The sequence below is a fragment of the Anguilla anguilla genome, chromosome 3 (assembly GCF_013347855.1).
Source record: "Anguilla anguilla isolate fAngAng1 chromosome 3, fAngAng1.pri, whole genome shotgun sequence".
NCBI lineage: Eukaryota > Metazoa > Chordata > Actinopteri > Anguilliformes > Anguillidae > Anguilla > Anguilla anguilla.
In genome coordinates, this window is record NC_049203.1 from 50,578,308 (window position 1) to 50,722,486 (window position 144,179).

The 144,179-nt window shown below is 38.6% G+C and overlaps 2 protein-coding genes across 7 annotated transcripts; both read left to right on the top strand.

The window, feature by feature from the left end:
- The first annotated feature begins 25,766 nt into the window (after positions 1 to 25,766).
- Positions 25,767 to 31,404, top strand: slc25a48 (solute carrier family 25 member 48). Of its 2 annotated transcripts, none has more exons than XM_035408357.1 (7): positions 25,767 to 26,008; positions 27,118 to 27,161; positions 27,525 to 27,596; positions 28,319 to 28,571; positions 28,824 to 29,093; positions 29,979 to 30,112; positions 30,743 to 31,404. In XM_035408357.1, exons 1-7 carry the CDS (start codon positions 25,963 to 25,965, stop codon positions 30,845 to 30,847), a joined length of 924 nt encoding a protein of 307 aa, XP_035264248.1. In that variant the 5' UTR covers positions 25,767 to 25,962; the 3' UTR covers positions 30,848 to 31,404. The 2 variants fall into 2 exon arrangements, with proteins under 2 accessions (XP_035264248.1, XP_035264247.1); XM_035408356.1 differs by lacking the exon at positions 25,767 to 26,008 and adding an exon at positions 26,100 to 26,738.
- A 24,044-nt stretch (positions 31,405 to 55,448) lies between these two features.
- cplx2 (complexin 2) lies at positions 55,449 to 106,295 on the top strand. Of its 5 annotated transcripts, none has more exons than XM_035409816.1 (5): positions 55,449 to 55,599; positions 79,388 to 79,554; positions 94,030 to 94,205; positions 97,007 to 97,232; positions 97,814 to 98,784. In XM_035409816.1, exons 2-4 carry the CDS (start codon positions 79,524 to 79,526, stop codon positions 97,202 to 97,204), a joined length of 405 nt encoding a protein of 134 aa, XP_035265707.1. In that variant the 5' UTR covers positions 55,449 to 55,599; positions 79,388 to 79,523; the 3' UTR covers positions 97,205 to 97,232; positions 97,814 to 98,784. The 5 variants fall into 5 exon arrangements, with proteins under 5 accessions (XP_035265707.1, XP_035265704.1, XP_035265706.1 ...); XM_035409813.1 differs by lacking the exons at positions 55,449 to 55,599; positions 97,814 to 98,784 and adding exons at positions 76,013 to 76,175; positions 106,116 to 106,295; XM_035409815.1 differs by lacking the exons at positions 55,449 to 55,599; positions 97,814 to 98,784 and adding exons at positions 76,013 to 76,175; positions 106,116 to 106,295 and having other exon boundaries at positions 97,007 to 97,220.
- Positions 106,296 to 144,179: the final 37,884 nt, after the last annotated feature.

Sequence of the window (144,179 nt, forward strand, 5' to 3'; positions counted from 1 at the left end):
ATGCTTCTTTACACATAAATTCTGCTGCTGCTATCAGCAGTTATATCATCAATGAAGACAAGTGAGCCAGTACCTGTAGCCCAAACCATAACATGCCACCATGTTTCAAAGATGAAGGGGGTGCTTTGGATTTTGAGCATTTCCTTTTGGCCCCCACACCTTTCTCTTGCCATCACTCCGATATGAGTGAATCTTAGTCTCATCTGTCCACAATAACTTTTTTCTAGAAATCTGCTGGCTCTTTTAGGGACTCCTTATCCAACTGTAACCTGACCATCCTGTTTTTGCGGCTAACTAGTGGTTTGCATTTTGCAGTATAACCTCTGTAGTTCTGTTCTTGAAGTCTCCTGCTGACCGTAGTCACTGACACATCTACGCATGCCTCCTGAAGAGTGTTTCTGATCTGTTGGACAGGTGGGTTTTTTTTCTTCATTGTGGTGGGAACTGTTCAATCATCAGAGGTCTTCCTTAGCCTATCAGGCCCTTTGCGGTTACTGAGCTCACCAGTGCTCTCTTTCTTAATGGTGTTCCACACAGTTGATTCTGGTAAGCCTAATGTTTGGCCTATGGCTCCGACTGTTTTTCTTTCTTATTCCTCAGCCTCATAATCACTTTCCTTGACTTTCATTTTCACAATCTTTTTAGATGTATCAAATCATCTGCTTGTACACTTGTTTTTAATGGAAAAATCCTTTAAAATCAGATAAAAAAATATGAAGGGTTAATTAGTGCATTAAAAATATACAAATAGATGTAATGGTGCGACAAGGATGCAAAAGACCCTTTGAAATAAGAACATGGCCTATAATACAAGGACCTAATTTTGGTGTTACTACTGGCTACATTCTTCATGAAGCCACAGACTTAATTTCCTCTTCATTTCCATAAATTCTGTATGTACAATGAGTATTCTTATCATGTACTTGCCATCTGTTCCTTATGAAGCCAGTGGAGGCCCTGTTCAGGCTTGTACATATTTCATTGTTCAAATCTGTTTACACCACCTGCTCCGCTCAGTACAACAGGAAACATTCAACCAGTAGAGTGTAAAGGTGGCCTGGGTTCAGGAATTAAGATGTCAGACACATTTACTCTGCAGTTTAAATTCTTCTGTTCCACAGACAAATTAATAGACCCCCATAGCGCAGCTGCAAATGTCCTGTCGAAATGATTGAAAGTGTCATAAAGTGTGTAAAAAGGGATTTAACCTACAAATGACACCTAGGAAGGGACCTTTAAAATATTTAATATGGAGAAAGGAAGTCATATATGTTGACCTTTTCTAAGTTGAATACATTTATAGCTTTGTGGGCTGTTAAATTCACATGAGTTCTTCTGCATTCTGATGTACAGTAAAATGTTGGTTTTAGTTTTCATGCTGTCAGGTTGGTTTTTCTCAAATATCTAAGTTCGATTTAAAAACTGGCAGGGACACATTTGACTATAATACTACAGGCTACAAATATCTCTGCTTACCCAGCATGTGTGCATGTACACAAATGTGCATGCACGCACACATGCACTGCACCATAATGTACATGAACAGTTCCATCAAAGAATGAAAATTGAGGCATTCTATATTTCGCCATTCTATAGTTGGTTCAGTTAAGGGAGATATGTCACACAAGTGTTAGCTGAAAATTCTTTTCAACTGTACATAAACTTTAAGTGATATAAATCCTGTATGTTGGTTTTACTTTGTTTATTCATTAATTTATTGTAGTTTAATTGCATATGATAACTGCACTGACAAGTGCTATTAAACTTGTGAGCATGCAGGGCATGTGAACCATGCCCAAGTGCTGAAAGCATCAGAGAATCTCAGGCTCTGTAAAGGTCTTTCACACAGATGGAGGTTCCTGTTTGTGCACAACAGGTTGCTGAATGAAGTTATTTAGTTGCCATATTGGAACATATCCCTTTTCTCCAGATTTAAGGTAATGTAATGTAATGTAAGGCTCTGTGTATGATTAACACTGGCAACCAGGCCAACCAATCACAGCCATACAGGTGGATCAGATGACTCAGTGATGTCATACCAATGGGTGTAATCAGTCCTGCAGGATACAGAATAGTAAGCGGGGCAGGCCAAGGCCAGAGACAAGGGATGGAGACTTTATTATTTGAACAGTACATCAAGTAATCTGTGGGCAAATAGGGGGATGGATATCAGCCTAAGGTTCTGGCACTAAGGGAGAATATGGGTATGGCCTGATTATACTCTGTGCACAGAGTGGGAGAAACAAAAGGAACTTGTGGATCTGGCATTTCATACTGTGAAGGAAGTGAGCTAAGCAGTGGTGAGGGAAAGACAATGGACCTCAAAGGACTTGGAAGGTTAGTGAACAATTATTTTTTTGGAGAGGGGTTTGCAATGGAGAGTGAATTTTAAAAGGAGATGTATAATAGCTGATAGGGTGACTTGGAGCTTATCTGCAGCGCAGAAGTCACAGGCCAGTGATAAGAGCTTGATGAGACTCAGCACTCATTTCTCTGAGGACTGCATTCATAATAATGTTTGCGTGCGTGGGATGCTGGTGCGGTGTTGTGATTAAGGAGCTGGGCTTGCAACCCAGGTGGGACACAGCCATCATGCCCTTGAGCAAAGTACTTAACCTGAATCACTTCAGTAATTACCCAGCTGTGGACAAGGAAAATGTGAAAACATATACAGCAGGTCACCCTGGATAGGTTTCATGCCTTAAAAAGGAAATACATAATGTAAATAAATGCTGTTCAAAAAATTGCTTTCATTTTTTTTGAACACCGTACTCTCTAAAAAGAGGCATTTTTCATGGGCTGTCCTTATTCAGAGTTCAACTGGATCAGGACATCAATTCTTATCAGTTGTCCTATTTAACAATGTGTAAAATCATTCAGATACAACTCTCTCCCAATATTGAATCGGTACAGGAGACTGAGCTTCATGAATCAGATGTCCATCTGGTTAAGGTTGTCATGGTTTCCGTCCTTTTATGTATGGACCATACCAGGTGTTCAGACCAGAGACTGTAAAAAATATGGACAAAGCTACTGTGATGTCACCCATTGACTCTCCGTGGGTCTCTAAAACACGTTTTGAAGCTCAATGGCGGGCGCGGCCATGTTGTCGATTTGGAGCCAAAACCATAGAGTTAAGCGGCTCTGTGATTTTTACAATGTGATTGACAGTCCGGTGCGGAAAAGCCCATCAACCTGAACGAACGATTGCAGAACGAACTTGAGGCTAGCTGACTGTCTGCCGTTATGTTTTAAAATATGTTATCAGATGTTTACGGAGTTTAATTTCCATCCGTGACTGTACTGTGTCATGTAATCACGTTATATGTATGACATTAAAAATACAATTATGTTCAGTTATCTTCAATTTATGTTTCTCAGCAAAACGAATATGCTTAGCTAGCATATCAGCTTGCCAGTGAGCTAGGTAGGCTATCCATGGTTAGCTCACGCATTAGCAATATGAACCACAGGGGAAGAACACTGACTACACTGATGGTCAATCAATCAGAGATGTGTAGGCTACTGGTGGTTTGATTAGGCTAATTTTCGTATAACTGTCTGGTAGACCTGCTGTTAACCGAGCAAGTTATCGTCGTAGGTTTTCGCCACAGTCAGTTAATGAGCCAGTAACTGCTACTAGCTACTCCATCGCCATTTGTGGTGTTCACTTGCTGGGTGACGCTAGCTGACCGATCGTTGGCAAATCACTTTCTACCGAATAAAAATTAACACTGTCAGCGGTGATTAACAAATCTACCAAGTATTTTAATAACTGATCTGCAGGCATGTAAATATGACAACGCACTTTGTACAGCAAGTTTTCCACCTGGTGCATGAAGACAAAAATAATGTAGCCTACATTGAATTTCTAATTATTATTAGGCTATTATTTTTTTGTTGTAAATCATCAAAACCAATGGAGAAAAGCCAATATACGCAAGGAGCCCCCAGGACCGATTCTGAGAGCCACTGTCTTAAATGCCTAGCTTGTCGGTCTCTTAAATGCTAAAAACATGTTCCTTTCTAAATGCCAAGATGGTTAATTTCGTTAAATTCTGTGTGTGTGATTTCATCGTGTGTTGTATGTTATTCAGCAAATGAACCTTGAGACTCTTAATTCGCTTCGTGAAACTGAAAAAGTGTTTATCCCAAAATCGGGATTATAGTAGCTTTGTCACATGCTTGAAGCATGGCACAGGTAGACATTTACGGAATGTACACGACTGACAAGCCGTCAAACACGTCTGACAGATTGAATGTTTGCCGGTTAGGTTAGCTGGCTAGTCAAATTCGTGGTAGCCGAAGTTGCGAACTGTTTTAGCATAGGCTACTGGACTACCAAATATAGCAAGCTGATTTCACTTTCTGCCAACTAATTATTTGGTTAAGTAGGCTAAAGGAAATAGTAAAAATGACTCGGCTACCGAAAAACTTAAGAGGAGGATTATTTTATGGTCGTCTAGTGCAGCTGTAAATAGCACACGCCATAATGAAATCACTACGAAATGGGATGCCTGCATTTTCTGACTTCACACAGGTGGGCCGTGGCCGGAGCCGCAATGTCAAGGCCAAGAGGCGCCACCGCCCACCCCAGTGACCATAGACTGTAGCCCCTACTGTAGCTTAGTCCTCTGCAGTAATCAGGAAGTGACGCAAACTGTACCTCATTGGTCCACAACAAATATTATAACAGTGCCCAAATGACACAACAAATCATGAAATCGACCCATGGACATTCATAAGACGAATAAAACACACATATTGTGTCTTTGTTCTCATGAGAAAAATTTATTGACTTTGTATTTTGACCACATTTGTACCGTAGACTTACATGGAAACCGGATATGAAAACACCTATACTGGAGCCAACCATAGTGGCGCTAGTGAGAAACCAGGAACAACAAGACCAGGAAATGAGCTTCAAAAACGAAGTCTGGTTTTGACCGCTTGGTTCAGACAAGAGCTTTTGGCTTTTAAGCCTGTTAACTATGGAAAAGGATATTGATGTGAAATTACCCCAGGGCAAGCAAGTCTACTGTCCTTAACACTGAGCATCTATAAAGTGAACTGACACTATTTCATGCAGCTTCTGTGTGCTTGATAGGCTTTAGAGTGATGGACCTCTTTCCCAGTCTTGAGTGACTTGATGCATGATGATGAGAGATTCACTCCATTCCCAACTCAAATGCCTGTCCAAATAACACACAGAGATATTCTTTACTGAAAGTATGAAGTCCCCTGTGGGAGTCACATGTAATGTACTGTCAAATTGTAGCACTGTATATTGATTATGCAAAAAGCAGACCTGCTTAGAGGCATGCATACTATATATATATATATATATATAGAGAGAGAGAGAGAGAGAGAGAGAGAGAGAGAGAGAGAGAGAGAGAGAGAGAGAGAGAGAGAGAGAGAGAGAGAGAGAGAGAGAGAGAGAGAGAGAGAGAGAGAGAGAGAGAGAGAGAGAGAGAGAGAGAGAGAGAGAGAGAGAGAGAGAGAGAGAAACCTCCATAATGATCTTTTTTTTTTTCTTTTTTTTTTTTTTGATTTGGCGCTGTACTCCATTACACATTACATTACATTACATTACAGGCATTTGGCAGACGCTCTTATCCAGAGCGACGTACAACAAAGTGTATAACCATAACCAGGAACAAGTGTGTCGAAAACCCTAGAGAGAAGTACCGTTCCAAGTGCAGGGAACAACCGCATAGTTCAACTTGGACCCTGTAGGTTAAACTGATTAACACTAACACAAACGAGAACAGCAACAACATAGTCTATGCAAAAATACAAGCAGTAGTTAAGACGAGTGCATTAACTAAGTCACCTACGAAACAGCTACCTAGTTACAACCCTAAGCTTACAGTCAATTTAGCGATTACAGGGAGGTAGGGAGGGATGGGGAGAGGTGGAGCCTGAAGAGGTGAGTCTTCAGTTGTCGCTTGAAGTGGGTCAGTGTCTCAGCTGTTCTGACCTCCACGGGGAGGTCATCCTACTATCGTGGGGCCAGAACAGACAGGAGGCGTGTTCGGGAAGCGCAGATGCGAAGAGGGGGAGGTGCCAGGCGTCCTGAGGTAGCGGAATGGAGGGGTCTGGCTGGCATGTAGGGTTTGAAGATCTTGTGGAGGTATCCTGGGGCTGATCCCTTGACTGCCTGGTATGCTAAGACCAATGTTTTAAATTTGATGCGAGCCATAACAGGCAGCCAGTGGAGGATAGTGAGCAGGGGAGTGACGTGGGAGTGTCTGGGGAGGTTGAAGACCAGACGAGCTGCAGCATTCTGAATGAGTTGCAGGGGTCTGATAGCAGATGCCGGTAGTCCAGCCAGAAGAGAGTTGCAGTAGTCCAGACGGGATAGTACCATTGCTTGGACCAGGAGTAGGTGGTGAGAAAGGGGCGGATTCTCCAGATGTTATACAGGAAAAATCTGCACGCCCGGCTTACCACTGCGATGTTCTTGGAGAGGGACAACCTGTTGTCCATCACCACTCCGAGATTCTTGGCACAGGGTGATGATGTCACTAAGGTGTCCCCTAGGGAAATGGAAAAATCGAGGAGGGGAGAGGTTAGAGCAGGAATAAAGATTAGCTCCGTCTTTCTCGGGTTGAGCTTCAGGTGGTGATTGTCCATCCAGCTCTGGATATCCCTCAGGCAAGCGGAGATGCAGGCAGGTACCTGTGTGTCCGATGGGGAGAAGGAGAGAAGGACTTGTGTGTTATCAGCATAACAGTGATAGGACAAGCCATGGGCAGAGATTACAAGCCCAAGGGATCTGGTGTAACTCCACGATTTAGACTTTACATTTACATTACAGGGTTTTAGCAGATGCTCTTATCCAGAGCGACGTACAACAAGTGCATCAGTTCAAAGTGCAGAGGTGCAGAAAAACACACCAGAGTGAAGTAAAGATCCTAGTGCCAGAAGTGACCACATAGATCAGGACTCCAACCCCGTAGGGTAACCTGTTGAGCAAATAAACAAAACAATCCTGCCAAGTACAAAACTAGTACTGAAATCACATTTGCCTAATCAGAATCAAACTTGTATCAGACAGAATCAGACTTGTAATCAAACAATCCAAATGTGGTTGATGTGCACATTCTATGCATTTATTTCAGAGTATTTCTATACACTTCGGTTTCACTGTGCAGAAATGACAGCACGTTTTATGCATTGACTCATATAGGCATGTCCAACTGGCACAGCCAGGTGCAGGGCAAAACAATGGGAGAAACTGCAAACACTAACTGTATGGGTTATTATTATTTCAGTGCCTGTTTTCTCCAGAAATAAAAACCCATTCTTTGTAGATCTCTTCATTTTTGTGAAAAAAACCCACATTACTTTCTCTGCATCCAGAGATGGGGCAGTGCTCAGGCATTTACAAGTTCTTAAGCCTTACATCACACCAAAGTGGCAAGCGTTTACATACACATTGACATCTGCCTCATGAAGAGTGTTTCTAATCTGTCAAACAGGTGTTACAAATCTAAGATGCAGATGTCCTATTGAAACGCTAGCCAGTCGAGCAGTCTTTGTGGCAGAAGCTCCTGCCACCCGGTGTCCAATAACGAACCCTCTTTTAGAGTCACATAGATCTATTCCTCTTACCACCTTGATCCAAAATATAAGTCAACAGGGTCTGCTCAGCATTGTTATACATGCCACAGAGCATGATAGGATGTTAATTGTTCAATTGTATCATGCAGTACACCTGTATGGACGTATCTGCATTCATTATGTTTCTCCAGTCATTTACCCAGGTTTTTCCTTAAATTTGTCACCAATCTATGTATCTTACTGCTCTATACATATTTCTCCTTTATCTATACATATACGCATATTGATGTGTCTGGCCTCAACCTAGGATATGTCCATTTGTCCAACCCACTGAGAGCCCAGATGCTCTGAGACAACCCTCAGCAGCTCGACGCAGAGCCATCACACGCATGGCAGGGGTTTAGTAGGCTGCAGGGACCCTTACCCCATTCAGTGTGTCATAATTCCAAACAGGTGCACAAGCTACAAATAGTCCTTTATGCATGAAGAGGCACACATGTTACATTCTGGCTCCCGGAAACTCACAACCAAATAGCTGATGTCCTGTGTAGCCTGGATTGAGCTGTTTCTATCCTCGTTCAGGTTTTTTAAACACCCGCCTGCAGAGGGACAGTGGAAAGAATGGCCCATCAAATCCATGATCAGCCTGAGAAAAGGGCCAGGATGCCCATCTAAGAGGGACACCTTTCTGTCTGTCTGTAGCAGGCTACAGCAATGGCCAAATGCACACAGCTGAGGGACACCTTCACACTTCTACAGCTCTCTTTCCTGGCTTCATAGAAATACAAGTTTCAGTTGAAGCCAGTGGGGATTTTAATCTGGTTTTTGACCCTGGTCTTGGGTCAAAAAGCAGGTTTGACCACCACCATATTTTTCAGCTGTTTAAAGAGAGAAATTTTGGGATTTATCGAGAAATGTCATCTCACATGGCGGAAATACTGCAGCAAGTAGAATGTATTCATTTTGTTTCATTGCTAAACTTCATGCAATATTCTTTGTTCACTGTGTAGAATTTCATAAAGACTTTAATTTAAAAATCCAAACTCTTAGGCTCAGGGCTATTTGGTTAAAAAAGAAAAAGTTTTGCAGTTAATATATTGACATGAGTGGAATACTAAGTCCTTCAGTTTATTGAAACAGATAATGTTGTTTAAGGTCTCTTTCTTTTCAAATGAATAGTTTGTTTCCGCTGGCATGTGTAACAGGTTTTTGACTGCCACCCAGTCTGCTGGCATGCATACCCACGGGCAACAGAGTGGCAAAGCTGGCATCTGTTCCCGCTGCCAGCAAAAAGTACTACACAGTTAAAGCTTTGTTATTTTAATGAAATACCTTGAATCCCAGGATAGTATACAGTGCATGCTAATGTGATACCATTTTGGTTCTTTAATGCATACATTAAATATGTAAAAATGAACTTAATTTTTGTTGGATTCTAATGAATGTAATTTAGTAATACCATATAGTAAAGTCGACAATGGCTACTTTTAATGTTTAACACAGTGCTTCATCATTTCACTTTCGTGAGTTTTGTGTATAATGTGTATAATTCCATGGTGGTGATGATCTGAGAAAATGCTTTCAAATTCTCTATTGAACTAAGAGCAGTATTTATGAAATGTCATGACAGTTTGTGTGCAAGCATGTGTATGTGCATTATGTGCATGTGTGGGGTGGCTGCATGTTATTGATTCAATGGCCGTCATTCAAAAGCAATGCAAATGCAAGATCGCTTTCTTAGTATCATAATTTTAAATTGATTTTTACTGGATTTATGTACTGCTGTTCATTATTTGTATTTTTTTTATTTTTTTTTGAAAATATAATAATTGCAGTGCACATACATAAACACATCTGTTAAGGAAAAATGTTGGCTAAATTCAGGCCAGAGGGAACCCAGCCGAAACAAGTTCCTCCTCGATGATACTGTGATCAGTATAACACTCTGCTGGGCTGGCAGACACAGTTTGATACCAGACCACATGGCATGTCATTACAAAGAAAGCTGGTGTGTTAGCAAGAAAAGATACCTGGTAGAAAACATTTTGTTTGTTGAATTTTTTGATTTATCACTGAATTTCCTGTTTTGTTGCCCCCAAATCACCAGATTTTGAAGGTTTAGTCACCCAACAGGAGAAGTCTCACATGGAATCTACTGTGTATGCTCTCAGAAGCCTTGACTATGGGCTGCTATGCTATTGTTTGGACTGCAGCCAATAAAACACTTAAGCCAACACAGTATAGCCTTGGAGGATCGCTCATATTGAAGCATCCTGAAGCTACAGAGCTGATTAAAACCTTCTCAATTCTATGCAGTACCAATCGTGGAAAGTTCCTTGTTCAGCTTTAAGGTGACGTAGCAACAGTTGGGCCATTGCACAGGGCAGAGAAACACAGTAGGTCTAACTGCAATGGCTTGAAACAAAGATGCAGAAACAGGGTGATTTCATTTTATTTTTCATCGGTTTGCTGTCTGGACTGTGGTGAGCATTTGCTTATTTATTATTTATTCATGTAGCATGTTGGTTTTAGCATTGTTGGTCCTAGTGTATGCTAATATTTATTGCATATTTATCATCTCATATATCACAAATATATTCCACTGTCATCCTGTCATCTCTGCCATTGTTTTTCCCAACAATACATTTCAATATCATTTGAAATGCTGATGCCGCACCCTGCAGTTGAAGCAGTCATAAGCACATCTACTCGTAGTTCAGGTGAGCACATGAAAGACAGGAAGTAAAAACCATGCAACTCTTTGGACACACCAAATTACGTCCTCTCCACATGCCCAGTTGTGGGGAATGGGCTACATTTGGCATGACCCAAAAGGTCACAAATTATTTGTGAAAATGCATTCAAAAAATAGACATCAAGTTTGCATGCTTCCATTAGCATATGGGCCTGTGGTTGCTTTGGCAGTTTTTCTTAGGTCAGCCAGTCAGTTTAGCTTTTCTCTGGTTGTTGGCCAGACACCGTCTTTTAAAACTTTGCTGTACAGGCAGAAACCAGGAAGTGCCTGTTCCAGCTGGTGCACAGCATAGAGGCTTTAATAATAAATGAGGACAGGTGTGCTATGCTTTCTGTGGACACTGTCCAGCAGTTTGATATGAACAATATAAAATGGTTGAACAAGAAAATAATGCCTAGCACAGAACCATTTAATGTCTTCCCCAGAGCTAAATCGATAGCATGCATGCGGCTATTTTTCAACTGCACTGACCTGAATTGTTGGACTAAAGACATTTAAGTCAAGGACAAGCAGCCTGATTGGAGATCCCTTGACCACAGTCAAACAGAACAATGTGTTCAGAGGATAAGCCCTTAGTGTTTTACTTCCAGGGAGATAAGTGTCAATGTAAATTCTGCCATTTGATTAAAACTTAACTTGCAAATTCACATATTTCTATAAAAATATATATCTGATGGGAAGAACTGATGTGGAAATATCAGTCTCCCTCTCACTTTCTTTCTATATTTTTTAGAATTTCTCTTAAACTATACCTCGATACCTCACCCAGACATTGCATTAAAGCCATGCCAAATCATCATTCAGAACTACAGGAGGGAATACAAAGGTTATTTGTCTTTTTCAAGTGTACACAATAACCAAAACAAAAAAATGAAATGAAAAACACAAAAGGACAAAAAGTGTATTCACTAATTGTAAAGTGAAAATCACAAGAAAAATGATGGGAAAAGACAAATAGATTAGCGCATACAGTGCACATAAAATGGCCTAAAACAAGAATAAATATCTTACACTTCATGTCATCGATTGTGAAGGGTATAGGTAATCATACTGTCCTCCAAAGAAAGTAATGCCAAATTTCACAAATTGGACTCGCACAGACAGTAGTTGGCAAAGGCACTTCAGGCCCTATTTTGGTGCTATTGTTAAGACAAATGTTAATTGATAATTCTGGTCTATTTTAGGCAGGGAATTTTGCTGTCAACATCCAATTGATAATTTTAACATGATAAAACTCTGCCACACTGTACTATTTACAGGTACCCCTTGCAAAAGAGATTTCGATCTCAATGGGGGTTTAAATAAATGAAGGTTAAATAAATAAAATTAAAATAAAATCAAAAGCTGCCAGTAGTTTGTAATGAATTCCTGTGTCAATGACACCTGGGTCAGCAGTCTGTTCCCTCTGGAAAAGTAGATCACAAGCCAAAAAAGTGTGGGCACTCCTGCTGTAGACTTTCATTTCAATGAACCAATAATCAAACAGCTGTAATCCATCCATCCATTCTCTATACTCGCTTATTCATAGTAAGGCCCGCATTGGGCACACACACCATTCACTCACACACTCATACCTAGGGGCAATTTAGACTCTTCAATTGACCTAACCTGCATGTCTTTGGGCTGTGGGAGGAAACCAGAGTGCCCAGAGGAGCAGTAGCTAACTAGATTTAGCAAGCACTGCAGTCATTTAATTGAAGCAGAATATGCATCCATGTCACACGCAACTATGGTTCTGTACAGATCTGTGACATATTGGTATTCGATTTAGGAAGTATGAACTTACCTATAGCAGTATACCTTGTGTGATAATGATGCTCATCTGCACTTAAAGACAGATGTTCATATAATATCCTCAGGATTTTAGTGACAGACATATTTCTAATAAAACTAAGTAGAGAGGTCATAAATCTTCCTCTAACTTTGAGCCAAGACAGGCAGTTGTCCATTCTATCAACATTAATTCTATGAGGGCACTGAAGGGCACAATGTGCTGTCTTATTCTGAGTTCTCTGCAATTTCTTTCCTTTGGTTGTGATTGTACTGGACCTGTTTAGTAGTATTTCCTGGCAATAATTTAAAAAATCTCCTTTTTACTGCAAGAGCTATTCTCATTTTACTCAATTTTATTGATATGCTGAGAACAGGATAATTTAGAATCGAATCTAATCCCCAGAAGTCTGGTCTCTCTAACTTGTTCTGTGGCAACATCATTTACCTTCAACATTAATTTGGGCTCCGATCTTAGTGAATTCTTTGATCCAAATACAATTATTTTTGTTTTCATAACATTACGTACTAGTTTGCTATTAGTTACCTGCTCCACTACTGACAGCAACTCTTTACTCAACATTACTTAACATGAGTTCATTTTATATTTCACTTGAGTCAATAGGCCAAACTGCCATGTGACTGATACTTCTATCCTAAGTTCAGATGCAGCATGGCTTCATAGTTTGTGCACAGGAAATGTTCTACATAATACTTTACCGATTACATTTAGAGGATAGTTTTGTTTACTGATTTTATGTTCATTCAATGTGCCCTTATTCTGTTAATACTTTTTCTTAAAGCAGATTTGCTCATTCCAGTTATTCCACTGAATGCACTCTGCTTTTGATAATATATGAATAGAATAAAACTGTCCAGAACTGATGCTGTTCTAGAGAGCAGTATGCATTGTCTTTAGAAAACAAATGTATTGGTTATCTAGCCGAATATCTAGCCCCTCTACACTCTTAATGACTTAGTGGTTTGTTATACTGTCTGAGCCAGAGGTATTTTCTGAGACCTCTAATTGACTATAAGCATCCTCTACACCCCAGCATTAGACCTTTTTATTCTTCGGTCCATCAACTGAGCTGCATTTCCATCAGAACCAGAGCTTATGGACATGTCTTTAACAGCCATTGCCTAGTACATTTATGTTATTGTAATAGTTTTATCTCCCTCCTTTCTGAACTTCTAAATGATTTACCTCCTCTGAAGGAGCATGTTGACCACGCCGCAACTGGTAAATGATCCTCAAAGTGTCCTTGTAAATGTACTTGAGCTTGACCGATTTATCCTGATTACAGTTTAAGGAGGTGGAAGGACTTTAACACCAAAAGCTAATAAATTCAGACGGTGTCTTTCATAATGATTAAGTGCTCTTTGGATATTAAATGGCACTTGGTATTAGTGAGCAGCTTCTGGTCATGGAACACATAGCAGCCATAAACGAATGGCAGGGGAAGATGGAGCATATAAAAATCTGTCGACAAAGAACCTCTCACAAAAGGCATATAGATCCATCAGGAAGGATTGGTGCAGTATAAGTCTCTTCCATAAATGATGTGGGGTTTTCCTGGGACACCAGGATTAACTTGGGCTAACCAGGGATTAAAAGGCCAAGTGGACTCCAGCAAGGCATTTAAAGAGGAGAGATTCAACTCAGAATCTATTACAGCAGTGGGTAGCTTGGATACTCCGTGTGAAGAAAGGGCATTGTAATCTCACTCTCATGACTCCGCCAGGTACTTTATCATGCATTTGAGTGCTGATAGGATGACCCTCTAGTAGTCATGAAGTGGGCAGATGGGAAAAAGTCATAAAAGGCGTTGCCATTTTTCTGAATGTTTGATATGTACAGAATTTGTTTGACAGTGGCTATATAAAGTTATCCTTGACTTTAAAGATAAAAACACCCATTTGAATGTGGGAATGAGGAGAATGGTGCTACCATATCTAATAAGGGAAAACAGACGCTGGATGCAGACTAGAGTGCCCCCCAAAGCAAATGGAACCTATGGAATGCTATTGGATGAACAGTCCCAATAATTTTCAAATGAACCTTTCAAGTCAAGCTTTAGACTATTCCCCCAAGAAAAACTGGTATTGTATTGAAGTCTAGGGTAAATAAAATGCTAATTAATTTAAACCCTAAAATAAGTAGACGTGCCACTGTAAGATAAACTATTTTTAGTTTGTCCTGCATTGCTCCTAAATCATGATCCATTATTTTTCATATTTCTCATATTACTGTATAGTGTGTATTGTCATCAACGTATCACAAACTGCATTCACTGGGGTCTATGCTACAATAGTAAATTTGTCATACTATATTTATGGAATGCTTGTTTGTACTACATTTATGAACAGAGATATTTATTTTCAGGCGTTTTTATGAAGAGGAATTATTGGTGAAATGATACAGTCCCTGGTTCTTGAGAGGAACCTAAAATAAAAGCATTATTTAAATTAATCTCCTAACATGATGCTGGGACTGGTCTGGCAAAATGAGGACCATGCTATTTTTGTTCAGAGGCCTTGAATGATTCTCCTCAGCTGTGAAAAGGCGTCACATGGTTTCAAAGCTTAAGGATGCACGTCAGAGCACTAATTTAAGGTTGAAGTGACACTGTATCCCATGCTAGAGCAAGAGGAGTGTGAGCGACCTGAATGTTAATGCTAACCAATTGTGCCACCTAGTGTTAAAGAGAAGTATTTATTCATTTTTGTTGTTTACAAATTGTTATGAAAGTACAATATTAAACACTTAGAAAAAAATCATAGGGTTATTTTCTTTATTACAAACAGATTAATATGTGGTAGATTTTACTGGCAAGCCAAGAGGTTATGAACATGACCTACATGTACAGCCCTATAGGTGTAAATGCAAATTTGGACAATTAAAGGAAGTAATAACGTTTTAAATTTTATTCAATTTATTTATTTACTTATATTTTGGCACATAAGGTACCGTAGAATGCATAATGCTAACCCTAATGCATGTTATGCCCTCATCAGACACACATTTATAAATTATTAAAATAGCTCATCAAAATTATAAAATCACAAAACGAATCAATACAAATTTGGTCTATACACTTATGTTCTAAATTAGAAATAAAAGTGTCTGCCTTTCTCAATGAAGTGGGCAGTGAAGGTGGCTCAGCTTTGGGTGAAATATATATATATATTTATATATATATATATATATATACTATATACACACACACTACATTTCCAAAAATATGTGGATACCTGAACATCAGACCTATATGTATTTTTTGAACATCTTATTCCAAAACCATGGGTGTTAATATGGAGTTGGACTCCCTGTTGCTTCTGTAACAGCCTGCACTTTTCTGAAAAGGCTTTCCAGCAGATTTTGGAGCATGGCTCCAGGGATTCACTTCCACTGAGCACTGATGTTGGGAGTGAGGTCTGGCTTGTAGTCAGCATTCGAATTATAGGTCTCTGTGCAGGTCAGTCAAGATTTTCTCCACCATACTCAGCAAACCATTTTTTATGGACCTTGCTTTGTGCACAGGGGCATTGTCTGGCTGAAAAAGTAAAGGGCCTTCCCCAAACTCTTGCCACAGAGTTGGAAGCACACAATTCTCTAGAACGCATTGTATGTTGTAGCATTAAAATTTTCCTTCAGTGGAACTAAGGGACTAAGCCCCAACCATGAAATGTTGGCACTATTCGGGCCAGTACAGTTGGCACTGTGCATTCCGCCGAACCCAGATTTGTCTGTCAGACTGCCTGATAGTGAAGCATGATTTATCACTTCAGAGAACACATTTTCACTGCTTCAATGACGGTGTGCTTTACACCAATCCAGCCAACACTTGGCATTGCGTGTGGAAATTCATGAAACTCTTGATGGACAGTTCTTGTGCTGATGTTATTTCCTGAGGTTGTTTGGCATTCAAGTGAGTGTTGCAACCAAGGACATAGGATTTTTATGCACTACATGCTTAAGAACTTGACGGTCCCATTCTGTGAGCTTGTGTGGCCTACCGCTTTGCGGCTGAGCTGTTGTTGCTTACACTAACACTTAGCACTTACAGTTTATTGGCACAGCCCTAGTTGGGCAGAAATGTTTCATACTGACTTGTTGGAAAGGTGGGATGTTATGACAACACCACGTTGAAAGTCACTGAGCTCTAGAATGAGTACAACCCATTCTACTGCCAATGTTTGTCTGTGGAGATTGCAAGGCTGTATGCTTGATTTTATGCACATGTTGCATAAAATGCAATGGTTGTGGCTGAAATATCTGAAACCACTAATTAGAAGGGGAATTTAATGTGTGTATATATATATATATATATATATATATATATATAGTATATGCAATAGTATTTAGACTTTTCTCACATTTTATGGAATCACAAATACAATACAGATACAATGACATTTTTTCACAAAAAATACTGAAATTAAATTAATTATTTAAAGGTATCATTGTATTGTATTGTACCGCTGTGTTAATGTTTTTTATTTTTTTTATTTTTTTTACTTGAATGTGCTGTTTGTGTAAGTATTCAATCCCTGTGCTCTGTTAGATCCAAGCTTACACAGATGAAAAAATGGACTAACAAGAACACTATCATAGCATTGGCCTCTACCTGTGAACGTTTAAAGTAGCTGTCACATTTTCTGGATGAAAACCTCAGTCTTTTTAAGAATCATTGGTCAGGCTGTGAAACTGAAAAAATGAGTGAAAGTGCAGACTAAAGAACATTCTACCGAAGCTAGAGATAAAGTAATACAAATGCATACATTAGGAAAAGGGTACAAAAATATCAATATTGGATCAATAATCAGAAAGTGGAGCATCACGCTACTGAAGCCTGGGAGACAGTTTACATTTCAGTGGGACAATGACCCCAAGCACAAGGCCAAAGCAACACTGAAGTGGCTCAAAAACAAAAAGGTGAATGTCCTACAGTGGCCCAGTTAAAGTTCTAATCTCAGTCCCACTGAGAATCGATGGCACCATTTTAAAATTGCTGTCCACAAACGTCATCCAACTACCTTACGAGCAAATCTGTCAATAAAAATGGTAAATCCTTTCCCCACAGTATTAATGTTGAAATTACAGCAAAAGGTGTCAAATTTGATTATTTATGCGGTAGCATATTCCAGTTTTCATTTTCTTTAAAATGTCTACTGACAAATAACTAATTTCATACACAAAATTCTTCAGGAACCTTTATTATGTGCTTGTAGAATGCCCATTTCATAAGGATTCCTCTGTGTTTATGCTGTAACTGTAAAATATTATGATGTGAATGATGTATTGAAGCTTCATGTCATTGCTTTACCAAAAGCCTTAATTCATACGTGCCCATTAGTTCCAAGATGATAAAAAAATTAGTAACTGAGGGAAAGAGTTCCCTCCAATTTAAAATGAGCTGTTTGGTGCCACCAGCTGGATGTTTTTATAGCATGGCAACTGAATGAATGGAATATGAAAATTTAGTGAAATAATCCTTCACATTACCTTATTGCAGTAATGAGAAGGACATTTTCAAATAAATTAATAAATTAATTGCAAAGCCACATCTCATCTCATCTTTGTGTTGAGGTTTCCATTTCGATAAGCAGGATAAGGAATACTGATCTTAAAGTCAGGTGAGAATGAATGTAAAGAAAAAGCAGTTTTGCACCGTATGTACTTTGGACACTGCAGTAGAGGTCACCATGGTTTATGTTTCCTGACCACTGAACCAGTCTTTTTGTAAGTTACAGTATCTCAAGGACTTTATGAATTAGATGTCACAACCTTTACTCCTTCATTGCAAAACTGGGTGGATTATTTAGGTCATTATGGCGCCAAAAAATGCATTTATTACAGTTTAATTTAGACATTAACAAAAGTTTTCCTAAATGAAAAATCCAAATGGGAACAGATTTTCCTTGTGTGATTCAGTTTTGTTCGGCAGAAGTAAACTATCAGTGCAAAAGTAATCATCCTAAAGCTGAAGCAATAGTAAAAGTAAAATTTTACCAGCAAGATCAATTTAAACTGTCCCTTGACTTTCTTTACTTTTGGTAACAGGAGATTAAATTTTTTGAATTCTTTTTTAATTTTATTTATTTATTTATTTTTGCTTTATAGTTAAGACATCTGGAATTGAGACTAAAAAATGAATATGATACAAAGCTTTTATTTCATGGTACCTACTGTACATGTCTATTTGTTTTACAGAAACATCTGTTTTTGTGTTGAGTCCTAATATAACAAATACAACAAATAACACATGTCCCTCTGACATTACCTTGACATTATGTTTATTCAGACACTGTACGTCATTGCCGAAAAGGAAGACATTTTTCAAGGTAAACAGGTCAGTGACAGCTGACGTGGCCTGGTTTCACAGAAGAAGCACAACACAGCCAATCGGGTGAATTCTTTTCAAGGCCCCTACCATCTATGAGAACAGGACATGATCAATAAATAAATAAGTTCTGCACATGATAAGCGGTGGCATGCACTTTGTTGAGAGACAGATGTCAAGGAAATATACAACATATTAAATATGTTCAAGTGGCAAGAGGCTTAATGATCTTGATTTTGCAAATTATTTAAAAAAAAACTCAGTTAGAGAAAAAACAAAAAAGCATGTACTTTTGCAGTACAAGTAAAAAGAGAGTTCGCTGAAGGGAAAAGTAGATGCCAGAAGAGGAACTTTCTGTGACTTTCTGGTTGCATTGTAACTTTTCTTCAGTGCCCTCTTATCTCATTATTTGTACTTGAATTATGACATGACCTTTAATTTAAAAGTAAAATCTATAAGGAAAGGAATGTTTGTGTTTCATATTCTGTTATATAGCAATAGCAAAGTGTTATAGGTTAAGTTAACTTATAATTAGGTGAATTAAAAACTGAATTACATGAGCTAATTTACTTACAAATAATACATTATTCTATAATATTCTATTCTATATTCTATTATCATTTCAGTCGCTTTTTTCATTGATATTTTCATTTTTGTTTTTTCATTCATATTTCAACTGCATCACACACTGTTAAAGATAAACATGAATTTTAGATAATCAGTAATTTTGTATAGCAATGATTTCCCCAGAGAGGGAATGAACTAAAAAACCAATTAAGTAGGTTAAATATAAAATGAATTAACTGTTTGTGCATATAAAATATAAGTGCAATGTTATAATTATAATTTTATGAAGATTATTCTTGTGGAAAACCAAATGATTTCCAAACCAGTAGATGTTGTTGCCCATTCTTTCCTCTTACATTTATTTATTTATTTAGTGTCAAATATGAATATATATGCTAGAATATATTAGAAATGTAGTCACATGGAGGAGGGCAACCTGAATAAGACTTGACAGCTTTAAATGAGTTTTGATGACCACTCTGTCATCAAAACTCGTATCTGACAAGTCCCGTTGCATGCTGTATGACTTGAAGTCAATGGATTTAGTTACAGCTTTCACTTTTGCCAAAAACCCCAAATATTTCATTACACTTAGCAAAATTAATTGCACCATACTAATGGTCAATTTAAAGAAATGTCGACATCTCCATCCATAATGTTGTCATTGGTAATGTAACAGTATATTGTCTGTCATATCCAAAGCATGGTACTGTAGTTTCTGTCAAGGTACGGGGGTTAGGACCCAGGCGCAAAAAACACGAAACTCTAAAATGTTGATATAAATAAAAGACTTTACTAACAAAAAACAGAACAAACAAAGAGCCACAAGGGGCATATAACGAAAACTAAAAGAATACAAAAAAAACTGAACTTCACAAGTACAGAAAACAAACAGCAGAAGCACAAGCGGAGACAAAGGCAGAAACGCACAAGCAGGTCAAAAACACGGGCAGGTACATTCGGTCAAAAACAAACACAAGTCGGAAACAAACACAAGGAACCAGCACCCGAGTCAAGCGGACAAAGAACTTAAATAGACAGGGGTAACAAGACACAGGTGAACTCAAAGAACAATCAAACCAGAAAAGGAGGGGATTACAAGACACAGGTGGGAACAACGAGACACAATCAGAAACAATAATAAAATAATTCAAAGCAATAATACAATTAACAGGGGAACGAGCAGGACACAAAACAGAAGTGCCGTCATCTGCCCACAAGGCCCACAAGGAAAAACAGAGACAGAAATACAGAATACAGTACCATGACAGTACCCCCCCCCCACCCCCCAAGGGACGGCTCCTGACGTCCCAGAAAGCCGACCTGGGGAGGGAGTGAAACAGAGGGTGGGAGCTGGAGACAGGACAGAACTCAGATGGGGTCGGATTCAGGAACAGGGCAGGACAGGGCTCGGGACTGGTCAAGACAGGAACAGGACTGGGGACTGGACAAGACAGAAACGGGACTGGGGACTGGACAAGACAGAAACGGGACTGGGGACTGGGGCGAGACGAGACAGGACTCGGGACTGGGACGAGACAGGACTCGGGACTGGACAGGACAGAAGGGGAACTTAGGACTGGACAAGCAAGACAGGAACAAGACTCGGGACGGGGTCCGGACACGGGACAGGATGGGACGGGGTCCGGACTGGAGACAGGACGGGACAGGGGCGGACGGGACCAGGCACAGGAACGGAAGCCGGAAGGGGTCTGGGCACAGGAACGGAAGCTGGACAGGGTCCGGGCACAGGGACGGAAGCCGGACGGGGTCCGGGCACAGGGACGGAAGGCGGACGGGGTCCGGGCACAGGGATGGAGTAGACAGGGACGAGACAGGGCACAAGGAACTGGGTACAAGGAACAGACTGACGGAGACAGGACACAGAACTGAACGCGGACAGAACACTAAATTGAACAAAAACAGAAACCAGACTCAAAGACACCTGACTCACAGACACCAGACTCAACACAGATACTAGACTGGACAAAAAACACGGAACGGACAGACACGGACCTATGAGCAAGACAGGGAGATTTAACAATTGGACAGACAGAGTGACAAGCAAGCGGGGAGGCTCACGGCTAGACCAACGGACACACAAAGGGACAGACAGACAGGGAAGGAGAGGGGGAAACCCAAAAACTGGCACATGGACTGACAGATGGGCAGACAAGACAATAGACAGACAGACTGACATACAGACAGACAGGTAGACAGGTGGGTAAACACACTGGCCAACGGGCCGACGGCCAGGGGGGCAGACAGACAGGCCAACACACTGGCCAACAAACACGTGGGCAGACGTGCGGACAGGCAGGCAGGCAGACAAACAGATAAGGGGGCAGGTGAACAGTTAGGGGAAAGGACTGGCCCCATCCCCAGGGGAGAACGCTCTCCCAGGCGTGGCTGCGGAAAGGCTTCAGGGCTTCAGGGCTGCTGGATGGCTGGGGTCTCTGGGCCCTGGGCTGGGACCGCGACGGCTCGGGAGCACTAGGGGCCGCGGGAACACTAGGGGGCGAGAGAACACTAGGGGGTGAGGCAGGCGGCCCCCGCTGGAAGCTCGGCGTAGCAGGAGGCCTCTCCTGGGCACTGGGCGGAGCGTCCAGTGTATTGTAGGAGACAATACATTACAGGAGTTATTGTTTCCTTTATTGTCTCAAAAATACTTCAGTCAATCAAAGGAAAGGCATAACAGACAAACTATGGCAGAAGTTCCTGACAGTGAGAATACATAACCTATAAGCTACAGTGCGCAGTGATCATTGTGCCATTCTATGATGGTGTTGTGATGATTGAATATGCAAGTACACCTGTTTACCTGAAAGTATACTGGAGTGGAAATAAGGACACAGCCACGGCATGGTTGTTTAGACGGATATTCAGACTGAGAAAAACACATTCCAAGTTGGCATGCAGCCAGGGTGAGATCCTCTTTCTGTTTGGAGAAGAGAAGACTGGGGCAGAGATCTACCTTTCATTCGAGGACGGCCTTTCTCCACAGCCTGCTTTCCATACTTAAGAACAGACCAGTGAAGAACAGGAGTGTTTTCCAGGGATACTCTACAGTGCAGCCAAATCATCCTACCAAAGTTCCAAACTATTTTTCAGGGCTCACAGATCCTTCAATTAGTTTTTAGATTTTTGTCATTCCCTAAAATTACATTGGGCCAGTTTTGCAGACACAGATTGAGCCTAGTCCCCATACAAAACTCAAATTAGTCCAGTACTAAATTGAATCTTTGCTGAAATTGGCTGAAAAAGTAATGGGTATATTACCTTAAAAGGTAATGAGAATTATCACAGCTTGATAGCTTTAGTCCTTTTTCCTGCTACCTCATGTTCTGTCACAGGCTGTGTTTTCCTGTTCACAATATCATGCAGCTTAAAAGCTAGGGTAGGGTACGATTTCAAGATAACAAGCCACATAATTAGAAAGTAATCTTAAAAAGCAGTAGCAGTTAATAAACCTTGTGATATCTATAAAGTTTTCTCACTGTTTTAATCCTTAATCCATTATCATAATCACACAACATCCTTTTATTCCTCTTTCTTCTGTGATAATTAAGGTGGGGTGTTTGTCATGCAAGACACAGTGTCACGGAATCTGTGATTTTTGCCATTTTTTGGCAGTTTCATGACATTCCCCATTTCCACAGTTCCCTTCCTTTCAGAGTGTTCTAAAAAGAAAAAAAAGCCATTGCGCTTCACAAACAAAAACACAAACATAAAAGGAAATGCACTCCAACAGAACAGAACCAGCTGATATAACAGAAGTGCTCCACGCCACTTAGGCGGAGTAGCACAGTGGAATATATTCTTATTTTCTTTCAGTAATGCAATTTGAGCATTCTCTATTTAACAGAAAACATTCTGTTAAAGACAAAACAGATTTCTCTTTCTTTCCATGCTGGATTGAATTCAACAATCAAATGCAGCAGCCTATCAATGTATTTCCACTATTTGTTCCTAGAATGCATGTTGATTTTTTTTATTTTTTTTTACTTTAAGCATTTCTTACTGTTGTTTCCACTGTTATGCATGAGATCTAGTAATAATTTAATAAATACATTTACATTTATTTTTTTTATTTTTTTTTGATGTTTCCCATGACAAACACCCAGCCTCATTCATAATGGATCAGCAGGATTGGCACAAATTGTATCGAAAATAGGATTCCCTGGTGTCCTGGCAAAATTCCCATACTGACCAAAAGTCAGTATTCAGAATTCAGATGTTATCATTGGTTGAGATGTGCACAACCCCATCTGTCATTATTAATGTGTAATTGTGTAGCAAGAGGACAATTGTCATTTTGGCTTCAAACAATCATTTTGCAATAATTCAAGTTTCACTTTTGTAGACCCACACTGATCAAAGGTCACATGTCGAGACCGTTTAATGGGATAATTGGTGCACTGCTCTGCTGTCCTTCAAATGAAATGTTTTATTTAGCAAATACACCTGAATAGTCTACACACATATATTTGATGAGAAAATCAGCATCAGAACATGTGTAAGGCCTACTTATTAGAAAAATTAATACCGGCAAATGCTGATTAAGGGAGCTGGTGTACTTTCGATAGACAGTAGATGGCATGGATTCAAACTTTTAATTTAATTTACCATTTTGTTTGCTGGCAAGAAGGACATAGAGAACTGTATGGAACATTACAACAAAATCAAAGTCACTGAAACAACTGAATCAGCAGTAGGATCAGACAGATTTAGCTGCACAAGACCTAGCTGGTTACATTAGTTAATATGAGTCAGGTCCAGTGATGGAAACAGTGTTGCCACCTGTGCCTAGTGTTCATTAACATTTGCAGTGAAAACAGCCTTGACCCACCATTAAACTCACCAGAAACAAATTTTAGCCTTTGTATGGTGAAATTCCAATTGAGAAAAGTCCTTTAGAAGAAGGACGGATGGAGAGACTACAGATAAGAGGGTGGATAAATGTATCAGAATCTCTTTTAGCCTGGAATCTCAACTGGGAAAATCTTCCAGCAGTGAAATACAAAATAAACCTAAGGGGAAAAAAGAGAGAATTTATATAACAATAATTTCAATGTATTACATAGTTCATAACATTAATATAATTTTTTTCTCTTGATGGTTTATTTGTTTGGTTGTGTGTATGGTTGACATTCCCTGGCATGCCATGTTGCCCTGCACTAGCAGCAAGCAACACTTCCTCATGTACTGATGCCTTGAGCCATATGGTCATGGTGATCTGCACGTGTCTCTGTAGAACTTTGGGATACATAAATACATGGATTCAAGAAATGTATTAATTATATATACCTATTCATTCCATGGTGGCAGCAAATAGATTTATTTGCCATTTATTAAAACTATACAAATAAAAGTTTTTTTTTTTTTTTTTTGTCTGACATTCTATACCTATAGCTTGAAGTGCATAACCATGTGAAGGAAGTCCACAAGTATGTCAGCATTGCATTCACATGAATACAGAACCATGGCCACTGCTCTAGTTTTCACATTTAGCTGCAGCAAATGAAAATTAAAACCGAGACCTGGGTCTGTGGAAACCTAATGAAGGTGCAAATATAGTAACATATAGTATGGTACGTTGGTGTAGTCTCTAACTCAGAAAGCAAAATAGCTGCTCCTGTATCATATTCCTATTTGAGAAATGCCTTCAGCATCACTTGTCTGTTAACATTATGGGGTAAGAGGAAACCAACTGACAGATATCAACAGGAGGATTTGTACTAAATTGAACTTTAATGTAAAAATTGTAGGTTTTTCTTTGACCTGTTGACATTACAGTAGTTTTTTTCCCCCCCTTGGCTCATTTGCCCCAAAACTTTAAAAGGAATCATACTGTACATTATATCATTGCTCGTCTTGTGCAATTCATTTGAATGTCAGCCACCTTATCTTATGCTGGCAAAATATGCTGTAAATGGCAGCCACACCCTTTGTGCACCAATAAGTGGTATGAAAGTTGAAACATCTTTGGTTATACTAAAAACATGTATGTATTTATGGTCTACACCTGTTGGAGGCATAAATCTATGTGGTAAAAATATATGGGAAATGGCACCCGGAGTGACGCAATATGCATGATCTTTACTATAAAGTAGCAATCCAGTATTCACATAAGGCAACAATGTTCACATGCTTGCTATGCCTCCCCTTGTTTTTTACCTGGTAATTTTCTAGTGATTCAGCTAATGTTAACACTAGAAAGGCCATGTATTTTACTACCTAAAATGACCTGTAAAACAAGTTCATAGGTGAAGCACAATATCTCTTGATTATGTTAGTGCTGGTTGATTCCCTAAGCCTTATTTATTTGTTTGTGTGTCTGTGTGTTTGTTTGTTTGTTTTCTGTGACAAATTTAAATAATGCAGTTTACACTTGAAAGTTGTGTATCTACGAAGCAAATGGTTAGCTACACTGATTTTCCTGCAAAAATATCTTGTTCCCAAATATTAGAACACTGCCATGCAATTAACTTTGTGATGATGAAATATATCTTAATTTGAGAAAAATATGTTTAATTTATAGAATACGTCCAAGTGCTGCCACGCGTGAAAACAAAACCGACTTTATTCTCTTTTTTTAAACGATGTGTGAAAGTGGAAGTGCAGTTTGCGTCATCAGTGAAAAATAAATCGAACGGTGATTTTTAAAAGCTGTGACACACATTCTGTCACTCAGATGAATTCAGATGTTACCATTGGTTGACACATGCACAACCCCAACTTTGCCTTCTCTCGGTGGATGAATGTTGAAACGCCCTCTGATTTGAACATTATAGTCGCATCTAGTACATTTCAGACAGTTAGCGCTGTTTATTTTTACTTTACACATGGATCCATGTAAAGGCGGATACATGTGAAATGATCTTCATATGAACGACGCCTACTGATGTCAGTAAATATTCATTCTTCTGAGCTGCATTTTTATAGTTGTGACCAGAAATGAATTGGTTCCATCTAGACGATTTTATTGCAGGATGGATAGGGGGTGAGTGAGTGCTTGCCTTAGTATTATTATTTTTAGTAATTCTATTGATATTATTATACTTGCCTAAAATAGGGATTGTGATGCATTCGATGACGTTGTATAGCCTATGCTACTTGATTACAATTGTTGATCAGAGTTAACTGAATATAACTAGCTTATTCATGTTATATGACTAGATTTCAAAACATTTCGTTCATAGAAGAAATTCCTTTCTGCATCATGAACGTGGCTGTATTTAGCTACTTTATTTTATTTTTCTACTGAGTTTTTATTACTCTATCAGTCCCTTTAATACTGTATTTCGTTTGTGGTCTTTTCCAGACTTCGTTTTTTTGCAGAAATTCAGCGAGTACATTGTAAGCATAACACAGCAATAGCGGCAACAGCCATTAGGGGCGTTGTTGCCCGGTTGTTTACAAGTGCAGGATCTTTTCATCACATTTAATGCCGAATCGTCTAATTTAAAATTAATTTCATGCCTACAGGTTTTTTTGGTTACTTCTCAATTGAAAACTGTCTCCTGTTTTGTTTGCTTCGTACATAATGTTTTTTTCTGGTAGTATTACTTTCTTTTCATTTTGGATCAATGGTTGCCGGATTTTAAAAAAATGCTGAGTTGATTGCAATAGCAAAGGAGAAAGTTTCCCGGCCAAGCGTGATAGGCTACTAACGTAAAACATGGCGAAGCAGACGTTTTGCTGGTGCAGTGTTCGTCCAAAACCGTGCTACCGTTAGTAAAAGTTAATCACACTAACATTGATTTAAAAAATATGCAGACATGCCTGAAATATTATATGGATATTGCTTGAAATATTACATGTACCTCATAGGCCTAGATAATATCAAACGTAAGATGTGTGAAGCTGAAATATACAATGCGCACAAAGTTAATACGACAGGAAGAATAGGGGATGTGGTCGATAGCACTGCTAAGAAGGAGGGCCATGATTTTACAATTTTACAGTACTGTATAGTAATGTATAAGCACTGCAAACACACTAGGGAAAATGTGCCAGTAGTTATGAACAGAGTGCCCTTATTAATTATGCATGAAAGAAAGAAAATTAATTTCTGTTTCTTGGTTTTCCTTCTCAAATGTCTTGCTGCAGGAGCCTCCAGTGTTGTTGTGGGGCATCCACTTGACACAGTTAAGGTAAGTTCTGACACAGTTAATGGTGCAGTACAAGAAAACCTGTATTGTGTTAGCTTTACTTAGCTTTACTTTGCTTGGCCCTATATGGGTTTGTTGAGTTTTATGTTGGGTAGATCGCCCAATATATAGGACCACTGGGGCTGGGTAAAAACTAGACTACTATAGCATATGAGCCTGCATAAACATATGCATGTCAAGCCCAGGTCAGTGTTCAACATATGTCTTGAAATCAGCTCTCCAGCTGTAGGTACTGTAGGCCGTGTCATGTCTCCAAAAATAGCTCTTGGCACCCCTGGCCTGGCTCTGTCCCTCGGGTCATGTGCAATCTGGCTAAGCACTGCTTTTCACCATTCTGTCCCACAGACTCGTTTACAGGCCGGGAAAGGTTACAGAAACACCTTTCACTGTGTTCTCACCATCTACCAGAAAGAAAGTGTAAGTGATCATATCATTTCCCCCCTTATCATTTCAAGGCTTTCCCACAACCTGATTTTTTAAATGTAAAATACCACAGGGTAAGAAATCATCACCCTTGAATGAACTTTCTTTTAATTTTCCAGCCTGTGCAGATAACTAATTGACAGAGAGTACTGATAAATATAAAAATGAATTAAATGAATGATCGTGTGGAGATGACATCTTACTAGAAACAGAACTTAACTAGAGAGCCAGGGTATCACAAAGGATTACAGTGTTTCTAGCCTGATGCAGTTTGTTCCAGAGCAAAGCACATTTAGTTACATCACATTGCATTACATTTTATCGAAAGTGACGTATGATAAGTGCATTCCGAAGGTCATTGGAACAACTACAGAACAACGGGACAATAAGTAACGAATCATAAAGTATCAGTTTTCCATAGCCATAAACATCAAGTCTAGTTCACACAGTAAGCATAGGCTACGTCAGTAAAGTTATGGGGAGTCAAACTAGAAGTAGAACTTTTTTTAAACTCATCTCAATCTCAGACCTGTGGAAAATAACAGCTCCTTGAGTTCCAATTCACGCTCCCTGCAAGCAGAGGGGGAAAAGAAAAGGCAGGACCTAGTTCTGCTAGATTTCATTCTCCATTTCAAATAGCTTCTTGCCAGCTGGACAGCTCCTCTGGATGCCAAAAGCTCCTACTTGTCCTCACATTGTTCTTCTGCTCTTGCCAGGTTTCTGGGTTTTTCAAAGGACTCTCCTTCCCTTTGGCCAGCATTGCTCTCTATAACTCGGTGGTGTTTGGCTTCTTCAGCAACACGCAGAGGGTCATTAGCAAGTTTCGCTATGGTGATGGGCATCACCCCTCCAGTATACTGGACCTGACACTAGCCAGTATGATGACAGGCTTTGTTTCTGTGGGCATGGGAGCCCCAGTGGACTTGGTGAAAATCCGGCTGCAAATGCAGTCTCACCCTGTTCTTGCAGGTAGGGGGGGACAGTCTGTTGAAGCAAAAGTCACTTTTGCAATTAGAACTTTCGACTTTAGAAGTGTTTGATTGTAAATGCGTCCGGCTGTGCTTACAGGTCAATTTACAAACCAATTATTAATTTGCAAATGAAGCAAAATTACATCCCAACAGTGAGATTACAACAGTATAACCAGGAAGCCAGTGGACAGGGGCACTGTACTTATCCCAGAAGAAGAAGCACCTCATGCATTTTTGTGCATTTTTAAAGAGAACCTCAACCTTGCTGGGAACGTGCCACTACGTTCAGTGGGAATCCGGAGTCAGACTGTCTACAGGGGCCCCATTCACTGTATTGGCAGCATCCTACAGAGCGAAGGAGTCCAAGGACTGTACCGAGGGGCAGGGGCCATGTTGCTGCGGGACATCCCTGGATACGCCCTCTACTTCATCCCCTACACCCTGCTCTGTGATTGGTTTAAGCCTGACCAAAATGCCTCCCCTCATCCTTGCTACATATGGCTGGCAGGTGGATTAGCAGGTAACAGCTTTATTACAGCTTTTTGCCATGAAACTCATTTTTGAAAGGGGTGGCTTTTGAAAACAAGGAACAAATAAAATGTTTATGCAAAACTAAAGAGGAGGTGCATCACTGAAAGATAAAACGTATGGTTTGAGTAAATATTGAACATTGCTTGACACTAGAAAATTGTCTTCATTTGAAAACTAGCAAGTAGCTCATACATCTCAGCAATATGCATAACATTCTGTCGTGAACGTTCTTTGTTTAATTTGGCTTCAGAGAAAAAGAACAAAGTGTAGTTAAAAAGTGGAATTTATTTGCACACTGACTCCAATGGGCTGCTTATGTTAGAATAAGGATAAGATTGACATTTTATGTACTCACTGTACTTTTGGTGCTTTTTTTCCTGGAATATTCTATTTTTCATGGAATAACTGGTGTCAAATCTAAACTGGTATCACAAGCACTGTCTGTTTTGCCCTTAACTTTGAACGACAATATATATTAAAGGTTTGTTTCTGAGTTAGTAACAAACCTTTAGTTAGAATTAAGTTAGAATCTAAGGAATTTTTAGACTAGGTCTGGATCTCAGTCAATGAAAATGTGATTTTTATACAGTCGATCTTCAATTCCGTGTATAAATATGTACAATACCACTGAAGTATACAAATAACCTCATCTCACCCAATGTGAAGAAGCTTGTTCTAACTTCCTCCAGTGCAAATCCTGATGTTGTTCGCACAACATTTTAGAATCTGGCTGTAAAACCCTGTAAAAGGGAGTGCACAGGAGTGCCTTAAGCAATGAATGATGACTGTCATTTTATAATGCATTTTTGCCAGTTTTGCAAGTTTATCTTCTTTCTGGCATTTAACACCAACGGACATCTGACCTCCTATGCAGGGTCCATCTCCTGGGTCACTGCAACCCCAGTTGACGTGGTGAAGAGTCGATTGCAGGCCGATGCTTTCCACTACAGGAAATACAGAGGGATAACCCACTGCATAATCAGTAGCTATAAAACAGAGGGTTTGCATGTAAGCTCAGCCACTTGCTATAATGAATGTAGTTACTCTACTTGTTATGTCATTGCTTACCATAAAGATTTGTAACATTTCCTGGTAAAACAGGTAGTACAAACAGAACAAATAAAAAAACCAGTTACAATAAGTTGGCAAGTTAACAATGTTAAATTGTAAAACAGATTATTGGCTGACCTTTATTTGACTTCTGTGGTGAATGATCTAGCCATGCGAATGACGCAGAATGATAAGATTCAGAGGCAGAAGAATCAATAAAAATAAATGGGAGGGGAGAGATACGTTAGTTATTTTGTAGACTGTATAAGCCTAAGACATAATATTCAACATGCTCATAAATGCAGTTACCGCATAAAAAATACAGAAAGGATCGAACAAAAAAGATTATTGCCAAGTACTGAGGTGTTGACTGTATGGTACCTTGATGTACGATGTAATTAACTGCTCTGTTAAAGTGTCTAATATTTGTGTTCACAAACAACTAGACATGCTCAAAGAAAACTGAATGCAGTGACCACAAATGGCTAAACTGTAGATATGTCGAAGACCAATATATTAGGCGTGAAGTTAAGACAAATCCCATGAATCTTTTCCCAAGCATCTGAAATCCTGCTTCTTTTTCTGCAGGTTTTCTTCCGTGGGGTGACAGTGAATGCCATCCGAGGATTCCCCATGAGTGCCACCATGTTTTTGGGCTATGAACTCTCTTTGGATTTCTTTAGGAGTCTCTAGGAGGTCATCTGCCCTCTGCTACCATAGGCTCTTAAAGATTTGACCAGGAAACCCTTATTTGGAAGTGAGGCACAAGATAAGCTGCAGGTTTGTGGGGGTCATTATTGCTGGTTAAAGATATGTATTGTTACAAGTATTCACACATTTCTTACATTAAGAAAACAAGTTAACATTACAGTATGTACTGTATATGTTTACAGAAAAGATGAAAAAAAGTATGTCTCTGTACACTCAAAAATCAAGCAAGATTTCTTCTTTACATATAATTGAATACATAACTGCAGTTCTGTTATATACATTGGATATATTTAGCTAACTTAGGATATTACTTGAATGTAAAACAATGACAATCTATAAAATATGATACATTTGATTCAGTATCAGTCAGAATTGCATTACTAATATGGTTAGGCTTTTTTATAAGTAATAATGTAGACAATTATTAACAATTCTATTAACGCACATGCAAATAATTTATTCTCTCTGTGCAATATCTTAATTTCATATATTGTGGAACAAGAACATTCCCAAGAGAAAATAAAATGTGTTGACATGCCTTCTCCTGTCCAGATTTATTTGTTTTTCACATTTCTAAGTGTGTTGTGTACTTCATGCCAAAGGAGTTTTGCTGTGCAAAAATAGAGGCCCAGTGCAATGTGAAACTATTGCCGTCCTTAGGACTACTTGAAAGTCCATTGGCCCCATTTTAAGGATGTAAACACACCAATCCACATGCCCAAATGACTGACCCGGCCCCCATTCCACCTGCCAAAAGCAAGCTCTAAATAACACAGGATTGAAAATACCGATCTCAGCACATTTTGAAATACTACTAACCACCTAGTGGCCCCATTTTCTTTCAGCTAAACTATGACCCCATATCAAAGTACTGCACAGTCTGCTTGTTTGAGGAAAAATTGGGAGTTCACTGTTTGTTGTGTTACAACACAGTACGGGCAAAATATATCCTGGAATCAGTGGGAGGGTCATGAGATGAGGGGCCCATGTGTTCTGAACAGTGAGGGGGAGGCAGTGCACAGAGCTTCTGCAATACCTTCAGTGAGTATTACAGGTTGTACATCACCATGGTTGGTTTTCTTTCACCATTACAGTCTGGTTTGTGTTCTGTCTTCACAGGCAGGCTTCCTGCCTCTCTTCTACAGAACCTCCACGGTGTGCCAGCTATGATTTGGAAAGTGTCATTTAGGATATGCACCTATTGTGGAAAAGAATTTCCTCCTTGAGGACAAATAAACTATCTATCTATCTATACACTGTAACATCACTTTGAAGTTGCTATAAAGTTCTTAATGTGTTACAGCTTAGCTGTGTGTTTCCGCGATGCTGAGAAGAATACAAACTCCTCGGTTGTACTATCTAGCTGATAAGTTCTCATCTCATGGCTGAAGAACACTGATAAGCATGCACAGTAGGGAAGGTTGTGTGTTCTCATGAAAAACTAAAAGACATGAGTCAGGGTGTCACTTTATTTCCATACATTTTCCAGCATTAACTTGTTAGATCACTAGATTACTCTCAACGTGCAGTAAAGACTCACAAACAGTTTTTTCCCCCAGGCCATCAGGCTTCTCAACCAGCAACATTAATCTCAGCGATCACATTGATCACATGACCACCTATGTATGCTGCTTCACTTCCTATGTACATTCAATGTACTTCCCATCTTACCATTCAATGATCCTTTATTTAGCATGATCATTATTTGGTCCTGTGTCATAGCATTAAAAAAATATAAGAAATGTATTTATAAAATGTTTTAGTTTGTATTCAACAAGAAGCAGTGCCATTTTTGTATGGTGCAAGTTGCTTTTTCAGTGGCCGTATGTGTAAGGAAGGTAACCCTATAGATTTGCAAAAGTGCAGAGACTAGAATGTACTGAAGAGGTGCAGATGAAAACATCATTAATGAATGATAATCATACATCTCATGAATGTCCTCTCTGAAGTGATGACTAAATGACTTTTTATGAGTTCACTTGAAATACAAATCTGTCACATATTCCAGCAACATTATAAATTATTTGTAATTTCACACTTTAAAGACATGCTATTGTTATGCAAACATGAAATACCAATAGTTTATGTCTAACATTCCTACTATGAAATAGTAGGTATTATGCATTGGTGCAAGCTTTACTAAATTATCTTGAATGATTATGCAAAATACAGCATTTTGCCTTACGTGGAGATCATTGTTACATGTGTGTACCCACATATTCTGCTAGGTGGCAGTGTTTCCTAAAAAATGAAAACTGTTAAGCCAAAATCCCAGCAAATCATTCAATGAATTACTTTATGCATATGGATCATATTGTTGTTTCTACCAAGGAAGTGCTGGCACATTTACTTTTACTTTGCAACAATTACCTATATGCATAGTATGTTGGCTGAAACATGCATTCTAACATGGAAGAAGGTGAGATATACAATGATCAACTAGCTGAAACTAAAAACATGGAAAATATGTTGAGTAAACAATATTTATGGTGGCTTGGACATTAAATCTTGATCACCTGCATGGTCAGGTGGTTGTCATGAATAGATAGAATGATGTGTCTAAATCCCCTGCTCTCTGCAAAGCACCTAGATAACTTCACACTGATCTTCGTTCTTTTCTTTTTAATGCCAGTGGCCTTCATCTCTTTATTATTGCAAAACAACCAATGATTTGAAGCATTTCTGCAGAAAAAATCTTTTTGAAATTCCAGTACAAAACATCCTGACATTTTTGTGGATTTATTTTTTATTTTTTGCCAAAGCATATCATTTTATTGTCTGGGTGAGAAAACAGGACAGCATTCTTAGAAGAAAAAAAAACCTTGGGCCACATTATTTGAAAAAAGGTTGATTGTAATTTAAAATGTGGGCATAACATATTGCTCCTCTGCCTAAAACAAGTACTTGATTTTCTTGTGCTGTATGGTGACACTTTTGTGAGAACTCTGATTAGTCATTAGTGTAGATTAGGTTAAAGATAATCAGCGGTTATCTGCTGACTGTGTGACAACTGTGAGCCAAGTTTTAATTGTCTGATACATGTTTCTGATATATATAACTCCTCATCTAACTTGTTTATTCAGTAAGAAATCCATTGTTATTATTGCTGTTCATTATAATTATTGTAAAATTATCAAGAAAGGGCATATTTATTTGAAATGCCAGTCACAGCAGCATTCCCATTATACTCATGTGTGTAAAAAATGAGATTTGATAACACAACATGCCTATCAAGAAAAAGAATCCATTGTAAGTATGTGAGCTAACAAACATCACATGCTTTCCTAGAGCTATTGTTGTGAAAATGTTCCGAATTTGCAATCGAAATTAATGGAAGATTTTCAGCCTCACTTCTACATAGATAGATGATATTAGACACAATGCTTCAGTGTATTGCCTCTATCAGTGAAAGGTTTTTTTTCTGTATATGGATATTACAACTGTGATGATATTTCAGTTTGAGAGGAAATGTCAGTCATCTTTTATTTATATACATAGACTGGGAGTGTGGACCTGAATGCCTCTGCTATCAGGGCTTAAAATTAAACCCCATTTAATTATTATTATTTTTTTTTAAGTTTAGCAATCTTAATTAATAGCAAGTCCCTGTAACTGTATACATGGGGTATTTCAGGGTATAAAAGTGGCCAACTACAATGGCTTTGTATATTCTGGAAAACAGTATAGTTTGAATATATTCTTTTGACATCAGAGCAACCTTTGTCTTATGATGCAATGATAATTCAGCACTCTTTTCATTCCAGTATTCTGAAACACACCCTCTGCTCTGCCAATTACTGTAGGGTACATTTTAGTGCTTATGGCAATACCCCAAGCTTGTGAATTAATACGTATTAATACCCACCCTCCTCCCATCACTTATCTAGCTAAATGGTTGCTAATGGTACAAATGGTGCATTTGCAAATTGGTCTCAAAAAGGAAGCTGTTCCACACTGGCTGCATTTATAACCCTCTGTGAAGGAGGCCAGTAGAGCAGCACTCGAGGTTTGGGGGGAACCTCTACGAGTGCAGGTGACTCCAAATGGCAGGATTCCCCCAACCAGGCTCCTCCGCTGTCCCCTTTGTCTTGCACTGGTGCCTGCCTTGTCTTTGCCCTACAGCGACGGACCATCTTACCAAACGCCCCCCTTCCTTCACTCAAGGAAAGATGTGGAGGTTATCTATGTGCGATGCGTGCCTGCTAGTCCCAGCTACATAATGTTCCCACAAAATCTGCTGTGGCTTCATGAAAAAAAAGGTTGCGCGTTGGCGGGGGAGACACCCACTTGTGCCTGCCATTCTGCCAGGTCGGGGGTGTGTTTGTTCAAACGAGGAAGGATGGGGGTGGGGTGGGGGGGTCTAGAAAAGCATTTCTGCTGCTGTGTTTGTATTTTTCTGCTCAAATTTTTAAAAAGCTTTCCAAAAGTTTGTACATGTTCAATATGGTCAAAAAGTCTTGTGTTTACTGCCTTAATGACTACACACACTGCTCTCTCATTTATGTAGTACAGTAGGTTTCCATTTAAAATGTACATTAATATAGGCATTTAATTAATGTCAAAATAGAGAATGCAGACTTTGCAATGCAAAATTTGCTCTGAAATAAAACAACCTCCTGGAGTGTTATTTGGCTGATTGCTCAGCATGTTATTGAGGCTAATAGCCAGCTTATTGCTGGGTGGGCCGCAAGTCACTTATTCACCTGAGAAAGGCATGAAACTGTTTATGGAGTTTGTTTGGTATAGCAGACTGAAGCAGAATGAATAATATTAATAAAATATGATCTACTTGTCAGTTCATTTGATACATTAGACCCTTTGCTTATATGCACAGCTTTTTATCTATTCCTCCCCTAAAATATTCTCAGCTATCCTCTGAAAACTGCATGTGCTCATGTAGTACAGTCTGGCCTGCAGAGTTTAATGGTCACTGGTTCTTGAGTGAGAGCATTTAAAGAATGCAGCGCTCCTTGGCAGTGTAAAGAATACCCACTCGGGTTCTGTAATAGTACCTGTAATGTTGTCTGTGCAGACATGTGGAATAGACAAGGCAAAAGGTGGTGTTCAGTGAAGCCCAAGGGCGTGTTTATTTACAACACTAGCAACGCTCAATGTCGTCGTTAAGCTTGGGGAATTAGCGGAAGAGGCTGGGTAGCTGCCAGGGAGAATATCTGGGGAAACTCACACCACGACAGACTTCAGTACAGCTGTTCTGGCTCCTTGTCTGTTTAGAAAGAAGACCAGGTTAAAACCTAGTATATGGCTGGACCTAACACATGTGAACACATTGAACCTGGTACTTGATTGGAAATATTAAATTAGAAATGTTTAGCTGTTTAAATTGACCTCATATAAAATGTGATATGTTTATGCCGCTATGGTTAAAAGTGTCTGTTAAATGTCAAAATGTAAAATTTGATTTATCGAAAAATAAAATATATTAGCTTAATGTATCATCATGTATCAGAACTCTTTCACTGAAATTTCTTAGAAATAAATATACACATTTGGGAAGCGCCTAGTAGATTTGTCAACACTGAAAGCTCTACTACACTGGTGACAGCATTCTTTGGCATGTAGTAATTGGTGTCCACTCCTCAGAGCAATAAATGTAGGCAGCTTTTCTGTGTGTAAGCAACTTGCTTTCACACTTGACCCTGTGGTGAAATGTTGCCAGCTTGTACTGATCAAAACAGAAAAAGGCCAGCTGGATGATTATTCAGAGCCAGTTTGCCTCACCCAAGGGGCCAGGCTTCGTTTTTGCAGCTCACTTACTGCTCTCTAACACCAGTGTGATTGGCTCCGGTGTGATGACTCAACGCAGTAAAGAAGGAGGGGGGGTACAATTAATTGTGGAGTACAGAGGCAAATCAAGAATAAATATGGCTTGGAGCTCACTATATTCATATATGTGGAATCTTTAGCCAACAGAATAAGTGCACACCTATAGAAGTGTCAGAGTGCACAATGATGTGATAAGTGTTGTTTAGACCAGAAAATATACCAGGGCCGACCATGCAGGGGAAGCAGGCAATGCTGTTAGGCCGGAAGTGCTTTTGGTGCTTCCGCGTTCGTAGAACAAAACAGATAGCTCTAACAGAGGCTAGCATTGTTCCCCGAATTGGCATTTCAATAGAACTGATTCAGAGAGGGCTTTTCTTGCTGCAGGTGAAATTATTGTAATCTTGAGTAATAAAATGTTTGCAGCTTTTACCATGCCATTGAAGAGACATCATTTCAGGGTGCTTTACTCCTGTATCCCATGAAATATTGACAAAAAAGTAGATAATATGAATCTATGAAACTAATGCTTTAAGAAGGCTGTCCTCTCCAATGTCTCTCTTAAGAGGGATGATTTGCAGTGGGCATTTTAACATGAAGCACTGTTCATTTATAGTGGCACATAAGTGCACTGACCAGGTCCCCTTTTGAAACTTAACTGGAGCCAGATACTTATTCATTTTGACGTTTTTGCCTGCAGCCATTATTGATCTAAATTGTGAAATCCATTAACCTTGTACTGAGAGGGTCATATGGTGTTGTGCCTAACAAGCTATTATCACTGTTAGAGTAAACTCTAAAAATGTATGGCAGGTCAAAAACGTGATACATTTATATTTAAACATAGTATCTTGCTTTACAGAAAGATGTGGCTGGGCTTGTGGAGTGAATCAGGTACCACTAACTCATATTAGTAGGCTACCATTCTTAGAATTTATGATTGACCAAATCTCTGGAAGACTATAGCAATTCAGAATTGGATGTTAGTGTTTGTCAGGAGTCTAGCATGCTACCCAGTATGTGTTCAACACACCAACAAAATGAATCCTCAATCCTCACATTTCCTCTTTTTTTCCTCAAAATCCATGATGTGAACTCATGATGTTCTCAAAGAAACTGCTATCTGTGTTTATCTTTCACAACACCATACAAAATTACAAAATGCTATCAATGCTTATTTTTCAGTTTTGTTTTTATTATGCTGGGATACTCTTAATTAGCAGATAAAGAGTCCTTTGATGTATATTATTCACTTGCTCAGGAATTCTACACCCCATAAGGTGATGTGTGATATTCAGTTTGAGCCAAAGAATGCGCATTTCCCACAGTTAGGTTACGTGATGTATATATGCAGCCTGAAACCTGAAATACTAAGGAAACTGTTTCTAGCCAAACTGAAAACAAACTAGAAAAGCTTCCAAAGGAAACTGTCTTGTAGTTTATTTTTGTATGAATATATGTACAGTACCTGTACACAGACTGTGTGAAATGATATGGAGCTGCACATGTAACCAGACACCTGGAAGTAAAAATTATACGTAATAAAACCAATCAAGGATAGGTAGAAAGCATATAGAATGATAGAATTAGGGGAAAGCATGTGGAAGAATGAAAAAATCAGTGCTGCATACAAGAGAAATACTGCAAACTGTTTTAGAAATAAAAATGGTGCTGTATTGAAATTCCAGGTAGAACATGCTGTTACTATGGCTGGTGATAGGGTGATGGTGTGTGGTGTGTCACAGGTGCTAGAATACATGACTGTGCTTCTGGTTACACCATAACACTCCCAGAATGACCCCAAATGGGAGCAATTCAGATGTTGTAGAATATTACCAAGTGGATGGAGTGGAATGAATGTAACATTTGGAGTGAATGTACCATTCAGAGTGAGCCATCACAAAACATGTTGACTGCTGCCCTGACAAATACAGTTGGTATTTTTCTCCTACCTTAATTCATTAAAGCAGACATTAAAATGCAGGGCCATTGCCTTAAATTAATTCAATATATGGACTTTAACAGGGAACAACACGAATCATAATGAACTAAAGCAGGTGCCTAATTTAAGCAAAAGAACATTTTGTGCATTTAGTCTCTAATCTAATTCTGAACAGCAAATAACAGAAGAAATAGCCAGGTATAAATGTCAGCCTGCAGCTTTTCAGTCTAACTTAATGCAACTATACAATCCTTTTAAAAAAAGCATGTGATTTTTATCATCCTATTACAATTTTTAAGACATTTGTTTTGTTGAAACTAATTACTGTATGGATATATTGGAATCACTGTGCTCTTAAAATAATAACAACCATTTCTGGTAAGTAATAAGATTTCAGCGTTACATGCTTTAAATTTTTTTTTTTTTTTTTTTAAACACCCACAAAAAGAAATAAAAAATTAAAACAGAAAAGATCAGGGCCTTGTTTCCCATAAAATGATCGTAAATAGTCATCTTAGGAAGTATCTTTTCATTTACAAAGTTTTTCCTAAATGCTTCTTAACTAACTAGATGGTCTTAGAATTGATTGTGGATTAACAAGAGCCTCAAGGAGAAATAGGTTGATGGTGACCATAAGACATTTTAATAAATGGATGTAGAATATCTCTGAATTATGTACATAATATTGATAATATCAATAGAATATTTATATTGAATGAAAAAATGAAAATGTTTAAATTGAGAAAGGCAAGACATTGGTGGTTTGTGCAAATATAGACAGTTGGTGTACTTCGGTAGAAAGTTTGATAAAACCGTGCACAACAAGGTCTGTGGATGTTTATGAGTAACCGTGTCATTATATTTAGAAAGAGACATTGCTGTTGTGTTTTCTAATTAAAAGTTTTGGTACTTGAAGCACCACAAATGTTGGCACCATTGAGGTCCGTTGTATCAGGGTGAGTTGCAGCAGATATCTAGAAAACATGTCTAATTTCAGCAAAACTACCTGGATGGATAGAAAGCACCCCGGGTAAGTGGAAATATAGCTTTATTTTCTTTTTGAGTGAACTGCCCATTTAACTATCAAGCACGCACACTTTGGGAAACATTTGTGAAAATGAACAAACATGCTCAAGATGGCACTTTATCTCTGAGACTGTTCGGTAATGGGAAACAAGGCCTACTCATACCATGAGCATTAAGTGCAGCAACATTGAATGAGTAACATAAGGTAATTTTGTAAAGAGCTTGTCACGTCAAGAAATGAGTTCTGGTACAGAGAAGTGATTTTAGCGAAGGTGATCAATTCATTAAAGAAATGTGCAATGTCCAAATACAATTAATGATATTGTTCTGGTTCTCCTTCTGACAAATTCCAAATTGAAATGCAGATTAGCACAACAGGATGTTCCAGGCTCTCTGCGCTAGAGGTGAGAATTGGCTTTGCTGATCTGTGTGTCATCAGTGTGTGCGGTGACAAATCCAGGCAGTGCCAGGGCTGGTTCTTCCATCCTCCGCTGTGATTAAAATTAGCCATCATCGAGGAGTGTGCGTGTGGGGGTGCTATCTGTCAGCAAGATTGCCACTTTGGCAGGACTGGTGGTGGGGGCCTGGGCCAGGCAGCATGCTATAAAATATTCAAACTTCTATATAACTCTGTCAGCAAAGTACTGCTTGGAGTGATGGAGCTGTCCTGGGCTTCCATTAATGCTGGATATTCTGCACTCGCAGTTTCTACACAGGTAATACACGTATCCCCACAGAAACAGCATTGTGAGAACAATCTACGTGAGCCAAGTGGCTGGAATTGCATCTTGACTTCATTAGAAAGGAATATGCCTTGTGTGCTTTCACTCTGGCCACAGGAAATGTGTTTTTCAAGAAGTAAAATTCCCTTTTCCTTCATTTTCCAACGCAAGGTCTGCCTCAATATCTGAGCTTGAGTATTTAATTCTGCAATGAAAACATGAGTAGATGTGGGTAGTAGGGTTTGTGTGTGTGTGTGTGTGTGTGCGTGTGTGTGTGTAGTAGATCAGTTCGTACACCTGAATGTATAAATAGCAACTTACTGGGTTAGTGGAAAATGAGAGGTCAGGGGTTGCGGTAGCTTCTATAAAATGTGTGTCTTCAAAATTACTACATTAGACCAGTTTCAAATTTCATTCTCACATACTGTAATAAAGTGAGTGGCACCAGTGCAAATCAATACAAAAAAAATTTGAGTTTCCAATTAGTCTACTGTACCTGCAAGTCTTGGGCTGTGGAATGAAACCCTCATCGACATGGGGAGAACATGCAAGCTCCACACAGGAAGGCCCAGGCCCGAGAATCAAACCCAGGACCTTCTTGCTGTGGGGCAACAGTGCAACCCTCTGCACCAATGTGCTGCCCCTCCCTCCTCCTTGTGTGACATTATTTTCAAAAATCTAAACACTTCTTTCATCAAACATAGAATTTTTTGTACCGGATTTAAAAATCAATCTCTTGAAAAGATTTATTTGTCCAATTTGGAACAACAGTAGCTCCCTGCTGTCATAGCTTGGCCAGGTATAACAGATGAACTACAGTTCAAGGAAGATAATGAAGCTGCAAAACTTAACAGTTGCTATCAAGTGAATAACAAGAAAAATACATTACAGAAAGTCAGAATTTTTTTTTTTAATGTAATTCTGTTCAGCACCATCATCCTCTATTATGTTACTAGCTATATTAACAAATGTAAAACTGTAATGTGTATCAACCTTTACAATGTTTCACATAAAATTAAACACTGGTTTCATTAGAACTTGAAAGTGCCAAGTGTTTGTTTCATAGATAAAAATGCCACAGCTGAATTGTGATTCAAGCCTTTTACCATTATTATCCTGGAAAAGGCTTTCCTTACTGTGCTCTTACTTGTCCCTCAGTGCATAACATTCCACTCCAGGGTGTCAACAACAGGGCCAATCCAGATTAGAGCAGATCCGATTTAATCTTTGTTATCCACTTCTAGGCATGCACAATGACCATTTTCTGGCCCGGTCTGATTGACTGCCCTCAATTGACAAAAATCTAATAACCCACATCCCTCTGAGTTAAGCCTAAGGTTCACATTAAACCTTAATCAGGGAGGATTAATTCCCTGTATCTTATTTTTAGTGGCTAAGGAATGAGCAGTCACGTCACTTGGCTAATAGCCGAATGTCCACCGCCCCCTCATCTACCCTGTAGGCCCATTCTCATCTTAAAGAGCTGAAAATGGAGCCATTTTTTAAGTTGTACTGACAGCTTACCCCAGAAACAAAGTTATGTCCTGATAATTGAATGTCTGACAGAGCGGCACTCAACCTGGTCACATATTTCAAAGAGCAGAAGTGCCAAAATTAGCTTGTTCACAATGGGAAAGCAGAGAAAATACAACCGTTGTCATCTAATTTAAATGAAAATCTAATTGTACGTTCGTAAACATGTATGGCCGTTACAGTTAAGAGGTTACAAAAGTCCAGCATATGATGTTCATCTCAAAAACAAGGTTTTTAGTAGAGATAATATTGGGAAAAAGCCCAAAAAATAAATACATGAATAAGCGCGAAGGCCAAACTGTCACCACTGGGAAGGCTGCTGAAGATTGAATCAAACATTGTCTTAAATCAACAGCCAAACTGATTATTTTCAGAGGAATGCTATATATGCTTCAAATGTACCAATTATGTGCCATGTTGTTTTATAAGAATTCATGCTATATAAAAAAAAGAAGAAACTAAAAGGCAATCACTGCCAAATTATGTAAGTACATACGGCGTATCTAAAATAATGGTACCGGCCATTAAAATTGATAGGATGTTTAGACAACTGTATACCTGTAATCAAACAGGTTCCAATTACACAAATTAATGACTGCCACACACTAGCCTCCAAATGAAATTCCCTAATCAAAACTGTGTTGTCAGCCACCAGTATAACTGCCTTTATTTACTCTGCTATAAGGAATCTGATAAGTGCTATATACAAATGTAACTAAATTGTTGTTATTGTTCTATTGTTATTAAGAATACATTTGCATTTTTTAAAAATGATTATATTATTTTTTAGGTAAATGATGATTCAGCAGTTTCACCATGATTTATATTATCTGCGTGCTCACATAAACACTACATATACCCTCAAATCAGTTTGGAAAGCATATTTATTCATTTGTTAATTCATTCATTTAGTACATGTCAATGACTGTTATGTCAAAAGTGTTGACCTTTCTCACTTCAAAAATAACTTCCAAATGTTCAAATTCATTCAGATTCATTGTAGGCTTTTTTATAGGTCCCATTCAATTTTTCAGTTTTACCTTTTCAATTTCAAATGAAAAGAAAAGATAAATATTTTATATTGGTTTTGGTATTGAGACCAGTATAGAGGAGTGAAAAAATAATCATTTTCATGCCAGGGTAATAAAAAATTAAATGGTGTGCTTATCTTATCTTTTAAAATGTATTACACAGTCTCTGTCCTTTGTACATTGTTGTTTTCATCATCTGAAATATTATATTTTTTCATAAAACTGTGGGGACATAAAATGACTCATGACATCACATTGACCTGTTTTTCGATAATGAAACACATCTAAAACAGAACAATCAAAATCACATTTTTCATCCTCTAAGCTAACACAATCCACTCAACCCACACTGGCCCGTCTGTAGCATTTATTTGTGTTCCCTAGCATACTCCACAGTTACCAGGTTACAAAAAGCCACTTGTCTCTGTAGGCCATGGGGATTCATTAGGTTACACTGGTAGATAGCTGCCTCCCTATATCAGCTTTGAACTGTACAGTATTCTTTAAATATTAAAGAGTGTGTGACCTAATTTATATGAATATGATTCTATGCTGAAAGAGGTCAGAAAAGTAGTGTAAATGTTTGACTTGGCTTGTCATACAGTATGCCTTCTAAGAACAACATTTTATGAATCAGTGGATTTTGGCAGCTTCATCTATTGAGCACTTGTAAATAAAAGTATGTCACTATTTTACTGGGTTATTGTTTTATTTTCATTGCATTTTGAAGAAAAACGGAACATAAAAGAATCTGTCTCATGTTATTCAACATTGATTTTTTATTGAGTATTCTTAACTTTACTTGGCCCCTATCCACTAGATTAATCCATTTCAGTCTTTTGATAACTAAATGGCAGATGCTTGGTGTACGAGTGCTTACCCATGCATCATGGATGAAAATTGGCAGCTTTACAGCAAAAATGTACAGCTTTAAGCAAAGATTTATTTTCTCTCCCATGGCTTGTAATACACGGTAGTAAACTAAATGAAGTTACTATAAATTATTTTGAGTTTAATACAAATTCTGCTGGAAGAGATTCCACTGTTATGTATTGTGCTTAAAAGGTTAATTTCCACAGTATTGATGGCAAAAGAGAAGCCTATTGGCCAGATGGTATATACAACGTATGACTTACATAGCTGTTACAATGCCACATTAAGAAGGCCCACACAATGAAGACTGTGCTAAACTTAATATATATCTGCCTTCATGCCATTCCAGTTTGGACAATTTGAACAGTGTGCTACTGTACCATGACTATATACATAAATAAATAAGTACATCCATATTGCAGTTTTTACACATTGCATTCTCTATGCCTGCTAATAGTATTACATTCTACTTATATCATCTATTCCTGAAAAAGATATTCTCATTTACTGAGAAAATTTGGGGATATTATAAAGGCCTGTGATAGAGGCAACTTTATAAATTGTTATGATTATTAAAACAACAAGACAATGAAGTCAGGGTGTCATCTGTGGTGTCAGCCATATCAAAATATTAGCTGTATTTGATATAATTATGTCAGGATTGCGGTGCTGGTGCTCTCGACCCACTGAGCTAGGGTATCAATACTGCACATTCAGGAGGTGATTCCAACCAAATTCTCTTTTCAAAAATAATTTGTGTAGAGATCTGCCGACAAATGATACATACTGTGACACAATTATGGTGCGAAGGAGTTGTGTATTGACTGTTGAAAGCATGTTTTTGATTTGTCAGGGGTGGAGCAACAACAATGGTCTTTAATAATGCTCATGATTCCCCCTCATGCAAAGTTGTTGTACTGTATATTATTCTTGAACGGGCGATAAGACCAGTTCTTACAAAGAAAGTCTGTAACACAGTTCATATCACAAGAGTCTAGTGTATATAGGCCTATATCAATGCTGTTTCTTTTGTTATTGTTTACATAATGTTAAAACATTTTGTTCTTAAAGAATAGATATTTATTCAGATTTGATATTCAGTTCAATTCAATAAGCTTTATTTATTCCCGAGGGACAATTAATTGCTGGGCATATTATCAATCAACATCAAAAACAGACAGGACATAATATACACAATAACCTGATGTCACATACGACAGAAATTCTAATAAACAAGTAGAAAAGAAAATGCAGTAAAACATTTTTCAATAAAAAGGCATGGAGTATGCATGTACGCGTGAAAACACATGCACATGTAGACTCGTGACACTTAGAGAATGCATGGGAGAGGTGATCATATGTACTATTAGGCATGAAATGTCAGTCACCCCCAAAACAACATGTGTACATGAAAGTTGATACTGCCTTCTGGGAAAACATCAACAGTAATGCCAGCTCAGCAGGGCTGAGGAATCGCTACACCATGAATGTAAAAGACACAGGAAATTATTTGCAAAGCTATTCATCTTTCATTTGAAAACCACTGCTGAAAAGACACTTAATTGAATACAAATGAGTCATTTCAGTCTTCAGGTCTGGCAGAAAATCTTGAAGGTGATGAAATGAATAATTAAAAACATAAATTATTTCTGGAAATTAGAAACCATTCTGAACTCCATTAAATAATAATAAATAATTAAATTTCTATGCAGTGCGTTTCATGCAGCCTTTTAAAAAAGAAAAGGAAATTTTCAAGAATAGAATAGTTTTTTGCCTTGATCTGGTTTGGTAATTCTGTAGTCTATACCTTGTAGTCTATGTAGTCTGTATCCTAAGTGTTATTGCAGATAGAACTCTGCAATTCAAAGGGTATTGGTTACTTTGAACTTTGGAAGTCTGGATTTAAAATATTTTAAATATTTAATACCATAATGTTTGGGACAAAGGGATATTTGTTCTTGATTTGGCTGTGTACTCCACAATTTTAGATATGTTATAAAAAGCTGGATTCCACACAAAAAAAAATCAATGGCTTCCATCTGCTGTGCTGTAGGTTGTAACAACCGAAATGGAACGACTGTATCAACATACAGTGAACATACAGACTGACATCACTTTCTGTTCCAGAAGGAAGTTAAATTACTGTTTCAATCTGCTTTTTAGAGACTTGAATGGGTGACACCAAGGGAGAACCCTTGGAATGGCTGAAGTGATTCAGGTGTCCACTGATCAAAGGGGACAGCTGATGTCCCTTTGCATCCCTGTCACATTCCATGGCTGTAAGCAATTCCAGGACGAGGGCGGTCCCTCGGTCACTAGGACAAGACCTCCCCACTGAAGGGCAGGACCTCTATCATTTAGCTTCTGGGACAGGGGTGGGTGGTTGTGGCTTTTACGCCAAGTCTTATCAGATGGCAGGTACAGTTGGATCGTTTTACTCAGCCTTTGATCCTCAGATTTCAGGAGAATGTTCACCACAAGGACCTTCTATAGAGATTCAATCAAAAAAAATGGTGACCTTTTCATATACTCCACCTTAAAAGCATTGTATTGATGCAATTTAGATGCTCTGCAAAATATACTGTACAGAATTTTTTTTCTGGTCACTGAAAAAAAAAAGATTTTTTCAAAGTAAGAAAAGGTCCTATGTCATATACCAGTTATGTGTATGTCAATACCTTTAACTAGCAATGATTAAATGTATTGAATTGGTTTTGGTGCATTGTAGACTGAATCAGCAATGTTCACAGAACGTACAGTGCTGGTTTTTTCCCTCTGCAGAATGAAAGGCCTCGTGCTTCATAACTGACACAGATCACTTTGTAATAGCACTGAGAGACCCTCAGTTTTTTGTTTAGTTTGTCATTTGTTTTTTTTTCCTGCCTGCAGGAACATCCACACTAATCTATTCATGAATAGAGTAAGGTGTGCAGATGGGCAGCAGACAGCTGGCTTTGTCAGTGAAAAGGTGGGGTTATAGGCATCTGTCTGATGATGCCAAGGCTCCCAAATCAGCAATGAAAAGGAAGGGATGCTGTTCACCGTGACTACCTAAGATTGAGGTTGTCTGCCGCACAGTTGCGATTTATCTACTCACTCACAGATTCTTGTCTGGGCCTGGAGAAGGCAATCACTCTCCTGGGACCCCAAGATCACTGGGGGTGAAATTAATCTGGACAGTCTCAATTCCTCCTGCTTTTTTAATGTCATCATCCCTCTCTCCCGTTGTATTTGCTCTTGATGAGCATACACAGGTGTAGAGATGAGGGGGCCATTGGTGCTCCCACTTTTACTCTCCTTGCTAATCCCTGCATCCCCACTAATTCTCTGATGATTTCAGCTCTTAAGGTAAAAAGATGTTGCATGCAAGCACGTCCACATTAGTTAAAAAACATACAAAAATAAAAAAGGAACAAAAGTCACATTTAGTCTAATCAAAGAGTCTATTGTCCAAAAGCAAATGCATACGTGTACATTGCAACCAATAAAAGTGTTTTAATGTGTTTTAATTGCCCTTTTAACTGTTTAGAATAAACTTAGCCATAAACCTGTTCAGCCATTTAGCAAACATTTTCTCAGCTACAGTAGCTTTCAATAGTTATATTGCTGCAAACACATGCTTCTGCAAAAATGTCACTGTCTTAAACTGAGCATAATAAAGTAAAACACAGCAAAACAAAACTTAACTTCAACATTAATGTTACATCCCCACTGTCCACAACTGAGCCAGGCACCAACCAATCAACACACAGCTGTTAAAATGAATTGTTTACAGGACAATAACAATTTTGGTTGTAAAACTCATTTACTACAAATTTCCTTCTAATGATCACATTGGGATTAAGAAGTCATGGCAATGACAGATAACAGACCGGGACAATGGTCATTTTCATAAGAGCCACTGGCTATGTATAAAAAGGCATACATCCAGTACGTGTTAATATTTAGGGTGCTCTGTTGTTTAATAAATGACAGCAATGGCTCAAACACAGTGTTTACAAAAACTTTAAGAAATAAGAACTGCCTAATGGGGATTTCCACTGTAATCAGATGAATTCATGATCCTATATCCCAGGCAACTCCAGTTTTATTTTGTTTGCTCTTGATCTTGTAAATTGTTATATTCTGTTTTGGCTTAGCAGCTTAGCTTGTTTAGTTCTCTCTTCCCTGTCTATGGGGGGTACAATAACCACAGCTGTGATTCCATTCTGTAACTTGCTTTATAAAATGGGCTGTGTCGATCCTGGGGTGCTGATTGGCTTTTACAGTGATTGTAATCACGATACAGTAACAGTTATTCAAACAGCTCATTTGTAAACAGTATTACTCTGCACACAAACCATTAATTATGACTAATATTACAAAATAAATAATATTGTATCATCAATTGATTTTATAAAAGCGACTCTACTTCACATCCTGCCTAACAACACCCCTCTATGTGCATTCACGATGCAGCATGGCCTCTTGCACCATATTGCTTAATTATTACTACCTTCATGGAATTCAAACAATTCTACTGTATGCAAATAAAAAAGGTTCTGTGACCATTGAGACAGTACAGTTAGTAGTACATAGCTACTGATGATATGTGCTATGTGCCACCCTACTCCCTGTAACTCCGCTACTGTTTCCTCAGTGCTGCTCTGAATATGTGTTCTGTGACTCAACAGTGTGGATTTAATTGGTGCTTTTAATTTACATTTTTTTTCCCTTTTCCCTATGGCTGAAAGCAAAAGACCTATCAACCATGAACAACCTCATTAACTGAGCAAACAGAATCATGTTGCTTTATTAATCTTAAGAATAAACACTCTCACCTCAGCCTGATTCTGAAATTACGTGAAAGGTCACCTGTCGGGGGGTGGGGGGTGTGGGTGGGGGTGTTGACTGAACAATATACTGGCTTGAGGTAAAGTTAATTAGCAGGTTCTGCCAGGAACGTATCTTTTTTGTGCTTTCCCCATCTCTATCAAACCATACACCTGCTAAAAACAAGCGAGGCACCTAACTGCCTTAGCACCTAGACAGGGACTTCCCGTCCTCATTTGTGGCCCTGTCTCCGGTTTCCACAGGTGCACTGGATACCAGCCACGGTCTTTTTACTGTAGCACAAAACCTGCTTGGCTGTCAGCGGTTCTTTTGTTCTGACCCTGCTGCTGCCGCCAGTGCTGGTGCCACTTCTTTGCTACCTGCCAAGATGTACACCAAATTGCCCCTTTGATGGGGTTTGATGACAGTGACTCTGCATGCTTGTTTGCTGCAGCTGCTGTATTACAGCAGTTCATCACATGCTCATTTGTATAAAAAAAAAACATGCCCACAGAATATGAAAGGTTCCAGGCTGCTTACCTTTAATATCCAGCACACAAAAAATAGATGAGTTTGCTAAACATTGTGTTTCCTATGTGCATGTTGATATGAGCCTGTGCCACAGGGGGCTCATTCCAATTGCTTATTTCGACTTCCTGGTATCCTTTCTTAACATCCTTTCCTTTGTCCTTAGCTCCACCCACTGGAGGATGGAAGCAAAGGAAGCAAGGAAAGGACGCGGTCAGAGGACATGAATCAAAGACATCAAAAAGCTTTTTTTCCAGTAGCTTTGCTGTGGGGTCGTAGTCTGTGTGACAATTGAATTTCCATGTGTGGGATCTTGGAGATGGTGGCTTTGGGATGTTCACTGACAGCCCTGTGTTTCTAAGTCCTGATCCTTATTTACTGAATCATAACTAACTGCCAAGAAATGATTGCCAATTATGTAGTAAATAAAAATAAAAAAAACTGTTTTGCATATAAAACAAAATAACAGTAAATCAAGACAGCAGACATGGGTAGTCCCGATGGCAAAGTTGTAGATCTTGAATTTAAATGTGTGTATGAAGTTTGACATCAGTTGGACTTGCACTATGAGAGTTATGGTGCAAAATGTACTATTTGTTATCATCATCTGACCTATAGATGTGTGTTGCCATCTCTGAGTAGTGAGGGGCCATAGCTCCCATCTGTGGAAAGAAAGAAAGAAAGAAAGAAAGAAAGAAAGAAAGAAAGAAAGAAAGAAAGAAAGAAAGAAAGAAAGAAAGAAAGAAAGAAAGAAAGAAAGAATTCATCTTTGGTACCTGTATGCTTTAATTAAAATAAGGAAAGGCATTGGCTTTGATTTCCAAGCACACCACCCCTATCTATATCTGCTGAGGCAATACACTTAGATAATGTTGCATAAATGTAAATATATTTATTCCAAGATTATGGAATCCCTGTTGAGAAACTGGTGCACAGAGGAAACTGGTTGATATGGTGTGCTGGAACTGACACTCACTGGTCTGGTTCAGACCTTCTGGTGTGAATGCTGTGAGGTAATAGACCTAGTAAGGGAAATGGGCCTGATTGAATAGTACAGGAGGTAACTGTAATGTCTTTAGTGCATGTTCTGTTCTGGTGCTCCTGGAATCTATTCCTGGGGTATTGGTCTCAACATAACTGGTTTTCTGTGCATAAAGACTATTTCAAGAAGGGTTTCTTAGTTACCCACCTCAGTAAAATGTACCTCTGTCAAAGGAAGTGAGTGTGCTGTGGAAATTGCCATTACAAATTTATGGCCTTGAAATAGATCCTCACAAGTGAAATTAAAGCCCTGACATCTGGTCCATAATAAAGATTTTCCAGAAACCGGGGAGGGAAGGAGTGCTATGGTTTCAATTTTTTCCTGAACAATGTCCTTTGGATTAAGATTACAGCTGGTTTCAGGTTACTCCATTGCTTTCAGTTTCCTTACCTTTAAACTTGACCATTTTAATGAACATTACCATATTTATAAAATCCCCCCCCCCCCCCAACAGTGCTCAGAAGGAAAGATATGGTGAGGTATACCAGTTTTCAATGGATGTTATTACCACCTGAATTTGACACAATACAATGGTTAAACACCTGCTGGGTATATTTGCTTTGGGCCTTGTGAGCAGATGTCACCAATGTCACTTCTGAAAAGGATTTATGACTTTAAACAAGCGCTTTCATGGCACATCAATGCCCCAAGCTCTAAACACACAACAGAAGGACAAACACCTCGTTATATTGTTTCGCCATGGCTTTGTGTCAAGGCTTTAACCACAGAAGAAAATTCATACGCTAACTCCACGGTCAATATTTATGCAATGATACAGTGCTAGCACACAACAGTCATCTTTAAGGCATATTGGGGGAAATAATACATTATTAATATAGTGTGAACCTCTATTTGCTTACTGATGATAAAAACTGTCTTGAAAAGATAAGCTTTTCTCTCTGTTTTTATTTAAGATGTGAAATTGTCAACTGCTGATTGATTGTGCCAACCTATCGCTTGCTCTAAATGAACCCTAATTCTGGAAAGGTTAACTGTTTCCATTTACTTAAAGAAAAAGCAATAAATACACTCAATACACATCACTTGCTCAAATGAAAAGAGGAATTTTAAGAGTGCTCTTGAGCCCTTAGACAAATAGATAGATTTAATCCCTTGGGGAAAGTATAATTTTCAATAGTCTATTAGCCAAAATAACAGCATTTTATTTAATGCATATGATTCTCTGGTGGGGCGACATGGTGGTGCAGTGTAGCACTGCCTAAGAGCATGAAGGTCCTGAATTCAAATCCCGGCTGGGGCCTTTCTATGTGGGGTTTGCATGTTGCCTGTGTGGGTTTTCTCTGGGTACCACAGTCCAAAGACATGCAAGAGTCTCTAATTGCCTGTAGGTATGAGTGTGTGAGTGAATAGTGGGTGTGCCCTGTATTGGATTGGCGACCTGTCCAGGGTTTATTCCTGCCTCTCGCCCAATGCATGCAAGCGATCGGCTCTAGCCCTGCAGTGACCCTGAGCAGGAATATGTGGGTTAGATAATGGATGGATTGATTTATGGAGTCTCTGGAGATTTCTATGCATTGTCCTGTGTAATACATCAGACAGCCCGTGATAAACAGCCCCTTATTCTGATATCCAAAATCTCTCCCAAATTATGTATTGGGGAATTTCAGGCATTCCCTTTACACATTTTATTTGGTAGATTCTCACAATCATGTATTAGTGGCCATGTACACTACTGCTGCAGAATGGGTGAGGAAATCAAATGTGGGCTTGGATAGAACTTGGATGGGAGACCTCCTGGGAAAAATAACTTGCTGATAGCAATGGTGTTGGTCCACCAATAGGGGGTAACCTTTCCTCTGGGCAAGTAAACTCCAATGCCCTAGTGCAGTGATGGGGATTCGAATGAGACAGTAAACCGAAGTACTGCCTCACTGTGGTCATTAAAGATTCCATGATGCATATTGCAATGAACAGGGGGTTCCTGAGTGTCCTGACTAAATTATCAACATGGACCTTAAAAACTGCCACCTAATCGTCCCCCAGTTAAAATTGACTAAAATCTAACTCTCACTCTTCACCTCAGCTGATGTGTGCCGGTGCAAGTGTGCCGGTGCAAAATGGCTGCACCACCCAGGTGGGGACTAAACATTGGTCGTGCTTTACAATCCCCCCCCCCCCCGCCGTAAGGAGCCTTTCAGCATAAGAAAAAAGCTATATAAATGCAAGCCATTATTATTGTTACTATTGCATTTCACCATAGTCAGGATATTACCTCAACAAGATTAAGGATCATTATCCAGAATACTGTGTAAATGTAGTCATTGTCTGTGCTCCCTTCAAAGCACAATATATGAGGGAGATCTGGGTTGGAATTAGGTGTAAATGTATATTACAGTATTAAGTAATCATTGTTAAGAATCAGTATGAATATAACAACTGGGTGACACTGTATTAAAATTTTTGGAATGACAAATATTATCTATACCCACTTATCCTGGTCAATCTGTTGCAGGGCACATACACCATTCACTCACCATTCACTTACACACTCGTACCTGTGGGCAATCTAGAATCTCCAATTTGCCTACCTACATGTCTTTGGACTGTCAGAGGAAACCAGAGGAAGCCCACACAGACACGGGGAGAAAATACAAGCTCCGCCCACCTGGCCAAGATTCAAACCGCTACTGCTACCCACTGCACCACCATGCCGCCCCTATGACAATGTTTGCAGTTTAATGATAAATGATGTATGAATTAAAATCAGGTAATTTAATAAAATGTGTTATGATAATTCTGCAAGACGATCATATTTCATGCCACTCTCTCAAGTCAACTGAGCACCTGCAGTTTGCCTCCACAAGCCATAAATGTAATGTACCCTTTTAAGGCAATGACAGTGCAAGCTCAGCTGCACCAGTGCAGTGTGAAAAGAAGCAGGGGTTAGCAGCATTGTGTTAGAGGAGAAAAATGATTGAGATTAAAGGGATGGGGCTGGTTTATGAAGAGAACCATGGATTCCAAATTGTGAATAAAGGTGCAAAAGCGTAAAGGTGAAACATACAAAAATCTCTTTCTCTATCTCTCTCTCTTTCTCTCTCGTAGTCCAGTTTGGTTGGGGGAATTATCCCATTAAATATGAATATAACTGCAGAGCAAACATAAATATTATTATTATTGCAATTGCAATGAAAGATTACCTGTCATTAGGACTGACCTGTTTTCTGATCTATGAAGATAAAATATGGCAGGGCTTAATCGGGTCATCTGGCAATCATTGCTTTGTTCACACCCAAGAGTCAATTATGACTAAAAGCATAATCTCTCAAGAGAATGATCCAAAAATCTATCTGTCTGTATGTTCTGCTACAGTAACTTAGGATTCACAACATCACTGTTCATGGTAATAAATTATATAGTCCATCATCATTGTCCTATATGCTGATGTTCAAGTATTATTCACTCTTACTTTATTTCAATTGGATAATTCCTTCTCTACAGATAAGCAAATATTAGAGACGTTGTTGGTGCATATACTGTATAAACTTAATTGTTTTATTTAATTCAATAATCAATCAGAGTTTTAGGAACATAAATGTAAAATATGAAATTATTTTAAATTTTAAAGGAAAACAATGGAGAAATGATTTAATATAAATACTGAAGTACATAATCAGAGTTTTATTTTAAAAATTAGTTAAATAAAAAACATTAGTGAACAAAAAATGGGAACACAACAGTGCCCCCAAAGTGAATGGTTTTGTAAGTTCCATGATGGTGTGGGGTGGATTTTCCTGGGTATGTTTAAGTTCACCCCTAGAAGGAGAGGGTGTGACCAGGTGTGAACCGAATCAGATATGGGAGATTCTTGAATGATGCCTGAGACAGCATTTTCCGCTTCCATAAATTAAGCATGAGATGATTCATTTTCTCATGGAAGAGTGGTTTCGTATTCCTTCTGCAAAATTCCAGGTATGGGATAGAGGGCATAATATTGGTGACACGCAGTGGGCCAACATCCTATTTCCAGATGTATTTTAGATGGACATACAACCAATCAAATACATTTCATTTTTGACTGAACTTAGCCATAACCCTAGAATTTATAATTGAAGAATTTTATTGCCATTGAGACTGTTTGATGTGAGTATTTGGTTTCACATTTTTCAGATGTGGCTTGAAACCCTACAATCTCAAAAGATCAAAGGTGTGATGGTTTTTTTATCACAAAAGCATGTGTTTTTGGCAACAAAAATATTTTTTCATTATTGCTCATTGACACCCACAATGAAAATAGCTACTGGAAAAAATAATTAATAAAGACTTTGGTGACAAAGAATAAAAGCCATTGTTGCTGATGAGTGCCCATTGACTAAAGCCTTATGAAACACAGAAAAATAATGAGTGGGGACAACATGAGATAGAAAGCATGTTTAAAAAGAGGAAATAATAATAGGATATGATGTTAACAACAATTATATCTTTTGGGCATTGTTTCTCCAAGGAATAAAACAAAATTAAAAATATTTCATGGGGTAAGGTCAGGCATAGCCAAAAATTGTGTGTTGAATTTATAGCCAGCTCATTTGTTTTTACTGTGGTTGTTTTCATAAACCCAGTGTACATAGCGATACAGTCAGTGATATTCATAGTCAGTATGACCTGTATGTGCAACTCTAACCCCTGGGCGACTTTGTTGTGATTTGTGAATGGTGACTTTGTCATCTTGAAAGATACCATTCTGTCTAAAATAAATTATCTAAAATGGAATGAAAATGATCACTGAGTACCATTAAGTAAAGACTGACTTTTACTGTGCCTTCTAAAGCTATGAGCACACCCAAACAAAAGAAAAAGGAAAGTGCATCTCACACCATTACTGAGTCACCAGGGTGCACTGATGAAACACTGTTGGGTATGTTTTATTTATGTGCTATTTTTTGTTCGCTGCTTGTATTAAGCAATGTTTTTATGCAATTCCCGAGGAGGAAAGAGACTCGATAAATGTAGACCCTTGTTCACTTTACAGAATGATTTATTTGGGTTCTGTGAATCGATGTGAAGGTGTTTTATGAATTTATTTTGTTTATTTTCTTTTTATATTTTTACCTATAAAGATGGGTAAACCTTATGGGTTGACTTTTATGCAGGCTTTGTTATTTGATGCACGGGAATCCTTCTGGGACTCATACAGTACAGTAAAAATAGATATGGGACAAACGCAGAAAATATATGCATATTTCCGTATCGTGTCTGAATTGTTTTATTTTATGCAGTCTTTTTAAAGAAAGTTTGAAGCGCTGAAGTGTGCAAAGCGAGGAGGGAGGGACCAACGAAGAAGTGTATATGTGTATATGCGAGGTAGAGAGAAAGAGAGAGAGTGAGAGAGAGAGAGAGAGCGATGCAATATACGATCACTGGATGAAAACTATAATTCACAAGATTAAGGGCGGTTACGGAAGCGCTGCTGCCTCGCTTTCTCGGTAAGGTTTGCAAAGCAATCATGCTTGTACGTCTTTTTTCTTGTCCCGGAACCGCTTGATGAATGAAAGGATGTCTATTGTCTAGCTGAGTCGCTTTGAGAAATATTGCTTTAAGGCCCGGCCCTTGTGGAAAACCTTAGCTATAGCTGTTCACAAAGCGTTGAAGATAAAGAAGGTTGGGCGCACAGGAAAAAAGCGTGAGCTGTCTGCTTCAGCACCAGGTCTTAGGGAAAGCGCAAATGTTTTTGAGTGGCGACGTGATCATGGTGCCTGTAAATTGGATTTCTGTGCATACATGTCTTCTCAGGTGAGAGGAGATGGCGTATGAACAGGGCCCGGTCCCCTCTGTAATGTCTCCCCGCTTTTACATGATCATGATATCCGCTTCTACGCCTTATTATTGATAGGATGTTTGGCTGCCCAGGCTATGCGGAGCTTCGGTTGATGTGTCATATATGGTGTGCTGCTATAAAACAGTATGCATGGGGTGTAATTTACGCTACAAAATTAAATCGCCGGGATTTATAAAATACTGGCCATTATTCAACTGGGTGGCCACGTCTGGGGGTTTTCTTCTTATTTCAGAATGCCTTTGAATTCCGTTTCAGCTGTACACGGTTTTCACAATCATTGCTGTAAACAGACTTCTTGAATCTTTCATTTGCTACGGAATCGATTTCAGTGTTCATTTCTTGTTCATAAGTGCATGCTGAAATCATTTACGCGATGTTTCATTTAAAATAATGTAACCAGGTTATGTTACTATGCGATATGTTGACTCAATGTATTATTATTATTATTATTATTATTATTATTATTATTATTATTATTGGTAGTAGTAGTAGTGAAGTGGTTACATTCAGTGTAATTGTTTGTGATTTAAATAATGTGGGAGCAGTTGTAGCCTACAGTTAAATGTGAATTCAGTGTGAATGTCCCAGGACGATTGTAGTGATGATGACTCATGCTTTCTATTTTATAGTAAAACATAATATTTTAAACTGAAATGTACAATGACTGTTGATATAGGCAAAGTAACAATACAGGATAAGGGTTTGATTATATTATATATTTGTTGGTTTTTACAAACTGGTAGTTGGGAATTTCTCTGAAACAGTTGCTTTGACATGCTCTTTTACATAATACAGACTGCATGCACACACAGCATACTACAGGTGAGCTAGTGTCAATCCATGGAAAGATGCACTGGTCACTACTTGTAGCTTGACATGCCTGGGGAGTGTTTAAAGTTATACAGAAGTGGACTGAGAAACCTTGGCCAATACCCACTTTACCTCAACAGGGTGAAGCCAGTTGTGTCCTGCTAGTGTGGAATCCCAAGCTCAGATAGTGATCATCAAACAGTTAGCCAGTTTCTTCAACATGACAGCTCAATTTTAATTTATTCATTGAAGGCTTTTTCCTACAAATAATATTTAATACTATATACAGGACATAATCAAAGCCTTTGTAATACTACCAGGACTGAAGAGGAAGCATACAGTACGACAGTAATTCCACCATTGTCAGAATAAAATACGTGTTCTCTTTTCATTTAATTCAAGTGCTGGTCACTCAGTTATGTAGTATCTTAACAAAAGCATGTTTACACGGCCTGCCGCTGAAAGTATTGATATCAAAAGAGGCCAAGTGTGTTTTTAATGGGCTATTTTATAGACAATAGGCCTATTAATTGTTTGTCAGTGGATGACCCCTAGCTTACATTAATTTTAAAATGTTGTGTTTGCAAGGTAGCTACAGTAGCCAAGTTAAAAAGTAGTTAACACTAGAAATGCCACAGTAGGCAATTTGACCATTGTCACTGTAAGAAATCAATAAATCTTCCATCATTGATATCCATATGGCTCCCCCTTTGTGACATTACCTAAACATATGTTTTGAATATTTTGGTATAATTTAAATATCAACACTGCATAAGGACATAAAGTTATAAATACTTACTTAAATAGCGATGAACAGTCAAATTGACCTAAATTTATCTTGCATGTATGATTGAGCATTTGGATCACTACGTGTGTCATTGTAACAAAAGGACTCCAATAGTACCCAGCTGCAGGCCTGCAGAACTAGCCCGTAGCTGGATGAAGCCTGCAACAGTAGTCCAAGGTTTCAGAGCCTGTGGCCCTACCTTGTAGCTAACTGAGTCATGAATAAGGTTGGGTATCACAGCCCGGTAGTACCATGGCACCGGTTTGCACCGGTGCTTCATTTCGGTGCCATCTTCACTAATGTTACACTCGCTCTGTTCACTATGCCAGTGACAGCAGGGCCTGTTAGCAAGCTAGCTAACATTAAGCTCAGTCAGTGTGGCAACAATGCCCATAAAAGCTGTAAAAGCAATAGTTTTAATTTCTTGGCAATTGCTAGCAAGCAAACTAGCTTCCACACCAAACAAAGATGGTGACCACTAAGTTTTTTTCTTAAAACATTCTATTGACTGAAATAGTATCACATGTCCACTTCCTTGTACTTCCATTTTGCCTGTGTATCCAAGTATCCTGCAATTGGCTACTTTCATCAGACTACTTTGATGAGTTGTTGTTATTGGCAGATGTAGCTGAATGTCCGATGGGAATAATTATTGATTGTGGGACTGGAGCATTTGTGATGATGAAATCGACAGGAAAAATAAGAATGGGAAAAATGCAAAATATCCCAAGTTTGGGGCTTCATTGTGTGGACCTGTATAGTTCTATCAGAATTCTGTGTGTTTACATGTGGTCTGAAGGTACAGAAGTTGGTTTTCTTAGGGGTTGATAGTCTGTGGTCATTGTGGTTAGTTCTGTAGGAAACCCTGAAAAGTGCCAAACTCTTGCTGCTGTATAGATATGGGGCATGCCCTGCCAAGATGTAACTTGGAGGACGGCATATCTGCCATCTCAATTGCTAAATTAAATTATTTTATATTATATATAAAAACTATTTGTCTTAAGGGACATTTCATGTAACCATGCATGAATCTGTCACATAATGCAAACCTTTTATGTGGGAACCTAAAATAAACAAATCTCTTTTTTTTCTTCCTAAATGAGCGGTCTGAGTCATAAAATATATTTCTGCAATGTTTCTTCAGTGCTGTCATGTGTGCCATAAAGTACAGAGCTTGCCATTTGATAATGATAAGCCTGTCTTGAATACACAGTGGTTTTCATGATGGCCAGTCTGAATCATGAGATGCACTAATGGCTGTGCATCACTATACCTCCACAGCACAATCAAGTACGTTCAAACTTGACTTGAGTCTCTCATTCTGTAATTGTTAATATACAAAAAAAGATTTTTTTAGTTTTTATCTTTATCTGTACTTGGAAGATAACAATGAAGCCTTCTCTTTCTTGTTTTTCCTAAGGATTTGGAGTGTACATTAACAAAGGCAAAATCCTATGCTGATACACAGAGGAAATGCACGTTCATCCTTCAAATTAATAGGATAACATTAAATTATTCCTTATTTGCATATAGCAATTCATGTTTAGTAATACTGGGGTCTCTACCAAACATAATAAAGAGTGTTATTAGTAGTGGAAGGAAGGAAGCAGGCGGATCTTTTGAATGCATTTTTTTCTTTCCTTTGTGTATGGAGATGGGCTGCATTTATATAATTTATATGCCTTTTCTCAGGTCTGTTATTTGTCCAGTATGCAATGCAATTGCAAGAATTTCTGACATATTTTTTAAACAAGGGATATTTCTCATGCTGTAAGTGTTCCATGTAGCCTTCACGTGCCTGTGTCTTGTGTTCCTTTGACACATTGGTGGCAGAAGGCATTTGCTTTCCTGTCAGACTAAAGTGCACTTAGCACATTTCCAACAGCTTGCATGCATGCAGATTGGACAATTACCCTTTCTGCTTTCTGCGTAAGGAGGATATACAATACTTTAATACTTTAAAGGCAGAATTATTCACGTGATATGGAAAACAAATAATGGAAGAATACAGGAATATACTTAGAATCAACATGCTAAAATGGAACTTAATGAACTGTAGCCAACATAAACTCTCGGTACGATCAGTCTAAAATATTGTATATTGGCCATTTTATATGAGCCCTAGGCTACAGATTTATTTTATAATTTTTTTGTATTTTTGGAATCTTACCATCATTTGACTTGTGATCAATATGGGGAAGGACACTCAGGAAAAGGTAAATAACACGTGGGAAGACTATCTCATGAGAGTAAAATTAATCTGGACAGTGTGGGTCATTTTATCAAGGGGGGTTTTGGGGCTGCCTTGGGTGCTAGGTGCTTGTTACCATGCTTTGAGGACTGAGACATCTTCCTCTAGCAGAGGTCTTGCTTCATAGACTCTGGGAGAAAGCAAATTATTCATTATTTCATTATTTCGTCATTTCTCCTCAATAATATGATCTGGTGTGGAGTAATCTATTTTGGTAGCCATGAGAGTTAGGCATTCAATCTTTTTACATGTAATCCCTTTCTACCATATACATTTCACTATCAAGGGTTAACCCAAACTTGATTAAAACAGTCAAAGATGTTCTTTATGTTGTCATAAATATATTAGGCAATGTAGGCATTAACGATGCATCCCTGAAACTCCCCTCCATTAACATCTATTACATCAGCATCCATTGCCATGACTGAAGATTGCACATATTTCTGCCTAGTAGGTCTTAACTTCAGTGGTTAATGTTGAAGTTTAGTTTTGCAAGAACTTCCATAAGTCTCCTTGGGCCCCTTGAAGGAATGTGAAAAAAAATATATATATATTTTTAAACTGCTAATTTTTCGTTGGAATCTCCACATGTGATTGCCACCAAATCCAGCTGTTGTTGTGTTGTTAAAGTAGCTGTTTGTAATTGGATAGGCCTTCTAATCTGGCAGAAAGGGGATGCAGATAATGCTCTTAGAATGGCAGGCCGACTGTAAGCACATTAACTGCAGGCTTATCTCCCCTCCCCAGATTGAGTTGCTGTTTAGTGGCTTGTGCCTGCACAGAAAGACGTAAATGTGCATCCAGGTACACATATATGTATGTACTACTCTCCCTCTTTCAGGCATATAAGCATGGTTAGATATATGAACATGTACAGCACAACCACACAAGCACAAGCTGAAAATGTGCGCACACTCCACCTTTCACAATAACAGTCACTCACACGTGTGTGTGAAACAGACAGACAGAAAATTGTGAGCACACACATAGGAGGAGTCATGCACTGTAGCCAAGGGGCGCTTTCTTGTGACAAAGGCTAATTAGCCCTCACAGGAGGGTGGCCTTCCCTGTGGCTACCCTTGGCAGGGGGTCAACAAGAGTGGACGCAGATCCTCTTACTTAATCTAGATTTCCACCCCACGCGGTGGCCAGTGGTCCCTGTGCAGGGGGAGTGACTGTAGCAGCACACATCAACTGGCAGGGGGTGTACAGGCAGAGACACTGTACCCCTGGGGGACCCACTGGAGCAACACTTCCACACCAATTTAGTACAATGCCTGCGGGCTAAGCACAGGTGGATTGACTAATTCATGAACTCCAATGCACATTAGCACTGGCTAAATGCAGAAAATTTCTTATTCTTTTTTTTCTTTTTTGCAGTTAAAAAGGAAAAACACATATGCAGTTGTTAGTGTAACAGCAGTTCTCAAAGTGATAGAAGCTCAGCTGGCCAGTTTTTTTTTCTTCTAAATTATCAAAACTTGAATGTCACAGCTCTCTCTTTCTCTCTCTCTCTCTCTCTGCTCCCTCTCCTAAATTGTAGAGTGAAAGCTTGGATGTCCGCCCATGCCAATGATGAGCCTTTTTTGTGTGATCTAAATTTAAAAGTATCCATCTCTTCCTCCTACTCATCTGTCAAGCCTTTGATTGTCCATTGTGCAGTATGCCAGTGAAAATCTTCTGTTGCTCTGCATTAAGCCAAAAAAGGTATGGTGCAAAGCAAAAGGGTGGCATCGTAAGTGAATTATTTAGCAATAATAGTGAAGGAAATTGAAGGAAGATTTGTTGTTAAATGTCATTGTTCAGGTTTCAACTATGCTCTCTGTTAGCTAGTTAAGTTGTAATAGTGTAAACACATTTTCTTGTGATATTACTTAATGCAGCGACTGTGACTACAGACTACAGTAACTTTTCAGGAAAGTTTGGGGCCTCTGGCTGACCCGCTGCTGAGTCAGCTTCGTCATTAACTTTTCTGGTCCATGCATAATTAAGTGTTCGTCCCCTTCCGTCTTGTGACCCTGCAATAAAGGCACTGCTTGATCAATTAAAGCACCAGCTTGGGGCAGGAACACCCCTTTTAGGAGGAAATGGGGAGCCCGATTTAACACGCTTGCTTAGGCATTAAAGCAGTAATCAGTGGTTTATATATCCATGTTTTATTGACCACTTAAATACCAGAAGCCAATCAAATGTTTGTGTGCCCAAAATAATACACCAATCACGTCAGAGTGATCACACGGGGTATTCTGTTGCTTCAGTGACTTTGTGAGCATAAAAACTAATCAAAAACGTAACAACTTCGCTCTGAGGTTAAAGGCATTGTCTAACCGACCAGACAACTCTCCTTAAGGACATTGCTGGACTTTGCTGCTTCCCAACTCTCACGTCACTTGAGACCTGCCTGAGTTGGCCAGCCACCGTAAACCACCAAGTTGGTTTATTTCCCATTGACAGCTGTTTTGAGGAACTAATATCTAAAGACTTTTCCTCAGTAGGCCCTTGCGGCTGGAAACCAATAAGATTTGTGCACATCCAAAGTTGTCTTGACTGGAACCCGTCGCGACCCCGACTTCAAAGAAGTTTCCCAAGTCTGTGTGCACCTGCCAGGATATTTTACTGCTGCTATTTTGTTGTTGTGTTTTGTTTGTGGTGTGTATGTTGGAATAGCTAGTTCCCTGACCTTATAGTTTTATGTTGTTAAAACTTCATTTTATGAGACTGATTAAAGGAGTAGTATAGAGTAGCGTGTCACGAACCCTTAGCATGAATTGACGTTTGTTATATGCTTAGCCATTGCAGAATTATCATTTCCTCTGAGTAAGAATAATATATTATTTCTCATATTATGCAAATTATTGTTTTCAGTTAGCTTATTCATATATTAATTATCTTAGCCAATAAATATCTCTTATTTACAAACCATTGTCAGGTCTATGTTATTTCGCCTGTAAGTTGGGCTCTACAGGCGAACAGGATTCTGATTGTTCTGGTTGTTGAATTCCATTGTTCTGAATAAACCTGACTGAACTTCACTACACCAGGGCCCCCCGGAAAACAATAAAGCGATGCCATGTTTCAACATTGAAAAGTAAAAGAAGAAATTATAAGCAGCTGGATGATGGCCAAAAACTTATTTTGCAATTGGGAAGCAGCCAGCAAAGATCAATTAGGAGTTTATCCCGGAGCTGGGATGAACACAGAGAGCTTTCCGATGACTGACACGGGCTGATCTGATAAGCGCTCCTCCGTGCCTCCTCTGTGGGGGGAACCTTGCTATAGAGTGGTTTTCTAGCAAGCCTGTGCGGGCATGCAGGAAGTTTGTCGATGGGGTCACTAGCAACAGAGAGCAGTCCCTCTTTCCCTGTGGCTGCTCTCTCACTTGAATGTGTTCCCAGGCCACTGGTCCTTAGAGTTATAAGAGGTTGTCTTGGAAACGATTGAAATGTAGTCAGCTGTGAGAAAACATTTCAGTATGCAGTAACATGGCAAAGACATGAAAGAACTGCCCACAAGCTTTTACTTCTTGGAAAGTCCCAAACTGTTTGGTTAATTATTCCAGTCAAAGGGAGGGCAGCTCTCCTGGTACAATCAGGACTTGTTTTACTCGGAGCTGGAGACTGGATATTTCTATTATATAAAATTGAATACAAACCAAAAGTTTAGGCTATGTTTATCTTCATCTTTTAACTCCTAACAGGACTCCCATGATTAATATAGTGGGCCACATATATCTCTTGTAGACTGTAACTGTCCTATTTTTCAAAGGTTTTGAGATTTAATCCAATGTTGCTTTTAGCTAGTGGTACAAGCTAAAATAGTAATGTACTGATTTGCTGGATGATGTTGCAAAACAGTTTACATGACTAGCTATTACTACCACTATTTGCAAGTCTGCTCATGAATAGAACCATATGATGCTTTAAATTGATCGAGCTATGGGTGTAACAGGTGAACTGTTTAAAGATGACATGCAAGAATCCAACAGTTCTCTCAGCAACTTCAGGCTTCAGTGGGACTTTTAATGAAATATTGATTTTTGTACTATTGTAAGATTAAAATCAAGTTCCATTGCAAGTTCAATGTAAAGAAACCTCTGAGATAAACAACTTGTAACCTTCTTATATAGCAGGCTTTTAAAACAATATCGCAGCTTTGCAGTTCACTTTACCATACCAGGTAATGTAATAATGATTAAAACTTACACACCCACCAGCCATAGTCTATTCAAGCTTTGGTCTGTGACTTTGAACCCCTTTTGTACTTGATTTAACATTTTATTTGTTATCCCTGCCACAGATTGGCTGGCTCCTGGCTGATGCCCATCACTTTGATCTGCTTGCTCTGCAGCAGGGCACAACACTATGTTTTGTAATCTAATTAGTTATAAGGCAGAATACACTTTATAAGTGACTTTCATTGCAAACAAGGTAAATTCCTTTACTAATCACTACCTGTTTGCCTTTTCATCTTCCCCTCTTCTCATCTCTATCCCCTCTCACTTTTGCATGTACCCATTCCATACTGAGACTACCTCCTTGTTCTGCATGTTTTCAATATGTTCTCTTATTCTTCTCAGATTAGTTGCTTTGTTTTTCTTTTCTTTACTGGTGCTTTTATGCTCCTTCTTGTTGATGGAATCCAAGCATCATAAATAATGATACATCTCTTTTGCACGAGTGAGATATTCTAGAGAAAATTATGAATAATACAGTGTTTTGTCCACTCAGTTTTAGAGATGAGGTACAAATGATTCATGTACATCATGAATACTAATGACAAAAAAATAACATTGTAACATTTTTTTGGAATTGATTGGAATTGCAAACTGTTCATGGCCCTGCAATTATGCAAAAACCATTTCAGGTGTATCAACTCTCCATACACTTCGCCATGAAATGCAGACTATTAAAATATCTCAGTGCCGATCTACTCATAAAGGAGTAATCATGACTCATTATGTGTTAATCTCCCAATTTATACTTATGTTATGTGGAAATGCATACCAGTGGGCAAATGGTTTTAGCTATTCTTATATTAAACTGTAGTTAGAGTGACCTTTTTCACCCTCTTTGTGTTAGACAGCGATCACATTACACCTCCGCAATGGTGATGTCAATTGTCACTAGCATAATGGTCTTCCTTGAGCTATGCTGGTTATGTACTATGCATATCCTGAAATGCTGTCCAGAGGGAGTTTTGTTATGTTGTTATGTTTCTTTTATATGTACTTCATGCACATCAGCTGTCTGTAGTACACACTTCTCCCTATGCTTTTTTGTGAGGGGATTGCCCCGCAATGTAAAATTTTGTGCTGAATGGATCTGCCATTGGTACATCTGTGCATGCACCAGCGTGCTGTGACCTATCAAACAGGGAGCACGATACATCGCCCCTACTAAACAGGTGAAAGCCCCCCCCCCCCTTTTTATCACATGTGGTTTTTGGGCACGTGGTATTTGGACATCTGTATTTGGACATAAGGGAACAGGGATGTTGATGAATATAAATTTAAATTACTTTTGCTTTCCTAGAAAATTGGAAATAATGATGGTAGAAAAAGAAAAATACAACTAGCGAGTAGCCAGCCAGCAATAGTCAGAAGAACAGCCATGAGCAACTTCCAGTGTATTTCACTGTAAATTTGTAAAATTGAATTAATAGACAAATGTCAGCATTGGCATCATGCGATGATATTGACCAACTATTTGATGCAGCGTAATTTTTCAAACCATTATTAGGGCACATCCCTAACACAGCCAGCTGGGGGATATTAAATCTGTAGCCCAAGGGCACTTATCTGGCCCCATTCAAAAATGACGCTGACATTTAATTTGCTTGTGTTTAAAACTACTCCTGATGGAAACTTTTTTTGTAATAAATAAATAAATAAATAAATAGTAGATGATTACAGGTTTTTAACCAAACAACACAAGTGAACACAAACCACTGCGGTATCTGTATATCCAGAAGGGGTCCAAAGTGGACATTTCATTTGCTTGTGTTTAGAACTGCACCTAATGGAATACTGTTGCCTACTTCTCTAGCTTGGATACCAAGACAAATAGACCTAAATAATAGATTATTTGATTAGTGAAACAGCTAGCTTCTGAATCACACACCATCCATTCACCTCCTTCTCACTATGCAAGTACTGTCCAATAGAATTTGCCACCCTTTTGATCTGCCAGTTAGGAATCATACCTCATGTGTCTTAATAACTAAATTCATTCTTAACTATCATTAAATATTAAATACTTCAAATGAGATTGTATTGCTTTGCGTATAATCACGTACAAAACCTGGTTGACGTTAGAAAATAAAATAAACAAATTTTCTATTAGCATACAGGTCATACAGAATAGCTAATAAAAGTCACCAGAATGGCATTTTTCCCTGGGCTAAGCAAATTAATTATGAAAATGCCAGTTTTGCAGCTCAATTTAAAAATACTGCTAGGAAATACTGCTTGGAAAGTTAAAAAAAATGTCACTTATTAAAAACTATTCCATGGTTGCAGTAGAAATGCCTTTTATGTAGAATACCACAGCATTATGTTTCCTTACATGTACATTTTATCCACTTAAAATTGTTTTGTTGTACACGGCTGGCCTAGCTTCAGCAAGGGTTGATTGTAATGTTTTGCCTTTGGAAAAAAATAAGCTTTTTTCATGAAGCAAAATACAAACTGATGAAAAAAGTGCCAAAAACAAGTTATGATTTATACTTCACATAGGGACAGGAGTTTCTGAAATCACCAGGTGATGTGATTTTCATAATCACAAAACTACTGTCATAGCAAATTTTAAATTTCATATTGGTTTTCCAACAAAGTTGGAGAGTAACACCTCCTGTGGAAGCTGGATTGCTTGAGTGGTACTGCCTCTGTCATTAGTGCAGTAATAAGGCTTTTATGAATCTGCATCTAGTCCTTTGCCTCTCCCAGTGAACCCTGGGTCCATTCTTGCATTTCCCATTAAGCGTGACACATCTCACTTTATTTGCGATGGGGACTGTAATGGCATGCAAGAAAGAGCACCCCCTCCCCCATCTCTCATTCTATGAGAGAAATAAATTATTAATTGTGCTGTATGGACACAAAGACACACAACAGACCTGTATTCTAAACATACCCCTTTCCTTTGGGGTTTTGTGTGTCTGCATACAGGTTTGAGTAAGGACTATTTCTATCTCAAAAATGCATTTCCAACATACATAAATGTCTGTCTATAAGTCATTTATTAAAACTGCCATTAAAAGTATTGTTATCAGAATGAGGCCAAGTTACAACAGACAATATCCTAGCTCACACAAACTAAACAAGCTGTATTCTAAATCAGTGCTACCCAAGGTTTCCTAAATTATTTAATGTAACTTGGCCTATGTTCTATTCATCTTACCATATGAAGAGAATGCACTGCACTCTTATCAGATTAGAGGCTTGGGGCTCCATGGTGGAACGAGATGGCATGCCAACATTTTATGCTTAGAAGCTGTGTCTCAACATAAATATCAATGCAGGAGCCAGCAATAACCAATGCCGTCAGATGCAAAACATGCAGCAATGTCTTTATGAGCTGAAAGAAAATTATTCAAAAATGATTTTCAAACTGGACGCACACCACTCTAATCATTCTAGTTCCCTAACTATAAGAGAGATATTGGAAATTTTTTACTTGAAAACATCTGAAAAATTAAAGGCCAATCTGCAGAATGGTGTAATATGGGTTTAACATTCTTCTTTTGAAGCAGGCTTTATATGACATGTTAATACCTTTCACAATTTTTAACACATTTTAGAACATTGAATATTCTTACTAATCCTTTTTTGAATATGACAGTCTCACATAAGAGAAGAAAATCATGGTGACTTACGCACCTTTTTCAAATACAGGCTTTTTTTACTCTGGTCCTAGCTCCTAATTAAGGTGTGTTGTGTGAAAAATGAGTTGCCCTATATGAAGAATGGCTTTATATGGAAGTGATGCCTTTTTAAATATTGTCAAGGAAGGGGAAGGATATAATTTTTTATTGTATAGATCAGAGTCCAGATTGTGTTGCGTCAAGCAAATGTAGCTGTACTGAAAAGCAGTGTTTGCTTCTGGTTTCTTGCATAATTCATCTCTGGCAATTAGGTAAGGGATAATCCACAATTAGCGTGGCCTAGCATCAAAAAATAATGACCAACATGGAGGCATAGAACCCTCTCCCCAACGCGAAACAGAGGATTACCCTGCTTAATACACGGTTCATTTCTGTACCTTACGGAAGAATTTGATAAATAATGTGACACTAAATATTGATTTAAAGTGATTTTGTAAGTCCAAATAAATTTAAATTAATACAAAACAAATTTTCCATTGTGTGTTCATGGATAATATAGGTCTGTGCAGGAGTATTGGCAAATGGGCTAGGAGACCAGTTAACAATGGAGTAATGTCTTTTTGACACCAGATGTCCCGAGTTAGCAAATTTGAAAATTAACGGAACTTTTTTTCTGTGGAATTATATAAAAAGCATTCTAAGTTAAAGCAATGTTACCCATAGCAGTGGTCATTATTCATAAATGTCAGACCGTAGAATGTCAGACCGTAGAATGTCTGACGTGACCAATCAGAATTGAGCATTTAACAAAGCTTAATAACTGTATCGCATCAGGGGGTTCTTCTTGGTCATTATTTTTTATAGCAGACCACCTTGTTGTGGAATATTCCTTACTTACTAAATGGCTTTGTTAAATGCTCAATTCTGATTGGCCACTTCAGGCACTTGGCGGTCAAATATTTCTGAATAACTGACCACTAATATGGGTAACAGACCGCTTTTTATCAATCGATTTCTTTCTTAAAATAATTAGCCATGTATTAAGCAGGATAATCCATACAGAGGTGGTCTGCTATCAAAACATAATGACCTTTCTGGATGTCACGACCGGGCAGTTTAGGTGGGTGTGTTCTAGGGGTAGTTTAGGTGGGGAGAGGGAGAATACGAAAAATAATGATTGATACATCTATGTGCGTGTGTTGCTGTGTGTGTCTCTCACACAGGCACAGGGATGTAACAGCGAAGGCAACAGGTTCTTCACCACCACGTCAATCATTATTTTTCGATAGCAGACATTGTGGATTATCCCTAACCTATTATAAACCTTCTTAAACTATTCGAGGGGAATCTTGTTTTTTTTATCTTAATAGAACCATTCGAACTTCTGTTTTGCAAAGAAATAATATGTGTGTGTGTGTGTGTGTGTGTGTGTGTGTGTGTGTGTGTTAGTTCGTATTAGAGGTATTACAGACATTATTTGCTGCAGTGAATGTTTAATTGTTCATTCCGTGAAAACAGTATTTCTGTGGTGGTTTGGAACAGAAAATCCATCAGGGAGAATTACAAAAAAGAATTAAACACCTTCTCTCTCACTCAGGCTTCAGTTGCTCTGCTTTTTTTCCATTTTCTGGGGGCCGTTTCTGCAGGTGTGGACTCCATTGGCCCAAAGGGTCTGTTTTTTCTTTGCCATGATGCACTCCAGCACTGTGTGATTGGTCTCAATACCTCTGGGCTGCTATGAGGAACATTAAGTCAGGGATCTATCTCCGGCCATTGATTTCTTCACCTTCAAGCCCTGTCTGGCTGAGCCATTAAGTTCTGGTTGAAAAGGGCAGCTTGCCACAGGGGTTATGGATGCAGAGAAGTGACCACACTTATCACCCTTAAGAGCCTGTCCTGGCAACATGAGGATCTCCCATCACTTTTCATACCGGCATTCGCAAAGCAGCATGGTCTCACGTGGAAGCGCCGGAAACAGAGACGCTCTGAAAAACATACCAGTATAATTGTTCTGTGCATTTCCTTTTTCTTGCTGTACTGTTCTCTGAGCAGGTTGCAAATGTACTGTAGAAATGGAAACATTTTCAGAGGCAATGAAATCATTAGGTACTTATAAAGAGACGTTACATTCAGGCTGCAATAAAAGAAATTGCAGCCACAAAGGGCGGCTGCCCAAGGAAGTGGTCAGGTTAACTAATAAAAAGCCATATTGATATTGCTTGCTGTGTTTGTTCTCTTTCTGGTTTACCAGCAAGAGGCGGAAGTGTGTGAAGGAGACACGTCAAACTGACAGTAATGCTTACTTGCCATATTTGTCACACATACCTGCTTTGAGCCTACTGGGAATCCGAAGGAAGCCTTTATGAGTCTGAGAAATATGAAAAAACATTCAACCAAATTCAGCTGTTTGGAACATCATTGAGAAGAATGAGAGCACCGGTGAGCTTAGTAATAGCATAGGGCCAGCTACGCCAAGGAAGACCTCTACAGTTGATGACCAAAGCTCTCTTAAACTTGCACTAAAAAGCAACATGCCTGACCAATCTGAAACACCTGTGAAGCCATTTGTCCCAGACATTATGGCACCCTGAAATGGGGAGGCAATATATAAAAAGTGCTGTTATTTCTACTTGGTGAAACCAAAATGTATTAAAAGATTTTAAAGCTGAAAATCTGCACTTCTTGCCTCCCCTTGAACATTATCACCCCACAGTCATTAGCGCTGCGTGTATGTCAAGCACCCATGTACCCCGATGTGGAAGACATCTGCTTAATATTACGCAATACAAATATCTTTCGCTGACCATGGGGTAAGGGCACAGCTATTGCTCACCTATTACGCAGCCTTCACGTCTTGCACACTCAAACAGACATGATGTCTCTCATACCCTCCTCCACACCTTGCTGCATGCCATAAACCCTAGGCGGTGCTGCAGAAGACATTTTATGTCATACCTCAGCGAGCTAACTAACAGTTTTGTCTGATTGAGTCTCTTTGTGTTTAGGACAGAGCAACACATAGTGGGATTCACATTTATTCTCAAGGACCCATACTATTGAAATTACAGTGATTAAAATGATAATGATGCTGTTACAGCTATTATACAGCCATCAAACAGATGACATATTTTATGGCTAATACAGTTGCTATTTTTGTGTCACTGCAAAGTGAGCATTTTAGCTGTTTTTTTAATACAATGTGTTCTTACTGAGATCCATTTTTAAAGTTTCTTTCATTTATTTCAACTGTGGAAGAAAAGTAAAAAGCAATAACCATTTTAGCTATCTATCTAGAGCACATGAAACCCACTCTCAGTCCTACAACTGGCATAAGAGGATTTTAAAGAAGCGCCTTATATAACCTCCCTTTTTGTGATAACCTACTGGAATGTTCCAAGGCATCCTATTGTCTCTGATGTGAACTATAAATTGTTCTTCTGGCAATAGCCCAATATATATCAGATTTTATGAAACAATATTTTATTCATTTTCATTACATCATGTAGAAATTACAGCAATTGTATATGTAGCCCTCTTATTTCAGGGCTTCATAATGTTTGGGACAAATTAATTCTATGATGACAAAGTATTGCAGCGACTGACAAAAATTTTGCCCATATATAATGATGCTTATTCAATCAATAACTCTGGAATAGCCTCTTCCAGATTTAATATTTGGGCGTTTAAGCTCAGCATAACCACAATAAGGTTACACTTTGTAAGCATTTTAAAGAATAAAATTGGTTCAAAGCTGTGCCAGCAACAAACTGTTGAAGTTCAAGGTCAGCGATGAGCACTAAAATGCACGAGGAATGCTTATCAGTTTGTGCTCCTTGTGCTTCTTAGTAGTAAGGCTTCTGAATGGAATTTGTATAGTTTCTTGGTGGGTATGTGCTCTTTAGATTTTTCAGCCACTCAGTTTCACACAGGTGGATTGACATAAGAGATCACAGCCATTAGCCCCTTGAAACTGACCCTGCATTTTGTTTCTCCATTGCTACATGAAAATATAAAGTAGCATCATTCTGTAGCATTGCTTAAACAATGCTGAATCATTTCCTGATGATATGTTTCATTTCTGCTTATATAAGTATTTTCATCAATTTTTTATAAGAAGCTGGCATTTAGTTGGCAAAATGGGGGGGGGGGGCATATACAGTATGTGCTCTCACTAGTGTCCCAGAAATCCCAAGCATCAAAAGAAGCACATTTGATCCAAGGGCTGATACTGTATGTATTCTGTGCTCAGCTCTAATGCTTTTTACAGCCACTGTCTCATACTACACACTACAATAACAGAAATGCCAGCTGGTATTATCCAGGTTTCCCTGGCTCATAGAACTGAATCTAAAGTGATCATCCCAAATACATGGAAAAACCTAAACAACAGATCTATGGTCAAAATTGTCCTGCTAATACAGATAATATTTTATCACCTGTCCCCATCCCTACCTCCCTGTAATCTCTAAATTGACTGTAAGCTTAGGGTTGTAACTAGGTAGCTGTTTCGTAGCTGACTTAAGACGAGTGCATTAACTAACTACTGCTTGTATTTTTGCATAGACTGCGTTGTTGCTGTTCTCATTAGTGTTAATCAGTTTAACCTACTGGGTCCAAGTTGAACTATGCAGTTGTTCCCTGCACTTGGAACGGTACTTCTCTCTAAGGTTTTCAACACACTTGTTCCTGGTTATGGTTATACACTTTGTTGTATTTCGCTCTGGATAAGAGCGTCTGCCAAATGCCTGTAATGTAATGTAATTTACTTATCTTGGTGAAATTATTTTATTATTTTATGAAGGAATTTTGTTTTGATAAATTACTGAGAAAATAATTTTCAAGTATTATGGTTTATGGTGTACATGAATTAAATGTGTTCTTTTTACTATCTGAAATTTGTATAACATAAAATTTTGAGTATGAGTGTGAAGTACAGTCTACCTTTTATGCATGTATTTTACAAACTTTAATTACATTCTAAAAGCACAGACGAAGTCGGTTCATCTATGTCTGTTTGAATAATGTCACCCATCTATAATTTATTTGGCCTCTGGGGATGGTCTTAAATAGACCCAGAACCTATTGCTTCTGTGTGCGTGAAGGGGGAGGGAGGTTAAAAGTGTCTATCCTTAAACTTTCAGTTTTGGTGGATTTGGCGACATCTGTGGTAACTAGTGGCTTCAAAAGTTTGTTTTCATACTCCAAATGCCGGAGTTCCTTTTGAAATAAAGCTATGATTAGGTACACATTGAGTGCCTATTTTTCTTTTAAGATAATCAAGCTGTAGCCTATTCTGGATAAAGAAGACTGCCTAGAGACAACCAACAATGTCGTCTGACATGGTACTATTGAATAACATATCAAATCTCAATTTAAAGATGCTTTTTGGATTTTAGGCGCTTGCTCTTTTGCATTCGTTATGCAACTTTCTGTGCATGTGTCATCATATTTGAATACCTCCCAACAGTGGGAAATAGCATAGAGGAGAAATATCAGAACACAAACACATTGCATTGATATCGCTACAAATATGCCAGCATGAAAAGGTATGAAACTACCTAAAATGGCTGTCTTTTGAAATTCTGAATTTGGACACACTTCAAATAAGAATCCATTGAAAAGATTCAATGGTTGAAGGATTTATTTCTTAATTTTCTTTCATGTTGAATAATTACTGCCTTCCAATATTAACATTGGATGTGAGAAACATATTACAAGAGTCCTGTAAAAAAAAAAAAACACATATCCTTTAAAATGATGCGGAGGTGTAATGGATTATTTATGTTTAGTGTTGTTGCATGCTTGTATAAACACCCGGCTTATACATGAATGAGAGGTCTATATCGGGCTGGAAACAAGGCCCAAGCCTGCCTAAGCATTAGCGTATTTACGGCCTGCCCCAAAATCAGCCCGACAAGCTTGAAGCAAATTTTAAGTCTGACAGAGCCTGGTAGCTGAAATAACAAGCTAACAACACCATAAAGAACAACAGAAAATATTGCAGTGTTTCCCACAGGAAAGCTGCTAGTAAGGTGGTTGTGATCATCGAATGGGGGAGCAACACTCCCTCAAGCAACAATTTATGGCAATTGTGCAAAGTAAAGCATCAAGCTTTTTTGTAGCGTACTTTTATGCTCAAGTAACAAATAAAAACAGCCACATTTGAGCTTTCATGCTTATTTTTCCAACATGTTTTTCCTTCTGTTTAATGTGCCCATAAGAAATTTGACAGTGATATACCGTGGTGTATATCATGCATACAGTATCATGGTACATATAATGGTGCATAACATGGTATATCATGGTACACTACAGTACATGCCATGGTATGATTGAATGTACCATCCAGGGCCATCTTATCCCAATGGGCTTCAAGGGCAGCTGCCCAGGGGCCCCATACTTTAGTCCAGAACCTCATGCTGAAGTTGATGGGTTCTGCTAAGAAATTGATTTTGAATCCGGATGCCATGTCTACCAAATATCCAGGGACAACAGCAGCAAGCAGGATACAAGGGTAACGCAGTTAGATTTGCTGGTGGTAACATCTGGGGGTATTGCGTGCATACATTCCTTTCCCCTCCTCTGACTGCCTGTGCTGTAACTCATGTTCTTTTATCATGCTGAATTTCATGTGTTTCTGCTGGTTTGTGGTATTGCCACAATAACAATGCTTCACTTCCACTTTTCTAGTGGTACAGTGGTAGGCCAGTAGGCCTTCTATCATTGTGGCTGATCATTGTTAACACCTCACAAAAGTGTTGCTATGCTACTATTTGTAAACTTACGGATTGGCAGCAGGCCCGTACAAAGGGGCCAAGACCAGTGTCTGAACAAAACCTGTTGCCTTCTGCTATGGGTGGAACCCTTATTGGATAAAACGCTATCATATGATTTAAACTTTGGTACATTGTTTTGTACTGGCGTAAAGTACAATTTGCAGGCTAACAGTAAGACTGATCAACCCAGATCCTACGTGAATAACCACATAGTGACACATGCTTAGCAATAAGGGGTCGATACGTACGAATGACATCAGTTGCAGGACCGGAAGCAGAAGGCAACAGGTCTTGTACAGGCAATAGATTTTGTACTGACACTGGGCTTCATTTTTGAAGCTCATTTTCTGGTGTTCTTGAGAGACGTTACTCTATAGCACTAGCACGGTTGGCTCCAGTATTCAGCCACCCATTTCAGTGTATGTCAATGATACCAATGCAGTCAAAAATGTGGCAGTAGGTGTTTTTATCTTTCTCTAATGTCTCCCAGTGTGCCAATTTCTTAAAATATTGTGTTTGGATGACACTTCAATATTGTGTGAACCTATCAGGGACCGTTCGCAAAACTGCCTAGTCACTGCGCATAACTCAGGGGGACAGTATCTCACACACTTAGTGGACAATTCGGACATGGTCTTGACCATATAAGGGTCTCTCCTTTTCGTACTACATGGCGGCACAAACACTGTGCTTTGGCAGCTTCAAAAAGGTTTTTTCAAGCCCAAAGAAAGTCAATGGGTGATGTCACAGACACTTTGTGTCTATTTTTTTGTGTATGGCCCATACCCTGGCTGACCCAATGTCGGACCAGTTCCTGGTACATACACAGTATATCTTTGGGTCTCATCAAATTGGATGCAGACCTAAAGTGAACCAGTGCATAGAATTGTTTTTAAAAAAATACATATTTAATCAAGTGCATATAGTTTTCTTTAAGAATATGTTTCTTTTTGTTCCTTAATATTTATCATTTACATATATTAGCTTAATGAGGTGAATTGTGCATGCAATGCTTGTGATATAATATCAAGGCATTGAATGTGATGTTTGCATATGCTTTTTCTGTAGATACAGTAAACAAAACCAATCCACCAAAAGGTGTCGGAACCCTATACATTTGTGAGATTGAAACTGTTGTACACAGTAAAATGCCCAGTGTTAATTAAACTCTTAACGGAGTACATGATGAGTCCAATAGGGACCACTGTATGTATTCTGTAAGAGTAATTAAACAAATAACACTGAACATTTTACTGTTTACAAATGCGCTTCTAAGTGGTGTAATTTAAGAAGTAAAAGTATTCGATAAGGCACACCATTATAAACTGTTCATCTCGGTGAATACAGAGAATACAGTTGGAATAAAAATCCTTCTTACACTGTCACAGCAGATGAAATAACGCATGTCCAGCAGAATAAAAGATGAAATTTGTTAGTAAAAATCGGCACAAAAAGTGGACGCGACACAACAGCTCTGCCCACGAGTGTAGGGCGCCACCAGAATCACCACGCATCTCTCTCTCTCTCTCTCTCTCTCTCTCTCTCACCTTCAAATTATAACCTTTCTTACCACTCACCCATTCACACACGAGAGAGAGAGAGAGAGAGAGAGAGAGAGAGAGAGAGAGAGAGAGAGAGAGAGATACGCTCGTGGCAGCAGTTAGTTGTGCCAAGAAGGGGTTGTAATCTGAAGCAAACTTGAGTGCTACGAATTCTACTATACGCTTTGGATACACGCTGAGAGGTATTGACGACTGGAAATAACATCTTGCAGAAAGGTCAGTACTTGGCGAAACCGTGTGGAAGCGCGAAGTTTCTAAACAGAAGGAATCGGCACACGAGAAATTTAAAATGTTCGTTCTTTTTAGAAGACCATTGTTTCAGAATGCCTTGCATCTCAGATAATGGCAAACGCTTTGCAGTTAATATTAAATGCATTTATAACGAGAAACTTTGATTAATTCTAAATTCTGTTTCTATGCAGGTTAACACCTGTGATAATGCTTTCCAGGTACACTTTATTAATGTCTGCGGCGCAAGAAACAGTTCTTTTTGGTTAAGGCCAACAGTAGGCTACAGAGCGTGATATTGTTTTCGAGTAGGCTGTTTCTGTGTATGTATCACAGATTCCCTTGACGAAAACCATAACCAATAAGGAATGTCTTTAACAGAGTGTGCCCTTTGTTCATCTCACATTTATACCATTTCCTGGATAAGGTGACGGCTTTGCTGCGTTAGTCCGTCGTTGATCGCTCTCTGAATAAGAACGCACCCCTGATGCAGCGGAAAGGAATGGGTGGTGTTAATAGAGAGGTGTTGTCTCCTTGAATACCGAACAGCCTATTTGCTTGCCTTATTCTTACTTTACTATTATTATTATTGTTTATGCGCACTGGCCAGAGTAAACTATTTTTTCTAAAAAATGTCATTATAGACATTATAGTAAGATCTTAGCATTGATTCAGAATGGTCTTATCTTCCGTATTGTCACCAGAGCTTATCGTTTAGGCTATAGTTTTGGTAGATCCTGACTAAAACCGACATCAAAGGATGCACGCTAAAGCGGTTCTGAGTGAGTAAATACGCCCAAAAGCATTGAAAGGGATTTTAAGAAAGTTTGGGGGAGAGGGCGTTATTTTTAAAAAAGCTTTAAGAACAATATTAAAATCAACTAGTGTTTTTTTCCAATCGAGTATCAACCAGGCTTAATATTGTCGTATGGAAAGTAGGCGATCATACATTGTGTAGGCTACTACCTTTCCCCACATATTCGTATGATATGTTTATTGCTGGTGGCAAATGCTTTGTCGCATATCCATGATTGATAAAATATATATATATAAACCAGCAGGCGTTTCCCGAGGAGATTTGCTCAGTCAGCAAGTACGGTAAATAACTTGCGGTTGCAATGTTTTTTATATTTAAAAAAACATTGCATCTGCAATGGTTTTCATTGGCTCATCATTAATGCGTTTGTCCTTGCCCTATCTGCCCTATACAAATAAATAAAATACAAGAGAATGTGTTAAGCTGAGCCTCGTAAATGTGTTTTGCACATTTCTGAAAGAGCTTTAAAGTGTATCAGTCATCCAGAGTTGAAAGAAACCGACATAATGGGAATGCTGCCTTAAATGCTGGCACGCGCTTCATTCACTTCTTGGGGGGAAAAAACAACAACAATGTATTCTAATATAGATATTTTTTATTTAGCCACTGTGTTCCATGTTCAGACAAAAATACAGACTACGTGAATATGTGCTGTACTCCTCGATTGACTGTAATTACAAACATTTAGAGAGTGGAATGAAAGGAGTCGAATTCATCGAAGGAAATCGTTTAATGCATCTGTGGGGTGACTCGTCTTCATCTGATTAAAACAAACAAAAAAACAATGGCTTGTTGTTTTAAGCATGACACATTGATTTAAAATTAAGGTCTTTAATACAAATCTTGAAAGTGTACCCTACAACAGTGATGTGTATGCATGTTACCTCAGTTATCATGCAATCGATGCATATGACTTGTTAATGCAAGCATTCCCACCTATGGGTGTTTTTTTTTTGTTTTTTTTAGTTTTAGTGTTTTTTTTTGAGAAGGAGGATGGAAAAATCAATTAGATAAACAGTCAGCACTAATGTATACAGTGGCATCCAGATACATGTCCATGCTTGAAGATTATGTCTTGTCGGGAGCAGTCACTGTCCTGGAACTGTCTCACCTCCCCTAACCCCTGGATGATTTATAAAGCTGGTAAAATGGATGCATTTTATGGAAGCATTTCAATGGCTCAGACCTAAGACTACATTTGAAAAATCCATCAGATGTGGGGTGCTGTGTGTGAAGCAGATGTTGCAGATGCCTGAGCGATAGAGCAGATCCCCTGGTGGCCCTAAATCTGGCAATGGTGGCGTTGGTAATGGAATCATAAAAGCTCAAGTCTATACTCTCCACAAGCCACCAGCTGACATTACACAAGAAAGCAGACTTAAAGATGTAACATGCAGGGCATTTTTTTTGACTGGCATCGTTTCAGTTTAGTACGAGATCAATATTCAAAGTGGTGAACGATCGCTCCACCCTTCAATTTCCTGTAGGGGTCGTCTTATCATAAATTAAGAAAAAAATGAAAAAAATCTTTGGTGTTCTAAGTATTGGGTTGTTGACTTGTAAATCAGTATAATAGAATATGAATGTTTTATGAAAAGAAAAGAAAGAGAAATACATACACAGCGTTCCTGCATTATAGTGCCACTTAGAAACACGGATGATAAGCTGGGGTGGTGGGGTGTGGTAATGTGGTTGGGGAAAATCCCCTGCATGTGTAAACAATGATAGTGCAAAACCTAAGAGAATGAAACTTTATTACTTCATAACATTGTCATGATGTTTTTTTTTTTTAAGTTGCTTTCTGAAACAACAATTAGAAAAAACATAGAAATAGACCATTTGTGACAACTGCTTGCAAAAAAATATTTTCAAGCCGTAAACTGTAAAATGACAGCTAGCTACTGACCAAGGGAAAAGATATGTGGGATAAACTTGATGTCAGTGAGGGAACCGTGAATAGGAAGCAGTGGTCTGTGGACTTGCAGGTACTTTCTGACTACCCAGCTCAACTTAAACTGTTTTATTTCATTTAATAATGTGTTGAGAAATGCATTTAAATGTGTTCTATTGTAAAGTAGAATACGCAACTTGTAGAGAGACCCAGACTTCAGTTGTAGCCTCACTTTTTTAAATCAGTGACCCTACTAAAAGAATTTATGTATTTGATAATACAGACATTGAAAATATGATCTTAAATTAAAAGTACTTTAATCAGCAATTTATTCTTGCCGATGAACATGCATATGTAGTTTTAGCATTCGATGGAAGTCTTGTCAAAGAAAAAGTGTGTGGAAAGGCAAAGGTGCATGTGTGTGTGCGTGAGTGTGGTTGATTGTGCAGTACTATCGATTCTAAAATAATGAATATCCTTTTTCCTTTACAGGTGTAAAAAAGTTGTAAAGTGGAAAGGAAGCACACAAGAGACAGAGAAAGACAGGAAGATTTTTGTTTTGGAAAGAAGTGTGGCTGTGTGCATATTTCTCTTCAGTTTTTAGAAGACTTGGGAAACTGAAAGCACCATGGATTTTGTTATGAAGCAAGCTTTAGGTGGTAAGTGCCTTTGATCTATATTTGTGTCCCTGTTACCCATGATGCCATCATGGATATACTGCGTATATTTTTATATGTTTATGCTTTCTATTTTATGAAATTAGCCTTTATTGATAAAACAAGAATAGAGATGTTTAATCTGCCGTAAAGTGTAAATTTTAGTTATTAAAAGGTGGCTGCGTTAAAGATGTGTATTTGGGCATGTAAAAATACTAGTTCAGATGACAATAGGCATTCCGACACTGAACAAAATGAAACAAAGAAAATAAATACTGAGTTGTATTACACACAAATTGTTCACATTATGGTGATAGTTCTCATATGTAGGTTCATAAGAACATGGTTCATACAAAATCATTTATGTTTTTATTATATGAAATATTCTTGAAAGATAAGCAACACAATATCACTATTGATAGCTCTAGATATCTGGGCAGCTGACTGGTTAGCTAGTTCACTGAGTAACACATTCACTATGTTCATAGCCACCTAACAAATAGGTAAATGCTCAACAGGCCTCTCTACTAATGTTACTGGGAATAACAACATGAGTGAATTATGCTTTTCAGCTAGCTAGTTATAATTCTTTTTCTTGTCACAAATTGTCTGTAAGGCCTCAGGTGACTTTGGAGACTGTAAATGTCAAATGGAAAATCAGCTTCATTTGGGATTTTGTGACTTTGAATTTGATTCCACACGATACCAATCCATTCGTGGAGTGTAAAGTTTTATAAACAGGGAGTGGATGTACCCGTCTCTTTGGGGGCACTTTGTTTTGCGGTCCATGAGAAATCCTATTTCCAGAACCAGATTAATCAGTGGAATGGCTGGCAGTAATAAAACAAGATTTATACCCTTTCTATCAATTCGCCTGACTGCCTCAAAGGAAGCAAATGGCCTTCTCAAAGGAGACCTTGGTCATCTGATAACCTTTTTCATCTTGGCTTAGTGCTTATATTAATTTCATTGGGTCCAGGCACAGGGATGTACTTCTTTAGGATTTAGGACATATGGTCCTCTAGCAGTCTACAGTGGTTGACTGTATAGTTAATGTTTTTCAGTGAAAAAGCTTAGTGAAGAAAAGGTCTATTTAGTACAGTAATCATGAACCATTTTGTTATCCTAAATCCATTTTGTAAGCCCCTCGACACCACACACACACACACACACACACAATGTATGGCAACCACACAAGCTGTACATTAAATGTTGCTGCAATAAATAACAGACAAATTAACAATTATATACTGTTAACTAGGATGTAGCTATATTGTGTATATGTTGACATGTTATAATATTAACTTACACTATTTATATCATCACTGATCATCTGATTATTTTGTGGACCTTCACGGTGGGTCCTTTGATTTTATCTGGATGGCATCCTTTATCGTTTTAATAAACTAATCAATCGTGGAAATAGGTGGACATGCAGAAACATGTGGAAAGAATGGATTCTATCCTGATATTACTTTCAAATTCATAATCATGATTGTGAATCATGAGTCCAATATGTGTTCCAATTAATAGAAAAAGCTTACCTTAATAATAAAATACCCATAGTGGGGTATGCCAGCAAACGGTATCAGCTTTTTCCCCTCATTCTTTGCCATACGTCATTTATAATTATTTATTAGCTCAGAATAAAACATTTATCCAGTTTACTGTCTGTTGTGATTAAGGGTACAATGGCATTGCCTTTCTTTTTTCAGAGAAAGTGGACAGAACAGTGAGAAATTTTCTTGTTTACAAACTGGCTTTGTGTTAGCTTACATGAACAGGCATAAATGAGAAAATTCAAGCATTCAAACATTTTAATGCTCCCTGTGCATTATTCTACACCCACACCCGTTTAGTCCTTCTAACTGGGGCACAATACTGGAGAATCCTTTTCAAATTAGTGAACAAGAAAAAGGGATTTTAATGAATTACAGGAAATGAGGCCATGAATTCTCTCTGCCTACTCTGCCCCAACCCCTTTCCCCTTCTTCAAAGTCAAATCCACGTTGCCATGACAAATGTTTCACGACAACAATTTGTCATCAGAAACAAATGGAACGCCTGTCCCCCTGCACTATCATGGACTGCCCTTGACTTCTCAGTCGAGGAACCTGTTGACAGTTGCCTAAAGCAACCTGAGAATATCCCCTCCCTGTGTTACACAGGTGCTGTGCTCTCTGTTAAACAGCCTGGTGAGAATGATTGATACCATCGTTGTCATCATTTTCAGGATCTTTGAAAGTCCCTGGAGGCTCAACAGTTGATGTCACAAAGGGAGTGATGAAAACTTTTTAAAACAAATTAAAGTAATCACACATGATCAGCCATGGTATGGGCTATGTTGTGTGTGGAATGCAGCACAAAACCGTTGTGTTAAATTTGACCATTTTTATTTTTATTTATTTTTAATTTGAATTAAATTTTAGTTTGTTAGTTTTCATTAGGTAAATTTTCCACCAAATTTTGAATTAGGTAAGTCCTACAAAACTGTGAATCAATGTCCTGAAGTGGCTTAGAAAAGCACAGAGTGGACTGAGGTCGAAGAAAGGGAAAATGAGAGGTGGAGAGCTGCTGTGTGGTTTCCTCATTGAACGACGCTACAGGTCCTAACCATGCCAGAACTAGTCAGCCCAGCAACAACAGAGGCTGCAGTTCTAATTAAGTACTGATGCGGGTGATTGCTCACAGGAATCATCAACTCCCGGCATTGTTTTTGTGAAAGCTGAAAGCCTGCTGAAGCATTTCATTCATCACTTATCTATAATATGAGCTTAACGCAGAGAGAAGAGCACCCCGTGTAGGTTTTGTTCCAGCTGCTTAAAAAGATAACTTTACTTTTTTTAAAGATGAAAAATAAGGTCAATCATCTAGAAAGATAAAGGCAATATTTTTTTATAGTGCAACTGGCAACACAGCAACTCTTCATCATGTCCACTTCCCCATTCTGTGATGGAACTCATTTGTTCCTTTATCTCTGTTGCTAAGGGTCTTGGAGCAACATTACAGCATTCAACTTTTTCTATTCATTTTGTTACATTTTTGAGGAAGGAGGTTCTCACTATGTCACTACCAGAAATTGAAAATGTTTTTGTGTTTAAATATTGGAATTGATAAATTGAGGGATACATAAAGCTAGAACATTATGAAAGCTACCTCAGCTAGCATATTTCTATGAACAAATTGGTTGGATATAGTACTAAATTCCACCCAGACTTATTGAATGCACATTTCATTATATAACATGACCTCGTTCCTATTCAAGGCAGCGTCTACTATGAGTTATGTAAAGGATGAGCTGTGCGAGATGGAGTAAAAATGTCTCAAGTGATGGGCTTCAAAAGCAACTATTACATAAGCGGAGGTACTCCTGTACTTTGTTCAAACAGTTTTTGTCTGCATGGACAAATGGTGGGTGGACCACAATAAATTAACTGACATGGAAGCAAGTTTGCTATGGTGTATTCACTAAGGGGGAAACACTGTGAATCATAGGGTAATGGTAGCTATTTTCAAGACTGACCTCTCAAATCAGTCAAACGCCCCATGTCTTGAAAAAGTGCAATTTGATTTTTTAAAAATCCACCATCTATCATGTCATATTATAATAATGACCTTCTGACTTGCCAGTTTAAATAAATCCAGAGGTGATTTTTTTTACAATATGGTTTTGAATCATTCAAATCTGTGAGGTTATTTTATTTTATTTTATTTGACTAAATAGCATTTTCCTTTCAGACAAGTTGGCATTGTGATTGTGTTCTTTAGCTGGATTTGACTGAGAGAAGCTGTTTTCCTTCAGCCAGAATTCTGCCTGAGTGGCACTCTTCTGCAGTCCCATTAAAGGGATCTTGAAAAAGGAAGTGGGGGGAGGGGGTCCTACTCCACACGGGCTGTGGTGCTGGAGGCTGAGAGTGTGTCTCCAGATGGCCACAGGCTGGAAGAGCACACTCGGTCATGAGGAGAGGCAAAAGGCATGAATATTTAAAGGTGGGTGGAGGCATGGGAGAATCAGGTGGCCTACATTATTCAAGCTACTCAATGGAGGAGAGTTACCCAAACACTTAGGCAGCCTCCCTCGGGCATGTGCAGTCTGCACGCACAGAGACAAGGGCTTTTCTCTCTACTCTCTATGGAGACTCCACGAATGATGAAAGAATTGCGATGGAACAAGTGCTGCTAGAGATCGAAAGGACCTTGCTGATGAGTTCAGTTCATGGCCCGCAATTGTAACTTGCGACCAGAAATTTCAAACAAACCGGATTCTGTTGAGAACATGACTCACAAAAGTAAATGCAGATCATTATAATGTTTATTGTCCAAGATCTTTGTAATATGAATGATGGGATTTATTGTTTAGAAGTAATTTATCGGGGATACACCAAAATTTTGGTTACAGCCACCCCCCGACATACACACACACACATACACCCTAACCCATAATGTTTCAGTGCATAGAAGGGGTATTGTGCAGACAGATTTAATCTGTCATCAGATGCCACTTATAATAAATTCATTTATTAAACAAAAGGGCGAAATCTGTAGCAGGCAAGTCAATATTAAAACTAATGGAGATCTAAGGTGGAATGTGGGCAATTTTTCTGTTAAATGCAAATGGACCAAAATTACACGAGGCAAAGTCAATAGCTGCTTTCTGATTTTACCTTCAGCTTCATTCAGCATTTCTCATTTCATCATTCATTTTCCAACTAAGACAAAAAAGACATTAATTTTTAAAACTTGAAAGGACAGTGGCATCACACACAATAAAGTGCTACCTATTCATCAGTTGCCTTTCCTAAAGCTTCCTCTTAATTCCTAATTGGCAGCACAAAATCCCTTAACGCAAGTACTTATCTCTGTGCAGCCAGATGTTCTGTGAAGGACTATTGTTGAAGCAAATTTACACTGTCCTTTCTGGGACCCAATTTGTCAGAGTCTTTGAATAGGAAATGCTCCAGTATTTAACCTTTGCTGGGGCCTATTTGATCTTGGGTTAATTACATTTTGTATGGCTTGGGTCATGACAATGTGCTGCGGTCTCCCTTGTAAGGTAACCCTGCTTCTTCTTCAGCAGCACAATGGGGAAACTAACTCTGTGGGGAATCAGTGGTTCCCTAGAGAATGTTTCTTTTTGAAAGAGGAGCAGAGGTCTAAAGCCACAGGCTCTGGGAAGAGACCAAAGCGTTGCATGGTGTGAAGGACAGAGACGATTTGGATGAGCTGTTGGATTATTTTTCCATTTTTCCTTGTCCTCCCCAAACAGCTGTCAGGGCTTTGGAGCCACATGGTACCAAGCACTGTTGAGACCAAAGGGATTTTATAATTAAGCAGGGGGATCCTGCACATATTAATCTCTTTCATTACCGTGGTCACCCGCCTCTCCTTCGCCTCACCCACCCACCACCACCAGTGCTTAGATGTTTCATTGGAGCAGAAAACACCTTGACCAGTTCCAAAGGAGTTACATAGGATGAATACCACTTTATATCTCCCGCCGTGGGATTAGGAACATTTTCATTTAATTTTGTTCAGAACAAATATAACAAGTATAACAACGTTTCTGTTTCAGTATTCAGCTCACATATATTGATAGAATAACGGTTAGAACAAAATGTAATAACCAGTTAACATTCACACAATGGTGTCACAATGGTGCCTGAACAAGGAAATTCTTTTGATTTTATATGATTACATTACCCTTTTTTTTTGACCGCATACAATAAGCATTTACATTTCTATATAGCGTGACATGATACCACACTTGATAACCCTGCATCCTTTCCTTTCTGGAACAGTCTGGTACGCACAGAATAAATAACGTTTCACAATATTTATGTTCAAAAGCTATTCACCTATCATTTTTATATTATTTATATTTTGGCTCTTGAGAGGTTAGACAGCTTGACAGAGTAGTATCTAATGGCAGTGGCAACAGTGGCATAAATTCCCTATGTCTACTCTACTGAAGTGATGTGTAGTTGCTTAACAAGAACAATTGGACTACACACTTTTACCTTTGTGAAAATATGATAATATGGAGGCTGTTTTTGCTCTGTCAGTAGCTTTTATTTCATAGAAGGACACTCGGTAGGATATAGGTTTCAATGATCTCTTGTTTTTACAAAAATGATATTACAAAAATTGTATATGGAAAAATTATATGGGGAGAGATACTTCCTGGGTCCAACTTCTGGAATCACAGACACGCTTTGTCTCTAGTACACCAGAAAGGGGAGGGCCTTTGATTTGACTACAGACCAGTGAAGGCATAACATCCGGTTTCTAAAGATTCCCCCAAGTTTAAGTTTCCAGCTACAGTGCCTGAGGGTGTGAAATTTAACATATTTGGCTGTAGCCTTGAGGCCAATGAGGAAAAAAAGTAACTGGAACAAAAGATAATGTTATTAAGTGGATTACATTCTCAAAATAGTGTTTTCTATCTAGCATGCTTGAAAGAGATTCCTTGAACCATTTCTAACCCTTTCCAGCCCAAATAATTTTCTACAATGATTCCTTTGGTACACATGCTTAAAATGGTTTAAAAAACAAATCAGGAAAAAATCAACACGTTTTATTTTAACATTTAAAATATTTTATTACATTAAAAAACTGTGCTGTATTGTACATCAAAGGTCAATTTTCTTCTTTTTTTCCAGGAACAGTGACTTTTTTTATTCAGACTTATAAAGTGATAACAGCAATCATTTAACATTGTAAGAAATGATGTGCTTAAACTATTTGAAGAATACAATTTTCTTCAAAGATGAGAATCTTTTTATTTTAGTTTTTTATCACAACCAACTGTAAACTATGTGTATGCTCGATCGATCTGCTTTTATGTGCAGTTTGAGTATACACCCTCTATTTTTTAGTGCTTTGTGTGCTTATCCTTCTTTGTATTGAGTGTGGAACTCCATAAAGCTTTTCCTCTCATGGGTTATGTAAAGTACCAGATTGCATTTCTTTCAGGCCATTCGAGAGTAGTTCTTCATGCACAGCTTGCAGTGCTATATTATATTATATTATATTATATTATATTATATTATATTATATTATATTATATTATATTATATTATATTATATTATATTATATATAAAAAAAGAAAATGTGAAATTGCATCAAGAAAATTGCTTTACAGGGCTGCTTAACCGTGTTCCTGGATGGATCTACCATCCTGTGCGTTTTCACTCCAACCCTTACAAAGCATCGCTCATTCAATGCCAAATTAGGGTTGAAATGAAAATACAGCCTGGCTTTAGCTAATCTTTCCTGCATGACAATGAAAACATATTTGTATATACACTATTAGTAATAACCATTACCTTTAATGAATCCAAACACAAAATCTGCAATGTTATATATATATTTATTTATTTAACACTTTAGTATTTTGAGACAAGAAAGATGGAAATCAGAGTTCTTCTTCCCACATTACCATGGTATCTTGGAGACTTCCAACTGAAACAAACCCCCATCATTGGCTAAAGGTTTGACCCAGTAGTGTCTTTCAAGACTAGTAATGTTGTCAAGTGACTTCTTAAAACAGGACGTGTGGAAAATGCATATTGAAAATGATGATGCCAGATCTCAGCCTGATGGGCTGAAAAGAGCTAATTCCTGGTAGCTATTGTCATTGGTTAGGATTATGGTAGTTAAGAACACACAAAATTTATGCTACTGGGCTGAGGGCATGCTTAAACAAGCAAGCTAAATATTCAAAATTACTATCGTATTTGCTACTAAGCAAGGGTTTAAATAATGTCTGCAGTGGGACGTCAGAGGAATAAAGGGGAGGTATCATCTGAGGACACAGTGAGCCTGAGCCCTGACCTCCATGGGATGCTTTGGAACCTGCTGTTAGGGTAGGAGCTGTTAATGAGCTCAACACCTCCGAACAAGACTGAATCTGTCATCTCCAGGTCTTCCACTACTCATGCGCGGTCACAAATTAGGGCATGAATACCTGCAAACAACCATGTAGACTGGACCCCAAAGAGGTCCTGGGCCTTTGCTTCCTTTCCCCTTGGCAGTGAATGATTAGTATCTGGAGCTCCTTTGTGAACAGATGCTTGCAACAGAACCCTGGCTATCCATTAGTGCCCATTGCAGAAAACTCTTAGATACTCACAGATGATCATGTGTGAACATAAGTGTCTCTGAAAGGGTGTGGAAAAACTCTCTCTCGCTTGCTCTCTCTCTCAGTGGGGATGTGGGGTATCTACATCCATATCAGATGATTTGTGCAGGAAAAAGTGATGGGACAAATTAACATAACCTGAAAGTCATCATGTTTAGTAATTGGTTGCAATTCCATTGTATTCTAAGACTGCCAGAAGTCTGTGACCCATAGACATCATCAGACTATGGGTATGTTCCCTAGCGATGCTCTGCCAGGCCTGTCCTGCGGCCGTCTTTGGTTCCTGTTTCTTTCTGGGGGGTTTTACCTTTAGTCTTCTCTTCAACAAGAGAAATGCTTATTCAGTTGGATTCAGGGCAGGTGATGGACTCGGCCCATCAAGAACATTCCACTTCTTGGCCGGAAAAACTCCTAGTGGTTGCTTTATCAGTATGTTTGGGGTCATTGTCCTGCTGCAAGGTGAAGTGCCATCCAATTGTATTGGCTATATCTCTGATCAATTTAATCTTATTTTTCAATCTCATGATGGTCTGCTTTACAAGCATTGACTCTTATTTTGTTCTCATGTTGACAGACAACAGCAACAGACTCCAAATGCAAATTCCACTCCTATACTCAACTCTAGACCTTTTGTTAGCATTCTTGTGCATGTAATGAGACACACAGCAGGTATGTATAAAAATTTATGTAATTCCTACATTGATATGATGCAACTAGCCTCTAGTTAAAGCTGACAGTCTGCACTTTAACCTCATATGCATTATTTTATTTACAATACAATGTGCTGGAGTACCAAGCCAAAACAAGACTTGTGTTACTGTCCCAATACCTTTGCATTTAGCTGTATGATTACATCATTCAGGGCCAATTCCTTTTTAATTTAGAATGTTTGGCAAGTTTAAGTGACAGTGTCCTCATATCCTGGCATTGACTTGTGCCAATTTATTTCACAAAGGACAGAGACAATGCAGTCATTTTTTAGCTGTTTTACCTTTCTGCTAGGCAGTGACAAATCCATTCGGTTTCTATCTTCATTTGATGCAGCCAGCATTGGTAGTTGTAGGAGACTTGGCCAGCAGCCAGGCACTGACTGTGTCCATAAAAACAGATCAATACTGAGATAGTTTTCTCTTTACTGCCATATACATAATTCATATTCACTCAGGCAGTCCTGTATTTATCATCGATTGAGGTCTAGTAAAAACAATGCGGTCAATATGGCGGAGAAAATTGGGATATTCAACTAAGAGCTGCCACGTGGCACGGAATTTCTAGTTTCTTCTTTCAACACTGCTTTCTTTACTGTTAATTTGGTTCCCAACATGGGGCTGTACATATCCAATTCCCACCCTAATTTGGAACATCCAGTTGCCTGCAACCACGTCCACTTTCATGCACAAATCTCGCTGCAGTCTGTGCAAACACTTCTCTCACATTATGTTATGCATTTAGATCTACTGTATGTATAACCCATCTGTACCATTACAATGTGCCATACGCAGTATGATCTTGCTTTTGGTTGTGTAAATCCTGAGTTTGCTATTTTTCATTTCTATGTGCATTTACTGAAAAGGGTGATGTAACATTAGATGATATTGATTTGTATTCTTCACACGGAGGGAGTCTATTGTGGGATGAGCTATCAGTCAGATCACCATTATTAAATGTGGATGCATCAGAATATGCATGGGGAATATGTGTGAGTGTGTATGTGCGTGTGTGTGTTTGTGTGGTTTGAGCAAAAGAATGGTCATTACTTAGGAATTTCCTATGCACCTTTGACATGCATGCATCTAAAGACCTGAGGTTGTGAACTAAACCATTAATATTGCAGTGAAAAAAGTTTTTCTATCACATTGCTAGTTATTTCATCAGTAAAGAGTACAAATGAACCTTCCTTTTCACTGAAGTCTGCTTTAGTCATTCATTAGTTGCATTGATTGTATCTGTGATATTGTTGGTAGCACTTTTACATGCATGTAGAATATATTTTGTCTGTTGACATGTTCACACACAGTATGTGAAGGACCTTTAATAATAAAGGGATTAGTGGTTCTACAAAAGAGGCTGAGGGAGAGAAACAGCAGAGTCTGTGAAAACTGCAGTTTTTAAATCGCCTTGTTTTCCACTTAGTAACGAAAATTTTCATTTCCTTTGTGATTGGCCGGAGTTTGGCCACACAGGCCGTGAGAGATTTGGCTACACACTCTCAAGGTTGCTGACAGGTCACGTCGGGCTGTGCTGGCCAGAGCTGGTGGTGGGTGAAGGGTTGCTGCTGCCCATTGCCAGCAAAGCAGATGGCAGCTGGTGGAGAGAAGCGTGCTCCGTTCCGGTGACTGTGGTTCTCTCCAGCTGGCCTGGCCCTATCCCCATGCTTTCTACGTCAGCCTTCCGGCCAGCCCCTGCAGGTCTCAGGATACCGCATCAACAGATAATGGCCAAAATGCATTTGCGTGCTGTGGGTGTTCCCCCTCTTGAAAAATTCTAATGTATGCGAGGAGCATATGATTTCACAATGAGCCTCAGCTCACACATTCCCGCAGCATTTCACGACTGGACGAGAGGCCTACGGAAGATTTAAATGATCCCAGCTGGGGTCCCAGCTCCTACATTATTTTGCTCCCTTAATAACCTTTGTTGCGGGACCCATCCCATAATTTCAGACAGATCTCCTATTGGAGGGAAGGATTCCTCTCTATCCAAATATAATCAACACCAGTCAGAGTTGACCCCGCCTCTCCCTTGGCCTGAGTGCAAAGTTTGAGCCAGATAAGTGCTGATATCAGTTTACTCCCATTACAGCACGAACCGATCCAGCGCTTGGGGTTGGAAATGGTGCTGACACGAGGCTGTGCAAACAGCGAAACTCCCAACGCTTTGATGTAACTCTCAAGATCCGCTGCCTTTGACACACATGCTTGGAGAGGCTTCTGCGAGTCATTGTCATTCTGCCTGTCTTCCAGCCACTCCTCAGCCCCCCCCTCCCCCACCCCCTTTTCTGCAGTGCTGCTTATCAGCACTGAGGGTTTCAAAGGCGAGTCTCATCAAAGCATTTACTTTGCTTTCATTGCCCCCAGAGAAATTTGGAGTCTTAAGAGGTTGGTTGCTTTCTCCTTGGATTTTAATAAAGTTTAGTGGGCTGTGAAGCGTTCTTGACATGTCAGGCTCGATTTGCTGGCCTTTTTTCAGTAAATGGGACAGACTGTCATTTGTCAGAGGACAAATATGTCAGAACAACTTTTCTGCAAAGTTTAACCATGCTAACAAACATAATAATAATAATAATACCACACATTTGACACAGACAGACCACAGGTACGTGACTGATTAGAGGACTTGCTGTTGCACAATGAGGCAGGGAATATGCTGCCAACTGAAGCCATCTGCCCTGTCTTGGCAAGTCTGTGGACAATTATGTATCGCTCCATAGGAATCCTAGCTACGGTCAGCACTCGCATAGCCAGGGTTCAGTTCAGATACAGCATGTGAGGTGCACGATTGATTTGAGGACTACTGCTTTAGCTGGATACACCAATCCAGAGTCCCTTCATTTTTCCACTCCTCAAAGAATACCTTTCATTGACAGTATGGGTGTATCAGGCAGTGCTGCGTGAAAAGGTAAAATTGTGGCATGCCCAGTTAAACACATATGCTGAATTTTATTACTGCTAAGAGGGAGGCTGAAGCACGTGCTCAGGCACATTAGGCGCATTAACTCATGGGCAGAACATGGAAATTAGCTGCCTACATCTCCGATTTACTTAGATGTTCTCAAGACCAAATGAGTATTCATCAGGATTGTTCATTGACATTCATTGTCATGGGTGTCATGGAATTATCAGACCAAGAATGCACAAAGATTTAGGTTATAATTATAAGCAGTTATGATCTCAATACACCATTGTGACACACTGGAATGAGAAAAGGAGAGGGAGGAAGGAAGAGAGCGAGAAAGAGAGGAGAGATAAAAGTGATAAAAATGTGTGTGTGTGTGTGTGTTAAAGCATTCACTGTAGGAGACCTGAATATTTTAGATAGCATGTTTCTCACTATAGTTTGTGGCACCAATTTCAATATTGAGCCCTGAATGAAGGTCATATTCAAACTGTGTGAATCATTTCTTTTAACTTGTATTTGTACATCACTATATTTATTATCACATAAGAGTTAGAACAGAGTACACTCAGGAATTACACAGTGGAATTGCAGGCTTTTTTGAACAGATGTGTGGGGGGGCATTGCTGTACCTTTCCTTTAGTGCCGCCATAAGTTTGATAAATAAGTTTGAACATGCATCAACATTTTTTAGAAATTAATTACATATGTTACACTGTAGTCATACAGTTTACATACATGAATGGAAAATTAATGTCAGTGAAAATGGTATTCATATTTTATTCAAAGAGCTATTTGGCTGTTGTTTCATTGTTTGAAATTGTCTGGTTTTCTGGTTTTTGCACACACAGCCTTTGTAGGCCACAGTGCTGGCCCAGGGTCACATTTGGATTCCCTAACCCTGCTTAAGACCAGGGATGTTCTTTGTAAAAGAAAAGATTGCCATTTCAGTGCAAAAGAACATCACTATATATACTGCCCTCTTTTGGTTGTAAATAGAACTGTGCTGCTGCAAGAGCAGAGAGATTCTGAGCATGCCACAAAATTCTGCGTTGTCGCATGTTTTCAATTTTGCAAGGTATTTACTAAGACTGGTTATGTAAATGAGCGTAGCTGCAGCGAGTTCATTTAAATGCACTGCCAGTATTTAATATGTGTCTTGCAAATGGCAGAAAAGCAACACTGTACCACTCCATCTCTGGTGAAGCAGGGTTTTGGACAGGTGTCAGGATCTATGGATGCAATGGATAGGCAGTGTCACCTTGAAATGTTAAATGTCACATTAGTAAAAAATGTGATGTTTAACATAACTGTTACAGTTATTCCACACCTCTGATATAATCATACCAACCTTGGTTTTAACTAATTGTGACTCTATTAAGTTATGAGTGTAATTGAAATGGCTAATGGCGAGACTACTGACATGTCAAAGCTATTGTCGTAAAATTGCATAGTGATAAATATTTTCTGAATAAATGAGGAAAATCCAAAAACTGTTACATCCATGGCGACTCTCCCGTACTCTAACATGCTAACAATGTCTCCTCTTATGAAAGGCCATGTTGAACTGGTGCTTAAAAGGAATTACAGTGTAACACCAGCTTTTCGCAGACATTTAAAAAAAGACGCAATTACCTTCACCGCAATGGCCACCAGAAATGATAAATCAGCTGTAGCTGGTCATATGCATAAATTTCCATTCTCTCCTCCCAAAATTTAACCCAAACGCGCAAATTTTAGGGAAGCCACATTTCTGTCATTTTACTCACTGTATTCCTGAAAAAGGTTTGCCTACATTTCAATCACATCAGTCATGTGGCATGATACCAGGAATGCTTACCCGTGTCCGCGCATTTGTGGTTTGAGATGTGGAGATAATTACCATGGCAAATGCACCATGAAATACCACATTTCTCCATTAACACTAAAAAGCATCTACCACTGAATTATCTAGGAGGCTGATGAAAAGGCCATTGCACCAGCATATCTCAAAGGTGAAGATATGAAGAACTGAGAGTAGGAGCTCAAATTGAATGAATCTTGCTAAGACGCCATAATAATGACAAAGAAAGTATGCCCTTTTATGTCTGTGCCCACAGAGTAATGTTTTATGGTCAAGTGGATGGAGAGAATTAGTTATTAGCAGTCTGTCACCTGTAACCATGAGGAAAGATCTGTTTAAGTCAAATGTCTGGGTTGCTAGACTGCAAATTAACTAGTAATCATTGCAGCAGGGTGGTGTGTCTGACTTAGAAATGAAGGTCTTAATAGATCCTAATAACTGGCTATCCATTTAGTCTTAACTGACCCCAGTCATTTTTTGTTTTATTGCTATGTTCCTCATATCATAATTATGACTGCAAATATCTCAAAGTATGTGTGCTAAATAAAACATGCTTTTTTCAAACATGTTTGCGTGCTTGGTTTGCAGTATTTTGTTCAGATGTTCTCAAGGGCAGGGTTGGGTTTGGGGGCTGGTTGTGCTTGTATAATGTTAGAAATGTGAAGCATTTGCACTACTTGTAGTGTATGGGGCTCAGAAACCTACTTCAATGGTTCCATCAGTGATTTCCCTCATCAATGGAGGAAAGGAGGTACACTCAGACTTTGCTTTCTCTCTGGGATTTGTCCTTATCCCAAATTCTGTTTAAGTAGCATACGCTTTTAGCTCTGGGGAATTGGTGAAGAAACATAACGTGCTATGTGACTTTGTGTCTCCCAGGGGCCACCAAAGACATGGGGAAGATGCTGGGGGGAGAGGAGGAGAAAGACCCGGATGCACAGAAGAAGGAGGAGGAGAGACAGGAGGCCCTGAGGCAGCAGGAAGAGGAGAGGAAAGCCAAGCATGCCCGAATGGAGGCGGAGAGGGAGAAAGTACGGCAGACCATCCGTGACAAGGTCAGTGTCTGTGTGAGAGGTGGAGCCGCAAAGAACTGCAGGGAGACAGAGATGAACTCTGCAGTATGCCACATGCATGGCCGATAATCCCAGGAATACATCTGACTTAGGCCCTGCTGCAGCTCAGTCATGGGCTGGTGAAAGCAACCCCTGGCGTGTTGCTGACTTTCTTGCAAAAAACAGGAAGTAATTTTATATACATGAGCAGTGGTTTTCAATGTGAATAATTCATGCAAGCTAAAATAACAAACAGGAATCAAACTCATCAATTATCAAAGCAAGGGTCTGTCGTCCTGACTCATCATATAGAAACACATCACAGTGAACCCCCAGAGTCATTCTGAGGAGTTCCAGTCAATAACGGAGCATTCACATAAGCAAGGAGTTTGTTCTGTCAATTTTTATCCTTCCTACAACCTCCTTGCAACTGCAGGAACATTTTAAACTCTGGCTGAGCGGGGATGAGCGGGGCAGTGCTTTTATAGTGCCCTTGTGCTAAATAAAATCAACTCCACTGAAAGTAAAGTGGTCATCAATATTTTACACCCATGTCAAGCCAAATTAGCATCAAACTGGCATGTGACCTGCATACAAGTTGCCTTAATTTAAGCACTCACTTTAAACACCCTGATGAAAGCCTCTGGACATCAGACATTAAAAGAATTCAGCATGGGGTGGACAGCACGCCAAAGGTTAGTTTGTCGGGTTGCATAGGATATCAAAGTTATTTAACAAATTGAAGTCCTGCTGTGATGGTGTCAGTCTTGAGGCTGTCTTGCAAAGAGTTTCCGCAAGGGAAAGATGTCACAGGTCTTTTTGATGAATGGGAGAGGGATGCTGGTAGACACTCTGGTGTGACTAACAGGGATCTGAACATGAAGAACAAGCCCAGCGGTGGCCATGTGTCTGCTGCCCAGCCTGCCCTGTGCTGCCCTGTGCTGCCCCTCCTGCTCTGCTGGCCCTCTCTGCTCTCTGCTCTGCATCTCTGTGACAGGGGCTGTCTGGGCTTTGGTGCCAGAGTGGCTGCCTGCTCTTTATCATTAAAACAGAGTCCAGTAAAAAAATAAATCACTGTCACTGCTACTGTGCTCTGTCTCTCTCTCTATGCCTCTCTATGTCTCTCTGTCTCTCTGTCTGTGGCAGTAATCTACATATTGTGCTGCCAAATTTGTACAGCACCTTTCCTTTCCAAGGAGGATTTGTATTAATTGGGTCTCAGGTAGGGTTGGGAAATTTGGGTGTATTGTTTTACTTTTTTTTTTTTTTTTTTAAGTGTTCTCTAATGTTATTAATATTTATCACTGGGTGAGGAAGTACAGCTATGTCTCTATTTCATGGTGGTTACAGTGGGAGCACAGCCTCTCTTCTCGGGGCAGCTAAGTCTATAGCCTGTGGCCAGGCTGTGCATGCTGAGCCTGTATTTTTCAAATTTTTAGGAACACAGGTAACAAAATCACTCAAGACATTCCTGAAAAGACAGATTATTTGTCTGCAGATGAACAATAGGATTATTTTTTGCCTTGAATATTTTGGACTGCATGCAGTAACCATAATAAATATATATTTGCATTTCCATAACACTGAACACTTAACATAGGAACACATAACAGGAAAATAAAAAATGTTTTTTTATTATTATTATTGTGTAGCCACATTTATTGCACTGCCTCTCTACAGGAAATTATTATGGTTGAGATAGCAGTGAAGTAATAACTAAATAATATTGCTTATTTATCAATATTATCTACCTCTGATAAAGGACAAATGAGTGATGCCATAGCCTGTCTAGCATTGTCCTTCTCAGTAACAAGGAGAATCTAGAAAATCTAGAAACCCTCAGGAAATTATTTGTAGATATAGAGCTGATATAAATACCTATTCATACACATATCTTATAACTATATATGTAGCCTGACAACCTGAGTATTGGAAGTCCACCCCTGGGACCTGGACTTCAGTTTTCACAAGTAATGAAAAACCTCATGATTTACTGCACTGGAAAAAAAAAGTTCCAATATACAAAGTATGTGTGCAATAAAATATCTTAGGCCTGATTAAAATTTCTTGATGAATATATTAATGCTATTCAAATGATTTATGTGGAAGTCAGGGGCTGTAAATATAAAATTCTATTTCACTATGCAAGGAAATAGAAAAATATGTTGTTTGCAAGACCAAATACTGTGAAATGGTGCAAACAACCGAGGGACCTCAAGCTTAGAAATTTCAGTGTAATGGTCTTCACTCAAGTCAGACAACAGCACAATTAGAAAGGTTGCTTACTTTGTATTACACGTGAGTTGACAACCGAGGCCATACCCTAAAAAGGATGAGTCTTTCTTGTTTCAGCTTGAGGTGGGTTTTTGTTTGTTTTGCTTGTTTAGCCGCACAACAAATGCAGTCCCAGGCTTAATCAGTTTGCTGCTGCGGAGGTCACTGAACTGAAGTCTAATGGCCAGGCATGCTTCACTGGTCAGACACAATGTTGTGTGCCTCGGCAAGTAAATAAATCAATAGCCTCTGTGTGCACATGTGCGTGAAAGTGTGTGTGTGAGAGAGAGAGTGAGAGCGAGAGAGACAGAGACAGAGAGATGGAGACACGGGGATGTCCATGAAATCGAGCACGTTCAGAAAATCACCATAATTATAATCTTCTCAACTGTTTTCTGAGATTTATGGGAGTTCCATTAGTGATGCCAGAGGTGCACCTGCTCCTCCTCTGGTTCTGACCCCATCTGTGACCCCAAGAGTGTGTACAGACCCACACTGACCCCCCTCCCCCGTGTGCCTCCTTAATCTAGTACGGACTGAAAAAGAAAGAAGAGAAAGAGGCAGAGGAAAAGGCCGCCATGGAGCAGGCCTGCGAGGGGTCCCTGACACGCCCTAAAAAAGCCATCCCGGCTGGGTGCGGGGATGACGACGAGGAGGACGAGGAGAGCATTTTGGACACCGTTCTCAAATTCCTACCTGGTCCTCTGCAGGACATGTTCAAGAAGTGATGGACCTGCGGTGCAGGCAAGGAGTCAGGTGGGGAGGCCCAGACCAGGGGGGAGGGGGGCGGGGGGGTGGCTCCTGCCAACACAGTCTATCCGTGGCCTCAACAGGCTTTCGATGTTATTTTACACTGCCAGAAAAAAAGACACAATCAAACTCACATGACATTTGGTCACAACTGCAAGTCAAGAAAATAGTCATTGTCTTTTGTTTTGCTTTCGTTTGTTTGGTTTTTTGTTTTTTTATTTATTCATTTTTTGCGTATTTCTTTTCAACACTCAATCAGTCCACAAGACAAAGAATATGCCCATCTCCAGATCTAGCTGAGCTGGGAACTATATCGATTTGTCATTATGTTAGTGCACTGCAGGGGTGTGCAAAACCGAGAGACAGCAGGCATGTGGGGCACGTGCCGTACTGTTAGTCTGGGCAGTAAACGATCTGAAGGCACCTGACAGATTAGCGTAATCAAATATGTATTTGTATTTCCGTACAGAACTCTCGATTTTATCAGATACTGCATTTCGATGTGGAGGTGCTGTACAATTCAGTCTTAGTCTGAAAACTTCAGCTTAGATTTATCTGATCTTTCATGCATTTCTCCCCTCATACAGAGAATTTTTTGCAGGTATAGCAGAAAGGCTACAGTTCAAGATTACAGTTCCACTCAATTCAGCAGTGAGGAGTTTTAGTTGCATTGGAGAGAACTGCCAAATGATTCCAAAGGCTTGCTGGCAGAACACAGTGCTGTTTCATTTGGAAATACAAAGAGCCACCTGTCCTCTGTAAGAGTTTTGTTTTGAAGTTGATGGACTTACTGATCTGCTGTCCCTACGGGTGCTTGATGATGCTTAGTTTCCCGTAGATTTTGTGCCTCTTTTAGCTCCTCCACGTTGAGGCTATCGTCCGTGGTGAAATGGCAATTAAAGGACACACTGTCCCTCCAGTTCCATTCTAACGAACCTCAGTGTTTTGAAAATTGTTTGTTTGCCGGCTGTGTTGTTTTGCCTTCAGCTTGATGTGTTATATTTATGATTGCTCTTTTTAAAATTATTTCTGTTGCTTTTCGAAAACCAAACTGTTTAGGTATCATCGATCGGCTTTCAAATTCTCCTATTTTTATCTGACTAGGACAGGCAATTATATATAGGCTTAGTAGTAAAATATATTAAAAAAGAAAAAAATCTAATAACATGACTGAAAACAGTTAATTGTTTATTACAAACCAGGTTAACGAACAAAATTATTGAGAGGGAACGTTTTTAAAGGAATGATTTGTTTCTAGCAGTACATGTTAAACAACAACATGTTAAATGACAGTTTTCACCTTTGAATTAAAGTGTACTGCCAGAAATGAATATCGCATATATGTTAAAACGGATGGCTTTTCAATTGAAATTTAATAATTTTGCTATCTGTCACTGGTGTCGATACAATGTCATTTCCTGTATACTGTATAAACGATCTTCTCCTACAAGTGGTTAGCACAGTCCAAAAGACAATCAAACCCAACCACTGCTCAAACGTGGAAGTAGCCGGTATATGATGTCATTTCCCATTGCCATGTTACGTACATAGGCATACCATAATAAATATGTTGCAGTTTTTATCAGTCAACAATGCAGAGAGGTCTGGATTAAGATGTTTAGATTCCTGCATAAACAGTAGCACACTGCCTATAAAATGATTGCTGAGATTACAATTTGAGTGCTCTTGTCCCAAGAAACTTAATGCATTTTAATGTTAATGTTTTATTTTAAGTAGTTACGTAATTACACATTTATATGTGCCTGTTTTAGCTCATGCAAAATGAGAAAGTAATACGCCATGAAATCTGATGACTGCCAAACTGTAGATAGGCTTTATGTACAGTAATGACTGTTTACAATGTTTCCTCTTCATTCATCTTATTTTACACATGGACCTCTCCAATCCAGTTAAATAAAAAGAAATCAAAATTAAGTGAGGTGACTCACTTAATTTTGTGAAGTTTTAATAGGAATCAATTTATTGAAAATAAGTTACAGTCTGGTTAGATGAATGCAAACTGCCACAAGACTAGATCTTTCATAAGTTTACCACTGGAACATCCCATTCCAAACCTTTTAAGTGAATAGTTGCCTGCTGCCATATACCTTTAAAGAGGGGGAATCCACTTTTTTAATTAATCTGTCTAATTGTTTCACCACTGTTTCTGTCCCATCATATAAATATGAAATACATTGCTATATGCATTTTGCATATTCATTCAATATTCACATTCCACAGAATCCTCCACCTCTGGGTAGATTTTTTTTTTTTTTACTTCAGTGTAATTCAGTGTAATTAAATTGTTATTTTGATTTAGATATTAACTCAATTAACTTGATTTAGATATTAACTCAACTCATTCCAACCGATGAGTTTGCATATGGTGCAATAAAATTATGCATCCATTATATATTTTCACAAATATCTCTTAGTAAATTCATGTTCATAGTTAAGAGGCAGTCAATATGACTTAATATTTTCTGTTGATTAAATTATTGACCCAGAACTTCTTGTATTAAAGTTGTTCATCAGTTCAGAAACTTGACTTTTAAATGTGATAAATTAAAATATTTTAAAAATATTTTCAATAGTGGAATGACAGACAGTGATGTTGTGGAGGCCTTTATATTTGCATTTATTAACACCAAGACCAAAGAAGAGGGTAAAAAATAACCTTGAATTCCTGTGTTGCTCACATCACTGCAAACAAGGTAAATAATTTGGGCTTCATTTTGTTCAGTTATGCAGAAACAGACTTACACATGTGTTTAGGTAACAAATATATATCTCAGGTTCCAGATAGCATTGAAAGCATGAAACCTATCATTAAAAAAGGACTTGGGACTAATGGAACATATCTCACTTTGCTATACTAGCATTTCACTTCTCAGTACATGTACTTCAGTGCTTTAAACATTCCAAGACTAAACTCTTCGTCATTAAAATCTTGAATGCAAAACATGCAAACCACTACACGGATAAAACCAGTTCTAGAAACTTCTTTTTGTATAGTTTTGGGGCTTAGGCTGCCTGTTGCCCAGTGAAACTTTACTGAGGATATAAGTGACGGTTATTTTTGACGGAACAGCAAAACGAACCTAAACATGGACTATTGGCAGTACATAGGACAATAATGGTCCAATATCTGCCCTAAAACATTTTTTTGCCCATCCACATATATATACAATGAAAGACATCATTAAAATCACTATACCTTACACTGTACAATTAAGTAGTTGTGAGAGACGAAACAGTTTACATTTAGTGCTATTAGTATTGATGCATGTAGAAAAAGCTGGAAAACATGCAGGGTCCAAGACATTTCCCTGATTGACTGTATGCCTTGAAAACTGTAGTTATCATGTGAGAAATGTATTATAGTACCTGACAGATATGATTTTTATTTCAGAAATAATGTAAACAAAGATATAGAATTTGTAAAAACAAAAAAAGATTTCTGTTTAAATTTAGATCCTAAACTAATAAAGCATGATGCTAGGGGAAACTATGTAGGTGAAGCTGTTGTAGTTGTCTATTCAGCACCTAGCTAAAGCCAGTATTTAAATTAAATTTGTTTTATCACCACAACATAAAATTAAATCAAAACATATTAACATGGAGTTCTTCTGCAACAGTAGAAGCCAATTATTTAAAATTCTTTAAACTTATTTTGAAATTATCTCCAAGGGCCACCAGCTGTGACATGAGCAGTGTGTCTGAGATATGTTGTGAAAAAAATTGTCTGAAAGTTTCCATCAATGGGTGAATTTGGTATTTGAAATCTGTTTTTTTTTTCATTTCTTTTTTTATTTTGCTATGTGGAACCTTTCACTAGTTAAAGCCATATTGTTTAGACTGCAATAATTTATTGAAACAGTAAAAAAAAAAAGTATAAATCAGAATGGGAGATCTTTTTAGTCTCATTTGTTTTCTGTAAAGAAAAGCTCTGCCTGTTGACACTATCTACCTATCAATCATCTGACTTTCTTTCATTATATATTACATGTATGTATGTATGTATGTATGTATGTATGTGTGTATATATACTATATACACTATAAATAGTTCATCTGAAAAATGTCTTTTTAAAAAAGAAAAAGCCACAGTGATGATGTCTCTATATGTCTTGTACTTTATGTATGTGTATATGTACGTGTGCGTCGGTGTGTCCGTACGTGATGTAAACTCCATGTTGCTGGTTCATGATGTCCATGTTAGTAGATGTCTCTTAACCTATCCAATGTGCTCAAATCTAAACCCAGCTCTCCTTAAAAGTGTGACCGAGAGCACATACTCAGATCACACCACATGTTTTTCAGTGCTTCAATGTGCCAATCACACAGCTATGGTGTATAAAATAATATCTAAATCATGCGTAAATACAGACCCATATTTGTATTTTTAAAACATTATGTCAACAACAGAAACTGTTTACTGAATCCACTAGGAAGAATTGTTTCAAGCAAAGTTTAGGTTTGAATGAGGCCTTGGAAAATTGCGAAATGGGAAATCAGTATACAGAAACAGTCAGCCTCACAATGGCACTGATGAGACTTTTTGGTGATTTCTGAACTAAAATGCTTCAGCAACCACATGTGAACATGTTTCCCAGTTCTCGCAGTTGACTGCCTTTAAAAATGAGTCACTTCGATACCAATAAAGGTTATGCAAAGGCCATTGTGCCAACAGGTATTACAATTATCTGCAAATTAGACATCAAGGACACAGATTGATTGGAGCTATCTACATTTAACTTATTGAATATTAAAATGGCTATTTATGTTGTGGAATAGAGCAATATCTAAATCTTTAAAATAAGTACCTGTTTGTTTCTCAGTATGGAAAACAGTTTGCCCCATGAAGCAGGAGAGTTAGATGCAGTGGTGAATGGCTTTGCTTGTGTATCCTAGGGAGACCCCATCTATACATTGAAAGCAAGATCTGTTTTCCTTTTCTCCATTTCTCCATCTGAAAAGGTGACAATATTTTACAAACATATATTGGCTTTTTTGTAATAATTACAGTCATGTTGTGAATTATCATTAAATGCTGCTAAAATGGCCTACAGCAATCACAAAGTGGTTGCCTTTCAGTAAATTTAATAGTGTATTGTCTATTAGACATGACATACTCAACCCAAATTGTGCATCATCCGATATAAATTGCAAATCTGTTTTTTATTATATTTAAATATAAATATCATACTGTTCTTCGTGAGATTGTGACAGAGTCATTGTTTCGTAGTGCTGTCAATGTGTCTGTCTCACAGCTGGGGGGAAAGGGCTGAATGAGTTGTGCAAAAAACCAGGCTGCTGTCAAGCTTGGAGTTTTTCCCACTCACATTGTACTGCGTGCAGTACCACTCTACACGTGCACAATGTACATCACCTGAAGGGTATTGTAGTTTACATTTAACAAATGTACTAAACTACGCATCCCATAATCCCATACTTGTTGTTGTTATCGGTGCCAGGTGAGACATTTCTTAAACTCATGCACAAATGGGTGCAATGAGTCACGGGGCAGTGAATGGGCATTTAAGCCGAGCTGATTCGCTCTATTTCACTCCCATCGCAAAACTATTTCAAGGGACACAGCCCAGTACTTTCCTGATTTCCTTCCAATAAAGGGCTCATTACACGGGGTGAGAAAGGTGTGAGTGCAGCCGTCTGCTCTGGGAGATAGGCCCTATGTTCCTTCACGGGAGTGCTGAGAGGGGAAATTGCTATTGCAAAGTTCGGCTGAGGAGAAGGACGGATAGCAGATTAATCCAGGAATGCCCACTTTCATCCAGAGCAGCAGCTGTCTGATGTGCTTGTGCTGACTAATCTGGGCCCAGCTCAGTCTGCAGGAGATGGAAAGGGCACGCGCTTACATCACTGGTGAAATGACAATCTGCGTGATTTTCATTTAGATTATTTTCCTCATTTTTTTATTACAAAAAGGAAGGGAGGGACTGATGGTAGATGATAAGTTTTACTTCTGTATCTGCAGATCTTTCATTTTAGATATTTGGTACAAAATGACATTTTTTATTTTGTTCTTTACCACTAGAATGATTTCAGTGGGAGGGACAAAGTCAGTGTTTTGAATTGAAAATCAAGCTGCAAAGGCAAGAAACAGAATCTGATTGGCTCATTTCCTCAATTTATTAGAAAACATTGCAAAAAATGAAATATTAAATTAAAAATTAAATATTTCAGTGATAGAGCTATAGCTGCCTATCACTCTAGTAGGTGGTGTAGGTCGTGGAGGAGCAGGGCAGGGTGGGGCAAGATGAGCAAGGTGTGGAGGAGCAAGGCAGAGCAAGGTGGGGCAAGATGAATAGAGTGTAGATAAGTAGGGTCGGGCAGGGAGGTGGCGTATCCATCTGAACTAAGGGTTGGCCCCAGTTGACTGTCATTGTATTTCAACAATGTCATTGCAGTCTCTCACAATGCGGCAGAAGTACTTTTGGGGCATGTATGCATCTTGCACACGTCAAACTGATGGATGGGTCTCAGTGGTCAGTTGCCCAACTCTAAACCAGAACAGGAATAAGGCGTCTTCTAATAGGATAAACAGCCATATCCCATTAGTGTCTTTCAGTGTTTCTTTCTGCCATTTCAGCTGAGAATAACATTGAGTAAACTGCATTTGTAAAGGGCTATTTTCATTGCATTCTCACCCAAGTTCATCACATCTTCCATCACACTCACATATCACTCGAGCCATTGCACAGCGTTTTTCATTGTGTGTGTGGAGATCAGCAGGTGGGGAAGGAGGGATTTGGAGGGGTGGTTAATAAAAGAGGGGAGCTGACATTCTTACCCCTCCACCAGCAATAGCGGGAAAGGTTCAAGGTTGAAGCAGGTCATCAGATTAAATCCCTCAAGAGATGCACTGCAGGCGGTTGGTGTTTGTCTGGAATAGAGCTGGAGGCTGTAATAATCAAGTTAGCAGGAAATGGGAGTGGAGAGGGCACGGAGCGGGGCAGGCCTGCTTTTGAATGCTCTGGTGCCTCACAGGACTTATAAATGGGTGTAGTCTGTTCAGTCTGTAATAATGTTGTGTTGTGTGAGCCATACTAGTGGGGTAAATCGAGCAGCACAAGGCAGATGGGAACATGACTGCACATGTTTTCCTCCAGATTTATGTATGTATTGCTCTATATTGAACTAGGGCAGTAAGGTTAGTGGACTTAAAAGGAACACGTGCGTCTCTCAGGATGTTTCCACTTGATGGTTATGTGTGAATTGAAGATTTATTATGGATTGCCACACACTTTAAAAAAAAGTGAAGTTGCTTCTTTCAGAATAGAAATAATGACAAAACAAATTATGATAATCATTTAGGAAGCTTGCAGTAACTAGAGACAATTTATTCAAAAGGAATTATCATGGTTCAGTAGGGCAGATTTAGAAATTTAGACATGGGATTCTGTCAACCCTTTCTGTTGTCAGGAAATAAAATCAGAAATCAAAACAGCACTGTTGACATGTGTGTCTTGTCTGAGGATGATGATTGGTTACTTCGTTTAATTCAAATTTGAAAAAATCCCTAGCAGTTTTTTGTTTTAAACTGCATAACACACAATGTTGTACCCATTGGGAAAATACATCACCTGAACCTATATGTGTCTGCTTGTATACACTCAAAGTACCTTTTAAAAGAACTTTAAAATGTATATTTTAAACTAAGAAATGTACAAAAATAGGCACATACAAGCAAAATTGTGTGAATAGAAAGAGACCTGTACATATGTTTTATGCTTTTGTGTTAAATGTTTTATTTTCATTCTATGGAATGGGGGAGATAAAGGGGAAGTTTTAATGAAGGGTGTGGTTTGGGGGGGGGGGGGTGGATCATATTTCAGATTAAATATGAGTAATAGCATTTTCAATATTGTAACCCTCTCAACTTTATCACTTGTCTGACTGTGAACACTGTTGAGTTAAATGTATAATAATGCATTTAGCTTAGATGATACATATTTCAGAAGATTTGTGTATGTTATGTACAGTCATTTTCATGTGTTACTTGTGGACCAATATTTAGGTGGATTCTTCTGAAAATGAAAGAGTCCTTCTGTAGATGCAATGTATAGGTTGCGTAAATCAGGGCATAAAAGCATTGCAAAGAGGGGTGTGCATGATTTCTTATTATATCTCTGTCTGATTCAGGTCTGCACAAAATAAACAAATCTCCATTCATTTGTATTTGTGCATTGTAAATATTAGTCCCTGGATATCCTCCTTGTGTTTTTGTGAAGATACAAAAGATCCTATAAATATATACAAAAATAGATATATACATAGGTCCACATATTTCAGTTTTCTAACAGATTTTTAATTTGTATCCAAACTGGAAGCTTTTATGGAACGACAGAAATTTCAAAATGTTTTTTTTTCTCTTTACACATTTATAATTTAGTAATTAATAAAATCACCCTTTCTTGAGTATAGCAGAAAACTAGCCAACTATGACCTGCCAAATAGACCTTGATGTGTGTTCACAGATTCCATCTTTCATAGAAATTGGTCAGTGATGTTAAATGCATCTCTGCTTCATTCTTTGTACAGGTGACAATTGCACAAAAACTCCTGACAAAAACACTTCCCTAACACACTCTGGTTAGACAGCGACCACAAAACTTTAATACATTCCAATATCCACAATTTGCACTAGAATATATCATTGAACTTACTTTGACCAGAAACAAGAAGAAAAGGCCTGTGATCCATCATGTTGGCACTGTTGCTGTATGTCAAAATGTTCTATTTTGTGTGTCTATGTCTTTGTTGTTTATTAAATAAGTATATGATAAAGTTGAAGGGTTTAATTTAAAAATAAATGAATAAATAAACAACATGCCATCCTAAAACAATTGTTTTATTTTTATTTCAGGGTGTGGGAGCTGAGAATGTAATTAAACGTGTGAATTCTAAAAAGATATTTGCTTTACTGCATGTCATATAATGTATGTATAACCAAATCACTGTAGAATTGTCACATCTATGGAGCTAAAGCATAATTTTTGGAGATTCGATGCATAATGAACTTAATAAAGTGATTTCATAAAAGAGACTGTGTTTTCATTGAAGTATGGCTATTGTAATTTTGTTTTCAAGTGTACTACATTGTAAGACTGTTCTGCAACTAAACTCAAGTCTGACGTACACAAGAAAATCTAACGAAGTGAGCATACCCTCAGCAAATATATGAGCTCCATTCTAACTCAAATATTACGTGGCATATTATATTAACTGAAAAACTACTTCATGCTCCATCTATATTTTACTTCTTGAAACCATTCAATACAGACAATGTAAGCCACATGAATACCATATGAATATAATATTGTACAAAGTAGGTTGCCACAAGAACATATTCAGGTGCTTCTCAGAAAGCTGTAACCTGGCCATCCTGTGTTTAACTACTAATGGTTTACATCTTGCAGTGTAGCCTCTGTAGTTCTCTGTAATTCTGCCTCCTGACGAGTGTTTATAATCTGTCAGACAGCTGTTTAGGGGTTTTTTCTTCATGGTGAGAATTCTTTGGTCACAAACTGTAGATGTCGTCTTTGGCCTACCAGGCCCTTTGTGATTCCTGAGCTCACGTCTTAATGATGTAGATTTTTGACTGTTTTTAAAAATTATTTCTCAGCCTCATAATAGCTTCCGTGACCTTCACTGGCACAACTCCGGTCTTCATGTTAACAAATGGCAATAACAGACTCCAAAGGCAATTGAAAGGCTAGAACTAAAATAGATGCTGAAAGCACTCATACCTGCATTAAGGAAGCAATTGAACACATCTGAGTAATGAGAAACACATGCAATGCCATTTGTTCCAAACATGATGATGCTCTGAAATGGGGGGACTATTTATAAAAAGTGCTGTAATTTCTTCATGGCGAAACCAAAAAGTATAAAACTACCCTTAAAGAAAAGCTGAGAATGTGCACTTTACCACATATCGTTTTTTATGACACATCTAAAATTGTGGGGTACAGAGTCAAATCAAGAAAAGAATATGTATTTGTCGCAAATATTATGGAGCGCACTGTATATTATAAAAAGCCTAGAAACTGTACAAAAAATATTGAATGGACTTGTGAAAACTTTGGCTCAATCAGTGTTAGCGATCAAATCCATGGAAATAGCTTTAGTGTACTGGTACTTAAACTTGGAAACCAAAAAAAAATGGGGCCCAAAATTTGATATTTAATACCCTTCAACAAACCATCAAATACAAATATTGGCATAGCCTTGCGAACTACAGACTCATTCCAAAACCCAACTCATACACTCCCACTACCCATTTTGAGTCCTGTCCTATAGTTTAGGAAATACTGTTGTACAGTACTTTTATCATTTATCCTCATTTGGTATCAAAATTTTGACAGTATTAATTAACCAGGTGATCAAATTTACAACTACATATTATATTGATATATGCATTCAAGAGTTCTCAAGGTCACATATATCATATCAATATGTGTGGAATAACACACACATCGACAATCAAGTTCAGCGCATAAATCCAGGGACTTTCAAGCAGATAGAAACAGAAACAGCCGCTGTATTATTTCCATAACAAACATAATTTCAACATAATAATTTATAAGAAGATTTTTTAGAAAAATGGACCTCTTACTGAGTGGGTTTCAGCCAGCTACACCTCAACCTCTCACAAATACATTTCTAAAAGTGGGTAAATGTACAAAAGGCTTTTTGCTCTGTTCTCGAGTTGGAGGATACTTGTTCATAATAATTATAATAATTACTTCCTTTGATATAAATGGGATTTTGTGATTAATTATATAGCTCACTCTACTTTGAAATGGCAGCAATCATGCTCCATTGTTCTTGAAAACTGGAATAACCAAACTGAAAGGACATTTTAAAAAGCAAACGGCTTGATGAAAGTACTGACAGTTGTGATTTTTTAAGCTGTTATGAAGATAAGACTCAAGTCATTGAGTTCAAATGTACAGTGACTGCCTCAGCAGGAATAGCATAGATGGTAAAGATGGTATTGGGAAGAAATATATTGGCTTTTTGTTTGCTTGACCAGAAATACACATGGTGAATTTTGTGCAACACTATACTATGATATTGTATAACTAATTGACCAATTCAGAACAAAATGATAAACTAGGGATTGTTTTTCTTCAGAACAAGGTTGAATATTCAAGAGCCAATCATAGAAAGATAGCTATGTAGCTCTATAATGAAGTGCAATTCTCTTTATGATACATCATGGGAAAGAGGATATCAGGGAACTGATTTATTATGTTGGGGGTTAAAGGGATCATCATATAATGGATAAAAGAAAATGTTTGGTCAGTAAGGTTATCCATGTGAGATAAGTGAGAGTGAGTGAACGCCTCTTCAGACATGGATAGGGTCATAGAGGGCTATACAGTTACTGGTATGTGGGTATGGTATGGTATGGTATGAAGTAGAGGTGTAGATGAGCAGGGCCATTTCTTCCTATGGGGAGGTGAGGGTCAGAAACCTTGTGTGGCAGAGCCCAATGCTCTCCTGTGCCATGGAATGTTGGGGGCAATTACTGCCATTAGGGTCCGCAGGTGGGTAAGGCTTACCAGATGGGAGAAGGTTTGGGGAAAGTATTGGACTGACCAATCCATCTCCTAGCCGACAAAGCCAAGTGTACTGAGCTAACAGAATGAAGCTATGATAGCTGACTCTCTGGCTATCTAGCTAGTAAATTACAGGGATGCACAGTGGAAAAATGGGAAAAGGAGAATAGGTGGGGGAGTAAATGAATTACTGTTTATACATTCTAGTAAGGCTGGAAATTGTCCCAAGATAAACTTTACAATATGCTGCTGTTAAATTATTATACTGGCATCAATAGAATAAATCATAAAAGGCAGACATATCAGAAATAAATAATGTCAAAGTCAGGCTTATCAAAATGAAATAGTGATTCCACACTTCATGTGTCAGTTTCCTCTATTAGCAGACAAAACACATTGATAATAGTGGTGCAATAGATGTTGCCATTGATGCAATAAACAGTGAATTACGAATTATATTTAGACAGAACATATTTTTGTTCAATGAAGTTACTGCTTTTTCTCTTTCCCTGTTCCCCAGCTTCCACCCTCACCCCTCACTCCCTCACAGCATCGATTCCTTTTCCAGACAGGGGTGCATCTGCAGCACCCACCCATTCTTGCATCTAAGTCAAGCGGTTCTTATAGATTTAATGCCATACTACCACTACAGACCATCCTTCAGTCTCTGCAACACTGAGCCATAGCTGAGAACTGTGCATGGCAGTAGCTAAAAGGCAGGATGGAGCTCTCTAATTACAGAATGCCCGAACGATAAGAGCAGTCCAATTTCTTCGAAAGTAAACTGTGGCAATTTTCCCTTGCCTGTTGCTCACAGCAACTAGTGTAAGTGGCACAAGACAGAGAGAGGCCAGCTGGATCCTGAGACATGGTGCACAGCAGGGTGAGTCTGAGAGGGGACTGGAGAAAAGAGGCTACTACATAGCTAGAGGACACATACTAGCTGGATAATAGAACAAACAGCAGAGTGAATGCGAGAGCACAGTTGAATATAACTGAACTGCCAGCACACCACCAGACACTGAAAACAGCCTACAGCTGGGAGGCCCAGTTTGCATGCAGAGAAAATGATAGAGGACAGATACCTATCCACCTTCTGCCACTGAGGTGAAGCATGAAAACAATCTGCTAGCTGTTGGCAAGGAAACACAAATGAATGTACAAGTATATCAGAATTATGTAAAGCATGCAAACTGGCTATTTCACAGCTGAAAGGCCTTAGGAAGTAAGCCCTTATAAATGATTATTATTATGAGACGTCTTAAAATTCTTGCTGTCCTTTGTTTTTTTGTTTGCTGTTGTTTTATGTAGACAGACAGACAGCACTCTATCCATTATGTAGCATCATAAATTATCCAGGAACAATATATAATATAAAAAATGCAATTACAAATCCACTGATGGGAGAACATTCATCACATTTTGTACTGCAGCTCGTGACACTTAGAGATTAATTGAAGTATTTATGAAAGGGACAGGAGTTGTTCATCGCTGGAAGTATTTTTCTCTGGGACCTTCCTTTGTTTTAATTGAATTCATTAATTCAGGCAACAGTCAGCTCATTAAAGCAGTATATCACATCCCCTTATTTGTTCTCTGACACTGTGAAAGGAGTGAGGTATCATGTCGGTGCTACAATTACCCTCTGTTTTCTCTGTCAGTCAGCTGCAATATGGCCTTCCTTTATCAGAGATATTGTAATGCTGCTCAGCTACTGGGAAACAAATAAGCACACCTTCTGAAAGCCGAAACAACAATGTAACAAGCTAATACAACACCACCAAAGAAAACACAGCACAGAATCATTACTAAGAAGGTTCTGCAGAGTAAATCTTCGACTGCTAAAGGTTGCACGAGGGTATGGCTTCACTCTTTTAGATCATATTACAGGTGTAGCCGTCTTTAAAAATCCAAAGTGAAGTATAGTATTTTGGTCTCGGATGAGCTATTGAGCCTCTCGGGCATTCCTGACTGTCCACTGATACAGTGCCCCAGTCACACATCGATCTCCAGTTTGGCAGTTGTTACCGAAGATGATGCCACCAGCACTCCCCATATTGAATCTCGCTGACAGCGTGTATTTATTTCTGTTTTGAGCTCATTACACTTTCATTGCAAACTGCGGTCATTGTGATCTGCAGCACAGTGAATCATGTTATACATTTAGCAATGGCTAGCTGTGCACCTGGGTTGTTAGAGAACAGGACATGGGAGGCTGCTGGTTCAAAACCCAAGGGGCATTTTTGCTGTAGCCTAGAGCAAAGCGCAGTAAATATCCAGCTGTATTAATAAAAATATATATACATCAAGGGAAAAATGATGCATAAGCTTCAGAATGTTATTTTGAGTCCCTTCTTCGGTTCTAGAGGAGCTCACATAAACATTTCAGTTGCAGAAAATGAATAAAAAGGCCCCTCCAAATATGACAAGAAACAGCTGGCGAGGAATGAAGACAAAACAGGGTGCCATTTGGATCAGGCAAAAATGTTAAATGAGAAAAATGACAACTTCCTCAGATCTGAACAGCTTTCCAATAGCTAGACAGGGTTAGTGACAGCAAAAAGGCCATGGAGGGAAGATGAGGCGTTGAGGTGTGATTGTGTGTCAGAAGACATTCGTCACCGCACATCTGCACACTGACAGGGTCTTTCTGTGTCACTTTTACATCATCTGTCATTTGTCTTTCCTTCCAGTTGAGGCCAGCCTCCATAGCTCAGTTCCCAAGACTATGCCTTTAGAACCAAAGTACGGAATATTCAGCTATGTGTAATTTACCCAAGAAAAATCCACATTCACAGGCTAATCCACATCATGTCTGTACAAAAAATAAAGAGCCAGTTACCTCCTTCTGAGGACTCAGGGTATAATAGTGCAGTAGTGATAATGACATTTTTATCTTGTTTGCAGGTAGCACGATTCAGTCCTTCCTGTTATTTTGTTTTTATTTTGTTGTTTTTACTTTTTTTCCCCAAACTAATCCTTAACTGGGAACTGCAATTCAATTACAGCAATTAAAAGATTTGCATGAATATGTTCAGGAAATCTTTTCAAATCACGGTCACTGTATCATCAATGCAGAACAACAAGACATCTATATAGGATAGTGTGGCACAGGATGTTGTACGAACCCGCCAAAACCATTCCAGTTTATGCCCCTATATACCAAACTATCTAAGGAAAAACTTTGAGGATAAACAGACCAGAGTATAGTGGAGTATATACTGTATAAGGCTACCTTAGGTGGCAGATTGTGTGTGGGGTGCAAGACAATTGAGGCAATAACGTTGTTTGCTAATGGCATCCTGCTGGCACTGTGAACACTATTTGCATGCTTTTGGGAGGTTGGACAGGAGATGCGCTGCTGTGATCTATAAAAAAAAATGAATCATTCCACATATATGCTTCTTAGACCTTTCTCTATGAGTAGTGCTCCATTTATCGTGGTAATTGTGAAACTGTTTCATATTAACTGTGTTTTCCTCAATTTTGAATCACATGCATCATATTCAAATGTTGATGCAGTTGAGTTCCAGCTTATTTACCAATTTGTACCATATGATGATTTATAGCCTTGTGCTGGTTTGGTTCTACTTAGCTAAAGAAGCACAATAAAGCAATAAATTACCAAAAATGCAAATCTTCTGAAATAATGAGTGAGCAATGGCACGTACTAGATCACCAGACCTCTTTCATTTCAGTGCAGACATTCACTCAAGGCCATTTTTTCTGTGTCTGTCCATGAGTTTCTGCTACACTGTTGCAAGATCAAACACGTTTGCAACAACACTTTAATTATGTAGAAGGTTTATTGGTAAATTCTGTAAAACAATTATTTTACAATTTTCGCTTTCTCTTGACACCAAATCCACAGCAGGTGCCTATCTTTGGGTGATGATAGCCAGCCTAACATTACAACATGAAATCGGTTTCCACTACTAACATTAGTATCTGCTGAAAAAACCTGCGTATGCACATTATAGGGCACTTTCATTGACTGTAACAATTACTCCGCACCTCTAAGACAATCATACAGACTAGGTGATATGAATCTAACATCAGACTCCATACCTTGGTTTTAGTTGTATCTGACTCAAAAAAAAGTTATGAATGTAATTGAAAAAGATAATGACTACTGACATGTCAAAGCTGTTCGGAGTAACATTTCATAGTGCCAGGCTCAATAATTTCTGTATAAATGAGCATAATCCAGAAACTGATACATTTATGGGACTCTCCCCTACTTTAACACGCTGACAATGTCTTGTCTTGAGAATGGCCATTCTGAACTTGTGAAGGAAAGAAGGTAATGCCCAATTACACACATAATTACCTTGTAGCAGGTCATATGCATAAATTTCCATTCTTTCCTCATAGGCATTAACCCAAATACATTTTTATAATTTTACCAGCGCAAATCTCCAGTGCCCCTCCTTAGTAAATATGGCAAAATGCTATTTGTCTCGTTAGTGTCTAAAAAAGCACCGCTTATCCTTAAAAATATGGCCCGAAGTCTCCTCAGATATGTGGTCATTTTTTTTGTTTGAATTAAATGTACCATTGATACAGACAATTACATACCGAGGGGCAATGGTCCATTGCATTCAGAATCCCAAAAGTAACTAAAACATGGCATTTCTGGGAATCTGAGAGTTATCTGAGAGAGGGCATTTAAAATCTAGCCAAGCCGAGAATCCTTTCTAGCAGCCTGAGTTTCAGGAGAAATTTAGCTTCAGTTTGAATACAAAGGGTAACAGCTAGAGTGCACCGTATGTACAATGCAATCTTTCCTATGTATGGACAATATGGAAAGATCTGGTCTTTCATTTTGGTGTATCCTCAGAAGTCTATTGGCGTTCTCAGGCCCATGTTAATCTCCTTTCAATATATTATGAGAGTGAGAAATACATTATCATCTCTGTAAATCTGATGGGCCTCTAATGAGCTCATGGAGTGCTGGGCATTTAAATAGAAACAGGATGACAAATGTAGAGCTGCAAAACAGAGACATAAATTAGCCAGCTCTGGAGGCTGCAGTACATTTATGACCCCATAGAAGCTAAAGGACTGCAATGTTTTTCTGTATAAGAGACTGTTTTTCACAACTGAATGCCTGCATGTGTTTATGATGTATAGCTCACACTGCTCAGATGTACTGCTGCATATTTCACAGTGATCCACATCCATGAAAGCCAATTTGTTTGTTTGGCAGAATGCGGTAATCAAAATCTCATTGCATATTTATGCTGTTATTCTATTCAGTTTGTGATTTGGTGGTTTATGGGATTGGTGTACGGTAATCACACAGCTTCCCAATATGTATTTCTGTAAAATCAAAAAATAGGAAAGGATATTCCAAAGCTGCATGTATATGAAAAGTATGGGGTAATGAAAAACAGTGGCTATGTACTCAAGCAATATAGATTTAAAACAATGAATATGAGGTTAAAGTGCAGATTTTCAGCTTTATTTCAATTTACATTGTAAGAAACCCATGAGATACACCAAACAGTAGTTTGAGTGGCAAAGGAATGCATGTAGTCTTACTCAGTGCTACTACAATGGGATTAATTTAACGATACCTCAGTTATTTGACTCCACAATTATGTTTTAACCTTACCACTGTGCTAACAGTTTTACATAGAAGGAGACTGCAAATGACCCGCCAGTGGTGTGGCTCTATACGGATCGCTGACTATATTGGTAAATGCGAACGTGCCTCTGGCGTGTGTAGCCTGAATAGATACATGTGTATCTTACTACGGCACTAGTGCTTAGTAACTGCGAGTGACTATGGGGTGCAGATAAGTTTAGTGTTCTAAGTTCTGAGTTCTAGGTTTACAGTACGTTAGGACCCTGAAGCTGCTATGTGTCCAGTGGTCAAAATGGAATGCCAGGTTAAAAAGGATGCAGTTTATTGAACAGCATGTTCAACAATGACAATATACAATGTGTGCATAGTTGGATGGCTATGCACGTATGATGTGCAGGAGGCCATGTTGACGAGTTCCACTCTTCCACATTTCCCCTTATATACCCAGGGATCAAAGGAAAACCCCAAAGTCATCAAATAAAGACACAATCATAAATATTATTGATCCTGATTGCGCTACCTCTTTAAGCCTATCACACAGGGTTAATGATTACACTGTATTATGCTGATCTAGTAGGACATTTTGCAACTGAGCACTGTCTCTTTATCACACCCTGCAGTCAGCACAGTAAACAGCCTGTTTTCCTTTGGGGGGTCTAATAAAGGGCACACTTCAGTAAACCACCCTACAACATCTATGTGCAGTGATCCATGTAGGAATTACAGCCATTTTTATACAGACCCCCATTTTAAGAGAGCAAAATTAATTGGACAAATTAGCAGTATCTTAAAGTTGTCATAGTTAGTACTTGGTTTCAAATACTTTTTATTTGATGACTGTCTGAAGTCAGACCCATGTTCCCTGGTGATGCTCTGTCAGGCCTGTACTGCAGTTTTTGCTCATCAGGGGATTGTTGCCTTTCATTCCTGTCTTCAGCAAGTGAAACGCATGCGCAGTTGAATTCAGGTTGGGTGAATGATTTGGCCAGTTAAGAACACTCCACCCTTTGGCACTGTATATTATTTTAGTGGCTCTCTTAATATCTGAGAGGATCTGGAAATTTTCTTGTTATCTTTGCATTTAAGATGCTTTAGGATTTCATTATTTGAATGTTATTCTCTCTGGAACTGAGAAGGTCTGAATGTGAGCTTGTTCCATCGTTGTTATTCTCTTTCTATTACTTGCTTAGCTTGTTACATGAAGTCTACTTGCAGCTGACACAGTTTGTACAGTGGGTACAACTTCTTACCAAAAAGAAACATCAATGATATTATTTATTGTAAATACTGGCAAATACAGGTGATATCCCCTTGTCTAAAGTATGAGCTCTCCTAATGTCCTGTCTTTGGAAAATCCTTTTTCATGCCTCTATGAAGTCTTTTAACAGAATAAAAAATTAGCTTATTATTCCCAAGACTGGCTGAGAAAGCTGCCCTATTTCAAATGCATTGAGAACATAATAAATGGTACAGCTTTGGGGAAAATGAATTCATTTCTCATAATGTGGAATGATAGCTTTGATGAATATAGTTTGCTCCTGATTTATTTTTAAATATCCCAAGAGTACAATCTGTTCTTTTTGGCCTTATTGGCAACTGACTTTTCTTTCCATACTATGAAGACATGTTGGCTGAAATTAAACTGTGTAACCTACCATAGTCACATTTAGAAAAAAAAACTAAACAAAAAAAAAAGAACATTAAAAAGCATCTTCTTGACATAGGACTAGTAAGACGTCCACAGCCATAAATTTTCCATGTAATTCAAGGAAACCTTTGAATTATATATGTTTGCATTTCCCATAAAAAATGGTAAAATATCAACCTTAAGACTATCAATCTGTGAAACCTCTGAAATTTTAAATGAAGTTACCATCAATGATTTTGTGCTTTTCGCAAGAAGTCTCTCCATTTTTCAGGATGTTTTACATTATTGTATTTTAGAATTTGATATCGCTTACACTGTATGAACATGGTGGTTTCACCAAATGACATGGTGTTATCTGACAGCTTTGGCCTGCTATTTAGTTAGATGAATACACACACAAGCACACAATCTCACACTTGCTTATGTAAGTCTTAAGTAAGTCTTATTAAATTTTATTCATATAATTCATATTGTGAATATAACACAAACAGTGCTACTTTCAGTTCTATCCATCCATCCATTTTCTAAACTGTTTACTTCTGGTCAGTGTCACGAGGGGCTGGAGTCTATCCCAGCAGACATTGGGTGAAAGGCAGGAATACACCCTGGACAGGTCACCAGTCCATCACAGGGCTCACACACCATTCACACATTTATACCCCAAAGACTCTCCAGTTAATCTAACCTGCATGTGTTTGAACTGTGATAGGAAACTGGAGTACCCAGAGGAAACCCATGTGAACATGGGGAGAACAAACAAACAAAGAATAGGCACTGGGTCAAGCTTCAAACTTGGTACCTTCTTGCTGTAAGGTGACATCGCTAGTCATACCCACAGTGCCACCCAATATTCATTACAAATAAAGACTAACTGTTTAAAGCAAATGTTTGCACATATTTTTTTTTTTTACCATATGATCATGCCAGAATACTGATTTCATTATTTTATATTTTTATGATAATATTTAATATTTTAATACCTGTGACGACCTTACACGTCCTTACACATAATATGCTTAAGATGTATTGTTATTTCAGAAAATAATTGCATTATCAAATGCAATATTTACACATCACCTCACCTCATTGACCCTCAAATTGTCTTCCAGTTTTGGTTTAAATCTCAAAGGTATGAAAGGTGAAGGACAGGCAACAACTTTCAAAGCAGAGAATTAATTTAAAAAATGAATTAATTTAATATTATGCTTCACCCCTAAACTAATAAAAATTTAAGTTTCCTTTGGTATCTGTAATTGCTACAAGGTTCCTTCTGACTAGAGGAGGAAGCATTTAATTAAGATTCCCTTCAATGACTATACCAAACAAGAAAGGAGCAAAGCGTGCTCCTGAGATAATTCTTCAAACAGAGCTTTAATACCGAAAAGTATGAACCCAAAATGGCTCCTGTTTCTTCACAGGAATAATTATTTTTGCTTTCATCATTGAATGATTTTTTCCAACAGTTTGTATTGTGAGTAGCACTGCCCTTTTTTGAAATGTATATGAAAATATATACAATTCTTTATGTAGCATGTGTCACTCTTCTGCTCAGTTATTACAGTTTTTAAATGCTTGTGTGTATTATTGATGAAATGTCTTTCACTATTTTCAAATCAAATATTATTTTCAATTTAAAGACTTGATGAAAGCCTAGATAAATAAAGACTAGATAAAGTCAGCTAGTTAAGATAGATTTTGATTAAAAACCTAAATTTGTCTCAACACTCCTGTCAATGTACCAGTAGACAGCCATGAAAACCAACCTTTAGCCAGGAACTTTGAAAGGGATTCTGTCAGCGTTCCAGGAGAAAGCCATTATGGCAGTTCATCAATCCTGCTAACCCTGACAGAAGCTACAGTTGGAATATGTATTTATTTACACCTGTGTATTAGCGAGCAAGAGACACCTATCTATTATGTCTCTCTCGCTAGCTAGTAAATCACTAGCACAAATAATTAGTGCTAAAGCGCTAGCAATATGTGTGTTTACTTGTTGCTGTCTTTTAGAATGATAGCAATGTGTAAAGTTAGTAAATAAACTAACCTTGTTGTGGATCAGTTCATTTAGCTTACTTGCAGTATACAGTTGAGGCCAGGATTGATTACAACTCCACACATTTTATGTTATCAAACATTTCCTGTGTTAAGTCAATTAGGGTATTTACTTTATTTCCATAAGAGGTCATTTCAAAGTAATAGCGAAGAGACAGAAGTATTTCAGCTTTTATGTACAATATCAGATTTTCAGTGGGTCAAAAGTTTACATACACTTTGTTAGTATTTAGTGGCATTGCCTTTTATTTGCTTTACTTGAATCAAACGCTTGGGGTAGCCTTCCACAAGCTTCTCACAATACTTCACTGGAATTTTTGCCCATTTCTCCTGACAGAACTGGTGTAACTCAGTCAGGTTTGCGGGCCTCCTTGCTCGGACACGCTTTTCCACACATTTTCTATGGGATTCAGGTCAGAGCTTCGTGATGGCCACTCCAATACTTTCACTTTGTTGTCTTTCATTGGTCCTCCCACTTTCATCTGCTTGCACCCATCAAGCCACCCACCCACCCAACACACACATGCACACACTCCCTCTGCTTCCATCTGCCCTTAATGTGAGTTCCCAGTTGTTAAGCCAACTAGAATGGCGAACTCTCGTTCTGCAGAGACGATAATGAATATTAGATTACCTTTCATTTTTCACTCATTAGTTTATAATTGGCTTTTCATCGCATAGATTTCACGGCAGCTTTCCAGAGACAATCACAAGAAATTGCATGAAGAGGCGACTAGAAACGTAACTTTCTTACTCCTGCAGAAAGATGGGTTAAAGAAGCCATGAATAGTCAGAGTGAGGAGACGATTAACCCAGAGATTATGACCAAAGGGGAGAAACAGACATAGAATCAGATAATATGCCGTGAGATACAGTTCACTCTGATACTGGTGGCAAGAGGATTTCATATTTTCGTGTTTTATTTTCCATGGTATTGTCGCTTGCTGCTTATGCTCCATGTGAAAGAGGATTAGCAAGCGAGGTGTGTTGCAAGGAATGTTTCCTCAGCTGGCAAGAAAACCAGAGGGAGTCAGGAGCTAACTGGCCTAGTGTTAACACTGGTCTTAAGAATTTCAATGAGACACTTATAGGCATGGCATTAATATCTACCTCAGTCTTTTGACCACAACTGCGGAATAAAAACCTTTTGTCTAGTACGTATTGCATTTTTGCTGGTAGAGAAGAATTCAAATGTTTTCTAGCTTGGTAATGTTTTTTTGCTTAACCAGATCCTCTTGTTCAATGTAATCTTTAAAACATTGCAGTATTCTGTCTATTGCACATGAAAATGAAAAAAAGATTTTATCAAAATTGTTCTAACTAGATTGTTAGATATTAACATAATCATTACCAGAAAAGGTACATAAATGCATGCAATTCAGGTGTGGATTCCATTGAGAAATGAATGCAATTTCTTCGTTTGGAATTTTGAATGGTTCCTGTTCAGACAACAGCAAACAAAAGAGCAGGAAAAAAAACATAACCCCAGAACAGGGAGTGCAATTATAATGTTAAGAAGGATGGACCAAGCATGAAAATATCCAATTATACTCCAATTATTGTCAATCTGATGGGCTATTCAGGCCTATTCCAGAGTGACAAATTGTCCCCATTTCACAGTGCAGTAATGTCAATAGCACAAGAGTTCAACACTGAGCAAAGCACTCGGGGAGAGCTGTTTGAGCTTTGACAAACTGACATTGGTCACACAACAAAGTGAGCAACATTAAAGTAAAGATGCTGATGAGACATACATTTCAACATATTTCTGAGCAACATCGCCACCTCTTTGGTTGTGAATCGTTTAATTTATTCTACACTTGTCATCAAGTTTAGTATTCAACTGAACTAATAAGAAACAAAACGCTCAAAGTTCTGGAAAAAAGTGCTTTGCCGTAACAATGAATCTTAGCCTGTTTGTTCGTTTGTAATTGGTTTCACTGGCATCTGTGCCCATTTTGAAAAGAACAATCCTCATTTGAACATCAAATTCAGGTATAAACCTTAACATACTAAATATGATCTCTTATCAATGATGATGTTGTTGATGATGATGATGACTGGTAAATGAAGTTTGACAAGGACAGTGTGGAACATCATACTTTTCTTACTTCTGCAGAATGTTTAGTAACCATTTATTATAGCACAGGTGTCTGGATCCATAAACTAGATTTGAGGAAGAAAATACATTTTCCTGCATATAAATAATTCAGTTTTTGCACAAGATGTCTTTAGGGTTTAAATTTTGTTAGATGTGGTCTCATTTTTTTCTCAACAAGAATCACATCATAGATGGCTCCTGCAAATAGCCCAAGAGAACCAAGGGAGTCATTGAGCCTACTGAATCAAATGGAATGCTCAATCTAATATGAGTTGATAGTGCTAGGCTACTGTACTTAAGTGCAGCAGGTCATGACATTTCTCTTTTATCATTTTAATGGCAAAAGGGGAATCTTAAGGGAATCTATCGAAATTGAATATTTTAATTCATATTTTTCACCATTTTCAACCAGTTTTTCATTTCCAGCTGCTGAAGCACTTGTACTCCTCAGACCACAGGAGTAAATCATGCTGACCATAGCCTGTAAGTGTCTAGTAAATGATTTGGAGGATCTCTTATTCAACGATAGCAGAAGGAAATCTGGAGCCATAGAGGTGACTCTTCAGTCTGCAACAGAAGATGGATGGGGTTTCTGCTGCCCTGACCACAGTGGGAAGTTCATTCCACAACTGGAGGGCCAGATAGAACAGATAGGGTATGTGGAAGTACCCTGCATACAGGGGGAGGAGTCAGGTGCACAGAGGCAACAGAATGGAAAGGTTTGGCTGGTGTGTAGGGTCGGATGATCTTTTGAGGATATAATGGCGCCTTTAGTTGCCTGACAAGCTAACACCGGTCGGTTTTGAATTTAATGTGAATCTACATTTACCCTTAGCTTTGATTTGCAATGAAATATATTTTTTAAATAAGTTATTATTTAACACATATATTTAAATGAACAACAATGTGTTTTTCCATGTTGAGTTCTGTCAAAAGAACAAGAATCATTGGTGGAAAGTCACTGAACACTTTTTGAACATACCAATGCCCTTTGGTTTTTAGTAACTCACACAAAGAAGGTAACAAATACAAGTGTAGTGGAATATGTGACTTGCGCAATGCCGCTTCTGTGTGCCCAAGACAAGTCATGCAAGAGGAGTTTGGAAAAGAACCTGGTCAGCGACAACTGCAGAACACAAACATGATGTAGATGCCACTTCCTGATGTCTTGAAAGGTTTTACCAAGGGTTTTATAGAAATACTGAAGTTCTCTTTCCATTTTCTCCCAGGTTTAAAACAATAAATTTAACATTTCAAATGTGCTTCTAGGAAACAATTATAATAATCCACTTCTCACAGCAGGCAATTGATTATTTAGCAGGAGCTTGTAATTATGAAAGCCTGAAATATGGCTGAGGAATGCATCACAGGGGGGCATTTTGTCCAGAATTGTGTTCAGAAGAAAATTGCAATGAGGCCCATAAAAATAGAGAATGCAGCCTAATTTATTCCAGATCCACAAATTAAGGAAGAAAACCTGGCGATTAAGCAAGAAAGGTGGGTGGAGATGTGGCTCACTTGAAAAAGTGACAATATTCCTTGAATTTTCACAGAGCTCAAAAAATCTTCTGCGTGTTAATGTGGTCCATGTAGACTGAAAACTTTCTCTTCACAGAAGTGGTATTTGGTAGGATAATGCAGAAGTGAAAATATTCGGCAAATGTGTACTTGTATGTTTTTGTCCTTTAGGGTGTGTGGGGAGGCGTGGGTGTCCTCAGAGTTGTCTATTTTGTCTGTAGGTACCCAAGAGTCTGTTTGGGTTTGAGGGATTACAGTATTAAAGTTGGCTTTATCAATGCTTTGGAAATAATGAGAGCAAAATGATTCATTAAAAAACATACATGTTTAATTAAGGCACTAGCTAAAGAGGGAATTAGTAATGGATTGGAGTGTGGGGGAGAGCTGATTGGTTCATCATTCCTCCTTCTTAGCTCTATCTTTAATGAAAGGGGCATAAATAGTTTAAAAACATATAACTACCATGTACATTATGCACACAAGCATATGAACAATATTTACATTATTTGTAAATTATATTAATAGGATTGTAAACTGCCAAAATACAATATTTAGATGGACAGAGTTCCTATAAAAAAGACCGTATTAGACAGTAGCAAAGTAAGCCCATAAGAACATTCAGTTGGCTGGGCATCTTCCTTCTCTTCCTTCAGTTGCAAATCTTAATTGGTCATGGTCTCGATCCTGGTCCTTGTTCTACTTCTGATTCAGATTTTCGTTCTCATCTTTGTTTTGATCCTGCTACTGGTCCTGTTTCTGGTCTTGGTCTTTTTTCTCTCACATTTTCCCCTGCAACACCATATATAACACGTTTGCACCAAATATTTGTCACGTTTTTTACTAGTCTCATGATATTTTTAACCCTGGTCTTCTGAAGCACTATTATCTTTGTGTCACAATACAGTGCATGTTCTTTTCCTTTGAATTAACAGTGGCAAGGCAGAGAAGCCCTTCTGCTGCTGACTGACTTCATTACTTTGGAGCCGGCTTACTGGTTAGCCATCTAGTTGACAAACTAAACATCAGATATGCCATTTCAGAATGCTTTCAGTTCAGAAATCATTCAGATTAATCAAATATTCAATATTGGGAGGGATATTTTAACATTCCCTAAAAGTTGGCTGGGACATGTCCCAACAGTCCGTACCTATATCTATACCTGTACGTATGAACACAAGCTGAACCATGGCTTATTCTTTAACATATCTTATCCAGATAGAAATAGAGAAAAAAAAATACAGAAACAGAAACTGCTTTTCATGTTTTTTCAGTAGGAGTACTCACACCATGAAGCAAGGAAGCAGTGATCTCAGAGGGTGAAATGAAGTTCGAGAGTTTCAGAAGGTACACTGAAATATGTGTGCACAAAGATGGGGTCTTAGTTTAATAAATAAAAACACATCTGTGCCATGGCTGCAGTCAATGCCAATTCCCACAAGTAGGTTTAAACAAACCTTTTTTGTTCAATGGCTATGTCCAGTAAGTTTTAGGAGGACCACCTGCTGTCTAGACACAATATCAGATGCAGTCCCTGTCTGTTTAGCAGCTGCTGGGCAAAGGGCTATTCAAAATGCACCAGGACTTCTAAAACATTTCTTTCTATTATTTTAATTTTTTATTTATATATATATTTAATGTGTCACCAAAAGCTCTTCATCTTGTTAGTATTCTTTATAAACATATACTGCATATTCTGCCTTTGTCTACGTATATATACCATCATCAGTGTTATATGATTTTAATTAAATGAAGGACAATTTTAGCTCGATAAACACTATTATGTGTTGAATTGCTAATTATAATGTGTACATCAGGATTCATCTCTGTACATACTGCAGTTCTTGCCAGATAATGGACAATTGCTCACTGAAATATTTTCAATGAAAAAGCATAAACGTGCCTTTAAAGCTTTTTGCAAGCCTGAATGGGTCATGAAAGACTTTCCATGAAAAGGTCATTTGAGGTCTTTTACCACTGCCAGTTTTTCTTTCACCTTCTATGGGGTGCTAGAGATCAGCTTAAGATGATAACAGCTAAAACCAGAACAGAAGTTTTGTGCTTTTAATTTCAGTCGTTGAGATAAAGGATGCAAAATATCCATCTCAAGCCACCGCAAAGGCATCCTGTCTATCTTTAGAACGGTGTGTGCTTATATGGTTTCATTGATTGGTCCAGATACTTATAAATGATTACCTTTTAGTCAATATTTTTTATGTTTATAATCCCATTTTTTAAGCACAGGTGCTAGAATTTGGTTTGAGCCTAAATAGCACTAAGCTGAATATCTCTGTAGCCAGTGGAGCATGACTGAGAAACACCACCAGGGCAGTCGCTTAAAAGAGATAACAGTTTTATGATAGGTGTGTGTATATAATCTCTCAGCCAAATAGATATGCATGGTTGCAAAGGTCTGAAAGGTCTTGGGACAATCAGTATTTCAATTTCAGGTGCAGTTGAACATAATGTCATTTTAGGCTAAGGGCACAGTCAAGGCCAGCCATCCAGCATCTACCTTCAGCATTCTTTTCTTTCTTGCTATTCACTTGCAAAATTTTGGCTCAAACTCAAAAGATTTGCTAAATACTGCTTAGTGGGAGCCTGTTTTATTACCCTGCGCAGGAAAGCATCTATTCTTCATTTGTCAAGGCTTGTGACTGATTTATATAGGCTTGTTTTGCTCTTTGTGTCAAATATACTTTGATATGAAGCAGCATGCATTGCAGTACTCAACAGGCAATGGTTAAAAACATAAGCTCGTCAGAAAGCATAATTATCTTTCAACTACTAGCTTGTAGGATCCACCTGATACTCTGTCCAATTATATTGCTGATTATTATATTAAGTGACCACACAAGCGGAGAGAGGGGAACAGTGGGAGGCAGCGGGATTGCATTTTCTTTTAGGGCTGTGTACCGGAGAGACCACCACTCCCCACTTCCTGTTTAATCCACATCACCTCACATGGCCCTTTCCACCTCTTTCTTTGTAGCAAATTAATTGTTTATTATTTGTCTTGGAAAATAAATCATTTAGCTGAGCTCAGTCTTGGACTGACCAATGCCTCAAAAGCATAAAGCCATTATTTTTCAACATGTGTTGTGAAATAAAATTCAAATAGAATTTCTGTTGAAAACAAAAGAGAGACTGAACTGTGCCAAAAGCACCCTTTTCTCTTCCAAGTGAAGTTTAGGCCAGTTTAGATTTTTTTTTCTTGATCAGTCACCTGGTGATTCATTTGTAAAAATGAAGAAATGAAGTGCTGTATATCACATTTCACAACCAGCTCTCCCTCCAGTACATCTTAAGAATGGCTTACTGCAGTGGTGTGGAAAAAATGTGTTTGGAAGTACAGCACAGCCTGCGATATAAATCCACAGTGAAATGGGGTCATGGGGAGGATGGTGGTGGGAGGAAGGAGGAGAGTGGAGAGGGGAGGGGAAGGAGGTTTAAGACATGGCTGCCATGTCTACTGACAGCTCCAGTGCTCTTAAGCTGAATCATGAAAAATTGGGTTTGAGAGGCTTTTTATTCTCAAGATCCAGAGAATAGAGGAAGCTATGGTCTGGCATGCCATTTCATGGGAGAGAAAGCGTTTGATGTTTTTCCGCACAGATTGATGAGGGTGGCCTTTTCAATGCCTGTATTCAACACACAGGTATCCATAATGGCTTTCTGCCTGTCCTCGATGAAAGCTTTCCTAGGTCCTCCATTTTCCATTTTTCTTGGCCTGCTATGTGAGAGAACTTTAATCTCTGGGGTTCTAAAAAATGCTCTCAACTATAACCTCTCAGTACAAATTTCAGTGTAATTACTGTATCAATCCTTCTAAAACAACATTAGCGAGTGTGAAGTACATTTTGACACTCATGCACAGTTGCTTTGGGTAGATCATAAGGGTAGAGCCTCCATCTTTATGCAAAAGGTTCTCAGATCCATTCCTTACCCAGTCAAATCAAAGTCAAAATGTTGTCGACTGCCTCTGTTGTTAGGTGCTTAGTGTTGCAGATGTGAGCTGGGGTCACGGCCCTGTGACAGATCAGTGTTGTCTCCAAGGCGCCTCTTTGTTTGTCTGGTTACCTCATTCCAGATCTGTGGATAAGCTTTTACTATATCTGCAATCCAGGGTCATCCAAGGAGTCCAGACTTTGGAAAAGCTAAAGTGACAAACTGAACGAAATTATGAAATGAATGTGTGTTTCTTGGCTTTGATTCAGAGTTCCTCATTAATTTACAAATACATAATTCCATGTAATACGTTTAGATTTTTAGATTTATGATTTTATGTTTATCATCAGATTTCATTGATCTTTATTATTTTTTAATGTTCAGTTTTCCCTACTCTTTAAATTGTAGCATTATGATTTTCAGTTAGACTGAAAATACTGTATATTCATAATGTCACAGTGTAACTTGAGAATGTTTCAAAACTGAAGATAAGATTATACCTCAAACTAAATTCATTCTTCTTGACACTACCTGTGCAGTCTAACTCTCGCAATGCTTTGTCCTTAACTTTGACTAACTTACAGTACATGCTTCTGTCTACACATCATCACAACATTTACATTCATTGAAATACTAAAACAGTGCATACCGTTTGTCTGATAGTTCATGTTAAACATTTCCTAATTATTGGATGCACTGAAGAGGAAGAGGCTAATTGAGGTAAGAATCATTGTGGGTTTTCTGTGGGTTTGAGTCGTGAGAGGTACGGCCATTAACCATTCTCACAAGAGTGAAACTGCAGTTTGGGTAAACAGTCTAATGATGATTAGAAAATGTGCCCACCTATTTCTGAGATACAATTCTACAGTAGCATGGCAAAGGTATTGTGAATAAGAGTAAGAGTGTTGCTAGTTTATGGAGTCCATGCATTCTGACACAGAGATAGACAAATGGCAGTACATTGCCATATCTAGATTAGAGCGCAGCCAACATGTCAATACGCCACAATGAAAGGGAAAGAGATGTCTCGGGTTTCAATGGGTGGCCTCTCTGAAAGGTTATTACAGAACAATACATTATTTAGATGCAAAGATCCGGGCAGGCAGTATCAGAGGAGATGAATGGTGTGGATTTAATTACCTTCTAGGGCCCAGGAGTGTAATATTTACCCAGTGACAAATGGAAAAGTGTAAGTCTTTATAAATTTGATTAGAGCTGAAATAAAACAAAAACGCAGTCTCAAAAAAAAAAAAAGAAATGCAGGCGAGCTGTCCCTTTTGTGCTGATCTATTATTCTGCCTCGTCGTTGTTTTGCTCCCCTGGAGTGAATATGATTACGATGTCAGTCCCCTGAAATTACACACCGACTCCAGAATTCAGCTTTTTTCTTTTTTCAGCATTCTTTTTGAAATTAGATTCAGACTGACACTGGACATGGGAATTATTACAGAATAATATAACATCTGTTAGCTAGCTGAATGTGGAGCATTTCACAAGCGAATGAGAGTAAATTAGTATTTGTTTCAAATTTATCATTTGTATTTATAATTTATGAAGATAATAAGAACAAAGGATGTTATTAGGATACGCTGGCTATACACCAACTTATTAAATTTGAAAGAAGACTGATGGTATGACAAAACAAATAGGAGGTAATAAAATTGAAAAACCTTCCTATACAATAAGCATGATGAGCTCCCCAAATCTCATGTCCAGTTAGTAGAACCTTTTTCACAAAATGGTGTTTCAACAGTTATTTCACTCACTCACTGACTTTGATTTCATATTTTAAAAGCACTATTTGATATGACAGCTGTTACATTGCCTTGCATCTATTTAAAACATCACATTTGTGTTTCAATTATTACATTTAAATGTCAAGTTTCCAGCTAATGTAAAGTTCAGGCACCACTAGATCTCAAATATCTAAAACAAGTACTTTAGCATGCAGTGATCTTTGATTATCATGGTTTTTCAAAGCAGCCGAGGACCCTCATTTGAAAAATGATCTTACGATCAAATTTTATCTTGAGTAGTGGCTTATGAGGAAAACCGTTAGTTACAGTATTTATAATACCCCACTTTGATGCGGATATGATTGTATCTCTACGTAAAATTAGAAGTTAATTACCTGCTAGTTATGTGGAGTTATTGTACGTTTGAGGGCTACACATGAAATCCCTGAAGTGGGCTATGGTCAAGAATAACATTTAATTCAAAACCTATTTTAGGCTTGAAGAATGCAAGACATATTGAAATGTAACCTTATTTATTTGGGAAATGGCCTTAATGGGCCATATTGACAAGAAAGGGCAATTTTAGATTCATTCAGCACAGGAATGTAAGACGCAGATATGACACTTTAAACCAACGTAAGCAAGGTTTTTTTTTTTTTTTTTTTTTTTTTTTAAATCAAGCAGAAGCACGACTTGGAAATGATCTTAAGATTACATTAAGCTTATATCAAGAGCATTTTTATAAATGAGGCCCCAGGGCCTTTCATGGTTTGCATTTTGTATGGCATTAGAGGCATGTCCCTGTCAGATTTTGCATTCATTTTCGTCATAAAAACCCCACTTTATTACAGTATATTAAGGCACAGTAAATCCATACTCTAATCATGTCTCTCTCATCTTTCTAGAAAAAACTAAATACTTGGTCACTATTAATTAAATAGACACATTGCAACATATTTTAAGTTGCATGTCTGCTAAATTAATGTAATGTAATGCAATATACTGTAAACATATGGGCATATTACAATACCGGCAGATAAAGGCAATTATTATTATGTATTTGACCAAATATTGTGAAATGCTGCAATATATTAATAATAAAATGTATTTAAATGTATTTCCAGTATATTCCATGTCTGGCATAGTCTTTTAAAAATCTACAGCACAGACATGCAGTCTGATCTTTTCAGACTCAGTCGCGGATTTTCACTCCAGGTCTATGATTAAGATCCAATCATTATTTATACCTGGGGCATAAATGTACCAGCAATATATCTAGCAGAATTTGTCTACTGGAGCATGTGATCAAAAAGAAAACTGATTATGTCATCTGCTTGGGTAGAACAGAATCACATACAGTACCTGCGACTGAGACAATTATTACACTGCATTGCTGTTTGCTTCTTCCTTGGTGAATCTATTACCAGATCTTGGGACTGGTATAGCAATTTTTTTTTTTTTTGAAAGGGCCAGTGTGGATGATTTTTTTTTCTTTTTTTATTTTTACCTCAGCACCATGCCACCTGATACAACTAATTAACTAATTGCAACATTGAATTAAGAAGGTATCTTAGTGCTGGACTAAAACAAATACCTGTGCCCACACCAGATCTTTTTTAATAATATTGGACATTCATGGTTTATAGAAATGGTGCCACGATCTTTCAAAGCTTCTCAGGTTTATTAAGTAGCTTCAGCAGTACAGATAAATGTTTTCTTTTGTTTTGGTTTTTAGATATTTTTCTGTATGAGCATACCAAAAAGTTCAGGAACTCAGTACTGCTGACAAACTGGCAGTTTTTGTGACAAAGAGATAAAGCAGAAGAGAGAATAACAAAACTTTCTTTCTGGAAATAATTCATTCGGTCATAAAAATTCAAACAAGTCATTCAAATAAAAATAATGAGAGATGGCACACGAGTCATGAAAGCAAAAATTCTCTCCCAATCTATCTCCCTCCCCCTCTCTCTCATTCTCTTTATGGAGAATCATTTTTTAATGCAAAGCTTTTCTCGCTTAGCTTTCTATGAACACCTTCAGTATTCTACATCTTCATGCTTTTTTGCACTGCACTAACTACATTCCTATACTAAGCCCAGCATGCTTTGTTCCTTCCCACATCTTTAAACACCCACCACAGGTACCAGGCTGGGGATTGACAGCTCTCTGGGGGAATTTTCTATGGTATCCATAGGTAAGTGCATAAATATCATGTTTAACTATTCCATGTAAGTTCATACGAGAGCGACATACACAAAATTGGAGAAAAAAGAAAACTAGCATCATCCACCATGTTCATATATACTAAAACTCAAGGCATTTTTTGCGAACTATTTGTGAAATCTGCTGTTATCAAGGTATTTTATATAAGATAAGGCAGTTGTGTAATAGGTCAAGTTGATGACCTAAACTATTCTATACAATAGAATCCTTTGCTCAAGTTGCAAAGTTTGTGTCTAAATCACCCCCCTGTGATTCAAACATTGGTTTATTGGAACATCGTAGAAGGTAAAGCTTTACCTGTGCCTTGCAGCTGTAACATATGCAGCGCTCTGTGTGGAGTCAGTGGCCTGGGAGGGGTTAATGTGTTTCCGAGGAGAAGCCATTCAAACGCCGGTGTAGTTGGCAGTAGATTGGCCCGGTGTGTCTCCATTTGGTCCCCCACTGCTTGGAAACGGTGAGACTCTGTAGGGTGCTGAAGGATGATTTGTTTCTCCCTGTGGGGTCTAAACGCTTCTGTGAGTGGGAGGCTTATTGGTCTGCATGTGCTCGAATTTTTAGAAAAGTGAAATGGCTTTTGTTTCCCGTAATAATGGCAGATGTGAAATTTGTATGTGCTCTCCTGTATGTAGCTTAGCATTCAAATGTGAATTGGTGATACAGTGCAAAGTAGAAGCATACAAAGCAAATGTGAAATTCTGATTGGTCTAACTGCATTACTTATTCTAACTGCTGCTAGCTGTGTCCTCCAGCAAGCATCTGAACAAGTTTTACTCTTAATATGAGCCTTGTGCCAAAGTTTCTGGATACAAGAAATTTGAAAATAAGGTAAAAAGGCAGGCGAATGCAAGGCAAGGTACTGCACCAAAACTAGCACCATTTTCCAAATCGGTTACTGGAATATGTTCCTTTGCACACTGCAGAGATGCTTGCTAATACTGAAGCTGGCTTTAAAACTGATCCCAAGTCCATTCACCTTTGCCAAACCCCTTTCATGCATGAGCAATGTCAGTATTCTTATGTTAAGCAGGTTTCTCTTTCAAATACATTCATTACCAATACAGAGTTTTTTTTTTTTTTAAAACAGTAAATTGAGCTCTAGTTAGATAGCACTTGGAATGCAAACAAAATCACTTCAGCGAATAGGAAATATAATGAATATAATGAAGTCAAACCTTATTTGTGAGTGGCTCCTCCATGGGCTCCCACCAGGCTAACTATGGTGCCATGCCTTGCTTCACAGTCAAGACTACCGTCAACTCCAGTATATTTTTATATTTAAATATATATTTATATTTAATTTATGTTGAATCACTATATTGCTTTCTATTGTACAGCAAACCATTTGCCTGTCTATGGCAGATACAAGTGCAGTGTGACTTCTATGTGAATGTATGGCCAGCATAGTAAACATTCAGTGAAATTTTAGCAGGACATTAACTTGATGGGGTCCAGAGTGACTTCTGTCTAGAGGGCAAAAAAAGATTTGCTTCTTTGATTTGATTTGCTTAATGACTTCTTCAGCCAGTGTAAAACAGTGCACTCCCTCCTTCCGGACACCTTCAGATGGAGGTGCGGGTCACCCCATCTCCAGTGCCCGCACGGCATTACTTATGTGATTAATTCCACCGTCTGCCAATATTACCCAGGCTAGTGTCATTTATCTTGTTTAAGGGTATGCATGTGGATCGTCCCCATGTCCTCAGAGGGGGGCTTCGGCGTCTGCATTGTTTGGAAAGAGAATGACCTCGGCCCATCAGGGGAAATTAATTTTCTCTCAGGTAGCCAGACCTCCCTTTGCAAATACAGTGGCAGTGACAGCTTGTTTGCGATGAGATAGCTTCCCATTCAGTCCTTTGCTGGCTATTGATTTCCCTCTGCCATCCTCCAGAGGCATGATGTATGGCTCCCACTCAAAAATATGACGCTGTCAATCACACTCTCACATTTTGTTTCCCATGCCCACACGCTCCATCCATTTTTGGAGCAAAAATGTCAGGGATTATAAATGCCGTTCGACTTGAATATTATTAAACTTGGAAATATATTCTTAAAGTTATAACAGGCTATATTGCTTCCATAAATGGGGAACATGTTCAATAATCAACTTTTCATTTAAATACAGCATTTATTTAAAAAAATAGGAACATGGGATAAAAAAGCAATTATCTGTTGCTAATACGAAAAGACATAAAGGTGTTTTTTGACCATACTGTTTAATTTTATTTATTCCCAGGTACACGGGTGCCAACGGTTTTTCCTCAGATTTTTCTGAGAAATGACTGCTGTTTTCAGTGACGTTTTCTTTAACTCAACAAATTCACACATTATCTCCAGTCTCGAAAATGAAAAAAATATTCCACTTTTTGAAGTCAAAAAGAGACATGCTGTGCATTTTAAAGTTAAGTTAATCCTGAATGAGAAGCATGGGTGGTGATAAGCGGCTTCACCCTGTGTGTCAGCTGGAATAAAATAGCATCCTTGTTTCTGGCTATAAATGATGGACAGATGAAAGTGGCTTAATGATATTCTGTCTCCAACTAAAAGCTTACCATGAAACATTTGCATAGTGATTGTTCTGGGCCTTGATTCCCTCCTAATAACGCAAAGCAATTATTACAGTTTACCAAGACTTGGGCCGGCGTCATTATGGAAAATCATATCACCGTGGGAGTCACAAGTCCCCCTGCATGCATGCAGACAAATCCTCTGCATGTCACTTACTAAATGCTGGAGTTCTGGAAACTCGCTGGGTTATTTTTTTTGCAAAGTGCTGTGGGGGAGGGGGGAAAGAAGAGCTTGCCTTAGCGTGCATTCAGTCAGTCGATGGGTAATGAAGCCTCGCACATAGTGCATGAACGCTCTAAGGATTTTTCTTAGGATAGGAGTGAGTTAAAATTTGTGGTATGGGCTGAATCATGTGCCAGCCTGTCGAAGTCCATTTGCCCTCTTTGCCTGTGGTATGGAAAATGGTCCACTCAGATGTTACGGATTCGGGATTCCTAAAGAGTGCACTGAACCACATTACCCCCTGCAGCAAAACGACATCTTCTTCCCACCGAAAGCCGATGCGAATGTGTCTATTGCACAGCAGAGGATGGCTCCAGTGTATCTAAAGCAAGTGAGGCATATAAAGTCAGCATTCAGTTTGAGGGAATGAGTCCTAATAATGGCCCTTTACTGAAAACGGGAATATTAGGACTCGTGGGACACCTGTTTACCTAGGACACGTGACCTAAAATGATTTCAATAATATTATATTTTTTTTAAGTCTACTTCCGATTTCTGAGAAAGAAATGACACCCGACACTATAAAAATGTCTGCCTCATGCGGCTCTATGCGCTGATAGCAGCACGTGACAGTGTGGGAAAATTGCCGTCTGGGCTTAATTAGTGTAAATTGATGTGGATTGCTGAAGAGGGACAATGTGATGATTGACTGACAAGAAGGCGCTATCAACCTCTTGCTGAGGGATGACTGAATAGCAGGTGAGAAAACTTACTTGTCCCTATTCATAACATGTCACAATACACCTCATGAGAGCTGAAAGACTGCTGCTAGCTTTTATCAGCTCATATCCGCTCAAACTCCGATATGTATAGCAGGAAAAATAGATGAATTTTATTGTGCTGTGTGTATGTGAAGTGCTTGCATCCCATTGTTCACATACTCTTCTGCTTTGTCTGACAAGAGGTTTAAAAGGTACTGTATATCCATTAGGGGCGAAATCAGGTGCAGAATATGTTGACAGCTATTTCTATTTCTGCATAACAACAACAAACATGGCGTCAGTGGAGGAAATATACTGCTCCCACGTTTTACGCGGGTTATGCACCTTGCAGATGTGTAGTGTTAATCTTTGAAGATGCACACAAAGAGCGCCCTGAACAACCACAGCCGAACACTACCACTGTGGAAAATGTAGCAAAAGAAGTTGATGTTAGCATTTTATGCTGACGCATGGCCAAATTGTAGTTGGCCACAGAAATACAGCTTGAAAGTATACAGGAAATAAATATATTTGCTTCTTGTGCAAGCTGGCACGCACCAGCCCATGTGAGTTCCTGCACCCACAATTTCATCCGGATGAAAACACTGCCTACACAGCTTCCTCTTCCTGTGCTTCTCAAGCCTGATAAGAGTTTGGGAACATATTGATTTCCCACAAAGACACAACTACAATAACTTGGAACTAAACGCTCCAAACACACGTTTATTACAGTTTAACGTCATCAGGAGCCCAAGCGTCCTTCTGAGCTGAAAGCATAACCTAGGCTTCAAAGTTTGAAACACTGCGTATGCGGACGTGCCAGGTGCGCACAGAACATTGTCAGTGATTGGTTCTTTGTGTGTGTTAGCTTGTCTTCTGGGTCCTTCAAAACGTGAGCGCAGGAAAGGACAATTATAGCAGTCTCCAGTGCAGTACATTTTAAAACGCACATATAGGCTATATACAGGATGTTGTCGGAATTCCATTTTCTTCATGAAAACTGTCTTTTGTGAACCTGGTTGGCCTGTCACTAATTAGCTAGCTTTAAATTAGCCAGGCTGAAGCAAATACAAAATATAAAAGCCATCATTCAGTTATACAAACAAATAAATATACTGGAGACATCTTTATGCCCAAGTACCATAGCAGTAAAGCTAATGCTGTCTCCAAATCATTAAATATTATGAAACAAAATTTTTTCCCAGTCTGTTCTTTGAAAATATCCATCCATATCCATTCCTAAATTGTCTGAGTAGGTTTTGCTTATTCCATAGATGAATAACCTAGCATTATGCATTGTGTTCATAACACCCGCCCACCCGTCCTCTTTTTTATGTTTGATTGTTGCTGACGGCATACCCATGTCCTCAAAGTGGTTGGCACGCAGACAAACATATGGAGCATGCTGAGGCTTTAAGTTTCTGTAGAAAGACAAGCAGCCTGCATAGGAGGTGTATTTGACTGAGCCCCATAATTTAACGAGTGGGACGGAGCAGGCCTCAAGTGTCCCCAGAGCCCCCTGTACTGCCATTAACAGCCTCCTTCAACTCATCTATAACCCCTGCGCAGCCAATAGTACTGATCAGCACCAATGACTTTTCAGAACGCTCCTTAACAACAGGAGGAAGATTAATATCTTCAGCTGCGGGGCTCCTCTGAGCCATTAGCGTTCGACACTGAGGCACCCTTTGCCTCATAATTATTCACGTTCTCTCATGGCAACTCCAATTTATCAAAGTTCTGTAAACTGTCACTTTAGCCTCGGTCGGTATAATGTTAGGAAGTCATATCAGCTTTTCACGTGCTGCCCACCACACTCATTAAGTCATCTCCCTTGGCCCCCATCATTGCAGGTATTATTACCATCTATAAAGTGTCTTAACCCCCTGGCTAAAATGGGACTGCCATCACTTATTTATTTATTTATTTATTTTTGTTATAGAAATGCCCTCAACCTCTTATAAATTGCAGACACATTTCAAATTGGCCTTTCCATAAAAAACGCTTCGAGTAAGTTGTGCCTGAGCAACTGTTCTGACCATCTCAATTGGGCTTCAGAACTAAACGTACTATAGCATTGAAACGGCATTGGAATCATTCCGTGCCAACTCAATCAGTGCTGTTGTTTGACCCTCTCAGACTCTGCCCAGAAACATTCACCTGTGGATTTTTTTGTCAGGCTGAGTTCAGACCTGTAATTAATTATTTAAATATTCACCTTTGACCTGTCACCTGACAATGGTGAAATGTTCTCAGGTTAGAAGCTACAATCATGTGATCATCATTTGATTCAAGAAAATAATAACTAAATCTATTTTAGGGAAACTAGGGGTGTTTTGGTGATTCACTGTAACTAGAAGAAGCAATCTGTGAGGTTAGAATCTGTGAGTACTGTCCATCCAGTCTGGCTTAGCATATTATAATGTGCCTAAATAGAATGAGGGCTAGTCCTGTGCATGTTTATGCCACCACCATACCCAGTGGTTCCAAGGATGGCATGCAACAGGTATCTGGTCATTGCAATTCAGCATCCAAATGTGAAATACTATGAGCGAAATGGGCTCAGATGAGAATCCCCTTGTTAAATGCATGTATGCATGTATGTATGATACATTACTCACAGCCAATAAACTCATAAATAAACTCAGTGTGGAGTCCATTTGTGGTCATGGTCACAATATTAATCATAAACCTCTCTAGCTACATGCCCCCTGTGCTCTGTCTATGTAAAGTTTTATATACAGTACTAATTTCCATAAGGTGGGATATTTTGCACCTGTACCCCTACTATGAAGCTCTATCCAGGTAAACTGAAAAGCTAAGCATTTTATATCAAAACAGAAAAAAGCTTTCATACAGACTCATCTGTCATTTTTTCACAAAATCTTCTGTTATTCTTAGTTCCCTCTAATTCCTTTAACTATAGATTTTCTTCCGGCAAATTATATTCTTGTAATTGTTTTTGCTGTCATTAATATTGATAAATCTAACTGTGGTTTGTATGTAATTACTTTCACTGTATAGTGCAATTCTTTTTATTATAAATGAGTGCCTACCATTGGGATTATATTTATTTATTGCTATTTTTATTTTATTTTTGATATTTCATTTCAACATTATTTTTAACTAGCTTTAGTGTTTGTGGTGTTCATTGAAATAAAATATAGTCTTAATAGTTGTAGCCAATAATAATAATAATAATAACAATAATAATAACAATATAATAATAATAATAATAATAATAATAATAATAATAATAATAATAATAATAATAAATATACTTAAGGAATAGTTATGGTGATTTACAATACGATACGATAGGATATATTTTATTGTCCCCTTAGGGAAATTTTTCTTGGGCTCAGTGTCGCTGCATTTAACAAATGTCATTCTACATTTTGCATACAGAGTATGTAAACATGTGACACGGTCAACCACATACTAGTATTCATATGTACATACATTCAAGTGCCGTTAGTAAAAACTTTAAAACAACACATTGCACAATCCGTCCATCCCTTTGGGGACTATGGCCTCTATGGCTCATACTATGTCCTTACTGTTTAAGATGTTAATAGAAGAAAGCACAAATGAGTTTTTAAAACGATTGAGTCGCCACTCATTGAGTCGGGTACTCAATATCGTCTGCCAGAGGGTAAAAGCTCTTACTCAGAGTGGAGGACATGAGATGGATCAACCAGTATTCTCTGTGCTCCTCTGTGGTATAAGTTTTCTATACCATATAAATATTAGGTTACATGCATATTGAAGATTTCCATCATAACTAAGTGTAAATTTCCATTCATCCCTAGTAGGGAAAGTCAGAGAGCCATTGCTTCCCACTGTAGGAGGCCTTACTGTGTGCACACAGAATGTTATCAGTATTTTCAGTGGGAATATTTACTGTAGTGCTGCCTCTAATGTAATTCATAAAAGAGAGTCTGTAGCCGACCGCACAAACACCATAAAACCAGAACTAGCTTTGAATCCAGACGGTGTGAGGCAAGTGAGCCAGAGGAGAATGAGGTTTACTGATCGATGTACAGCAAATTTTGGCGAATAGGTTCTGTGACATTCGTGGACCCTGCAGGCAGTATTCCATATTGATTCAGGTTTTATCCCTGCTCTGAGAGTGAAGGTTACATCAGCAATCTGCCGCTTTGTGGAGAAATTATCTTGACACTTGTATGTGCTCTTTGATGAAGGTTGTGTGGGGGAGGGGTCTGTATAAAGGAGGGAGTGCAAGGCAGGTTCTCCCAGTGTGTAAAGACGCTGACCCCTCCTCTGCAATGTGTGGAGCTCTGGACAATAACCATGTGGTTGGAGAGATGATGACGGGGTCTTGGGGTATAATTGCTTTTTCTCAGCTGGTCTGAAGCTCCCGCGTACTCTATAAACAGTCACACCAAGGTGAAAGGAAAAAATGAGGTTTGGCTACCTTAAGACTCTATTGACTAGGGGGTTTGAAATTGAGAGATCGACAGAGGCATTAAAAATTTGATTTCTAGCCACAAAAGGTCTATGGTCAGTCCTGACATTTTCTAACAAAGCCATCTGTTTGTCTTTAGATAGAGAGTACAGAGGAATATTTTTGAAAATATTAAATACAACACGAATGAAATGTAAAGGAGTAATATTTGTTATACTTTAATTGAGCTGAAAACAGTACTGCATTAAAAGAATAAAACGCATTTTTGAATGCACCAATCAACCTCCTCAATGGACAGTTTTAACTAGATGCATGCCTCCTGGTAACATTTTTTTTATATCAAGAAGTGCCATCAGGTTTATGGCCTTGATTTTTCAATATTTGCTATTATGTTATTGTATTAGACATATGTGCAGTCCCCGAGCTCACTTTTACAGCCAAGGCTTGAGCTGTGAGGTAAGCTGTAGGTGGCGTTTGCCCATTTCACTCAGCCATATTAGGACAAAGGCCAGGCCCAGTACAGCCCGTGTTTCTCAGATGCGGGCCGCTGTGTGGATTCCCAGATGAAAAGACCTCAGCGCCTATCCATAAATCACTGCCGACATGCGGTTTCAGAGACTTCCCTTGATCCTTTGGCATGTTTCCTGAAGTGTGTTTAAAGGAGGGAGGGGGGCAGTGAGATGACAGCCATTTATTTGGCATCACGTCGGCTGCTTCCAACCCGTCTCCAGGACACGAGTGGCACCAGGAGATAACAGCATGTACAGCTTGGGTTTTGATTTCCTGCTCCAGGGCTTCTCACCCCAACCAGCATCTGCACCCCTCCCAACCATTCCCTCTGCAGAGATGCACATGCATGTGCACACATACACTTGCATGCACATAAATAGCAAGTGGCTTCTGCAGGTTCACCGATGAGAGTGCCAAGGGAGCACCAAGAACGCATAAAGGCACTGTGAGAAACTGTACATATGGTAATGTGCATGTGATGTTTACATTAATATTTATATTCAAATTTAGATTGCAAAGCATTTAAAATGTTTAAATGTTTGACTGCCTGTCATAAAATGGAAAAATGGGTTGAGGAGATTGGGCTCTGGGTGCAGTGCTGAAACCCCTACTGACATGTAACCACTGGAGGAGGAGCCTTTGATGTACATGTATTTTGTAGTTGTTTTTCATCTCCAAGCAAGAGATATCCAATCCAGTTGCATATGCCAGCTATAAAATGAATTCATGTTCTTTCATCTCAATCTTGAAAGAGGGAGAAAAAAGGCTCCTCCTTCTTCTGGATTGTCAGTGTCTGAGGCTAGGTACTGCAACAGCAAAAAAAAATCTGTGTTTTTTTTTTTTTTTGTAAATAAATAAAAGCCTTTATTCTGTTGTCCTCAGGTAAACATGACCCATACAAGTGCAGCTGTGTTCTTTGGGGGTGGTCTTTGAGGTGTGTTTTTTTTTTTTCTCCAATTTTATGCACGGAATAATAAAGAGCGAGAGAGGATTGTTTACGCAGTTGTTTTTGTTGCCCCCTCTGCTTCCTCACCTTTAAAGCAGTGGCATGAGTAAAACGGTCACGCCATTTCTGGATGCTGCCAGTCCATCATTCCCATACAGGCTCGCCTCCATTTTCCTGTGCTAAATCAATCATCACTGCACCGCATCATTTATTTAAGGGTTTCTCGACGGGAAAATGGCTGATCAGGCATTTTTCCACCCCCCATCTCCCCACCCCAACCCTCCCCCCTCAAGCTGGCATTCAAAAATGAGAGGGAGGATAAAAGGAGAGCTCTCCAATTTCTCAACCACACTCATATTTCATCCATCCAGCAGGTTGCCTTATGGCCTTCAAGCTAGCAGCAGGAGAAGACAGCGGGACCCATCAGTGCAATTATGTCTCCAGGATTTGCCGGTTCAGGGCGATGTGTGTGTTTTCAGACATGCGCTTTCACCTTGGAGCCTACAAGCACACTGGTTAAAATGCCAAACAAGCAGCTTGGAGTCATTGAAGCTCAGTGAGGCATTCCGTACGTTCAGCTGACATGTTGCCCAAACACAGTGTCACAGTGCGCTGTGGCATGAGTCAGCGGCCTGACAATTTCGCCTCCTTGTCAAAGGATTTCTTGAACACTTATTTCATTTATTTCCACCGTGCAGACTACCTATTCCTCCTAGAACTGGAATTTGAATGCCAATTATTAACAAATATTAACAAATTATGTTTTGAAATCACTTATCGAAACTCAGTCATTTTAGACTATGTGTTACAGAACATGATAAAATCTGAAGAGGAAGTTCAAAACCATTTGGCAGTTAGGTGTGGATATAGACAGAAGATGATGCCAATTGTTATCCACAGCCATGAACACATCACGTCCAGTTCACACAATTGTCTATGCTACTTGAGTAAAGATGCTTCCCTTCTCAGCCCTCATAAAAGCTGCCAAAAACATTGACTTGTTGCAATAGGACAGGCCCAGCACAAGTAGAAATGGGTATCCCTTTCTTCACATTTCAATAAACTTACTCAAGATTTCTTTTGCTGACATTCTGCCTTGCAAGTAAGTGGCTGGTCTCTGATAGGAAAGGAAAATAGCCCAAGCCCAAGTCCATTTTCGTAAATTATTCAGGGAGCAGGATGGTAACATAATTTCAGTCAGCAAGTAGAGGAATGTCTCTAGTTTCTGTTGTGGCTATTGTTGCTGATGATGATAATGATGACAACTATGGTGATGATAAAATTTTAATCATTTAGCAATGCCCCACATTTTTCAATTTACACTAAGCGATTTAGAAGAAAATATCAGAAGAAAGTATGACAGCCTGAGTTGGATATCAGAAATTTAGCCGATTACAGCATTGATGTTTCAGTTCATTTACGTCTCCACTCCTAACTACAGATGCAACAATAAAAGTAAAGCAGAAGTGAAGAAAGCCAGTTTTCAAAAGCTTTTCATGAAAATGTTTATTTCTTTTGTTTTGCTTATACCAAAGGGAAAGAAATGGAACCTAAATGTTACTGATAAATTAGACGCTTCTGTGGCAAGAAACACTTGAATGCAGCATTGAATGCTTTTCTTTCGAGGATCAGCTGATGCATTGATGCACTTTGTAGCCAAGTGTGCATTCACAATCCTTTTTAGAATTGACATTTAAAATATTTCAAACAAGTCTTTGGACAAAGAACTGGTGACATAAGATTACCAACAGAGACCTTTTCATCAGTGCAGGTGTTCATAATTTGTGCTAATTAGTCAGTTATTCAAAATGTCAGTCTCTTAAAGTACCAGCTGTAATTTATAAGGAATTCATTTCCAGTGAGGGGGACAGGTTGGTGACGCTACGTAGATAGTCACGTTCAGTTGAGCCTAATTCAGGCCTTGGAGCATAGGAAACAGCCATGTGTGTCAGGTAATAAAGACATTTAACAGAAATATCATCAGTACTCCCTCCAGATCTCAGCATCTCCTTTACTGCATATTAAAGTCAGCTTTCTGCAGAGTCTTTGAACAAACAAACAAACAAAGTGTTAGTAGACCTTGCCTTTTACGAGTCCGATTTTTAAAATTTTGGATCCACTAATTTTGCGGTTGCAGTGTTCTGATTCAGTGTGCAGAGTGGATGAAAAGAACAGTCGCTTGACCTGTGGTGTATGAGATCTCCTCCCAACCCAGGCAGCAGAGCCATTGTAGCAGACTGATTATGCCAAAAAAAAAAAACTGCCGCAATGACAGCCCCAGTCCATCATTCTTTCTTAGGCATCAACCGCATCTCAGCTCAAACACAGGGTTGACAGCCCATCTATCCATCAGCTTTTCTCCAAGAGAGGCTGTGATAAATCACAGGGGCGGCACTGACTCTAGGAAGAGGATAAGGCTCAGAACGGTACCTACAGTCCAGCAGACACATTTCTATCATTAGACTACAAACTACTATAGCAATGCCATAAAATCTTTTTTAAGATAAGAAAAATGTGCACTCCACAGCCATTGTGTAGGTTTTTGCGCTCCCACGAACCAATAAAATGTCCCCCTAGTACTACAATCACATTATTCACCACAAGGACAGCGCATTACTGTATATCGTCAATATGTTCCAGTCTGAAGGCACATTCTCATGGCAATCTTTCTTGGAAATGAACATCTCACTCTGCGTCTGGGAGACAAAGAATTCTGATTTTGTACTGTGCTATGCTTTTCAATCAGCAATAAAGTTTAAAAGCAATCACAGGCAGACTTTAGAGGCATTAATATTAAATGTTGTTCATTCATTTTTAACCTGTCCATCCTGTAGCAACCTTTTAAACTGGAAAAAACAGTCTGACCAGAAAGTATCATATATATATACACTCACCGGCCACTTCATTAGGTACAACTGTTCAACTGCAGACCGCACCCACTAACGCAAATATCTAATCAGCCAATCACATGGCAGCAACTCAATGCATTTAGGCATGTAGACATGGTCAAGACGATCTGCTGAAGTTTAAACCAAGCATCAGAATGGGGAAGAAAGGTGATTTAAGTTACTTTGAACGTGGCATGGTTGTTGGTGCCAGACAGGCTGGTTTGAGTATTTCAGAAACTGCTGATCTACTGGGATTTTCACGCACAACCATCTCTAGGGTTTACAGAGAATGGTCCGAAAAAGAGAAAATATCCAGTGAGCGGCAGTTCTCTGGGCGAAAATGCCTTGTTGATGGCAGAGGTCAGAGGAGAATGGCCAGACTGGTTCAAGCTGATAGAAAGGCAACAGTAACTCAAATAAACACTGGTTACAACCAAGGTATGCAGAAGAGCATCTCTGAACGCACACCATGTCAAACCTTTAAGCAGATGGGCTACAGCAGCAGAAGACCACACCAGGTGCCACTCCTGTCACCTAATGAAGTGGCCGGTGAGTGTGTGTGTATATATATATATATATATATATATATATATATATATATAGTCCACCATGGTTTCACCATGTAGAAATTACACTCTATATACATTGTGAAAATAGAGGTCTTCCTTGGCTTACCAGGCCCTTTGTGATTTCTGAGGTCATCAGCTTTCTCTTTTATCTGAATTATGTCCCAAAGGGTTGATTTAGGTAAGTCTAAGTTTTGACCGATGTCTTAGACTGTTTTATTCCTATTTATCAGCCTCAAAATGGCTTCCTTGACTTTCATTGGCACAACTCAAGCGCTTATGCTGACAAATGGCAATATCAGACTGCAAAGGCAGTCAAAAGGCTAGAATCAAGACTGTATCAATACTGAAAGCCCTTATACTTGCACTAAAGAAGCAATTGAATACACCAGACTTATCATAAACACCTGTGAAGCCATTTGTCCCAAACATAATGATGCCCTGAAATAGGGGGTCATGTACAAAAAGTGCTGGTATTTCTACATGATGAAATGTATTAAAATTCCCTTTAATAAAAGCTGAGAATCTGCACTTTAGCCACACATGCATTGTTTGATTGCAAATACAAAATTATGTACAGAGCCAAATCAAGAAACAATATGTCTTTGTCCAATTTCCAAAAGTATGTGGACAGCCCTTCTAATTAGTGGTTTTTTCTATTTCAGCCACACCCATTGCTAACAGGTGCATAAAATCAATCATACAGCCACGCAATCTCCGTTGACAAACATTGGCAGTAGAATGAGTTGTACTGAAGAGCTCAGTAACTTTCAATGCGGCACTGTCATAGGATGCCACTTTTCCAACAAGTCAGTTTGTCAAATATCTACCCTACAAGAGCTGACCCAGTCACCTGTAAGTGCTGTTATTGTGAAGTGAAAACATATAGGAGCTACAACAGCCCAGCCACCGCCAAGTACTGAAGCGTGTACCACGTAAAAATCATTTTTCTTCGGTTTCAACACTCAATACAGAGTTCTACCTCTGGAAACAACATCACCACAAAAATTGTCCATCAAGAGCTTCATAAAATGGGTTTCTATGGCCGAGCAGCTGCACACAAGATCACCGTGAGCAATGCCAAGCATCGGCTGGAGTAGCATAAAAAGCACATTACCATTGAACTCTGGGGCAGTGGAAACACGTTCTCTGGAGCGCTAAATCAGGGTTCACTATCTGGCCGGCTGACAGGGTTTTTGAAATAAGATGTTCAACAAATACACATGGGTGTGATGTTCAAGTGTCTACATACTTTTGGAAATGTAGTACAGTTATATGTATAAAGTACTGAAACAGTTGTGTCAAATTGGTTGTTTTTCCTCTGTCTTAATCAAATTTGTATTTTCAAATCAAACAATGACTATGAGACAAAATTCACAATGTCTGCATTTATTGCATGTCTTTTTTTAAACAGAAATCTAATTTGACTGTATAACTAAGAAAGTAAATACAGTTATATACTGTAGTATGGCTGCCAAATCAACTGAATTGGCAGAAGAATGTGTATTTGTAGGGGGAACTCAAAAATGTACCTTATAAATTTTCCCCTGCCATACTATTACAGTTGAGTACTTATGTTGGATTTGCCAGGGTTTCCAGCTGGCTTAATCAACCTGACAAAACTGATAGGGACATGCATATGGGCAACACAACTTTCAGCACACAACACATGACTGTGAAGATTGTCAGTGTGTAAAAATGTTAACTCCCTTCGAAAATAGAA

What these genes read in the sequence shown, in the direction of transcription:
- cplx2 (XM_035409816.1), top strand. Translation starts at nt 79,524, where the DNA reads ATGGATTTTGTTATGAAGCAAGCTTTAGGTG. An exon ending in TATGAAGCAAGCTTTAGGTG is followed by an intron (nt 79,555 to 94,029) that starts GTAAGTGCCTTT and finishes TGTGTCTCCCAG; the next exon opens with GGGCCACCAAAGACATGGGG. An exon ending in GGCAGACCATCCGTGACAAG is followed by an intron (nt 94,206 to 97,006) that starts GTCAGTGTCTGT and finishes TCCTTAATCTAG; the next exon opens with TACGGACTGAAAAAGAAAGA.
- slc25a48 (XM_035408356.1), top strand. Translation starts at nt 26,687, where the DNA reads ATGGCGAAGCAGACGTTTTGCTGGTGCAGTGTTCGTCCAAAACCGTGC. An exon ending in ATCCACTTGACACAGTTAAG is followed by an intron (nt 27,162 to 27,524) that starts GTAAGTTCTGAC and finishes TCTGTCCCACAG; the next exon opens with ACTCGTTTACAGGCCGGGAA. An exon ending in ATAAAACAGAGGGTTTGCAT is followed by an intron (nt 30,113 to 30,742) that starts GTAAGCTCAGCC and finishes CTTTTTCTGCAG; the next exon opens with GTTTTCTTCCGTGGGGTGAC.